Raw genomic sequence first — 144179 nt, forward strand, 5'->3', positions numbered from 1 at the left:
TGACTGCCCAGTTTTCCCAGCACCTTTTGTTGAAGAGACTGTTTTTCCAACATTGTGTAATATCACCACCTTTGTCATAGATTAATTGATTATAGTTGCATGGGCTTATTTCTGATCTGTTCCACTAATCTTTATTTCTATTTTCATGCCATTACTATACTGTTTTGATGATTGGAGTTTTGTAATACAGTCTGAAGTTAGGGACCCTGATTTCTTCAGATCTGTTTTTCTTTTTCAAGATTGCTTTGGCTATTCAGGGTCTTTTGTGTGTCCATACAAATTTTGAGATTTTTTTGTTCTAGTTCTGTGAAAAATGCCATTGGTAATTTGATAGGGATTGCATTGAATCTGTAGATTGCCTTGGGTAGTATTGTCATTTTGACAGTATTGATTCTTCCAATCCACAAACATGGTATATCTTTCCATCTGTTTATGTCTTATTCGATTTCTTTTATCAGCATCTTATACTTTTTGAAGTATGGGTCCTTTGTCTTCTTAGGTAGGTTTATTTCTAGGTATTTTATTCTTTTTAATGCAGTGGTAAATGGAATTGCTTCTTGAATTTCTCTTTCTGATCTTTCATTGTTAATGTACAGAAATGTAGCACATTTCTGTGTATTAATTTTGTAACCTACAATTTTACCAAATTCATTGATAAATTCTAGAAGTTTTCTGGTAGCATCTTTAGGATCTTCTATGCATAGTATCATGTCATCTGCAAACAGTGACAGTTTAGCTTCTTTTCCAATTTAGATTCCATTTACTTTTTTCTTCTCTGATTGCTAAGATAGAACTTACAAAGCTTTGTTGAATAAAAGTGGTGAGAGTGGGCATCCTCATCTTGTTCCTGATCTTAGAGGGAATGCTTTAAGCTTTTCACCATTGAATATGAAGCTAGCTGTAGGTTTGTTATATATGGTCTTATGTTGAGGTATGTACCATCAGATAGTGACTGCAGCCATGAAATTAAAAGACGCTTACTCCTTGGAAGAAAAGTTATGACCAACCTAGATAGCATATTGAAAAGCAGAGACATTACTTTGCCAACAAAGATCTGTCTAGTCAAGGCTATGGTTTTTCCAGTGGTCGTGTATGGATGTGAGAGTTGGACTGTGAAGAAAGCTGAGCGCTGAAGAATTGATGCTTTTGAACTGTGGTGTTGGAGAAGACTCTTGAGAGTCCCTTGGACTGCAAGGAGATCCAACCAGTCCATTCTAAAGGAGATCAGCCCTGGGATTTCTTTGGAGGGAATGATGCTAAAGCTGAAGCTCCAGTACTTTGGCCACCTCATGCGAAGAGTTGACTCATTGGAAAAGACTCTGATGCTGGGAGGGATTGGGGGCAGGAGGAAAAGGGGACGACAGAGGATTAGATGGCTGGATAACATCACTGACTCAATTACGTGAGTCTGAGTGAACTCCGGGAGCTGGTGATGGACAGGGAGGCCTGGCGTGTTGTAATTCATGGGGTCGCAAAGAGTCGGACACAACTGAGTGACTGAACTGAACTGATGTACCATCTATGCCCACTTCCTGGAGAGTTTTTGTTATAAATGAGTGCTGAACTTTGTCAAAAGCCTTTTCTACATTTATTGAAATGATCATATGGTTTTTATTCTTCAATTTGTTGATATGGTATATCACATTGATTGATTTGCAGATGTTGAAAAATCCTTACATCCCTGGGATGAATCCCATGTAATCATGGTGTATCATCTTTTAAATGAATTGTTGGATGCAGATTGCTAGTATTTTGTTGCAGATTGTTGTATCAATGTTCATCAGTGATATTGGCCTCTGTTTTTCTTTTTTTGTGGTATCTCTGTCTGGTTTTGATATCAGGGTGATTGTAGCCTCATAAAATGAGTTGGGAAGCTGTCCTTCCTCTGCGACTTTTGGGATAAGTTTCAGAGGAATAGGTGTTAACTCTTCTCTAATTGGTTGATAAAATTCACATACAAGGCTGTCAGGTCCTGGACACTTGTTCTTCGGGAGGATTTTAGTCACAGTTTCAAAATCAGTGCTTGTGAATGGTGTGTCCCATATTTTCTATTTTTTCCTGGTTCCATCTAGGGAGACTGTACTTTTCTAAGAATTTTTCCATTTCTTATAGTTTGTCCGTTTTATTAGCATACCATTGTTCAGTCTCTTATGATTCTTAGCCTTTCTGTGAAGTCAGTTGTAACTTTTCCTTTCTTATTTCTAATTTTGCTGATTTGAGTCCTCTCCCCTTTTTTCTTGATGAGTCTGGCTAAAGGTTTATCAATCTTGTTCATCTTTTCATAGAACCAGCTTTTAGCTTCATTGATCTTTGTGACTGTTTTCTTTGTCTCTATTTTATTTCTCCTTCGATCTTCATGATTTCCTTCCTTCTACTAACTTTAGATTTTGTTTATTCATCTTTTTCTAGTTGTTTTATGTGTAAGGTTAGGTTGTTTATTTGAGATTTTCCTTGTTTCTTGAGGTAAGATTGTATTGCTATAAAATTCACTCTTAGAATTAGTTTTGTTGCATCCCTTAAGTTTTGGTCTGTTATGCTTTCATTTTCACTTGTCTCTTGGTATTTATTTCTTCTTTAATTTCTTCAGTGATCCAATGGTTGCTTAGCAGCATATAGTTTAGCTGCCACATATTTATGTTTCTTAGAGCTTCTTTCTTGTAGTTCATTTCTAATCTCATAGACCTGTGTTCAGATAAGATTCTTGATGATTTCAATTTTCTTCAATTTACCAAGACTTGGTTTGTGGCCTAGCATGTGGGCAATCCTGGAGAATGTTCAGTGTGCCCTTGAGAAAAATGTGTAGTCTGCTGCTTTGGGATGGAATGGTCTATAAATATCAGTTAAGTTCAACTCATCTAAAGTGACATTTAAGGATTACATTTCTTTATTGACTTTCTGTCTGGATGATCTGTCCATTGATGAAAGTTGGGTATTAAAGTCCCCCACAATTATTCTGTTACTGTCAGTTTCTCCCTTTATATTTGTTAGTATTTGCCTTACATATTCAGGTGATCCTACGTTGAGGGCCTATATAACAATTATAAAAATTTATAACTTTTGTGTCTTTTTCTTGGATTGAATCCTTGATCATTAAGTAGTGTCGTTGTCTCTTATAACAATCTTTGTTTTAAAGTCTACTTTAAATACTCATACTCTGTTATGAGTATTGCTACTCCAGCTTTCTTATGATTTCAATTTGTCTGAAATACATTCTACCATCCCCTTAATTTCAGTCTGTAAGTGTCCATTGATAAGAAGTGGATCTCTTGTAGACAGCATGTATATGGGTCTTCTTTTATTATCAACTCAGGTAGTCTGTGTCTTTTGGTTGGTATATTTAACCCATTAAAATTTAAGGTAATTGTTGATATCTATGTTCCTATTCAATTCAGTAGCTTAGTCATGTCTGAGTCTTTGCGACCCCATAAACTGCAGCATGCAAGGCCTCCCTGTCCCTCACCAACTCCCAGAGTTTACTCAAACTCAAGTCCATTGAGTCGGTGATGTCATCCAACCATCTCATCCTCTGTCATCCTCTTCTCCCCCCCCTTTCAATCTTTCCCAGCATCAGGGTCTTTTCCAATTAGTCAGCTCTTCGCATCAAGTAGCAAAAATATCAGACTTTCAGCTTCAACATCAGTCCTTCCAATGAACACCCAGGAGTGATCTCCTTTAGGATGGACTGGTTGGATCTCCTTGCAGTCCAAGGGACTTTCAAGAGTCTTCTCCAACACCACAGTTCAAAAGCATCAATTCTTCAGCGCTCAGCTTTCTTCACAGTCCAACTCTTACACCCATACACACCTACTGGGAAAGCCATAGCCTTGACTAGATGGACCTTTGTTGGCAAAGTAATACCTCTGCTTTTTAATATGCTGTCTATGTTGGTCATAACTTTCCTTCCAAGGAGTAAGTGTCTTTTTATTTCATGGCTGCAGTCACCATCTTCAGTGATTTTGGAGCCCAGAAAAATAAAGTCTGCCACTGCTTCCACTGTTTCTCCATCTATTTGCCATGAAGTGATGGGACCAGATGCCATGATCTTAGTTCTGAATGTTGAGTTTTAAGGTAACTTTTCACTTTCCTCTTTCACTTTTATCAGGAGGCTCTTTAGTTCTTCTTCACTTTCTGCCATAAGGGTGGTGTCATCTGCATATCTGAGGTTATTGATATTTCTCCCAGCAATCTTGATTCCAGCTTGTGCTTCATCAAGCCCAGCATTTCTCATGATGTACTCTGCATATAAGTTAAATAAGTAGGATGACAATATAAAGCCTTGATACCCCTTTGCCGATTTGGAACCAGTCTGTTGTTCCATGTCCAATTCTAATTGTTTCTTCATGATCTGCATACAGATTTCACAAGAGGCTGGTCAGGTGGTCTGATATTCCCATCTCTTGAAGAATTTTCCACAGTTTGTTGTGATCTACACAGCCAGAGGCTTTGGTATAGTCAATAAAGCAGAAATAGATGTTTTTCTATATCTCTTGTTTTTTTGATGATCCAACAGATTTTGGCAATTTGATCTCTGCTTCCTCTGCCTTTTCCAAAACCAGCTTGAACATCTGGAAGTTCACAGTTCATGTACTGTTGAAGCCTGGCTTGGAGAATTTTCAGCATTACTTTGCTAGAATGTGAGATGAGTGCAATTGTGCGATAGTTTGAGCATTCTTTGGCATTGCCTTTCTTTGCATTAGAATAAAAACTGACCTTTTTCAGTCCTGTGGCCACTGCTGAGTTGTCCAAATTTGCTGGCGTATTGAGTGCAGCACTTTCACAACATCATCTTTCAGAATTTGAAATAGCTCAACTGGAATTCCATCACCTCCTCTACCTTTGTTCATAGTGATGCTTCCTAAGGCCCACTTGACTCCACATTCCAGGATGTCTGGCTCTAGGTGAGTGATCACACCATCATGAATATCTTGTTCATGAAGATCTTTTTTGTGTAGTTCTTCTGTGTATTCTTGCCACCTCTTCTTAATATCTTCTACTTCTGTTAAGTCCATTCCATTTCTGTCCTTTTGAGCACATCTTTGCATGAAATATTTCCTTGGTATCTCTAATTTTCTTGAAGAGATCTCTAGTCTTTCCCATTCTATTGTTTTCCTCTATTTCTTTGCATTGATCACTGAGAAAGGCTTTCTTATCTCTCCTTGCTATTCTTTGGAACTCTGCATTCAAATTGGTATATCTTTCCTTTTTTCCTTTGTTTTTCACTTCTCTTCTTTTCACAGCTATTTGTAAGGCCTCCTCAGACAGCCATTTTGCTTTTTAGCATTTCTTTTTTTGGGAGGTGGTCTTGATTCCTGTCTCCTGTACAATGTTATGAACCTCTGTCCATAGTTCATCAGGCACTTTATCTATCAGATATAGTCCCTTAAATCTATTTCTCACTTTCACTGTATCAGGTCAGATCAGATCAGTCGCTCAGTCATGTCCGACTCTTTGCAACCCCATAAATCGCAGCTCACCAGGCCTCCCTGTCCATCACCAACTCCTGGAGTTTGTCATAACTGAATGGTCTAGTGGTTTTCCCTACTTTCTTCAATATAAGTCTGAATTTTTAAATAAGGAATTCATGATCTGTGTCACAGTCAGTGCCTGGTGTAGTTTTTGCTGACTGTATAGAGCTTCTCCATTTTTGGCTGCAATGAATATAATCAATCTGATATTCGTGTTAACTATATGGTGATGTCCATGTGTAGAGTCTTCTCTTGTGTTGTTGGAAAAGGGTGTTTGCTATGACCAGTGTATTCTATTGTAAGAACTTTAGCCTTTGCCCTGCTTCATTCTGTACTCCAAGGCCAAATTTTCCTGTTATTCCAGGTGTATCTTGACTTCTTACTTTTGCATTCCAGTTCCCTATAATGAAAAGGACATTTTTTAAGGTGTTAATTCTAGAAGGTCTTGTAGGTCTTCTTAGAACCATTAATCTTCAGCTTCTTCAGCATTACTGGCTGGGCATAGACTTGGATTACCATGATATAGAATGGTTTGCCTTGGAAACGAACAGAGATCATTCTGTCATTTTTGAGACTGCATTCAAGTACTGCATTTTGGACTCTCTTGTTGACTATGATGGCTACTCCATTTCTTCTTAGTGTTCTTGCCCACAGTAGTAGATATAATGGTCATCTTAGTTAAATTCACCCGTTCCAGTCCATTTTATGTTCTTATTACCATTTTGTTAATTGTTTTGGGTATACATTTTTGTAGATCTTTTCCTTCCCTTGCATTTCCTGCCTAGAGAAGTTTTTTTGGCTTTGGTTTGGTGATGCTGAATTCTCTTTTGCTTGTCTGGAAAGCTTTGGATTTCTCCATCAAATCTGAATGAGAGTCTTGCTGAGTAGAGTATTCTTGGTTGTATGTTCTTCTTTTGGTTGTACGTTCTTCTTTTGGAATATATTGTGCCATCCACTCTGGCTTGTAAAGTTTCTGTTGAGAAATTTTTGATAACCTTATAGTAGTCTCCTTGTATTTTTTTTTTCCCCTGTTGCTGTTAATAATTTATCTCTGTCTTTAGTTTTTGTCAGTTTGGTTACAATGTGTCTCAGTGTATTCCTCCTTGGATTTATCCTGCCTGGTACTCTTTGTGCTTTCTGTACATGGTTGACTATTTCCTTTCCCATGTTGAGGAAGTTTTCAGCTATTGTCTCTTCAAATATTTTCTCAGGTCCTTTCTCTTTTCCTTCTGGGACCTCTATGCAAATATTTGTGCATTTTATGCTGTCCCACAGGTCTGTTTTGCTGGCTTCATTTCTTTTCATTCTTTTTTCTGTATTCTGTTTTGCAGCATTGATTTTCACCATTCTCTGTTCCAGGTCATTTGTTGTTCTTCTGCTTCAGGTATTCTACTATTGATTCCTTCTGGTGTATTGTTCATCCTTTTTATTTGTTCTTTAGTTCTTCTAGGTCATTGGTAAACATTTCTTGCATCTTCTCAATCTTTGCCTCCATTCTTTTTCAGAAATCCTGAATCATCTTCACTGTCATTATTCTGAACTCTATTTCTGGGAGGTTTCCTACATCCACTTCATTTAGTTGTTTTCCTGGGCATTTATCTTGTTCATTTATCTGGGTCATAATCCTCTCTCTTCATTTGGAGTAGCTTTCTGTGATTGTTATATTAGTTCTGGAGGCTGATGGGATTGCAGTTCTTAATTTCTTCTGTCTGCCCTCTAGTAAATGAAGATAAGAGGCTTGTGCAAGCTTCCTGATGGGAGGGACTGGCTGTAGGGAGAACTGGGTCTTCCTCTGGTGGGCAGGACCATGCTCAGTAAAACTGTAATCCAATTGTCTGCTGATGGGTAGGGCTTTGCTCCCTCCCTGTTAGTTGTTTGGCTTGAGAGCACCCAGGCCTGGTGACTGTATACTGGGGCTAAAATGACCTCCAAGAGGACTTATGCCAACACTTGAATCTCCTAGGACTGCTGTTGCCAGTGCCCCTGTCCCCATGGCAGGCTACTGCCAACCCACACCTCTGCAGGAGACCCTCAAATACTCACAGGTAGTTCTGGCTCCATCTCCTGTGGGGTCACTGCTTCTTTCCCCTGGGTCCTGGTGCGCATAAGATTTTGTTTGTGCCCTCCATGAGTCTCTGTTTCTCCCAGTACCATGGAAGCTCTGTAATCAATTCCCACTGGCTTTCAAAGTCAGATTCCCTGGCAATTCCCTGCCCCTTGGCCAGATCCTGGGCTGGGGAGCCTGATATGGGGCCCAGAACCTTCACAAAACTGCGAGAACTTCTTTGGTATTATTGTTCTCCATTTTGTGAGTCACCCACACAGTGGGTATAGGATTTGATTTAATTGTAATTGTGCCCCCTGGTGGCTCAGAGATTAAAGTGTCTGCCTCCAATGAGGGAGACCTGGGTTTGATCCCTGGGTTGGGAAGACCCCCTGGAGAAGGAAATGGCAATCCACTCCAGTATTCTTGCCTGGAGAATCCCATGGACAGAGGAGCCTGGTAGGCTACAGTCCGGTGGGTCGCAAAGAGTCAGGCACAACTGAATGACTTCACTTTACGGTTTTGTTGTGGCTTCTCCTTTGTCCTTGGATGGGGGATATCTTTTTTGGTGGGTTCCAGTGTCTTCCTCTCAATGGTTGTTCAACAGCTAGTTGTGATTTTGGTGCTCTAATATGAAAAGATGAGCACACATCCCTCTACTCTGCCTAAAACCATTGTTTGAAGTTTAGGGACAGTCTAAATGTCAATCTTTTCAAGTGTACATTATTTTTCCCCTTTAAAAAATTTGAATACATGCTGTTTACTTTATTAAATTATAAAATATATGCACATTATTTATTTTATTCAATTATTTTTTATCTTGCAAATATCTTTCTTGCATTTTTATTCTGTATATGGATGTCTCATCTCCTCAAATAGATTGCAGGCATCTTCAGATGATTAAATAAATTTTATGCTTGTACTTTATTTTCCCCTTACCCAGGACTAGTATTCTTACTGTAAGGAGGATACATTCTCTAAAACATTAACTTTAATTGATAGGAAGATTGTTTCTCAGTGAGTTGAATTAATTCTATTTTCAAATCATATGTGGGACAAATATAAACTTATGGCTGTAATAAATAGAAGATCTGCTTTCCCAAAAGTGTATGTGTGCATGTGGACTTATTTGGTTATCATATATATGTGTATGTATGCATACACAGAAACATATATAAACATAATACTACATAAACATACATTCCTTCAGAAAAGATATATATATATATATATATATATATATATATATATATATATATACCTTTACCTATCAAACACTGTGTGTGTGTTTATGCACACACACATTCAAAGAGCAGTAAAGCAGAATAGGGATTATGCCAGAAAAAGTCCTGGCAATGGAAAAAAAAAAAAGAGTTTTATAACCTCTTGTGTTGGCTATCAGAAATAACCCATCTCTTTCCACACACAGCTGCATTGCTAATTAAATTGAATCGGTTCAATTTTAGCTGAACATTAATGGTATAATTGCATTGCTGTAAGTAATTAAAACCTTATCCTACTTACCCTGACAGATGGTTTGGTTGAAAGTTTCAACTGCAAAGGATAAAATTTATACAAGTGGATTCTAGAGAATAGACTCCTTCACTCATATTTTGTTTGCTTGAGAAATAATTCCATAGACATTTATCCCACTGAACTTTGCTATAGGAGATAGTAGATGAAAACTTGTTGATCAGTGAGACTCTATTGGTTATTCATTTCTTTACCTGAATTGTTTATACCTATTTTGATGATATTACTTACTATGATGGTTCAAAAATTAATGTATCATAACACTAAACTTGAATCTTAGAACTTAGTCTAAGGAAAATTTGTGTTTAAAGGAACAGTCATTTTGTTTCACATTATAAACACTTCTTTGACTCAGCTGTTCTTTCAAACTTATTTTAAACATGCGGTAGCTCAGCTGATAAAGAATCTCACTCCAGTATTCTTGGGCTTCCCTGGTTGCTCAGATGGTAAAGAGTCTACCGGCCATGTAAGAGACCTGAGTTCAATCTCTGGGTTGGGAAGATCCCCTGGAGGATAGCATGGCAACCTACTCCAGTATTCTTTTTTTTTTAATTTTATTTTACTTTTAAACTTTACATAATTGTATTAGTTTTGCCAAATATCAAAATGAATCTGCCAGAGGTATACATGTGTTCGCCATCCTGAACCCTCCTCTTGCCTGGAGAATCCCCATGAACAGAGGAGCCTGGTGGTCTACCATCCTTCGGGTCGTGAACAGTCAGACATGACTGAGCGACTAAGCACACAAAGGAAAAGTAGGCCGGTATTGCATTAATAAAACTTTCCAGTCTCTTTGAATTTATTCCTCAATTGTACATTGTAGCAAATTTGCAACACATTATTAACAATGTTGTTCTACTCCATAACACAGTTCTTTTACATAAGTCCTAGAATATTTTTAATAGACATCTTCAATGAGGGCATAATTATATCAAATTGTATGAAACCTCAGAATTACTTCAATCAGTGTATTGTGAGGGGCTGCCATGTAACGGCAACTTCTCTCCTTTGCTCATTCTTTTGTCTTTTTTCTTTCTTGTTTTTGTTTTTCATCTGCCTTTCTTCCCTTCCTTCCTTCTTTCCTTGCTTCTTGATTTTCTTTAATGTACTGCACCAGAATAAATACTGAGAAAAATAATTCATGTCTTCTCCCAGAGGTTTCTAACTATGTCATAGAATTTGAAGTTTGTGTGAAAAGGTCTGCAAAGCAAAGACAATTGCAGGGATCTGGCCAAGTTGGATAAGCAGGAAGACTATAGAATTCTTTTCTAGATCATTTTACATTTTTGTCCACTGAAATCTCCTCTATACCTGGATTCAGTTCTTGAAAAATGTTATACAATTTTCTTTTTCTTGTTTGTGCTATGCTAAGTTGTTTCAGTCATGTGAATCCCCTCTTTCTTGTTTAGACAACTCTTAAGACTATCTATTAGAAAAAAATGTGAATAACATTTTAGTTTCAGTTATCACCAGGAATATTAAGTTCAAATGACCTATCAAAGAGTGGAGTGATTTTTTAAAAACATATAATGTTTCTCTTTTAGTGTCTTAAAATCTTACAATGTTATTATAAATGAGTCTCTTATAATTAACTATCTCAATTTCTGTATAGATAAAAAATGCAGCATTTTATACTATTTTGCTAGAATTATAGGATATTTCTGGGATATAATTTCATGTGATTGTCATCTGAAACATTTGAGAAAATACTGGTAGATATAACCCAACATTTTGGGAAAACGAGTACATTTTCCCCAAAGTATTTGAAAATTTGGAATGCCTTTAGTTCTGTTGTGCTGTGCTGTGTTTAGTTGCTGTCATGTCTAACTCTTGTCTGGCTCCTCTGTCTGTAGGGATTCTCCAGGCAAGAATACTGGAGTGGGTTGCCATGCCCTCCTCAAAGGGATCTTCCCAACCCAGGAATCAAACGGGGGTCTCCTGATTGCAGGCGGATTCTTTACCAGCTGAGCTACCAGAGAAGCCCTTAGTACTGCTAAGAATGTCTAATTTAATTTACTTCAATTGTGAATGATTGAACTTAAGCTTTTTTGTTTTGTTTTGTTTCCTGTAGTGTTACTAAAGAATGAAGAATGAAATTCTGCCATTGGCAGAAATATGGTTGAACCTAGAGAATATTATGCTTTTTGAAGTAAGTCAAACAGAGAAAGACAAATACTGTATGTTATTGCTGCTGCTAAGTCACTTCAGTCGTGTCCTACTCTGTGTGACCCCATAGACGGCAGCCCACCAGGTTCCCCCGGTCCCTGGGATTCTCCAGGCAAGAACACTGGAATGGGTTGCCATTTCCTTCTCCAATGCATGAAAGTGAAAAGTGAAAGTGAAGTCGCTCAGTCGTGTCCGACCCTCAGCGACCCCATGGATTGCAGCCCACCAGGCTCCTCCGTCCATGGGATTTTCTAGGCAGGAGTACTGGAGTGGGATGCCATTGCCTTCTCCGTATGTTATTACTTATGTATAAATTAAAAAAAAAAAAATAAAAGTACATACCAACAGAAACAAACTCACAGAGAAGATGAACTTTTACCTACCAAAGTTGGGGAGGGGTGCATATTAGGGGAATGGAATTATCAAATATAATCTATTTTATGTAAAATAGATAAGCAACAAAGATATATTGTATGGCACAGGGTATTATAGCCATTATCTTTTAATAACTTACAATGGAGTATATTCTGCAAAAATACTTATTCACTATGTAGTACTCCTGAAAATAACACAATATTTTATAAACCAAGTTTACTTCAATAAGAAAATTACACCAGCATCTGAAAGATCTCCAACCACCTATTTATTATTTCAGTTATGCATGAACTGTTAAAATAGTCTTTCTTATAAGCACAAATATCATGCATACATGTGTTATGTTCCTGGAAATTTCAATTTTTTTGACTGCCTATCATGAATTAGAGTCTTCTTTCCATACTACTTTAACCATATGTGTTTACTTAAATGTTAGACTTTCAAAATGTTTCCTTGTGTACAAACGTGGTAGTCAAATTGCATTTGTCTTTGTTCCAAATGATTGTGCTACCCTTTTTAAGGCAAATAGGAAGTGTTTTTTGACTTATTTTTCCTTGAGTTGAATTGGATTTATAATAATGACTATCCTCCTTTTCTCTAAACATGACTTGTAAAAAAAATTGAGTTTAATGAAATATTATTTACAGTCTTATGATTATTTTTCATCAATCAAAACAAGTATCTTTTTAATACTTATTACGTGAAAACCCCTATCATTGTACTGGGTAATATGGAAATCAAGGCTTGAGCTGTTGCTTTTAAATTAATTAGATACTTCATTTGAAACCACTTCATTGAAATTCTTTTGCCATGTGAATTTCACACATACAAAAATGACTATACGATTATTTGTAGTTTAAAATTTATCATTTGAAATCTATAGTGCACCCACAGCATATGATAAATTATAAAAGAAGAGTGTTATTTCATTGCTGCCTGCATTCATTAATCCATTTAACAGATATTTGCAAAATACCTGCTATCTGCCATAATCAGATGCTAAGAATAAAATTAAAAGATTCTTACTCCTTGGAAGGAAAGTTATGACCAACCTAGAGAGCATATTCAAAAGCAGAGACATTACTTTGCCAACAAAGGTCCATCTAGTCAAGGTTATGGTTTTTCCAGTGGTCATGTATGGATGTGAGAGTTGGACTGTGAAGAAGGCTGAGCGCCGAAGAATTGATGCTTTTGAACTGTGGTGTTGGAGAAGACTCTTGAGAGTCCCTTGGACTGCAAGGAGATCCAACCAGTCCATTCTAAAGGAGATCAGCCCTGGGTGTTCTTTGGAAGGAATGATGCTAAAGCTGAAACTCCAGTACTTTGGCCACCTCATGTGAAGAGTTAACTCATTGGAAAAGACTCTGATGCTGGGAGGGATTGGGGGCAGGAGGAGAAGGAGATGACAGAGTTTGAGATGGTTGGATGGCATCATCAACACAATGGACATGAGTTTGAGCAAACTCCAGGAAACAGTGAAGAATAGGGAGGCCTGGCATGCTGCAGTCCTCTGTGTCACAAAGAGTCAGACACAAATTAGCTACTGAAAAACAAGAATATTTCATTAGTTGTTTTCTTTCAGTGTTTTTTTTTTTTTCTTGTTTTCTATTCTCTGTCTTCTCATTTTGCTTAACTTTGTCTCTGTGAAATTAGGTGAAGCTTTTACCTATTCCAATCTTTAAGGGATGTCTTTGTACAGGTGAGTCCCTGGATAGTCTGTCTGTGTCCAGTGGCTTTGGTGAGAGAGCTGGAGCTGAAGTGAACAGGAGGTGCATCTTCCCTGAGGGTGTGCTGACAGCTACCACCTTGGTGGGATGTGGGGTTGGAGAAAGAGGGGTTAAGTTAGGAGTCTGGTGTGCAACAGGGCTGTTTCTTTGCTCAATGGCTGACAACCTCTAACAGGGTTAGGGGTGGGTCCTAAGGTACTGAAGCAGAAGCCCTGTGTTTCAAGTTCAAGCTGATTCTGTTTTTTTAAATCTGTGCTTTACCCCTTCCCAGCATCAGTGACTTCACCCCAGAAGGGAGCAGTGATGGATCAAGAAGGGCTGGAGTGTGCACCTGCTGTTGATCAGGCATGTGCTTAGGGCAGTCCTGGCATACCAGTCATAATTTGAGACCACTTCCTGTCTGCCTCCTCCAGGAGTGCCAGTAATGGCTGCCCTACCCTGTTCAGATGCTGTGCCAGGTCTGAGCCAGCTCAGTCCCCCACAGATGAGCACTCTTCTCAGCAATGGCAGCTTTCTCCCTTCCAGGGAGCTGTCCTGAGGAGCCAGAGGTGCAAGACTGGGTACTGATTTGGGCCAGTGCATACGCTGGGGCAGTCATGCAAAACTGGCCAGAGTCCTGTGCCATCTCAGTCTGCTTCTGCTGCCTTGTTTGGGGAGCAAGAAAGATTATGTGCACTATTCACAAGCAGAGTCCAAGTTTCACACAGTCCTACTGCCAATCCCACTGGTCTTCAAACCAGCCTAGGGGTTCATCTTCCTTGTGTTGAATTCCAGGACTGGGGTGCCCAATATGTGGTTCAAACCATTTACTCCCTAGGGCCTGTGTGATCTGCCCCTCTCCCAATTCTGTGTCATCTTCTAGGGGATGGCTTCTTTTTCCTTCCTGTCTGAACCTGTGTGACTGTTTCTTTACAGCATTGGTTATAGAAAAGTCTTTTTTCCAGTCTCCACTTTTTCACTAAGAATTACTCCACATGCAGATGTATTTTTGATATGTTTGTGTGTTTGGTGAGCTCGGTATCCCCCTACTCTGCCATCTTGATCAAGCCCCAGGAACTATGAGTATCTGTGCTTTAACTTGATTCACTTTGTGCATATATTAGCAAGAAATGTCCTAAGGTAACTATTTCTTAACTTTATGCCATTTCACTTCATGTTTCATAGAAACCCTCTACTTTCAAATAGTGGGGGGAAATCTGTATATTGCTTTGCACACAGTTGGAGTTCTGTAGAATTCCTGACTAACTGTAGCTGTTATATCCTTTGATTTCCTAGCAAATATACATCTATGTGCTTAATAGTTCCTAGGTAATTTCATAGCATTTATGCAGCCTTAAATAGAGAGGAAGAAAATCAAAGGAAATAGTCCCCAGGATAAGTTCCTCTAAAGAAAAATATTATTTCTCCTTGAAATGTAGATGCTTTCTCTCTCTTGGACCAGGAATGACTCATGTTTTTTTGTAAGGAAAAAATGAATACTGGGATTAATGATTTTTCTGCCAGTAAGATTTTTTAAAATGCAAGGTAATGCTATCACTTTTTTTTGACATCTCTGATTCCTTAATAAACAGAGTGCGTTTGTTTTCAGAAAAAAAAAAGTTAGTTCCCATTAAGTGCAGGATGTAAACAAGTACAGTCTTACAAATATGTCCCATTAAACTTACTTAATATATAGATAATAAATAAGCAACCAAAGAAGTAAATTTGTCTCCCCCCACCCCACCTGTAACGCAGGAAAAGGGGAAAAAATGCTTTACACATATCATTTAACTCTGCTGAGGGTCCAGTTGTACAGGTTTGCCTGGGACTGCAGAGATGAAGGGTGTTTTTGTGAAAGCTGCAGCTGGACCAACTTGCTACTGTTGCATAATATCAATAAAGCATGAGTGGCATTCCACATTATATCCTTAATCTTTAACGGCGAGTGTGCAGGTCAGCTTGGGTGACTCTACCTCAAGCTGTGAGTTTCTGGGTTTGGCTTACCTGTTTCAATCCAGAGTTTAGGCTACAGAGGCAACAGCTACCTGGGGCATATTCATTTCATAGAAGAATTTGACTCTACCAGCAGACTAAGCAAAAACGTTGTTCAGTTGCTCAGTTGTTGCAACCCCATGGACTGCAGCATGCCAGGCTTCTTTGTCCTTCACTATCTCCTAGAGTTTCCTCAAATTCATGTCCATTGAGTCGATAATAGCATTCAACCATTTCATCCTCTGTCATCCCCTTCTCCTCCTGCCCTCAGTCTTTCCCAGCATCAGGGTCGTTTCCAATGAGTTGGCTCTTTGCATCAGGTGGTCAAAGTATTGGAGCTTCAGTGTCAGTCCTTCCAATGAATGGTGGTGGTTTAGTTACTAAGTCATGTCTGACTCTTATGACCCCATGGACTGTAGCCCACCAGGCTCCTCAGTCCATGGGATTCTCTAGGCAAGAATATTGGGGTGGGCTGTCATTTCCTTCTCCAGGGTATCTTCCTTACCCAGGGATCGAACCCGAGTCTCCTGCCACTGCAGGCAGATTCTTTACCATCTGAGCCACCATGGAAGCTCTTCTAGTGAATATTCAGGACTGATTTCCTATAGGGTTGACTGGTTTGATCTTGCAGTCCAAGGGACTCTCAAGAGTCTTCTCCAGCACTACAATTTAAAAGCATCTATTCTTCAGCAGTCAGCCTTCTTTATGGCCTGACTCTTACATCCATATAGTTCCGTTCAGTTGCTCAGTCATGTCCAACTCTTTGTGACCCCGTGGACTGTAGCACGCCAGGCTTCCCTGACCATCACCAACTTCCGGAGCTGACTCAAACTCATGTCTATTGAGTTGGTGATGCCATCCAACAATCTCATCCTCTGTGGTCCCCTTCTCCTCCTACCTTCAATCTTTCCCAGCATCAGGGTCTTTTCTCTCAAGAGAAGACTCTTGAGAGTCCCTTGGACTGCAAGATCAAACCAGTCAACCCTATAGAAATCAGTCCTGAATATCAGGAAATCAGTTCTTTGCATCAGGTGGCCAAAATATTGGAGTTTCAGCTTTAGCATTAGTCCTTCCAATGAATATTCAGGACAGATTTCCTTTTGGGTGGACTGGTTGGATCTCCTTGCAGTCCAAGAGACTCTCAAGAGTCTTCTCCAACACCACAGTTCAAAAGCATCAATTCTTCAGTGCTCAGCTTTCTTTATTGTCCAACTCTTACATCTATACATGACTAGAAAAACCATAGCTTTGACCATACAGACATCAAAGTGATGTCTCTGCTCTTTAAGAAGCTGTCTAGGTTTGTCATAGCTTTTCTTCCAAGGACCAAGCATCTTTTAATTTCAAGGCTGCAGTCACCATCCAGAATGACTTTGGAGCCCAAGAAAATAAAGTCTGTCACTTTTCCCATTTTTTCCCATCTAGTTGCCATGAAGTGATGGGACCAGATGCCATAATCTTAATTTTTGAATGTTGAATTTTAAGTCAGCTTTTTTACTCTCCTCTTTCACCTTCATCAAGAGGCTCTTTATTTCCTCTTTATTTCTTCTGCCTTTAGGGCAGTGTCACATGTGTATGAGATGGTGATATTTCTCCCAACAGTCTTGATTCCAACTTGTGATTCATCTAGCCCAGCATTTCGCATGATGTACTCTGCATATAATTTAAATAAACAGGATGAAAATATAGAGCCCTGACATACTCTTTCCCCAGTTTTGAACCAGTCCATTGTACCATGTTCAGTTCTAACTGTTTCTTCCTAGACTTGAAATTGACACACTAGCACTTCCACACTTATAGAATAGAGCTAAGCAAGTTAACTGCTTAAGTCCAACTTCAAAGAAATGGAGACATGAATATATGCTAAACAATAATGGCAAAATTGTCTTTAATTTGAAGGTATATATCTTTTATAAGTGTTTTAATTTATTTTTAATATGCTAATAAATATACTAAAAAGGTTAGTATAAGAGAAATTGTTGCACTTCTTTGAGCAGTAAATTCATGTTTTTAACTTGAACAATTTTGTTCTTCCTTCAGTCCAGTTCAGTTTAGTTCAGTTCAGTCGCTCAGTAGTGTCTGACTCTTTGAGACCCCATGAATCGCAGGGGGCACACCAGGCTTCCCTGTCCATCACCAACTCCCAGAGTTCACTCAAACTTAGGTCCATCGAGTCAGTGATGCCCTCTAGCCATCTTATCCTCTGTTGTCCCCTTTACCTCCTGCCCCCAATCCCTCCCAGCATCAGAGTCTTTTCCAATGAGTCAACTCTTCACATGAGGTGGCCAAAGTACTGGAGTTTCAGCTTTAGCATCATTCCTTCCAAAGAACACCCAGGGCTGATCTCCTTCAGAATGGACTTGTTGGATCTCCTTGCAGTCCAAGGGACTCTCAAGACTCTTCTCCAACACCACTGTTCTTCCTTACATGCATTATTTCTAACTTAGAGTGGAATTTAAATGATTTCTGTGGTGTAGTTATCTGAATTCAATTGCCTCAAAGCCATCTAAATTTTTTTCTTTCTCATTTAACAACACCACCAAATAAAATATAGAACACCTAATAAAATTTGAAATTAAGATAAACAATACATTTTTCATGTAAGTAGGACTTCCCTGGTGGCTCAGATGGTAAAGCGTCTGTCTACAATGTGGGAGACCTAGGTTTGATCCCTGGGTTGGGAAGATTCCCTGGAGAAGGAAATGGCAACCCACTCCAGTTCTCTTGCCTAGAAAATCCTATGGATGGAGGAGCCTGGTGTCCATGGGATTGCAAAGAGTCGGACACGACTGAGTGACTTCACTTTTCATATAAGCAAGTTCTAAATTTGTGTTGAATATCTGAAGTTCAAATGCAATTGGACATCCTGTATTTTGGTTTGCTAAATCGGGCAACATACTCCCACTTAAACAATGTATTTGATCAACATCCTTTGGATTGCTTAATAAGTTCCTACTATGAGTCAGATACTTCCAACAATACAGAGCATACAAGCTCCTGACTCCAAGAAGCTTAGCGTGGACTGAGAAATCCATGATTTATAGTACTTATGGTAAAGTCTGTGAGAAGGGAAAGGCTACCCACTCCAGTATTCTGGCCTGGAGAATTTCATGGACTCTATAGTCCATGGGATTGTAAAGAGTTGGACATGACTGAGTGACTTTCACACACACACACACACTTGGTACAGTCTGTGAATGGCTTATGTATATTATGCTACTGGGACACATGAAGGGCCACTTGATCAGGAGTGGGAAAGTCAGATAAGAGTGATTTGGGGTATAAATATTTAGTGAAAATAATAGGTCAAATTAAAAATCAGTTATAGCAGGTACATGATCCAAATAGGCAATTCAACTCTTCATGAAAATAAAACAGAATATGGTTTCTACTCTAGATGGTGTCCAGAGAAGACAATGGCACCCCACTCCAGTAGTCTTGCCTGGAAAATCCCATGGATGGAGGAGCCTGGAGGGTTGCAGTCCATGGGGTTGCTAAGAGTCGGACATGACTGAGCGACTTCACTTTCACTTTTTACTTTCATGCATTGGAGAAGGAAATGGCAACCCACTCCAGTGTTCTTGCCTGGAGAATCCCAGGGACAGGGGAGCCTGGTGGGCTGCCGTCTATGGGGTCACACAGAGTCGGACACGACTGAAGTGACTTAGCAGCAGCAGCAGCAGCAGATGGTGTCACTAGATGTCTATACAGCAAGGATATTTTATCACTAATTGTTATGGAGTGTGTTGAAGAATTTGACTGAGTTCCAGAAATCTCAATTTCTCCTTCTGTTTCTTCAACAATGTCATCTTCTTTAAACTATAGTTTTTTATTACCATTAACATTAGTTCACATTTTACAGAAGTCTAATATTTTAAAAATAATTTTTGTTTACATTTGTTGTTCAGTCACTAAGTTAGTATTATGTTTTATGTTAAATGAATCAGAAGATCAGGGAATCTAAAATAATATATTTTTAGTCAGAAAACTAATATGTGTTTAGTCTTGATTTTAACTCAAACCATTTGACTCCATTTACTTTATACACTATCTTGCATTGTAATGTCTCAATTCTCGTTTATCTCATAGTGTGATAGACCTACAGATATGAGTTATACAGATATGGAAATATTAGGCAGTAAAGGGGCTTCCCTGGTGGCTTAGATGGTAAAGAATCTGCCTGCAATGTGGGATGACCTGGGTTCTATCCCTGGGTTGGGAAGATCCCCTGGAAAAGGGATAGGCTACCCACTCCAGCCAGTAAGGAGAATGGGCCAGAATTTCTTTTCCTGAATTTGGTTCCACATATCAAACATAGTATGCAGCACCCATCAAAATAACTGAACTTTTATTTCCAGCTTTCAATCTCAAAGCAGCTTAGTTGCAACAAATGTAAAAAAGGAGGCAAAAGAGTTTGTGATCTCATCAAATTTAATTCTTTACTGGGCCAGGATTACTACATTTCACCATCCCTACTGCCTTTTTTCCCCCTCCTGGATTTTTGCCTAATGTGTTTTATGACATTACTGTAGAAGCAATATCTAAAGGAATTATCAGAAGGCTACCTGTGAAAACCAATTTTGAATGGATTATGGTACTTTATCTTAAATTTTCATTTTAATTGCTATCTGCTTTTAAATGAAATTGAGTTCCTCAGTTTACAGTAGTAAAAATCTAGAAATATCATCTAATGTGTTTAATATTCAGGATGCATATCCTGATTTAATCAGTTGTGAGTGCTAGACATTCAAATGAATAAACTGCACATACATAATCAACAATACATTATTTCTAATTGAGTTAAATGCCAAAATGAATTTAGTTTATTCTGTAGTGTTGAAAATGTTTGTAGTTAACATTGAAATGAATTATTCTTTACAACTGACAGAGGTAAGAGAAACTAGATTTTGTTTAACCATATGGCAGTTCTATTTTTTAGAGTGATTTAGTTAAGTAAGAAGAGCTAAATGGTATAGAACACTTGTGTTACTTCTATCCATTAAACTGGTTACCTAATCAATAGCACACGTTTTTATTAAGATTGTGATTAGTTCAAGAGAAATTGGGCCTCACATATTTTTTTGTCCTCCTTCTTTCTCTTTCTCCTCTTCTATCTCCTTATCCTTCTCACCTCCCACCCCTCTTTTTTGTTTTCAAGATGTAGGATTTTTAAATATGAAGTGACTCACCACAAATTGTGAGTTGGTTAAAGTTTATTATTCCATTGTTCGTTAACTTTTAAGATTGCAATATGTCCCTATAAAAGCACAAAAATTAGATGATTGAGTAGGTCTCCCTCTTGAGAAAAGTATGCTGCTGCTACTGCTAAGTCACTTCAGTTGTGTCCGACTCTGTGCGACCCCATAGACGGCAGCCCACCAGGCTCCCCCATCCCTGGGATTCTCCAGGCAGAAACACTGGAGTGGGTTGCCATTTCCTTCTCCAATGCATGAAAGTGAAAAGTGAAAGGGAAGTCGCTCAGTCGTGTCCGACTCTTAGCAACCCCCTGGACTGCAGCCTACCAGGCTCCTCCGTCCATGGGATTTTCCAGGCAAGAGTACCGGAGTGGGGTGCCAAATGTCTGTTAATACTTACCTTTTTATCATGTGCAGTCATCCTAGAATCATTAAATTCATTTCTTAAGTTGTTTACAAAATAGTTATTATTGTTATATTATGAAAGAATGATTCATTCATGTACAAAACATTTTGAGCTTCACCAGTGTACAAAGCACAGTGGGACACATTGTTATAAGGAACTTGAAAGTGAAGAGAACATAGTCTTAAATTCATAAAAATTCACATTCAGTATTCCAGTACATGTCTCTGCAGTTTGGAAAAGAAATGCAAGCATAGAAAAAGACCTAGTGTGCCAATGGAAATGATTATTGACTTGGAAAAGGGGCTTAATGTAAAGGAGGTACCATATATAAGTAGCCTGGTGAATAAAATACACAACATTTTTAAATTTACTGAGAATATTTCATAAAGTAATGGGTAATTATAATCAGAAAAAAAATCACTGTGATTTTTGAGATATTGGACTCCATTTTCAAGAAACATTAAAATTTCCTTTCAGGAATTTTTGAAAGCTGATGTATGGCAAAACCAATACAATATTGTAAAGTAAAAAAAAATAATAATAAAAAACAGATAAGAGAAAAAAATAAAATAATAATTATATACGATATTTATAAATTATTTTTAAAACATTTTTGAGTAGCATCAATTAGACACTTTGGGAGGTATAAGAGATTTACAAAAGTGTCTCTTTTTGACCTTAAGGAGTTATGATATCATTTAACAAAACAGAAAATTAAGAAAAATACAAAGTAATTTACAGTTGGGTTCCAGTACAGCGTGGGCTTCACAGGTGGCAACAGTGGTAAAGAATCTGCCTGCCTGCCGATACAGGAAATGTCAGAGATATAGGTTCAACCCCTGGGTCAGGAAGATCCCCTGGAGGACACAGCAACCACTCCAGTATTTGCTGCCTGGAGAATCCCATGGACAGAGGAGCCTGGCAGGCTATAGTCCATAGCGTTGCAAAGAACTGGACAAGACTACTTAGCATGCATGCACAGTGTAGGAAATGCTATAGGAGATTACAGTATAGAAAAAAAATGGAATATTATTCACAGTATATTTATTAAGGATATACTATGTGCAATTACTGAGATGGATGATAGAAAGCATTGTTAAATTTTTCTAATGCACTGTTTTATAGATAATGGACTCAAAGATCTTGTTCACAGGTTCTCTATGACAAAATACAACTTTTGCCTTTTGATATTAATGATTATATTCAGTCATATTCAGACTATCAAAATCTGTACTGGACCTAAAATCCTTAGATTAATTATTCTACCAGTCTTTCTTTCACGTAATGTGATGTGAGGGGAGAAGGTTTCTATCAAAAATCTTTCCTATAGTTGTTTTCACAAAAATATATAACTTTCTTGGTACAGCAAAAGCACTGAGACTATACCAGTAATGTGGTCAAACAGGGTATACAATGGTAATTCAACTTTGGCCTTGTGATTTGAGGGTTGGACAGAAACAGATCTCTTTTTAGAAATTTCAGGGAAATGTAACATCAACAATCTGAACTCAAAATGAGTCACCTTCAGATCTCTAAATTTTTCAGATCTCTAAATTTTCTCTGACCAGATACTTACATACACTTACTTTTTCCACTGAGGTACTTTGAAGGCCTCACAAGTTCTGTCTGGTATTCTGGCCTGAGGAATGAATCAAGTGACGTGACCTGTTTTAAGGATGGCGAGGTGAAGTAGTGATGTCGAATTGACCAAAAGGTAAACAGTAAGACTTGTATTTGGTTTCCCTCTTTCCAGTGTCACCTTCATTCTTTGAAATAATGACACTTTAATGTTACTGTTACTATTTAACAGAATTAAAGCAAAAATCTGAAATGTCATCATAATGCTCTTCCAGATGTAACACAGCTGTTTCTGAGATTCTCTCGTGTTTAGACAGCTTACCTGGGCATACTCTAGTTACTTGTGCAGTATTTGTTACACTAAATTACCATTTTATGCAATTTACTGAAAGCTTGTCATATGACCATAGTAAAATAGAACTTAAAATAACATTCTGCACCTGCACTTAATCAAAGGGGTATTCCTGGAATAGAATAACTGACATAACAAAGTAATTTCATCTGCCGTAATTTCATCTCACTCAAAGTTAGTGAGATTCAAAGGTAAGTATAGATCACTAGAGTCATAACTGGACTGGCTTCCAGCTCTTGCTAAATTTATACTGAAAAATTCCCTTAAGCTTCCACTTTCAACAGAATTATTACCTGCATACCTCAAGGAATTCTGAATACCAAATAACATATTGTGTATTAACTTGAAAATGGTAAAGTGCATCAAATATACATGCCATCATCCACATTTTTACAAAGAATCTCTGTTGATAGATCTTGAACAAATGTTTTAATGAATCTTGAACTTGGTTGTCAAGGGAAATTACTGAAATCTAAAATGTATGAACTCTTTATATTACAAATTCATCATCTGTATGCTGAAGTTGTCATCATTTTATTTTCCTGAAAATATTAGCTTCCTATCCATTGATAGAGGAAGACTATAGTTGAGTTCAGGGAAACAGATGCAGTTGAGAGGAACTTTCTTGGACTTTGTTTCTCTTGTTTTTAACACTTTACAGTATATTGAAAAAGACAGTGATTTACCCAGTATTGCACAGGAATAATTAGTAATGTTAGATAAGCTCTAAACCAATTACATTTATTTTTCTTTCTTGTCATAAAGTCAGAAGATTTTTCAGGCTGGAGCCATATCCAAATTATACCACAAGCTTCATTATTGTCAGTTATAAACTAGGGTGCTTTTATGATTGAGTGGCTACACATACACAAACACACAAACACACACATGCCTTCATACATTCACATATCAAATATAAGTTTAAAATTTTAGAAAACATAAACATATAAACATAGCATCATATAAAGTAACACTAAATGCACTTTTGTTGTTCAGTCTCTCAGTTGTGTCTGACTCTTGTGACCCCATGGACTGCAGTATGTCAGGCTTCCCTATCCTTCCCATCTCCTGGAGCTTGCTCAAACTCAAGTCCATTGAGTCGGTGATGCCATCAAACCATCTCATCCTCTGTGGTCCTTTTCCTGCCTTCAATCTTTCCCAGCATCAGGGTCTTTTCCAATGAGTCAGCTCTTCGCATTAGATGACCAAAGTATTGGAGCTTCAGCTTCAGAATCAGTCTTTCCAATGAACATTCAGGGTTGACTTCCTTTAGGATTGACTGGTGTGACATCCTTGCTGTCCAACGGTAAGTGCATTAAACAATACTAAAATCTCTATTAGATCAAAATTTTAGAGAAATTAGATAACTCACAACAATATTGTTTAATTTCCAAAGTCTGGTAGTGGTTCTTGAAATTCCCAACTTTGATGCCCAGATATCTTTCTTCCCACGTGTACCTCTATCCTTTGATCATTCCCTAACTTATCATGGTCCAAGGACATGAGCCCCGCCTCCCATTTTTTTTTTTTTACTGTTTACTCTATTGTATACTCTGTCTTTAGATATTTGAAACTCTATCTTCACCAGTGAGTTATCTGCTGTCTTTCAGACCAATATGCCTCAAGTCCTTAGTATCTCTTTTATAGCACATTAATGTTTTGAGAATAAATGGACTAAATATCATTCTTTCTCTCCAAATTGTTTTTTCTTTCTGTATTCATATCTTCATAGATTAATCCAATGTAATAGTCTAGTATTTTGGATAGATTCATGGAACTCATGAAATAGTATGAATCCCTTTTAATCATAGGGCAGGGGTTAATCAGATTCTTTAAAAAGTCTGTGACCCCAAAATGTTAACAGCTGTGTTATATAATAAACTAGAAACATTGAGCCATTGTACCCTACTTCATATTAATAAATACCTATTCTATCAGATATTAATGTGCACAGTTTAATATCCTAATGCTGTGCTTTATTCCTATCATCACAGCCTTAATTAAAACTGTTCTTTTTAAAAGTTTTAAAATTTATTTATTTTAATTGGAGGCTAATTACTTTACAATATTGTAATGGTTTTGCCATAAATTTACATGAATCAGCCATGGGTGTACATGTATTCCCTATTCTGAGCTTCCCTCCCCATCCCATCCCTCTGGGTCATCCCAGTGCACCAGCTCTGAGCACCCTGTCTCATGCATTGAACCTGGAAAAAACAAAACAAAACTCTTCTTAGTTCTCATTTGAACTTTTGCAAGTGTTTTCTCATCAATCTCTTTACTTTCTTCCCCCCAGTCCTTTATGCTGCATCTGAAACGCACTTTCTAAATTTGTATTTGTGTCATATCTCTGTTCATAATGCATCAATAGGCCACATTTATCTTTCTGAGAGTATTCTAAGAACCAGAAGCTCTGCAGTGTCTGAAATTTCATCCTTTCTCTCACATTGTCAATTTTTAATCTTTGCTTTAATAGATGCAGGTACTAATAAGCACATATTTTTCAGGTCAGGTATACTGGGCAAAAACTAAAAGATAAAGTCATGTATTCAATGTATTATTGGCCTCCGCTTCTCTAGCTTTATTTCTCACTAGTCATTCTTATACATTCAGCACATTGAAATTAGTGAAGTTATTCAAATATTGACCATATTTTTCCATTGCCTTTCAATGTGTTGTTTCCTCTGGCATGTCCTTCCCAAAATTATTTATCTACCAGGCTTCTAGTAGTTCTTTAAATGTCAGCTTGTGTTTTACTTTCTTCTCCAGTCCTCAGTATTATTTAGGGTACCAGTTTATGCACTCCAAGAGTATTCTCTGCATACTTGTACCACTGCATTTATTGCTATGTTGTGATGACGAATTAATAATCTTTGTCCTTCAGTAGAATGCAAACTGAACAGAACGGAGACCTTTTTATCAACAGTAATGTCAACACTCAATAAATTTTTGCTGACTGAATGAATGAATTTATGTTCTATCATTCATCAGCTATGTGACCTTGAGTAAAAAATAACTATATTCACTCAGTGTTTTGTTATCTTTCTCAATGCTACTTTTCTTATCAATTGTATAGGAATAATAATAATGTGTGCTTTAAAGAGTGGTTTTAAAACATATAAGATGATAACATCCTATTATGAGTTATGTCATGATTTCTAATAATATTCTAGAATTTCCAACTGATTTTTATTACAAATTAGAGAAAATGAAAGGTAGTCATTTGATATTATCACTCATGCTTATTCATGTTATCGTTATTTGAATATAGTGAAATGCTAGGTGTCCCTGAAATATACTCCAGAATGAGCCACATAGAAATTTCACCTCTCCCAAGCATTATGGCAGGAGAAAAATGGTAAGTGCTTATCTGCTCTGTTATTGTGCTCCTTAGAATATTGCATCCTCTCCTTTTTAGCCTTACTTCATTGTAAACATCAGTTTCTGGTTGTTTGTCATATATAACCTTCTCCACCCTCATAAATGCTACTGTTATCTTAATAACTGTTTGAAATAATTTCCTGTACAGTGTTACAAACCTCCATCCACAGTTCTTCAGGCACTCTATCAGATGTAATCCTTTAAATCTTATTTGTCACTTCTACTGTATATCATAAGGGATTTGATTTAGGTCATACCTGTGTGGTCTTGTGGTTTTCTCTACTTTTTTCAACTTAAGTCTGAATTTTGTGATAAGAAGTTCGTGATCTGAGCCACAGTCAGCTCCTGGTCTTGTCTTTGCTGACTCTATAGAGCTTCTCCATCTCTGGCTTTGAAGAATATAATCAGTCGGATTTCAGTATTGACCATCTGGTGATGTTCATGTTTAGAGTCATCTCTTGTGTTGTTGAAAAAACAGTGTTTGCCATGACCAGTGCATTCTTTTGGCAAAACTCTGTTAGCCTTTCCTCTGCTTCATTTGGTACTCGAAGGCCAAATTCTCTTGTTACTACAGATGTCTCTTGATTTCCTACTTTTGCATTCCAGTCCCCTATGATGAAAAGGATATCTTTTTTTTTTTTTTTCCTTTGGTTTTAGTTCTAGATGATCTTGTAGGTCTTCATAGAACCATTCAACTTCAGCATTAGTGGTTGGGGCATAGACTTGGATTAATGTGACACTGAATGGTTTGCCTTGGAAACAAACCAAGTTCATTCTGTCATTTTTGAGCTTAAACCCAAGTACTGCATTTCAGACTCTCTTGTTGACTATGATGGCTACTTCAATTCTTCTTAGGGATTCTTGCCCACAGTAGTAGATTTAATGGTCATCTGAATTAAGTTCACCCATTCCAGTCCATTTTAGTTCACTGATTGCTAAAATGTTGATGTTCACTCTTGCCATCTTCTGTTTGACCACTTCTAATTTACCTTGATCCATGGAGCTAACATTCCAGGTTCTTATGCAATATTGTTCTTTACAACATCAGACTTTACTTTCACCTCCAGACACATCCACAACTGGGCATTGTTTCCGCTTTGGCTCAGCCTCTTAATTCCTTCCAGATCTACTTCTCTGCTCTTCTCCAGATGTATATAACTCTTCAGTTACATACTTTAAATTCCAACACTTTGACCAAGTAAGGAGGAGCCTGAAAACTATCCCAATGACTTCTAAATATTTGAATTTTCTTATAGTTTTCAAAATCACCTTCAGAAACAATGAGCAACTTTCTTTCATCTTAAGTATAGAGACATAAAGAGAAGACAGGTAAAATGAAAGACCTGAGTGAAGTAAGATAAGAATAGGAAGAGAAAAATTGTGAGTCAACTGTGAAGCACTAATTCCTTGCATAGGCAATGGTGGATGTATTTATATTAAGAAAACTGGAAAATTCTAAAATAAAGGATTCCCTTTGTCTCTCCATGGAGAAGGCAATGGCACCCCACTCCAGTACTCTTGCTTGGAAAATCCCATGGATGGAGGACCGTGGTAGGCTGCAGTCCATGGGGCCGCTAAGAGTCCGGCACGACTGAGCGATTTCACTTTCACTTTTCACTTTTATGCACTGGAGAAGGAAATGGCAACCCACTCCAGTGTTCTTGCCTGGAGAATCCCAGGGACAGGGGAGCCTGGTGGGCTGCTATCTATGGGGTTGCACAGAGTTGGACACGACTGAAGCGACGCAGCAGCAGCAGTTTTTCTCTCCAAGAGCCAGTTTACTAGCATTACCTTTGGCAACTGGGAGAAGTGGATGGGACATTCTGAAGAGACAACCATGGCTAAATGCTGAAGAATTGGAATTCTAGCAAACTTTGTAATGCCAAAGAAATACTCATGGCTCTTCCTACCTAAAGATTTTTTTGTAGAAGCTATATGAACTTTAAAATCAGCTGTTTGTCTAATAAAAATCCTAACTCAGTTAAAAATGCCTTTATGCATATGCATGGCAAATGCAAGTTATCATTTTCTGAAGAGTTATCTAAAAGGAAAGGGAAAAAAGCAATTACTTATCCTGATCTATGATGTTAGTAATTACATTTTCTTGTAAACTGAAGTTTTATAGCAGTCTTAGGTTCTCAGTAAATTTGAGCTGAGAATATCTATGTATTCCCTACCTCCACACAAACATAGCCTCCCCCATTATCCAAATCCCATACCAGAACAATACTTGGTTTCAGTTCAATTGAGCGTATGTGCCATTATCATCAGAAGTTCATAGTTTTAAATTAGGGTAAAATAATGGTGTTTATTCTTGGTGGTGTATATTCTATAGATTTTATGCCTCATTATAATATCATACAGAATATTTTCACTGTCCTCCAAATGCTCTCTGTTGTATTTATTCATCCTTCTTTCCCCTACTAGGCCCCTGGAAATCACTGACTTTTTTTGTTTTTTAACCATTTCTATAGTTTACCTTTTTCAGAATGTCACATAATTGAAATAATACACCATGAGTTCTCTTTTTAAGAATGGCTTCTTTCTCTTAATGCTGTACATTTAATTTTCCTCCATATGTTTCCATGGACTGATAGCTCATTTCTTTCTAGTGTAGAACAATATTTCATTGTCTGTACCACCATTTATTTATCCACTCACCTACTTAAGGACACCTTGATTGCTTCCAAATTTTGGTAGTTGTAAATAAAGTTGTCATAAACATCTATGTTCCAGTTTTCGTGTGGACATATTTATGAGTTTCAGCTCATTTTGGTAAATACCAAGGAGGGCAAATGCAGGATTGTATGGTAAGACTATGTTTAATTTTCTGAGAAACAGTTGAACTGTCTTCCAAAGTGTCTGTACAATTTTGCATTCCTATCAGGAATGAATGAGAATTTCTATTGCCCCACATTCTTGTCAACATTTGGTGTTGTCACCATTCTAGACTTTTACAGCATTCTAAGAAGTATGTAATGGTAGCTCATTGAGGAAAAAAAAATTGTGGTACCCTAATTACCAGTGACTTCCCTGGTAGCTTAGCTGGTAAAAAATCTGCCTGCAATGTGGGAGACCCCGGTTTGATTCCTGTGTTGGGAAGATCCTCTGGAGAAGGGATAAGCTACCCACTCCAGTATTCTTGGGCTTCCCTGGTGGCTCAAATGGTAAAGAATCTGGCTGCAATGCAGGAGACCTGGGTTTGATCCCTGGGTTGGGAAGATCCACTAGAGAATGGCATGGCAACCCACTCCAGTATTCCTGCCTGGAGAATCCCCATGGACAGCAGAGCCTGGTGGGCTACAGTTCATGGGTTGCAAAGAGTCAGACATGACTGAAAGAGTAAGCACAGCACAGTGACCTGTGTGTGACATTAAACATTTTTTTCATAGACTTATATGCCATCCATATATATTCTTTGGTGAGCTATCTGATCAGATATTTTGCCTTTGTTAAATCAAGTCTTTTTGTTGTGAGTTTTAAGAGTTTTTTTACATATTTTGGTTAATGATACTTTATCAAATATTGTATATGCTTCTGCTAATTTTTTCCCAGTCTATAGCTTATTCTCTTAATCCCTAACACATTTTACACTGATTTCAAGAATTACATATTTCTTCTTGTTACAAATAAAAAATGTCCAGAGGAAAATTTTAAAAGAATATTCAGTATTAGAGTTTTGAGCAAGTATTAATTTGAGCCATAGGGAATTGTTCTTTTCATGGATCAAAAAGTGACAGGAAATCTTGCTGTTCATGAATTTAACAATCTAAGGTTTATATTTTTGAATTTCTTAAATAGAGTACATTTTAAGTTTAGGTCTAAGTGTTAAAGATAATAATATTCTTTTTTTTTAAATTTTATTTTATTTTTAAACTTTACATAATTGTATTAGTTTTGCCAAATATCAAAATGAATCTGCCACAGGTATACATGTGTTCCCCATCCTGAATATTCTAAGTCCAGAGGATCTGTCCCTGTTGGCACTATTTATCTTTGAACTGGACAATTCATTTTTACGCAGGGCTTCCCATGCATTGTAGGTTGAGCCACATCTCTGGCCTCTAGGCACTGGAAACGTTCCATCCAAAGTTATGATAACCAAAAAATTTCTCCAGAAATGTCCAAATGTCTTTTGAGGGTTTAAAGCATCCCCAGTTGAAAACCATTGTTCTAACGATACTCTACCTTGATAATGGCTTACTTTTTAGAAAAATATACCTTCTATCATATACTCACAAAAGCATATACAATTTGTTTGATCTCTGTCAGATCTTAAACAAGAACTCTCAATTTCTAGGAATAAACTGATTAAAACACTTAGTATCTCATCATTGTCTATAAATCAGAAAGAGACTAAAGCAGTTGCTAAAACTGGACAGTTATTTTTCTCATAAACATATTTTTACAACTTTATTGGGATGTAATTGACAAATAACATTGTAATGTGTTTAAAGTGTACAATGCGATGATTTTGATATATTTATGTATACATTCTGACAGACTCCCAAACATCAAGTTAATTAATACATCCATCAAAGTATTATCAACCATAGTAGCCATGTTATACATTAGATCCTTAGATCTTATCTTATAATGTGAAGTTTGTACACTTTTACTAGCTTCTACCTATTTTTTTCACCTTGAAGACTGTGGTAGCTACCATTCTTATGCTCTGTTTCTGTGTTTATGTTTATATTTTTAAAAAAGATTTCAAATATAAGTGATTCTTTATACTGTCTTTCCATGTCTGGCTTATTTCTCTTAGCATAATGCCCTACAGTTTTATCCATCTTGTCACAAATGACAGGATTTCCTTCCTTTTTTAAGGTGAATAATACTCCATAGTGTGTGTGTATGTGTAAATATACATATATATATATATACACCATATTTTCCATATATATATATTTATACACCATATTTTCTGTATCCGTTCACTTATCACAGACTCTGAGTTTATTTCTATACCTTGGCTGTTGTGAATGATGCTGCAATGAATATAAGAGTATGTATCTCTTTGAAATAGTGGTTTTGTTTCTTTTGGATATAAACACAAAGGTGGGAATGCTATATCATATTATAGTTGTACTTTTAATTTCTTGAGTAACCTCAATACAGTTTTCCATAGTGGCTTTACTATTTTATATTCCCATAAATAGGATACAAAATTTCCTCTTCTCCACATCCTCATCAGCATTTGTTATTTGTTTGATTGATGACAGCCATTCTAACAGGTGATCAGTAATATCTCTTTGTGGTTTTGATTTGTATTTCCCTGATGATTAGTGAGTGTGGGTGCCTTTCCGTATACCTTTTGGCCATTTGTATGTCTTGTCTGGAAAACTGTCTATTCAGGTCCTTTGCCCATTTTTCAATTGGGTTATGTATTTCTTTGCTATTGAATTGTGTGTTTCTTGTATATTTTTGACTGTGGCTTGCAAATGTTTTCTCCCATTCCATAGGATGCCTTTTTATTATGTTGATGGTTTCTTTTGATGGACAAGAGCTTTTTAGTTTGATATATTCCCACTTGTTTATTCTCACTTTTGTTGCCAAATCCAAGAAATCATCACCAGCTCCAAGGTTAAGGAGCTTCTTCCCTATGTTTCTTCTAAAATGTTTATGATTTTGGATCATATATTTAAGTAATACATTTTGAGTTATTTTTGTACATGGTCTAAATAGGGATCGAATTTCATTTTTTTGAATGTCAATATGCAGTTTTTGCAACACCATTTATTGAAGAAATTATACTTTCCCCATTTTTATTCTTGTTGTAAATTAATTGACCATAGATAAGGAGCAACCCCACACCCGAGGCCAGGGGCCATGGCCGGGAGGACCAACCCCACGTCCAAGGAGCTGTGGCTACACGGGCACAGGAGGGCCTAGAGGCACTATCCCATGTTGAAGGTCAGGAAGGGCAGCGGTGAGGAGATACCCCTCATCCAAGGTAAGGAGCAATGGCTGCGCTTTGCTGGAGCAGCCGTGAAGAGATACCCCACGCCCAAGGTAAGAGAAACCCAAGTAAGACGGTAGGTGTTGCAATAGGGTATCAGAGGGCAAATACACTGAAACCATACTCACAGAAAACTAGTCAATCTAATCACACTAGGACCACAGCCTTGTCTAACTCAGTGAAACAAAGCCATGCCCATGGGGCAACCCAAGTTGGGCGGGTCATGGTGGAGAGATCTGACAGAATGTGGTACACTGGAGAAGGGAATGGCAAACCACTTCAGTATTCTTGCCTTGAGAACCCCATGAACAGTATGAAAAGGCAAAATGATAGGATACTGAAAGAGAAACTCCCCAGGTCAGTAGGTGCCCAATATGCTACTGGAGATCAGTAGAGAAATAACTCCAGAAAGAATGAAGGGATGGAGCCAAAGCAAAAAGAATACCCAGCTGTGAATGTGACTGGTGATAGAAGCAAGGTTCAATGCTGTAAAGAGCAATATTGCATAGGAACCTGGAATGTCAGGTCCATGAATCAGGGCAAATTGGAAGTGGTCAAACAAGAGATGGCAAGAGTGAATGTCGACATTCTAGGAATCAGCGAACTGAAATGGACTGGAATGGGTGAATTTAACTCAGATGACCATTATATCTACTACTGTGGGCAGGAATCCCTCAGAAGAAATGGAGTAGCCATCATGGTCAACAAAAGAGTCCGAAATGCAGTACTTGGATGCAGTCTCAAAAACGACAGAATGATCTCTGTTTGTTTCCAAGGCAAACCATTCAATATCACAGTAATCCAAGTCTATGCCCCAACCAGTAACACTGAAGAAGCTGAAGTTGAATGGTTCTATGAAGACCTACAAGACCTTTCAGAACTAACACCCCCAAAAGATGTCCTTTTCATTATAGGGGACTGGAATGCAAAAATAGGAAGTCAAGAAACACCTGGAGTAACAGGCCAATTTGGCCTTGGAATACGGAATGAAGCAGGGCAAAGACTAATAGAGTTTTGCCAAGAAAATGCACTGGTCATAACAAACACCCTCTTCCAACAACACAAGAGAAGACTCTATACATGGACATCACCAGATGGTTCAACACCGAAATCAGACTGATTATATTCTTTGCAGCCAAAGATGGAGAAGCTCTATACAGTCAGCAAAAACAAGACCAGGAGCTGACTGTGACTCAGACCATGAACTCCTTATTGCCAAATTCAGACTTAAATTGAAGAAAGTAGGGAAAACCACTAGACCATTCAGATATGACCTAAATCAAATCTTTATGATTATACAGTGGAAGTGAGAAATAGATTTAAGGGCATAGATCTGATAGATAGAGTGCCTGATGAACTATGGAATGATGTTCATGACACTGTACAGTAGACAGGGATCAAGACCATCCCCATGGAAAAGAAATGCAAAAAAGCAAAATGGTTGTCTGGGGAGGCCTTACAAATAGCTGCGAAAAGAAGAGAAGATAAAAGCAAAGAAGAAAAGGAAAGATATAAACATCTGAATGCAGAGTTCCAAAGAATAGCAAGAAGAGATAAGAAAGCCTTCTTCAGTGATCAATGCAAAGAAATGGAGGAAAACATCAGAATGGGAAAGGCTAGAGATCTCTTCAAGAAAATCAGAGATACAAAGGAACGTTTCATGCAAAGATGGGCTCCATAAAGGACAGAAATGGTAGGGACCTAACAGAAGCAGAAGATATTAAGAAGAGATGGCAAGAATACACAGAAGAACTGTACAAAAAAGATCTTCATGACCCAGATAATCATGATGGTATGATCACTGACCTAGAGCCAGACATCCTGGAATGTGAAGTCAAGTGGGCCTTAGAAAGCATCACTATGAACAAAGCTAGTGGAAGTGATAGAATTCCAGTTGAGCTATTCCAAATCCTGAAAGATGATGCTGTGAAAGTGTTGCACTCAATATGCCAGCAAATTTGGACAACTCAGCAGTGGCCACAGGACTGGAAAAGGTCAGTTTTCATTCCAATCCCAAAGAAAGGCAATGCCAAAGAATGCTCAAACTACTGCACACTTGTACTCATCTCACATGCTAGTAAAGTAATGCTCAAAATTCTCCAAGCCAGGCTTCAGCAATATGTGAACCATGAAGTTCCTGCTGTTCAAGCTGGTTTTAGAAAAGGCAGAGGAACCAGAGATCAAATTGCCCACATCCGCTGGATCATGGAAAAAGCAAGAGAGTTCCAGAAAAACATCTACTTCTGCTTTATTGACTATGCCAAAGTCTTTGACTGTGTGGATCACAATCAACTGTGGAAAATTCTGAAAGAGATGGGAATACCAGACCACCTGATCTGCCTCTTGAGAAATCTGTATGCAAGTCAGGAAGCAACAGTTAGAACTGGACATGGAACAACAGACTGGTTCCAAATAGGAAAAGGAGTTCATCAAGGCTGTATATTGTCACCCTGTTTATTTAACTTATATGCAGAGTACATCATGAGAAACGCTGGGCTGGAAGAAACACACGCTGGAATCAAGATTGCCGGGCGAAATATCAATAAGCTCAGATATGCAGATGACACCACCCTTATGGCAGAAAGTGAAGAGGAACTCAAAAGCCTCTTGATGAAAGTGAAAGTGGAGAGTGAAAAAGTTGGCTTAAAGCTCAACATTCAGAAAACGAAGATCATGGCATCCGGTCCCACCCTTTCATGGGAAATAGATGGGGAAACAGTGGAAACAGTGTCAGACTTTATTTTTGGGGGCTCCAAAATCACTGCAGATGGTGACTACAGCCATGAAATTAAAAGATGCTTACTCATTGGAAGGAAAGTTATGACCAACCTAGATAGCATATTCAAAAGCAGAGACATTACTTTGCCAACAAAGGTCCGGCTAGTCAAGGCTATGGGTTTCCTGTGGTCATGTATGGTTGTGAGAGTTGGACTGTGAAGAAGGCTGAGTGCCAAAGAATTGATGCTTTTGAACTGTGGTGTTGGAGAAGACTCTTGAGAGTCCCTTGGACTGCAAGGAGATCCAACCAGTCCATTCTGAAGGAGATCAGTCCTAGGATTTCTTTGGAAGGAATGATGCTGAAGCTGAAACTCCAGTACTTTGGCCTCCTCATGCGAAGAGTTGACTCATTGGAAAAGACTCTGATGCTGGGAGGGATTGGGGGCAAGAGGAGAAGGGGACGACAGAGGATAAGATGCCTGGATAGCATCACTGACTCGATGGACGTGAGTCCGAGTGAACTCTGGGAGTTGGTGATGGACAGGGAGGCCTGGAGTGCTGGGATTCATGGGGTCGCAAAGAGTTGGACACGACTGAGCCACTGATCTAATCTGATCTGATCTGATGGTGGTGCTGCTAAGGCACTTCAGTTGTGTCTGATTCTGTGTGACCCCATAGATGGCAGCCCACCAGGTTCCTCGGTCCCTGGGATTCTCCAGGCAAGAATACTGGAGTGGGTTGCCATTTCCTTCTCCAATGCATGCATGAATGCAAAGTTGCTTGAGTCATGGCCAACTGTGAGACCCCATGGACAGCAGCCCACCAGGCTCCTTTGTCCACGGGATTCTCCAGGCAAGAATATAGGAGTTGGTCGCCATGTCCTTTTCCCCATAGATATGCATGGGTTTATTTTTATTCCATTCATCTATGTGTTTATTTTTATGCAAATATGCTATTTTGTTTACTCTAGCTTTGTAATATAGTTTGTAATTAAGAAGTGTGATGCCTTCCATTTCACTTTTCTAACTCAAAATTTCTTTGACTATTTGGAGTCTTTTTTTGCTTCCAAACATATAGTAAGTTTTTTTTTTTATTATTATTTCTATGAAAAATGCCATTGGAATTGAATTCTCATAGACATTGTATTGAATTTGTAGAATTTGGGGGGGTAGTATGCACATTTCAACAATGTTAATTCTTCTAATTACCCTGATGCTGTGAAAGATTGAAGGCAGCAGGAGAAGGGGATGACAGAGGGTGAGATGGTTGGATGGCATCATTGATCGATGGACATGAGTTTGAGGAAACTCTGGGAGATAATGAAGGACAGGGAAGCCTGGCATGCTACAGTCCATATGGTCTCAAAGAGTTGGACACGACTGAACGACTGAAATGAACTGAACTGAATATATCAACATGGAATATCTCTTCTTTATTGTGTCTTCAATTTAATCAATGAAATTGAAGTCCCACTTTCATCAATGTTTTATAGTTTATAACATATAGATCTTTTACTTTCTAGGTTAAACTTTTCCTAGGTATTTTGTTTTTGATGCTATTATAAATGAAACTCTCTTCTTAATTTCTCTTTCCATCTCTTCACCATTGTGATATTTGCTATGGCTTTGTCATACATGGCATTATTGAAATAATTTCTTCTATTCATAGTTTGTTGAGAGATTTTTTTTAAATTTTCAATTATGAAAAGGTGTTTGTCAGATGCTTTTTTTGCATCTGTTGAGATGATCATATGATTTTTATCATTAATTTTGTTAATGTGTTATATCACTTTTATTGAATTGCATCTGTTAAGCCATCTTTGAATCCCAGGAATAAATGACACTTGATCATGATGTATGACCCTTTTAGTGTCCTGCTGAATTTGATTTGCTAGTATTTTGTTGAGAAATTTTCATAAATGGTCATAAGCAATATTGGCCTATAACTTTCTTTTTGTAGTGTCCTTATCAGGCTTTGATAGCAAGATAATGCTGTCCTTGTAAAATGGCTTTGGAAGTGTTCCCTCCTCTTCTACTTTTTGAAGGAGTTTAAGTAGAGTCTTTTAATACTTTAAATGTTTGGTAAATGTCATCCATGAAACCGTCCCATATGCTGGACTTTGCTTTGTTGAGGGGTTGGTTTTTGATAGCTGATTCAAAATCTTATTAGTAATTGTTCTGTTCAGATTTTTCTCTGTACTGGACCATTTGTATAGCCTGGGGTGGTGCTGAAATGCCCATTTAAAAACTGCTTATTTATTTTCCATAATCTGGAGCAACTTGGAATGATCCTCCTGTTGCCTGTCAGAGCTAGGTGACTTTGGGTCCCATACCTGGAGTGGCAGTCATAAATGCTGGTGCTTAAGATGTGTGGGCAGAATCCGACAAAGGAGATACTGGCAACCTGTCTTTATTGTTGGAGTGAGCCAGAGAAAGGCAGAGAAAGAACCCATGAACTCATTTGGATTCTGTGGAGCATGGCAGTCAGCATGAAGATGGCATGTAAACTAGAATCTGGTCCCTTAGACTACACTTTGTAAAGTACTCATCAAACCCCCTCTGGAGATGAATGATTTGCTTGCTTTATCTGTGCTGAGCCCTGCGTGGATAGCCTTGGTAAGTGTACATGTCCCCATATACAAGTGTTTCTTTGTTTACTATATAGTTGGATCTCAGATATACTGCAAGTTCAGTTCCAGAACACAGAAATTAAGTGAGTATCAAAATAAAGCAAGTAACACAATTTTTTTGTTTCTCAGTGCATATAAAAGCTATGTTTACACTATAGTCTATGAAGAGCAATAACATTGTCTAAAACAATGTAAAAATATTTTATTGCTAAAACATGCCAACCATTATTTGATAATGCAAGATTGCCATGAATCTTCAATTTATAAAAACTGCATTATCTGTGAAGGACAATTAAGTGAAGTGCAATAAACCAGGTATGCCAGTGGTCCTGTGGGACCATGAATACAAGGCCCAGCGGCTTTCAGATTTAGGTGTTTTGAGGGCTCATAGCCTTAAAAACTGGAGCACTAGATGTGTGGTCCAAACCATTTACTTCTCAGGTAAAGCTGGGAGTTGGAGGTTCCCTTCTGAGTCTATGGTGCTGTGGTGGGGGTGGGACTTACAGAGAGTGTGTATCACAGCCTTCTCTACCCATTTTCATGTGGATACTTTCTCATTTTATTTCTGTATAGGAGTTACTCAGCTAGTTTGTGGATTTCTTTCAGAGGAAATTGCTCTATGTGTAGCTGTAACTCTGTCTCTATGGGAGGAGAAAATTCAGGAGCCCCCTATGTCGCCATCTTGGTCCAGAGTCCCACAGCTTTGGTAGCGTGAGATTGAAGTTTCTTGACAGAGAATATTCCTTACCTGGCCTGTTCCTTACTAATATTTCTGTAGACAATTTTCTATGAGTCCAAAGGAAGACATCAATACAACTAAAATGAAATAAAAACCTCTCACCTTTTAAAACTAAAACACTATAAGAATTTATTCTCATCTTAATAGCAATCTAAATTTTCTCTCTTTTTTCTTCCTGTTTGATACATATAAGGAAAATGTGTGGTTTTTTTTCCCCCTCATGGTTAGTAGTCCCTATACTGCCATAGTTATTTCAACCTGTGTATTGGTATTAACTATGAGACTTGGGAGTTTTAACTATTTTTTAAGACCATGTAATCTGCAAAATCTTTCAGAAATAAGGATACTGCTTTGTGGTCATTACTTTCAGTCCAAACTAGGCATTAATTTCCTTAAATTCCCTTTACCAAACACAAAAAGAAAATGAGAGAAAGGAGAATAATTTAAATGTTTCTGTGGTGCTTGTACAATGGCAGTGCTGTGCATCCTTATTTCACTGCAGACAACGATTCTATATACCAAGAGTATAATTTTTTTTCTCAGTGGACTCCAGCAGATAAATTTTTATTGGTGTAAATAATTCAGCAGCTTGTTATAATGAAACCACTTCACATTAAGCATTTCCTTGCTCTGTCTTAAATGCACACAGAGATATTCCACTGGATACCACTAATATCTGATGCAAACTGAAGGTTTCCCAGTTTATGATGTGTTGTAGCTCTTTAAGGACCTGAGCCCATTGCTAAGGGATGTGGTTCAACATTTGCGAGAAAAAGAAAAGCTAAGCAGAGTGCAAAGTCAAGGAACAAAGAAAATAATACAGCTTTGCTGGTCATTATGTTGATCTGAGAGCTTTCATAGTCACAGCACATCTGGAGGTTAGTTTTCAAGCTGGTCCTTCAGAGACCATGAAGGAGATTAAAATTTATATAGAGCAGATATAATTCTCAATAAAATTTAAGGGGCAGTGACAAGTTTCCATATTTGGAAGTTCTCTTTTTTAATCCCCCGTAAGAATAGAAAATAAAATTATACACAATCTAAACCTTTTCTTTTTGAGATATAAAGGACAGTTCATTTAAAAGCTGAAAAAAAATTGGTTATGGTGTTCTACAGAGTTCTTTCTGTCTTCGCAGCTTCAGTCTATAAATCTTTTCTGATAAATTTTTCTTTTGAGGAAGAAGTCCACTTGCCTGTTGGTGAGTTGTCCTAGGCTTGTGTTGCTCTCTTTGTGGCAGTGTTCAGGCACCACTCTAGAGGATCTACTGCCAAACTTTTCCCCACAAGCCTGCCTTCTCCCCACTTCACCACCAGTTTTGACTTATAACAGGCTTCATACTGATTTTTGGTATACAGTAATTTGGGTCTTGTTTAATATTTTTGTACTTGACTAGTATCAAAGGGATGACTTCCTAAGGGGGATATTTTAACAAATTCAAATGTAGCTTATAAATATTTTATTCAGCTTGTGATTTAATGTAATATCTGGCTTGCAGCTCTTGATGCCAGCTTCCTCAGCTTCCCATTATAGTGTGTAAGAGAGAAGAGACCAATTTTCCCAGTCCTAAGGTTGAGAGTTTACTTACGGCTAAAATCTGAGAGAAATATAAACTATATAGAATGAAACCAGATTGGGAAAAGCATGTTTAGACCACCTGAGAAAAGACAGACATCAGAATCCTCCTTTATTCCTTAAACCCTGATTCAGTGTCTTTATCAGCCATTGGGCAACTGTATCCAGGCCCCTCAGGAACCAGTTCCTGAAACGATCTGATTAGTATGGCCTCCCTTCTGGCCATTATTTTTAATTGCATTAGCAAAAGACAAAATATATTTTCATTATAAATGCACATTGTAGTGTAAGGGGAAAAGACTCACTTGTACTCTATTCCATCACACTCTTCTACCTGAGAGAATCCTTGATGCTAATTTGGTATGCCGTTGCAGATGATTTTAATATGCATTTGCATATATGTGAATATATGTACATGTATGCTATAAACATGAGAAGGTATGTTTTCATTATTTGTATACACACATATACACATTCTTTGTTGTTATAAATAAAACTGTACATTATGTATTACTTAGTATCTTTCTCTTTGCTGTTTTTTTTTAAATTAATAACCTGTGTGTTGTGTCTTATACAATTGTTTTGCCTATAGAAAAGAACTTCTGCATAGCAGTCCATAATATTGATGCCCCATGGGTTCATTAACCACTTCCTTGTATACAGTGTTTCTATTTTTTTTTTTTTTGATTAATTATAAAGTGCCTAAGTCGTGTTTGCTCATATACCTGATTATTTCTCTAGGAAAAATATCTGTAAGCTGCTTTATCAGTCTACCTTCACATAAGAAATGGATGAAAATATCCATTTTTAATATACTTGCCAAAATGAAATCCTATAGTTTCTCAATTTTGCCAGTCTAAAAGCAACAATACCCTGTATTAATTTTCTGTCAATTTCTAATGAAGTTCAGCATCTGGTTTTGTATTTCTTTTTGTTTTGTGATAGCCTGTGGTGTTCTTTGTCCATTTTTTTTTTTAATTATCTGTCTTTTTTTTTTAGCATTTTTATTTGGATGGTTTTTTATATTCTGCTAGTTATTTTTTGTGCCAATCAGAAATGGTAAGTTTCAGAAAACAACAGGAAATGAGACTGAGAATTAACAGTGGCACATTATGCTCTGGAAATTTTAGCTTCACAAATAAATCATCACAAGTGGGGGCTCAGAAGAACCACAGTACTAATTGGAGCTAGGGGTTGAAATGTTTTATGACCTTAGTTTATTTAATATATGAGAAAGTCAAACAGGAATGAAGGGGAAGTTACAGCAGGTAAAACATATTCATACATGAGAATTGAATGAGGGAGGTGCTATATACATACAAATATATACACACACATACATACATATATACACATACACACACACACACACACACATATGTATATATATGTTTTCCCTCTGGCCATTAATCTGAGTGGGAAGGTCAGCTTTCTTTACAAGTTGATGAGAGTAAAGCAAAGGACAATCCCTCTTATTTATAGATAGATAAAAAGAGAAAGATTGTGTGGACGGAGAGTAAAAAAAGCACAACATTCCAACAGGAATACGAAAAAGGACTTGCTTTCAAAGATAAAATTGGATTTAATGCAATTAATATATTTAAGGACTATATATATTATTGGCTATCTCATAATAAAATTAATGTCATCCATATGGAGAGAAAGCAGCATTTTTAAAAGTCATTTTTCATTTTTAAATGACAATGTGTAGAACTGTGATAAAGATGATAATGTCTAAGGAGAACTGCACTAATGATCATGGTAGTGATAAGAGGAAAAAAAGCTATACCTTAAATACATATGCTCAAAAGAACTAGTTTCCCTCTTGAGTCTGTTAGCAAGAAAAGAGATTCTCTAGCATTAGTGTGTATCAGAGTCACCTTAGGGTTAATAAACAACACAGAGACCCAGGCTCATTGAAATAGGATGGAGGCTGGATCTTTGCACTTTCACTAAGTTCCCCAGGTGATCCCAACACTCACTTAAGGTTTAAGAACCACTGAACTAAGGGACTGTATTTCTTCAACAATTATTTGAAAATGTTAAAGGAATGTGGCTGAGACTCCTGCTTTCTAAATTTCTCACGCATATTATTTAACCCATGAATTTTATATAGAGGCAGATATTTTGAAGTCCAGAGAAGCCCCACTGTATACATTTGGGGAACTTTGAGTTTCTGTAAAAATTGCAAAGGTTGGTAAAAAAAAAATAGCAAAAACAAAAAAGATAAAGCCATACCCTTGTTTATGGTTAACCAAATGCTTAGTGAAAGAACTTTTTGCTGTATGTTCATTTTCTGACTCGTGAAAGACGCTATTCCCACTTATACATTATGTGGATGACATCACAGGTGCTAAAACAGGCATAACTTAAAATAGTGAAAGCTGTAAATTACAGACTTGTAAATACTTTTTGCATAAGAATCACTGGAAAGATTATTAAAAATGCAGATTTCAGGATTCCCTTATCAAAATTTCCATTTAGTATTTCCAGAATATTCATGTAAAAGACAAAATAATCTGCAGATGATTTTCTACAGAAACTGTTATAAGTGAGGAGCACCCAGAAACCAGAGTTTAAAGAAACACTGTAATAGAAATTCATCAATAAAAATGAACACTCCAAGATGATAACAGTAAAGTAATGTCAGTGACTTGCTGTAAAGTTTTTTTTAAAAAACTGAGTTAGGAATTCTAAGCACCAGTTCAAGGAAGATGTGTTTTTTGTTTTATTTTATTTTTGACATATGTAATAAAACACTGAGAAAGAAAAGACAGTATTAAGACCCAGCTTTAGACTATCTATTATTTTTTAATATAGAAGCTCTAGATCTAAACTGCCCAGTATGATATCCAATAACCACAGGTGAGTATTTCAATTTAAATTAGTTAACATTGAATAAAATTTAGAAAAGTAGTAACTAGTAGCTTTAGTCACATTTTAACTGCCATAAGTGATCAGTAGCAATATTATGGGTACATTTCATTGTCACACATACTTCTGTTGGAAAGCACTGCAGAAAGAGAAAGAGAAAGTAAAAATTAAATTTGAAAAAAATTCTTTTTTACCTTAATTTTTTTTTATTTAACACCAAAAACGTTTTGTATTGGGGTACAGCCAGTTAACAATGTTGTGATAGTCTCAGGTGAACAGTGAATGGACTCAGCCATACCTATACATGTATCCATTCTCCCCCAAATACCCCTCCCATTCAGGCTCGAACATAACATTGAGAAGAGTTCCATGTACTCTACAATAGGTTTTTGTTTATCCATTTTAAATATAGCAGTGTGTGCATGACCTTCCCAAAGTCCTTAACTATTCCTTCCCCTTGGCAACCATGAGTTTGTTTTCTAAGTCTGTGAATTTCTTTCTTTTTTGTAAGTTCATTTGTATCATTTCTTTTTAGATCCCAGATATAAAGGATGTCATATGATCCCTTATATCTGTCATACTTCACTTAGTATGATACTTTCTAGGTCCATCCATGTTGCTGCAAATTACTTATTTCATTTTTAATGGCTAAGTAATACTCCATTGTACATCTATACACCGCATCTTCTTTATCCATTCCTCTGTCAATGGACATTTAGGTTGTTTACATGTTTTAGCTATTATAAACAGTTTCTGCAATGAACTCTGGGGTGCATTCATGGAAGAAAATTTGAGAGTTTCCAATCAAAGAAGTTTTACTGTTAGATATGACTAGGAAGATCTACTCTAAATAAAAGCAGGATTTCTTTAATTAGCATTGTTTCTTTTGAAAAATGAATGTTCAGAATATAAAAAGACTCATTTACCATTAATATAAGGGATTAACTTTGTAACTGTGCATTATTTATCTTATAAAGTAAGATAATTTTTTTAATTATTTCATTTTTTTCATTATTTGATTATGAAGTTTCATTATGAAGTAATGAAATCAAAGGCAACAAGCCACAGTAGAATTTGTCCTATTGCATTGTTTTATTGTTTTATATATATATCATAAATTTGTTTTTTGCATCATAGCAGACTTTGGTCAATTTTTTAGGAAACCTTTATTCAATATATGTCATAGAGAAAAGTGTACAAATCAAAGTATCAAAGCTATGAATTTTCATAAAAAGAACATATTCATGCATTAGCACCTTGATCAAGAAACAGAAGCATATGAGCAACAAGGAACTCATTCTCATCCACTTTTTCAGTCACTACCACAGGAAAAAGGGTCACCAATAATGTCACTTTTAATGCCATTAGTTTTGGCTTTTTTATAATTTTCTGTAAATATAGTCATTGTTTCTTTTTGTTTAATATAATGGAGGAAAGCTATGATAGACCTAGACAGCATATTAAAAAGCAGAGACATTACTTGGCCAACAAAGGTCCATCTAGTCAAGGTTATGGTTTTTCCAGTAGTCATGTATGGATGTGAGCGTTGGACTATAAAGAAAGCTAAGTGCTGAAGAGTTGAACTGTAGCAATTTAATTGCTTTTGAACTGCAGTGTTGGACAAGACTCTTGAGAGTCTCTTGGACTGCAAGGAGATTGAACCAGTCCATCCTAAAGGAGATCAGTCTGAATATTCATTGGAAGGATTGATGCTGAAGTTGAAACTCCAATACTTTGGCCACCTGCTGCGAAGATCTGACTTATTTGAAAAGACCCTAATGCTGCAAAAGATTGAAGGCAGGGGGAGAAGGGGACGACAGTGGATGAGATGGTTGGATGGCATCACCAACTTGAAGGACATGAGTTTGGACTAAGCTCCGGGAGTTGCTGATGGACAGGGAAGCCTGGTGTGCTGCAGTCCATGGTGTTGCAAAGAATTGGGCATGACTGAGCGACTGAACTGAACAGATGCTTTTGAGATTCCTCCATGGCATTGCTTATAGTAGTGGTTTGCATATTCTCATTGCTGTATAATATTCTGTTGTATAAATATATCACAGTTTATCCATTCTGCTATTGATGACCATGAATGTTTGGGTAATCTTTCATCCTTAGTTCATATACATGGTCCTGGTATGGATATTCTGGGTCATGTCTTACAGCTATGAGAGGACTATCTGGGTCATTAATCATGAAGTTTAATTTAAGGTAGATATAATTACCAGTTTTCTGATGTTTACTCTCCCACTAACAGATAATTGGAATTCTTCCACATTCTTCCAATTATTTGATATTGTCTTTGCTATTCTCCATCAGTCTTGCTAGGGGATAAAAATGGTATTAATTTTGTCAAAGAACCAACTTTTTGAATTGTTAATTTTCTCTTTTTTAAATATTTTATTAATCTGTTGTTTATCTTTTTTCCTCCCCTCTGCTTAACCTTATTTGTAAACTATTCTATTTTCTAATAAAAGCATTTAAAATTATGAATTTACCTATAAATCCTTTTCTAAAGCCTACAACTATTGATACGATATGTTTTTTTCTTCAACTGATAATTTTCTAATTACCTAAAGGAATTCTTTTATCCATATTGTCAGAAGACTACTATTCTATTTTAAAATATTTTTGGATTTAATTAATATCCTGCTAATATTGATTTTTTTCAATTTACTCTTGTGATCAAATAATGTTATCTGTATAATATCAATGTTTTGATTATATTGAGACATGTTTCACAGCTTAGCATTTGTTCTGTTTTCATGAAAATTAGATGTATACTTGAAAATGTATTTTGTAGATGTTGATTTTAGTGTACTAAAGTATTACCTGGGTCTAATTGGTTGTAGTACTGTTTACATTTTGTATATCCTTATTTGTTTTGCATATTTCTTCTATCAAAGTGACCAAAACCTCCAAATATGCTTATGAATTTTCTATTCCTTCTATTCTTTCCCTCAGTTTTTGTCTCATGTATTTTGAAAGTCTTTTATTTATGTCTGTATATAATCAATCTCTGTATCTTCACGATTAACTGTTTAATCACTAGAAAATTTCCCTTGTTATTTTTGGTAATGCTCTTTGGTTGACTTGTAATCAACTTTTTTTGGACAATAACAGATAGTCATGTCCGATTCTGTGACCTCATGGACTGCAGCACACAAGGATTCCCTGTCCATCACCAACTCCTGGAGCTTACTCAACACATGTCCATTGAGTTGGTGATGCCATCCAACCATCTCATCCTCTGTGGCCCCTTTTTCTTCCAGCCTTCAATCTTTCCCAGCATCAGGGTCTTTTCCAATGATTCAGTTCTTTGCATCAGGTGCCCAAAGTATTGGAGGTTCAACTTCAGCATCAGTCCTTCCAATGAATATTCAGGACTGATTTCCTTTAGGATGGACTGGTTGGATCTTCTTGCAGTCCTAAAGACTCTCAAGAGTCTTCTCCAACACCACAGTTCAAAAGTATCAATTCTTCGGTGCTCAGCTTTCTTTAATTCAACTCTCATATCCATACATGACTAATGGAAAAAAAAAAAAAACAACATAGCCTTGGCTAGACGGACCTTTGTTGGCAAAGTAATGTCTCTGCTTTTAGTATGCTGTCTAGGTTGGTGATAGTTTTTCTTCCAAGGACCAAGCGTCTTTTAATTTCATGGCTGCAGTAACCATCTGCAGTGATTTAGGAGCCCAAGAAAATAAAGTCTCTCACTGTTTTCATTGTTTCCCCATCTATTTGTCATGAAATGATAGGACGAGATGCCATGATCCCAGTTTTTTGAATGAGTTTTAAGCCAGCTTTTTCACTCTCCTCTTTTGAGTTTTAACAAGAGGCTCTTAAGTTCCTCTTCACTTTGTGCCATAAGTGTGGTTTCATCTGCATATATGAGGTTATTGATATTTCTCCCAGCAATCTTAATCCCAGCTTGTGCTTCATCCAGCCTAGCATTTCACATTATGTACTATACATATAAGTTAAATAAGCAGGATGATAATATACAGCCTTGAAGTGCTCCTTTCCCAATTTGGAATCAGTCTGTTGTTCCATGTCCTGCTCTAACTGTTGCTTCTTGACCTGAAACAGATGTCTGAGGAGGCAGATTAGGTGGTCTATTCTCATCTCTTGAATTTTCCACAGTTTGTTGTAATCTACACAGTCAAAGACTTTGGCATAATCAATAAGACAGAATAGGATGCTTTTTGGAACTCTCTTGCTTTTTTGATGATCAAGCAGAGGTTGGCAATTTGATCTCTGGTTCCTCTGCCTTTACTAAAACCAGTTTGAAGATCTGGAAGTACACAATTCATGTACTGTTGAAGCTTGGCTTGGAGAATTTTCAGCATTACATTGCTAGTGTGTGAGATGAGTGCAATTGTGCAGTAGCATGAATATTCTTTGGCATTGCCCTTCTTTGGGATTGGAATGAAAATTGACCTTTCTCAGTCCTGTGACCACTGTTGCATTTTTGAAATTTGCATCTATATTCAGAGAAGGCAATGGCACCCCACTCCAGTACTCTTGCCTGGAAAATCCCATGGACGGAGGACCCTGGTAGGCTGCAGTCCATGGGGTCGCTAAGAGTTGGACACGACTGAGCGACTTGGCTTTCACTTCTTACTTTCATGCATTGGAGAAGGAAATGGCAACCCACTCCAATGTTCTTGCCTGGAGAATCCCAGGGATGGGGGAGCTGGTGGGCTGCCGTCTCTGGGGTTGCACAGAGTCGGACACGACTGAAGTGACTTAGCAGCAGCAGCAGCAGCAGCATATATATTGAGTGCAGCACTTTCACAGCATCATCTTTCAGGATTTGAAATAGCTCAACTGGAATTCCCTCACCTCCACTAGCTTTGTTTGTAGTGATGCTTCCTAAGGCCCACTTGACTTCGCATACCAGGATGTCTGGCTCTAGGTGAGTGATCACACCATTGTGGTTATCTGCATCATGAAGATCTTTTTTGTATAGTTCTTCTGTTTATTCTTGCCAACTCTTCTTAATATCTTCTGCTTGTTAGGTCCATGCCTTTTCTGTCCTTTATTGTGCCCATCTTTGCATGACATATTCTCTTGGCATCTCTGTCTTAAAGAGATCTGTAGTCTTTCCCATTCTATTGTTTCCTCTATTTCTCTGCATTGATCACTGCTGAAGGCTTTCTTATCTCTCCTTGCTATTCTTTAGAACTCTGCATTCTAATGGGTATATCTTTCTTTTTCTCCTTTGCCTTTCACTCTCTTCTTTTCTCAGCTATTTTTAAGGCCACCTCAGACAGTCATTTTGCTTTTTTGCATTTCTTTTTCTTGGTGATGGTCTTAATCCCTGTCTCTGTAAAATGTCATGAACCTCTGTACATAGTTCTTTAGGCACTCTGTCTAACAGATCTAATTCCTTGAATCTATTTGTCATTTCCACTGTATAATTGTAAGTGATTTGATTTAGGTCATACATGAATGGTCTAGTAGTTTTCCCTACTTTCTTCAATTTAAGTCTGAATTTGACAATAAGCAGTTCATGATCTGAGCCAGTCACCTCCTGGTATTATTTTGCTGACTGTATAGACCCTCTCCTTCTTTGGATGCAAAGAATATAATCAATCTGATTTTGGTATTGACCATCTGGTGATGTCCATGCATAGAGTCATCTCTTGTGTTGTTGGAAGATGTTGTTTGCTATGACCCATGCATTCTCTTGGCAAAACTCTGTTAGCCTTTGCCCTGGTTCATGCTGTACACCAAGGCCAAATTTGCCTGTTACTCCAGGTAGTCATGTCAGCTTTCTTTTATCTTTTTCTTACATTTTGCTTGGCTTTCGTTTTCTATCTTTTTACTTTCAAAATTAGTTTAGTTTAGTTCAGTTGCTCAGTCGTGTCCGACTCTTTGCAACCCCATTAACTGCACCATGCCAGGCCTCCCTGTCCATCACCAACTACCAGAGTCCCGTCTGTCAATTTGGTGATGCCATCCAACCATCTCATCCTCTGTCGTTCCCTTCTCCTCCTGCCCTCAATCTTTCCTAGCATCAGGGTCTTTGCAAATGAGTCAGCTTTTCGCATCAAGTGGCCAAAGTATTGGAGTTTCAGCTTCAACATCAGTCCTTCCAATGAACACCTAGGACTGACCTCCTTTAGGTTGGACCGGCAATCTTGATTCCAGCTTGTGCTTCTTCCAGCCCAGCGTTTCTCATGATGTACTCTGCATATAAGTTAAATAAGCAGGGTGAAAATATACAGCCTTGACATACTCCTTTTCCTATTTGGAACCAGTCTGTTGTTCCATGTCCAGTTCTAACTGTTGCTTCCTGACTTGCATACCGGTTTCTCAAGAGGCAGGTCAGGTGGTCTGATATTCCCATCTCTTTCAGAATTTTCCACAGTTTATTGTGATCCACACAGTCAAAGGCTTTGGCATAGTCAGTAAAGCAGAGAGAGATGTTTTTCTGGAACTCTCTTGTTTTTTCAATGATCCAGTGGTTTTTGGCAATTTGATCTCTGGTTCCTCTGCCTTTTCTAAAACCAGCTTGAACATCAGGAAGTTCACGGTTCACGTATTGCTGAAGCCTGGCTTGGAGAATTTTGAGCATTACTTTACTAGCATGTGAGATGAGTGCAATTGTGTGGTAGTTTGAGCATTCTTTGGCATTGCCATTCTTTGGGATTGGAATGAACACTGACCTTTTCCAGTCCTGTGGCCACTGCTGAGTTTTACAAACTTGCTGGCATATTGAGTGCAGCACTTTCACAGCATCATCTTTCAGGATTTGGAATAGCTCAACTGGAATTCCATCACCTCCACTAGCTTTGTTCATAGTGATGCTTTCTAAGGCCCACTTGACTTCACATTCCAGGATGTCTGGCTCTATGTGAGTGATCACACCATCATGATTATTTGGGTCGTGAAGATCTTTTTTCTACAGTTCTTCTGTGTATTCTTGCCACCTCTTAATATCTTCTGCTTCTGTTAGATCCCTACCATTTCTGTCCTTTATGAAACTCATGTTTGCATGAAATATTCCCTTGGTATCTCTAATTTTCCTTGAAAGATCTTTAGTCTTTCCCATTCTATTGTTTTCCTCTATTTCTTATCATTGATCAGTGAGGAAGGCTTTCTTATCTCTTCTTGCTATTCTTTGGAACTCTGCATTCAGATGCTTATATCTTTCCTTTTCTCCTTTCCTTCTCCCTTCCCTTCTTTTCACAGCTATTTGTAAGGCCTCCTCAGACAGCAATTTTGCTTTTTTGCATTTCTTTTTCTTGGGGATGGTCTTGATTCCTGTCTCCTGTACAATGTCACGAACCTCCATCCATAGTTCATCAGACACTCTGTCTATCAGATCTAGTCCCTTAAATCTATTTCTCGCTTCCACACTATAGTCATAAGGGATTTGATTTAGGTCAAACCTGAATGGTCTAGTGGTTTTCTCCACTTTCTTCTATTTCAGTCTGAGTTTAGCAATAAGGAGTTCATTATCTGAGCCACACCAGCTCCCGGTCTTGTTTTTGCTGACTATATAGAGCTTCTCCATCTTTGGCTGCAAAGAATATAACCTGATTTCCGTGTCAACCATCTGGTGATGTCCATGTGTAGAGTCTTCTCTTGTCTTGTTGGAAGAGGGTGTTTGCCATGACCAGTGCGTTCTCTTGGAAGAACGCTATTAGCCTTTGTCCTGCTTCATTCTGTACTCCAAGGCCAAAATTGCCTGTTACCCCAGGGGTTTCTTGACTTCCCACTTCTGCATTCCAGTCTCCTATAATGAAAAGGACATCTTTTTGGGTGTTAGTTCTGAAAGGTCTTGTAGGTCTTCATAGAACTGTTCAACTTCAGCTTCTTCTGCATTACTGGTCGGCACATAGACTTTCAAAATATGTCCCTTTTATTTTATGTGCTTCTCTTTTGAGCAGTAGATTGTTGGGCATTGATTTGTTTCTTTCCCCCTCAAATTCCAATCTGATAGTCTTTGAATTTAAAATGAAATGTTCAGTCCATTATATTAATATTGTTACTTGTGACTTAAGACCACCATCTTGTTACTGTTTTTGTTTTTTTTCAGTATATTTTATAATCTGATTTTAATTTTTTGAATTGTAATATGTTTAATTGGAGGATAATTGCTTTACAATGTTATGTTGGTTTCTGCCACATCACAACGTGAATCAGCCATAAGTATACATTTATCCCCTTCCTCTTGAGCCTTCCTCCTACCTATCCCACATCCCTCTCCTCTAGGTTATCACAGAGCACCAACCTGAGCTCCCTGTGTTTTACAGCATCTTTCTATTAGTTACTTATTTTAAACACGGTAAAGCATATAAATCATGTATATATTTCAGTGCTATTCTCTTGATTCATCCTAGCCTCTCCTTCCCCCTGTTGTGTTCTCAGCTCCATTCCCTATGGCTGCATCTCTATTCCTGCCCTGCAAATAGGTTCATTAGTAGTGTTTTTCTAGATTCCATATATATGTGATAATATATGATATTTGTTTTTCTTTTTGTGACTTACTTCACTCTGTACAATAGACTCTAAGTTTGTTCATCTCAGTTCACCTGACTCAAATTCATTCATTTGTATGGCCGAGTAATATTACCCAATTGTTTTTACCATTATTTAGTATTGTGTTTTATTTCATCTATTGATTTTTCAGTGATACCTGTTTGTATGTAAGTGGTAACACTAGGAATTACCATATAAATTCTGTTATTTAGATTTAAGACCACTTTTTTTTTTTTTTTTGGTCTTTTTGACTGTGCCACATGTCTTGTGGGATCTCACTTTCCAAACCAGGAATCCTAACCACTGTGCCACCACAGAACTCTCTACTTTGAGTTAATATTGGACCACTTCACATAAAATGGAGGAATATATGAACACACACTTCTATTTTAAACCCATTCTTTTTTGTTGTTGGCAAATGTTTTTACTTAAATAAATGTTATGATCCTTACAATGAGATATCTTTGTTTTAGACAGTCTATTGAAGAAATTGAGATGGGGAAAGGCAAAAGCAAAGATAATCTTCCATAGTTATGTAGTATTTACTCTGTTTGGTATTCTTAATCTCTTTCTGTACATCTTATTTTGCTTCTGGCATCATTTCTCTTCAGTCCGAAAAGCTTCCTTTTGCACATGTTACAGTGTATATCTGCTGACAATGGATTATGTTAGTTTTGCATATTTGAAAAGGTCTATATTTTGCCTTCATTTTTGAAAGTTGTTTTTTGACTATAGATTTCAGAGCAGAGAGATTTTGTTTTTCGTTCAGCACTCTACCTGCTTGTCTTATTGTTGTTGGTGTTTAGTTGCTAAGTCGTGTCTGACTTGTTTGCAACCACATGGACCACCAAGGTCCTCTATCCATGGGATTTCCTGAGTAGGTTGCCATTTCCTTCTCCAGGGGATCTTTCCAACCCAGGGAATGAACCCGTGTCTTCTGCTTGGCAGGTGGATTCTTTACCACTGAGCCATCTGGGAAGCCCATGTTTGCCTTATAGGTTGCATCATTTCTCAATAGAAGTTACTCATTATATTTAGAGTTGTTTGCCTACATAGTATATGATGTATTCTTCTGATTGTTTTATAATTTTTCCTTTATCTTTTCTTTCCAGTAGTTGAGTGGCATGTATGTAATTCTGTACTCTTAGGGTTTACTTCTTGGATCTACAAATTGTTTCTCCCAACTTTGGGAATTTTTCAGCAAATGTTTTTTCAGATACATATTTTTTCTAATCCTCTCTCTTCTAAAACTCTGAGTAGCATTTGTTAAAACTTTTCACTCTATTTATTGCTCCTGTCCTTTATGCATTTTCTGAATGTTCTGATTTTGTATCCTTGCTCCAATTTACCTTTTTTAAAATCAATCTATCTTCTGTTAATATTCATATAATCCACTCATAAACACACCAAGTCATTTCTAATTTTATATATTATATTTTCTTGTTACATAATATCCATGCTGTTCTTTTGTCTTTAGTATTTTAACTGAGGTATAATAATATACAGTGAAATGCACAGATCTTAATATACAGTTAAATGAGTTTTGGCAAGTCCACATATTCATGTACAATCAAAATATAGAATATTATCTTAAAAAGTTCCCATCTGCCCTTTCCCATACATCTATGTCCATGTGGGTTAAGGCATGTACTTTTCTGTTTATTTTTATGATACAGCTCCCTTTTGAAAATTTCCCAATTTTCCTTTTTATTGTTAATTTTCCTCTATTTTCTTTAATAATTCTATTAATATACTTTGCTTAGTCCTATATCTAGAACCACTGCGATCCATTTTTAATGTTTATTTCTTTTACTTTATATGGTTCTGTCTCTTGACATCCATTAAACTTATTGATGTTAGATATATGTTGTATATAATAAAAAGTAGAGGCTTCAGATGATTTCCTAAATTTTACTACAGAGTATTCATCTTTTACTGTGCTAGGAAGATAGATAGAGACTCATTATTTTAATTCATTTAGAAGTGGAACTGATTTGATATTGCCTTGCAGGTTTGGTAAGACTCAAATTTATCTCTGATATAATCTTGTACTGAGGACATAGCCCCACAGGCCTTTCAACTGAAATCCTGGTGTGTTCACTGGAGCTCTTTATTCTGGCACATCGTAAATCTAAATCCTTATTTTAAATAGCACTACAAGATTGCCAGAAGTCTCTAGGAGGGAAAATGTCCATGGATTTGAGAACATCATGTCTCCAATTTTATCTTTATCCTCATTAGAATGTCCATATCTCTTTTCTGTCCTTCACAAGTTACCCACTATTTGGTCAAAGCTTGGTTTCTCAGCCTGTTTTGCTCAGAATTTGCAAATACTCCCAGAAAATAATTACAGAATATGAGTTTACTTTTCACATTTCTTTACTATCCAGAATCTTGTTCTCTGAAGTTCTCATTATATTTCAGCCTTTAAACAAAATATTTTGTCTTGTACCTTGGGGAATGTTGGTCTGCTACAAAGCATTCTATCCTGTGTTCTTCAGTTGAAATTTTAATATGCAGATTAAAAACTATTATAAGTTATTATAGTATTATAGGTAATTAAAATTACTTACAAAAAATTACATAGATGAATATGGCATTGGCAACAGAATTTTGCTCATTGACATAAATTCTTGAAAATAGCTTTCTGAGAGATATGAATTATGGTTATAGAACTGTAAATATATAGATTCTTTAATAACATATGAAAAAATATTTTAACATGCAAAGATCCAGAAAAATATGATTGAGAGTGTACTATCTCTAAGGAGAAAAAAATTAGGAGACACTCTAGTTGAATGAAAAGGAAAGAATGAAATACTGAAACAGCAGTATGCTAACAATATTAATGAACATAAAAGTATCACAACACAGAATGTATGTAGTGGACTTTGTTATGATTTTATTTATTTTTTAAATTTTGGTTGTGCTGAGTTTTTGTTGCTGTGTGGGCTTCTCTCGAGTTGCAGTGAGCAGGGGCTACTTTGTAGTTGTAATGAGTGGGCTTCTAGTTGTGGTGTCTTCTCTTGTTATAGAGCAAGGACTCTGGGTTGCCTGGGCTTCACTAGTTGCGTCCCCCAGGCTTTGAAGCACAGATTCAACAGTAGTGGTGCATGGGCTTAGTTGCTCCATGGCATGGGATCTTCCCAGATCAGGAATTGAACCCATGTCTTCTGCACGGGCAGGAGAATTCTTTACCTATGAGCCACCAGGAAGGCCCTATGTAGTGTTTCAATAATATACATGTAAAAGTGAAAGATGGTTGATATCATTTTTAAAAGCAAAAGCATAATTAGAACATTTTTTATAGTATCACAACACAATTTTATAATATAAAAGATGTAGAAGTCAAGAAATAGTGTAAGTTCAGTTAAATTGTATTTGAAGTATTGTTTGTTTTCCAAAAGAAAAAGAAAGGCTTCAAATGTACTGACTATTCACAGTGATAAGAAATAAAGGCAGTTATTGTCATTAAAATTATAAACAGGACAAATATACTGTCTTCTACCTCCTCCGTCTCTATCTCCTCCACTGATTATTATGATTTATTATTATTATTTCTCTTGGAGATTTTTGTTTATCCTAACAGGGAAAAACCAATTATCTCTAATTGTGGGAAAAAATAAAGCATTCAGTTCTTTGTTGATATATTATTTTCCTGAATAAGAGTCAATTGAAAACTTATTGGAATTGATAAAATAAGATCAGTACAAACAGATAAAAGATTGTTTAAACAAGGGGAAAACATACAAATTAATGGCTTTGCAATATATAATAAGTAAATCAGTAATATTAATTGGAAGAAATGCTAAGCATTATAGAAAGAAAAAACAATTAGAAATAAACTTTATAATAAATGTAACATAATTACTACATTTATTATACAAATTTATTAAAGTATTTACAGTAAACATAGATAAATGGAGAGACCTACTATTTTGCTGAAAAACTGTATAAAGTCAATATTGTGGAGAGAAATCAGTTCATGATTGATTGATCCATATAGTCAGTTCAAGAATTTGTTATATAATTTGAGAAATTGATTTAAAGTTCATCTATAATTTATCATCCAGCTGTTGAGTGTTTATGTGTTCAGTCATATCTGTCTTTTTGTGACCCCTTGGAATGTAGCCCTCCAGGCTACAGGGATTGAACCTGGGTCTCCTGCATTGTGGTGTCTCCTGCCTGCCAATGCAGGAGACATAAGAGACATGGGTTCAGTCCCTGGGTTAGAAAGATCCCCTGGAGAAGGGCCTGGCAACCTACACCAGTATCCTTGCCTGGAAAATCCCATGGACAGAGGTACCTGCAGGCTGCAGGCCATAGGGTCACAGTCAGACATGACTGAATCAACTTATCACCATGCATGATTTATCAAGAATACCCAAGATAATGAAAAGAAAGTCTAATTAAGGAAATGAATGGAGTATCATTAAAACTTTAAAAATTTACTAAAAAAGACCACTACACGCAATAAATTAAAAAAAAAAAAAAAACCAGAGGATTTTAGTATGAAAATGCAGTGTGAAAATGAAAAAGACCAAAAACAGTTGAAAATTTGTTATGTGAAAAGGATGGCATTCTGAATCATGTGGAAAATGTTGGCATTCCCCAAAGTGTGATTTATAGCAAAGGTAAACAACATTATTTCATATGGTTCAGTTCAGTTCAGTCGCTCAGTCGTGTCTGACTATGTGACCCCATGATGCAGCCCGCCAGGCCTCCTTGTCCATCACCATCTCCCGGAGTTTACTCAGACTCACGTCCATCGACTCAGTGATGCCATCCAGCCATCTCATCCTCTGTCGTCCCCTTTTCCTCCTGCCCCCAATCCCTCCCAGCGTCAGATAGTTCAGAGGAGACCAATTTAAAATGATAAAACTACTTATTTTAGCTGATATATAAGAAATTTATAAAACAAGTCACATATCACACCTGTTCCCTCCAAAATTATGAACATATAATTTAGGGCAAGACTATATTAAGAAGGGAGTTAAGACGAATTTTAAGAAAATATTAGACAAAATAATATTATCTTAGACAAAAATATAATATTAGACAAAAAATAATAATATTGTGCAGATGGCATACAGATACAACAAAGTGATGAAAATGTATGTAATAATGACTTTTTAGAATACATTATTTATTAAAAGATGCTATGATGAATAGCTATTCATCTGGAGAAATATTGAGTTAGGTAAATAATTCAGAGTCTATAAAAAATAAGTTCCAGAAGCAATAAATTTCAAAAAAATATTAATAATACACTATATTATCAGCTAACAAAAATTGTAGAAGACTTTATTATAGTCTTGGGAAAAGGCATTATTTAGAAACAAATCTGAAACTCATAAGCCATAGAGAAAAATATTGCCAGAATTTATTCCAAATCATTTAAGCACATTATCTGAGTAAAAAAAGTAAAAATAAACAAAGTACAATAAAAAAATATATATATAAAACATGGATACAATAATTGCCACACCACATGTAAACAGAAGAATAATTAACTGCTGCACTATATGCTATATGAAGTGTTCTACAAATGAAGAAATAGATAATTAAAAGAATGGAAATATGGACACACCCTATGAAGAGGGTGTTTTACACCAAGAAATAAAAATGACAATAAGCATACAAAAGATATTCTGCCACACAAATGGTAGAAAATGCAAACCAAACCAGGAAGATACTACTTTCACTAACAATATTGGGAAACCTTACATTCTTAACAAAACACAGTGTGAGGAATGGTGTGGAAACAGGCATTCTAATGCAGTGTTGATAAGATAGATTGTAACATGCAAAGTAAAAATAAATGTATGAAATTGCATTTGGAAGCTGGAGTGGATGTATAAACACAGGGATTTAACTTTTTACTTAATATATTCTGTTTCAGGGTATTTTTTAAAAGAATTTGCTTTTTGTAATTAAAAATATTAAATCTGATAAAAGTTTAGGAAAAAATATACATGAATAGATTAGGACCAACAGTTAAACTTGGTAATGAATATGTGAAAAGGGGCTAAATCTCACTGAAGATCAATTGAAAGCAAATTAATACAATTGAATGTAATTCTCAAATACCAATCTCAAGGACCTATGAAATCAAGAATATGAAATATTGCTATCTTGGAGGAAAGAAAGTAATTTCATTAAAATAAAAAAGTAAGCTATGTCTTGATTTCAAAAAGGCAGTTGGCAGTATAGATAAAAATGATTATTTTTATGTTGAGTTTTAGTTCAAATTGGCTCATATATAAGAGTGCTAGGAAAATACCAGGATGTCTAGTGTTGCATTTTTTTTTCTTTCTGGATTATTACATAATGACTTAAAAATTAAATGACATAAAGTCACATTTATCCATTTTATTCATTTTAAAGTATACAGTTCAATGAGTTTTAGCACATTCAAAGTATAAAATCACCATTATTTAATTCCAGAATATTGCTCTGTGTGTGTGTGTGTATGTGTGTGTGTGTGTGTGTGTTGCGTTGCTCAGTTGCATCTGACTCTTTGTGACCCCATAGACTATAGCCCACCAGGCTACTCTGTCCTTGGAATTCTCCAAGGAACAGTACTGGAGGGGATTGCAATTCCCTTTTCCAGGGTATCTTCCCAACCCAGGGATTGAACCTGGGTGTCCTGCTTTGCAGGCAGATTCTTTATTGTCAGAGCTACCAGGGAAGCCCCCCAGAATATTGTGATAATCCCCCAGAAAAAAATCATTTCAGTTAGCATTCAATACAAGTTTCCTCTTCCCTTTGTTTCCTGGGAGCTACTAATCTACTTTCTGTCTATGGTTTTGTCTATTTTTTACATTCATAAAAATGGAATCATACAATATGGTATATCTGTGTCTAGCTTCATTTATTTAGCATAATGTTTTCAACTTCTTTTTGTAATGTGGATTGTTTCAAAGGTTCATTCCTTTTTATGGCTGAAGGCTTTAGCAATATGTGAACCATGAACTTCCAGATGTTCAAGCTGGTTTTAGAAAAGGCAGAGAAACCAGAGATCAAATTGCCAATGTCTGCTGGATGATCAAAAATGCAAGAGAATTCCAGAAAAACATCTATTTCTGCTCTACCGACTATGCCAATGCCTTTGACTGTGTGGATCACAATAAACTGTGGAAAATTCTGAAAGAAATGGGAATACCAGACCACCTGACCCACCTCTTGAGAAATCTGTATGCAGATCAGGAAGCAACAGTTAGAACCGGACATGGAACAACAGACTGGTTCCAAATAGGAAAAGGAGTACATCAAAGCTGTATATTGTCATCCTACTTATTTAACTCATATGCAGAGTACATCAGGAGAAATGCTGGGTTGGAGGAAGCACAAGCTGGAATCAAGATTGCCGGGAGAAATATCAATAACCTTAGATATGCAGATGACACCACCCTTATGGCAGAAAGCAAAGAAAAACTAAAGAGCCTCTTCATGAAAGTGAAAGAGGAGAATGAAAAAGTTGGCTTAAAGCTCAACATTCAGAAAACTAACATCATGGCATCCGGTCCCATCACTTCATGGCAAATAGATGGAGAAACAGTGGAAACAGTGGCTGATTTTATATTTTGGGGCTCCCAAATCCCTGCAGATGGTGATTGCAGCCATGAAATTAAAAGACATTTACTTCTTGTAAAAAAAGTTATGACCAACCTAGACAGCATGTTAAAAAGCAGAGACATTACTTTGTAAGCAAAAGTCCATCTAGTCAAGGCTACGGTTTCTCCAGTGGTCATGTATGGACGTGAGAATAGGAGTATAAAGAAAGCCGAGTGCAGAAGAATTGATGTTTTTGAACTGTGGTGTTGGAGAAGACTCTTGAGAGTCCCTTGGACTGCAAGGAGACCCAACCAGTCCATCCTAAAGGAGATCAGTCCTAGGTGTTCATTGGAAGGACTGATGTTGAAGCTGAAACTCCAATACTTTGGCCACCTGATGCAAAGAGCTGACTCATTTGAAAAGTCCATGGTGCTGGGAAAGATTGAGGGCAAGAGGAGAAGGGGATGACAGAGGATGAGATGTTTGGATGGTATCACTGACTCGATGGACATGAGTTTGGGTAAACTCCAGGACTTGGTGATGGACAGGGAGGCTGGTGTGATGCTGCTCATGGGGTCACAAAGAGTCGGTCATGACTGAGTGACAGAACTGAACTGAACTGAATATTCTACCAATTGAAAATAGCACATTCTGTTTATTCATTTTCAGTTGATGGACATTTGAGTTGTTTCTGCTTTGGATTATGAACGATGATGCTATGAACATTCAAGGAACTGTTTTCTATAGCAACTTCACCTTTTACATCACCACCAGCAATGTATAACGTTTCTATTTTATCATATCCTTGCCAACATTTTCTATATTGTTTCTTTATTATGATTATCATCCATTGAGTATAACGTATTATCTCACTGTGATTTTGATTTGCATTTCCCTAATGTAAAAAGATTTATTTTTTTTTCATGCTCTTATTGTCCATGCATATATCTTCTTTGAAGAAATGTTTATTCATAAACCTTTGCTCATCTTGTAAGCTAGGTTGCTTGTCTCTTTATTGTTGTTGTAAGAGATCTTTATATAATCTAGATACTAGACCCTCATATGAATTGTAAATATTTTATTCTATTCTGTTGGTTGTTTTTTTTTCACTTCCTTGACAGTATTTAGACACACACAAGTTTTAATTTTGATGAAGTCCAAATAATAATTTTTTTATTATGTTGGTTGCTTTGGTGTTATAATGAAACTTTTCTCTAAGGTAAAATCATAAAAATTTACATGTATGTTTCTGAGATTTTTACATTTTATCTCTTATATTTACCTATTTAATCCATTTGAGTTAATTTTGGTAGCAGATATGATGTAGTTATCCAATATTATTATTTTGTTATGTGAGGTCCATTTGGTCCCCCAACATTTTGGTTTGAAGTCAACAGTTTTAATTTATCCAGTTATGTTCTTCATTTCCAACATTGTTTTGACTATCTGGGGTCCCTTGGATTTGTGTTTCAATAATCAGTTTGTTTATTTTTGCAAAAGGCAGTTGGAATTTTGATAGAGATTGGATTGAGTCTGCAAGAACAATTTGTTCTATTGCCATCTTAAAATTTTGAGTCTTTCAGTCCATGGACATAGTCTGTCCTTGCATCAATTTCTTCCAATAGTACTTTATATTTTAGTGTACAGGTGTTTTACTGATTAAATTTATTTCTATGTATTTTATTCATTTTGTGCCATTTTCAATGGAATTGATTTCTATACATTATTGGACTGTATGATGCTAAAGCTTAGAAATTGAACAATTTTTGTTTATTGTTCTTATGTTTTCAACTTTACTGAAATAATTTATTAGCTCTAAGCTTGTGTGTGTGAGTATGTGTTTTATGTGGTGTGTGTTTGGTTATTTACAATTTCTCTACAAAAGACATATCATTTGTGAATAGAAATTTTAATTCTTTCCATCTGAATGACTTATTTTAGAGCCTAATTGCCCTGGTTAAATCTCTCAGTATAATGTTGAATGAAATTGACAAGAACAGATATCATACCATTTTCCTGATCTCAGCGGGAATTTTTTTCTCTTTTATCATTAATTCTCATGTTAGCTGTAGGTTTTTCATAGATGCTCTTTATCTGCTTTTTATTGGGATAAGGCAGCTTCCTTATATTCCTAATTTGTTCAGTGTTTTCTATCATGAAATTATGTTGGATTATGTCAAATGCTTTTCTTTTTTTTTTAATTTATTTTATTTTTAAACTTTACATAACTGTATTAGTTTTGCCAAATATCAAAATGAATCCGCCACAGGTATACATGTGTTCCCCATCCTGAACCCTCCTCCCTCCTCCCTCCCCATTCCATCCCTCTGGGTCCTCCCAGTGCACCAGCCCCAAGCATCCAGTATCGTGCATCAAACCTGGACTGGCAACTCGTTTCATACATGATATTTTACATGTTTCAATGCCATTCTCCCAAATCTTCCCACCCTCTCCCTCTCTCACAGAGTCCATAAGACTGTTCTATACATCAGTGTCTCTTTTGCTGTCTCTTACACAGGGTTATTGTTACCATCTTTCTAAATTCCATATATATGTGTTAGTATACTGTATTGGTATTTTTCTTTCTGGCTTACTTCACTCTAGGAATATTTATCTGTCACAGTTGTTTTTCTAATATCTCTTGTGAGTTATTGACACATTCATTATTCAAGAATGAGTTATGGGATGAATAATACCATCACAAAGAAGGTATGCTGAAACTCTAATACCCACTTTTACAAAATGTGACCTTATTGGGAAATAGGGTTTTTGCAGAGGTAATTAGTTAAATTAAGATGAGGTCATGCAGGAATAGTTGTTGTTCAGTCACTAAATCAAGTCCTACTCTTTGCGACTTTAAGAAGCAAGACAGGCTTCCCTGTCCTTTGCTATCTCCCGGAATTTGCTCAAACTCATGTCCATTGGGTTGGTGATGCCATCCAACCATCTCAATCATTATTGCTCCTTCTCCTCCTGTTCTCAATTTTTCTCAGCATCAGAGTCTTTTCCAATGAGTCAGCTCTCTACATCAGATTACCAAAGTATTGGAGCTTCAGCATAATGAAGTGCTTCCCTGGTGGTTCAGCTGATAAAGATTCTGCCTGCAATGCAGGAGCCCTGGGTTTGACCCCTGGGTTGGAAAGATCCCCTGGAGAAGAGTTCCTAATCCAAGGTGACCAGTGTCCTCAGAAGAAGACGGCCATATGAAGACAGACTCACAAAGAGAATGCTGTGTGACAATCAGACATTGACATTATGTAACTTCAATTAAAGAAACACCAAAGATTGCCAGGAAAGCACCAATCCCTACAAAGAGATGAGGAAGGATTCCCTTACTGGTTTCACAGGAAATATGGTCCTGCCAACACCTTGATTTCAGACTTCTAGCCTCTAGAACTAGACTAATTGTGAGATACTTATTTTTGTTGTTTAACAGGCTGTTACAGCAGCCCTAAAAAGAAAGCATTGACTATTTATTGATTTTTACATCTTTATTAAGGAATAATTAACAAATATAGTTGTATATACTTACAGTGTGTAACGTGATGATTTGATAGATGTATATGTTATAAAATAATTGCCAAGATGAAGATAGTTAATACATTCATCACCTCACCTAGTCACCTTGTGTATTTGTGTGTGTAGAGAATGTGAAGTGTTAGTCCCTCAGTCATGTCTGACACTTTGCAGCCCTGTGGTCTGTAGCCCTCCAGGCTCCCTCTGTCCATGGCATTCTCCAGGCAAGAATACTGGAGAAGGTTGCCATTTCCTTCTGCAGGGGATCTTCCTGACCCAGGGATCAAACACAGGTCTTCTGCATTGCAGGCAGATTCTTTACTGTCTGAGCCATCAGGGAAGCCCATAATTAGGACTTATTCTCAACATCTTTCCAGTATAAAATACTGTGTTACTAACTATTGTCATCCTTCTCTATGTTAAATCATCAGAACTTACTTTTCTTATAAACTGAAAGTTTGTACCCTTGACCAACCCTTGCCCATTCTACCCTCTTCCCAGCCCCTGGTAACCACCATTTTATTCTGTTTCTATAAAATGGGTTTGTTTGGGAGATTTTTTGTTTGTTTGCTTGTTTAGTTTTTGTTCAGTGGGTTGGGCCTAGAATCCACATATTTTAACACCATACTATATTTCTCTTTGTCTGTTTGACAATTCATTTTTCAGTGTTACAAATTTTGATGTATTCACCCTTTATAATTATATAATGCCATCTTTGGTTCTCATAACAATTTCTTTCCTAAAGCCATTTGTTTGATATTAGTATGACTACACTTTTTCTCTTTTAATTAATGTTCACATAGACTATCTTTTCCCATCATTTTACTTTCAGCCTCTTTGTGCCATTGAAAATATACTCAATCTTTTATAGATGGCATATAGTATGTTCATCTGATGGTTGCAGTGAATACAAATTACTCAAGACCATTTTATATTCAATTTTATGTCTGCATATTTATCTTAATCAGCATTGAATACCTTTATAGTAGGAAAAATAAAGATATTTTTGTTAAAATCAATAACTTGTAAAACACAAGAGAAGATGAAAGCAAAATAACACAATACAGAAAACAAATGTTTGGAAAAAGAGTAAAAGCATGGATGCAGGGTGAGAGCAGCAAAGTATATGACAGATGTTGGGACCAAGTGTTCACATAAAAGCAGGCATATTCTGCCTGCCAAGGGGAGCCCTTTGTGGGGGTCTTCAAAAGTAAAATTTTGGAATGTGAACAGACTTACCACCTGACCAATGACAATGAAAACTTACTAGTTACAGTGATTTAAATGATGGGCATATGCATTCTTTATCTATAATACATTATTACTGATGTTAAAAACTCTGTTGTGCCTCTGTGTAGTTTTGCCATTCCCTTTCATAATGACTAAAGATCTTAAGGATATAGGTAATCTTTAAAGCTTGTGAAAAATTTGGTATTCTACATGGGGAGAATTGAGTGGATATGCATTTCTAACATTTCCTCATTAATCTCCAGAAAAAAATTGTAGTAAAGGAATATACCCAAAGGACAAAGGTAATGTTAATTATGGTGATAGCAGAGGACAAGCCAACAAACATGAGTTTGAAGCTGATAGATGCATGGTGACTAATCTAGCAAAATGGAGAAAGCCTAAACCTAAGCCTGTTGATGACAGATGAGGGGGAAGGTCAAAAGAAATTCATTTAATAAGACAAACTCCTAGTACTGTGTATCTCTGTAAATAGGCATTCAAGTTGAAAATGAGAAAACAGCATTTCTATAATTACATGTATACTAGGATTTAACAAATTAGTAAATAAACTGTAATTGATGTAATTAGTAAATAAATTGTAATTTCCTTGAAGGTTTCTCACCTTCAGGAAAAGGGAGAAAGGCTAGAATGAACCATAGACTAAGGTTGACTAAATCAAAGTTGGAGATTCCAATATGAACTCATGTTTATTTTAATATCTATACAAATACATAAATAATTACTGATATGTATTCATGGGTTAGTAAACATCATATATTTCCAAGGTCTTTCAACTGAGAAAATTGAGAATCAATTATTTCTTACGGAAATAGTTGAGTCTAGCACTGTAGAAGGTAAAATACAGATATTTTGAGATATCTTGTGCTGACAAAAAGGAAATGCTCTTTTAAAAAAAGGCACAGGACCAATCTAAAAGACTTCCCAATGATAAAACCTGGGACAATTTAGTCAATAAGCCAAATAAAGACAGTATTATATCTCAAATTATAAAATAATATCCATGAATGAATATATAATATAAATGATTGAATAAATAAATGATAAAGATAGATATTCCTTACAGAAATCCAAATCATATACATAACACTCTTTACCTTTTCTTATAAGAAAACCACATCCATGACCACAACCTAAGTATGAGGAAACTTTAGTCAAATGTAAGGGATAGTTTGCAAATACCTGATCAGTATTCTTCGAAAGTGTCAAGGTCACAGAAAATGTGGAAAAACTAAAAATAGTCATAGAGAGAGGACATCAGGAGACTAATGCATGACTACATGATGACTAAAGGCAGTGAGGTGTCCCAAATTAGATTCTGGAAGAGTAAAAGAGAATCGTGAAAAAACTGGTGACATCTGAATAAAGGCTGTGGTTACTTAATGGCACTGCATCAATGTAATGTAATGAATGGAGAAGGCAATGGCAACCCACTCCAGTGTTCTTGCCTGGAGAATCCCAGGGATGGGGGAGCCTGGTGGGCTGCCGTCTATGGGGTCGCACAGAGTCGGACACGACTGAAGCGACTTAGCAGCAGCAGCAATGTAATGAAAAGTTTAGCACCAATGATAAGGGGACTTTCCTGGTGGCTCAGATGGTAAAGAATCTGCCTGCAATGTGGGAGACCCAGGTTCAATCCCCGGGTCAGGAAGATACCCTGGAGGAGGAAATAGCAACCCACTCCACTGTTCTTGCCTAGGAAATCCCATAGATAGAGGAACCTGGCAGACTACAGTTCATGAGGCTGCAAAATCAAACACAACTGAGTGACTAACACTTTTACTTTTTTCTTTTACCAATGAAAATTTTCAATTTGGGGAAATATATTATGGTTATATGACATTAGTATTAGAGGAAGCTGGATGAAGGGTAGACAAAATGTACTACCTTTGTACTTTTATTGTATATACTACCTTTGTAATTTTATTGTAAGAACTCTAAAATTTTTCAAAATGAACATGGGTGCAAATATCTAAAGTACTACCTTTGTAATTTTATTGTAAGAACTCTAAAATTTATCAAAATTAACATGGGTGCAAATATCTAAAGTAGTGGGGAAAAAAGCAGTGCTGGGAAATTAGGTACTTACCATGAAGATGGTCAAGGCTGTATGTTGTCACCCTGCTTATTTAACTTATATGCAGAGTACATCATGCAAAATGCTGGGCTGGATGAAGCACAGCTGGAATCAAGATTGCTGGGAGAAATATCTATAACCTCAGATACACAGATGACACCACCCTTACTGGCAGAAAGTGAAGAACTAAAGAGCCTCCTGATGGAAGTGAAAGAGGAGAGTGAAAAAGCTGGCTTAAAACTCTACATTCAGAAAACTAAGATCATGGCATCTGGTCCCATCACTTCATGGCAAATAGATGGGGAAACAGTGGAAACAGGGTCAAACTTTATTTTTAGGGGACTTCAAAATCACTGCAGATGGTGACTGCAACCATGAAATTAGAAGACACTTGCTACTTGGAAGAAAAGCTATCGCCAACATAGACAGCATGTTGAAAAGCAGAGACATTACTTTGCCAACAAAGGTCCATCTAGTCAAAGCTATGGTTTTTCCAGTAGTCATGTATGGATGTGCGAGTTGGACTATAAAGAAAGCTGAGTGCCGAAGCATTGATGCTTTTGAAGTGTGGTGTTGGAGAAGACTCTTGAGAGTCCCCTTGGGCTGCAAGGAGATCCAACAAGTCCATTCTGAAGGAGATCGGCCCTGGGATTTCTTTGGAAGGAATGATGCTGAAGCTGAAACTCCAGTACTTTGGCTAGCTCATGCGAAGAGTTGACTCATTGGAAAAGACTCTGATGCTGGGGGGGATTGGGGGCAGGAGGAGAAGGGGACAACAGAGGATGAGATGGCTGGATGGCATCACCGACTCAATGGACATGGGTCTGAGTGAACTGCAGGAGTTGGTGATGGACACGGAGGCCAGGTGTGCTGCTATTCATGGGGTCGCGAACAGTCGGACATGACTGAGCGACTGAACTGAACTGAACTTCTACTCCTGGTCACCTCTATCTCCCTCCTCCTTCTTCTCTTCTCCATGTAACTCTGTGAACCTCTCTGGGTGTCCCTCACTGTGGAGAATCTTTTCACCATTAACCTAGAAGTTTTATCATCAGTGCTATATGGATGGAGAAGTTTTGAGGCTACTGTAAGAATAAGACTGAAAAGCAGAGGCAGGAGACTTAAGCCCCAATCCTGAGAACACCAGAGAACTCTGGACTCCAGGGAACATTAATTGATAAGAGATCATCCAAAAACCTCCATATCTACACTGAAACCAAGCACCACCCAAGAGCCAGTAAGTTCCAGAGCAAGACATACCACACAAATTCTCCAGCAATGCAGGACCACCACCCTGAGCTTCAATACACAGGCTGCCCAAAGTCATACCAAGCCCACAGACATCTCACAACTCACTACTGGACACTTCATTGCACTCCAGAGAGAAGAAATCCAGCTCCACCCACCAGAACACTGACACAAGCTTTCCTAACCAGGAAACCTTGACAAGCCACTCGTCCAACCGCATCCATAGGGAGGAACCTCCACAATAAAGAGGAACCACAAACTGCCAGAATATAGAAAGGCCACCCCAAATACAGCAATCTAAACAAGGTGAAAAGATAGAGAAATACTCAGCAGGTTATTATACTTGTACCTGGAGCAGTAGAGTAGCCTGCAATTGATATTTCAGGGGGAGTTCCAAACTTAAGACCTATATTCTCAAGTTTACAATACATGTATGTTCATGTCTGTATAATTTTAAAGGCTTTTATTGAATATGTTGACCAATACATTCAATTGGTGAGAATGAGTAAAGAAAAGAGATTTTAATACTTAGTCCTTGTGTATACTGAATTTTTGATGGTAAGGGTTTAAAGAAGGGTTTAAAGGAGAAGTGACTAAGCACAGTAGGAGAGAAAGCAGAGGGAATGAAACACTTGAATCCAAGTGAAACATGTGATTCCAGGAAGGAAAGAGCTACTCTGTTCAGTAGTATCTGACAGGTTTGTGTACAATGACCACTGGACTGTGGGAGTCCCTGCTGACCTAGACAAAATTTATTTCAGTGGATTAGTGTGGGATAAATGTAATTAAATTGAGTTCAAGAGAAAATAGAAGAATTGCAAATAATGAGTATAGAAATCTCTATATCCACTATTTACATAATTATATTAACCGTAATGCCACATTAATATCACAATTTATCTCAAATAGCAGTAGAGAATGTCTAAAAGTACTTTAAGTGCTTTCTAAAAAATAATGGTACATATTTAATGAAAACACTGAAACCAGAAGTGATTCAAAATTCTCTAAATGAAGTAGGAGGATTTGAAACAGTCTTACATTTGAGTTTATGGTTGATACTTAACTTTGAAATTGTTATTTAAGCAGAAGTTTCCCTCCTCAACCCCCCTGGACTAATGATAAAATTGACAAAAGATAGATTAAAAGGAAAAACATATAATTCTTGAACATGGAAGTCTCATATAAACAGGCCCTAAGAAGTGGCCAAAGCAGACAACTTTTATACTTTTTAGACAAACAAACAATAAACATGAGAGGAATTAACAGGACAAAAACCTAGGTTTGAGTGCTTAATTAGTGAGGAATTTAAACAAATTTTGGGCTTGAGGTAGTAAATTCAAGAAGTAACGAGGTTTGTTTCTATAGGCTTCTTGACCCCAAATTGTCTCTCACTGTAACAGTGTCCTATCTCCAAATGCAAGGAATGCAATTTTCACATGAGAGAATTATTTCCTGCTTTCAGGGAGACAAATTGTCCATGTTCCATCAGTTCTTTTTAAAGTAACATTAAAGTAAACAGCATGCCATTGAGGCATACATGGGGCTGGCCTGCTCGGGGCCCCAACAAAGTTCAAGTTAAGAAGCATTTTTATTGAAGTAGATTGTCTTGGTCCAATTCACAAATTATATATTCCTTTGATAGCCTGGCCACTGTAGTAATGGAAGAAAAAGAGTAGAGTGAAAATAGATAAACTTGGAACAGTCAATAATTAAGTTTTGTAAATAAGACCAGATACTGATGCGAAGAGCTGACTCATTTGAAATGACCCTGATGCTGGGAAACATTAAGGGAGGAAGAGAAGGGGATGGCAGAGGATGAGATGATTGGATGGCATCACCGACTCAATGGACATGAGTCTGGGTGAACTCCGGGAGATGGTGATGGACAGGGAGGCCTGGTGTGCTGCGGTTTATGGGGTCACAGAGTCGGACATGACTGAGTGACTGAACTGAACTGAACTGACTGATTATATGTGACAGTTATGACATTTAATTTCAATCACATACCTATTTTATATACCTCTTACATCTTTATTTAAAAATAGTGACTCAAAAACAATTACATATTTCAAAATCAATTCAAATGATAGCTTTACATCTTTGGGCTGCTTTTTCCTCAATATTTAAAAATAAAACCAATTCTTCCATTTCTTCTACCCTTCACCCTCATCCTCTGGCAGCCATCAATCTGTTCTCTGTGTCTGTGAGCTTGTTTTTTGTAATATATATATACATTTTTAGGTTCCACATATAAAAGATTTCAAATGGTATTTGTCTTTCTCTGACTTTTTTCACTTATCATAATGCCCACAAGATTCACCAGTGGTATTATTGCAGATAGCACAATTTCATTTTTTAATGGTTGAATAATATTCCACTATGTATGCATATATACACAGCAATAATTTATCTATTTGTGCATCAATGGACACTTAGGTTGTTTTCATATCTTGGTTATTACAAATACTGCTTTAATGAATATGAGGGTGCTCATTCAATTTATTCTATTTTTAAACTTTCATTAGTTTAGAAATCATATAGTATATATGAGCCTCACAATATTGATCAAATCAAGGCTATCTCTTTTTCAGATGCAAAGTATGATATTATTCCCCAGTATCATGGTGTTAACGCATTTGGTATAAGTTGAAAGTGAAAACATTTCATGAAGCATTAAAAATAATAATATAACAATTTTAGGGCATTAACAGCATTCAATCTTTAACTTTTACATTGAAAATGTATATAAGATAAACATGTTTATAATATAGTAAGAGCTTTGAGTAAACACCTCTTGTTGCTAAAGCATTACAAGACACATTATAATTCTGATGTACTCATTTTCAGCAAGAAAAGCTGGATTTTAAAGATTTATAAATGGCTAAACTAGTTTACCAGCTAAGTCTAATTAATATACAGTTGTGCACATTTTAACTCTTCCATGTTCAACCTAATGACTCATTTACTTAACTAGAGTTGACTTACAAAGTGAGACAAAGAAAGTTTTTCATGCCTTGGCTATTTTGAGAAGACTAGCTTCAAATACCACAATGAGCTAATCCTTCTACCAAATATAGTAGACGTTCTGTATCCATAGGTGTAAAACCAACAGCTGGAGGGCTAAGTGTATTCATTGCGCTATGTCATTTTACATAAGGAACTTGAGCATTCTCAGTATTTGGTATTTTCAGGGAATGCTGGGATTAATTATCCCAGCATTAATTCTTGGATTAATTATCCCAGCATTAATTATCCCACGAGGATACCAAGAGATGACTGCATAGAGGCGTACCTCATTTAAAAGCTCTTCCCTTGACTGAACTTCAGATACCATGGTTTTGTTTGTTTGTTTTTACAAATTGAAGGTTTGTGACAACCCTGTTTTAAATAGTCTGTTGGTGCCATTTTTCAACAAAATTTATGTCTGTATCACATTTTGGTAATTTTCACATTATTTAAAACTTTTCACTATTATTATATATGCTTGGTAATCTCTGATGAGTGATTTTCGATGTTACCATTACAAAAAGATTATGACTCATGAAGGCTCAGATGATGGTTAACAATTTTTAGCAATAAACTTGTTTTTAAATTAAGGAATATACATTGTTTTTTGTTTTTTTTTCCAGACATAATGCTATTGTACACTCAATAGACCTGAGCATATAAACATAACTTTTATATCCACTGGGAAACCAAAAAAGAATTCATGTGGCTTATTTTATTGTGACACCTGTTTTATTGTGGTGGTCTAGAATTGAGCCTACACTATCTCCAAGCTATCCTTCTACATATACAACCCTTCTCCCAAAGGCTGAATGCCGGACAGTTCCTTCAATCTGGGTGTGAGTCAGGTTTGTGATTACAATATGTTGGGAAAGGATAGGCAAGTCCGGAGAAGAAACGCTTTAACGACATATTGACCGACATATGAAACTAATATCGTGTTTTAGTAAGCACAGAGAGATTCTTAATATTGTGTATGCCTTATTACAAATGCTTTTGTAATTCCAAATGCACAAAACAATTACCGGAGGCTTGCCAACGCTAAGCTGAATTTTAAAATTATTTTTGCAAAGCAAATTTTAAATTTGTGGATTATTGAAAATTATCATTATCAACAGAAAAATGCACAGCTTTGTAATGAAGATCATACACACACACACACATTTTTCCCTCAGAAAATTCAAGAAATGATGGAATAAGAAAAGCTTCTTTCATGAAATACACATTATTTTGGCATCAATGCTTCAGTAATTCCTGATGTTTCTCCTGACAATAACTCAGATTGTTGCAATGAAGACTGTATGTTTGATTATTTGGATACCTGTCATGCATAACTGGAGGGCGGCTGTAAAAAACAGGATTAATCAAAGTAGGATTATAATTTTCTGCAACACCTGTTTCGACCAGCTGCCTCTGATTGTAGATTCTATTCCTCTAGTCCTCCCAAATTACACAATAAAGCAATTTAGAAATCAGTGGAGAGTCCAGTGTCACTGTGCCAGAATGGAAGTCAAACATTAGAGCAGAAGAACCTCTGAGCTACCTGATTTAATTTGTTTAGACTATTCCAGAAAGAGAAGAGAAAGCAGACGAGATAATATATTGGAATATATCCTTAAAAAGCTTTTGTTTAAAAATTTTTCTATCATTTGCTTATTTTTTTTTGTTTGTCATTAAATTCAGTTTGATTTAAGTAACTTTGATCACTTGTGAAGTACTGCTGCTGCTGCTGCTAAGTCACTTCAGTCGTGTCCAACTCTGTGCGACCCCATAGACAGCAGCCCACCAGGCTCCCCCGTCCCTGGGATTGGAGGACATAAAAGTGAAATATATGACACAATTTCCATTTCTTCCATTCTTTCCATTTTCTTCCACTGAAGAAACTTACGGTAGTATTACTAGGGGTACAGTAGTTTAATAGATGTATCAAATGTTTGAGTTCACATGTGCCTAGAAATGTCAGAAGAAAACAATGAGTGATGAAGATAAGTAAGATTTCTTAGGTAAAGAGCACACTGTTGTGTTTGATGGGTCCACTGCAAAGGATGCAGTGTCATAAGGAGCAACTCTTTGGTTCTTGATGTATGGCATAAGCAAGAGTTCACTGTCACAAAGAATTTAAAGTATATCAAATTATAATTTCTGGAATATATATTTGTCATCTATGATATATAATTCATACATTATATATGTGTATGTAAAAAGAGAGATACATGTATATGCAAGAGGCAGAAGAAATGTTCATATGTTTTAATTAAAAATTTTTTTATCTATATTCATTTAAGAAGCTTTTAAATGTCATAATGTTAAAATGTCAAACTTCAATTTATCTTGTTTACTAGTTTGAGTTTCATATCTTAATTTAATTTGGAAGTAAACAAATATTCTCAGGTGCCTAAACCTACTTTTCTTTTGTTTTGAAGTGAACTACATTCATATTCTTCCCTATACTTTGAAATATACACTCATATAATAAAGACTCTTAATGTGATAAAAATGCTAATTATCCAGTTAACAAAAACAATGATTGGCAAAGAAATAAATATATTCAGCCACTGAGGTAAGATGATTTACTTTAGCTTATTAGATTAGTATGCAGCATGGCTTCTACTATAAAACTATCTTTCTTTTTTTTAGCCTCAAAGGATGAAAATGAAGAGCTGTCCTAAGCATAAACACATTGAGTATTCTTAGTTGCTTCTCATAGTCACAAGTACTGTGGACTGTGAATTTAGTTGTGGAGTTGAAATCATAGGGTTTCCATTGAAATTATAATTTAAATCAAATTCAGAAAACTCAATTGTCAGCTCTTTTAAAAATTAAATGAATGATATGATTTTAGTTATATACATTTTCTAGTTTGCTTTTAATATGAATAATTTGGACTTCATATAAACTGGGCTTCCCTGGTGGCTCAGATGGTAAAGCATCTGCCTGTAATACAGGAGACCTGGGTTCGATCCCTGGGTCAGGAAGATCCCCTGGAGAAGGAAATGGCAACCCACTCCAGCTTTCTTGCCTGGAAAATTTCACGGTCGGAGGAGCCTGATAGGTTACAGTCCTTTGGGTCGAAAAGAGTCGGACATGACTAAGTGACTTCACTTTCACTTTTCACTTCCATATAAACTAATATATAAAAACTTTTATAAATTATCTTTCACTTTTCACTTCCATATAAACTAATATATAAAAACTTTTATAAATTATTTAAAAATATCAGTACGAGTAAGAATATAACGGAGACTAACTTTCCTCAACTGGGAGTCAGTAACATAATATGTTCGCACCTGTTTAGGCAGTGGATATACAGTCTGACATATTCGCCCAGTCTTGCCTAACTCTTTGCGACCCCCAGACTGTAGCCTGCCAGACTCTTCAGTCCATGGAACTCTACAGGCAAGAATACTGGATTAGGTTGACATTCCCTTTGCCAGGAGACCTTCCCCATCCTGGGACTGAACCTGGGTCTCCCGCATTGCAGGCAGATTCTTTACCGTCTGAGTTACCAGGGAAGCCCAATTTATACTCTGGTTGTTAATTATATAATTGTTGTAGGGAAAATCCTTTATAATGAAAATGAAACTGCACCCAAAGTTGTAAAACCTCTATTCTTGGCTTTTACCTTGATATTCATTCAGCAGACATTCCACAGATATTTGAGATATTGGGTGAATGCCTTTCAAGTGCAATGCACTTTTAGGGCAATTTGCCCCTGTATATGTGTGTATGTATTAACTCCAGTTTCTATACATTAAAAAAAAAAGGATTGGATTTGAATTATTTTGAGGTTCCATTTATTGTATAATGGTGAACTCAATAAAGAGTAATTTTTGAAATCTTGTTGACAAATTGAATCACAATAATGTACTAACTATCTAGATATACCTTGCAAAAACACTTATCCTCTATTCAGGGATTCATGAAAAAAGTTAAATGAGTTTCCAGGGTGATATATAAAGGAAATGAAATGTAGAATATCATGTGTGTTTGTATGTATACATATGCATGTATAGTTTGAAACACATCATTTCACTGATATATATTTCTTCTTCCTATATATTTATCATATATTGCCTGTACCCATAGTGTTTGGTCTGCTAAATACAAATGAAAAATCACCTCAGATTGGCTCAATATGTAGACTCCAAACCAGAAGGAACTCAACTGTGATGGACCTATCTATTAGCTCTTTCCTATATTCTTAAAGAGAGTTACTCCAAAATTTCTCTGCTTTTAGGTTTCTTACTTCTTCATTTCTTGAAAATATAAGATCCTGGTCATACTCTTTTCAATGCTTTCTATTTTATTGTTTACTTATGTGTTTTAAATTTATGATAGTAAAATATACATGACAAAATTTGTCATTTTAACTATTTTAAATGTAGAGCTTAGTACATAAATTCATTCATGTTGTTGTTCAATCACCACCACCATCCTATCCATCTTCAGAACTATTTCATCTTCCCAGACTGAAATTCTGTACCCAATAATTCCCTATTCTCTTCTCTCAGTCCCTGTGTATCACCATTCTACTTTCTGTTTCTTTGAATTTGATTACTCTAGGTACCTCTTTATGTGGAATCATGCAATATTTGTACTTTTGTATTTGGATAAATTTCACTTGGCACAATGTCTTCCATGTTCATCCATGTTGTAGCATGTATTAAAAGTTCTTTACTTTTTAAGGCTGAATAAAATTCCAGTGTAAGTATATACCACATTTTGTTTATTCACCCATCAGTGGATACTTGGGTTGATTCTACATTTTGACTATTGTAAATAATGCTGCTACAAATATAGGCATACAAATATCTGCTCAAGTCCCTGTTTCATTTTGGGGGAAATACACCTTGAAGTGGAATTGCTGGATTATATTAATATAGTAATTCTATCTAATTTTTTGAGGAAAAGTGAAAGTGAAGTCTCTAAAGTTGTGTTCAACTGTTTGCGACCCCATGGACTGTAACCTATCAGGCTACTCTGACCTTGGGATTTTCCAGGCAAGAATGCTAGAGTGGGTGACCATTTCCTTCTACAGGGGATCTTCCTGACCCAGGGATCAAACCCAGGTCTCCTGCATTGCAGACAGATGCTTTACCATCTGAGCCACTGGGGAAGCTCAATATAGCTGAGAGAATTTGTTACAAAAACTTGCCTTGCAGGAAATACTAAAGAAAATCCCTATTCCTCACATGTTCTTACCCCAGATATCCACACCACTTTCATTAAGTATTTTTTCAAATGTCACATTCACTGTGAGGCCTTGCCTGAAAAATCCAGTTAAAATTACAATATCCAATCTCTGACATTTCCTGTGCCCCTTTCTTACAGCATTTAATCATATGCCCTGGTCACCATCTTGCATACTGTATGTCTGAAGACTGTGTTCCCAGTCAGAATATGCACACCATGCTGACAAGCATTTTGTCTTTTGTTTCTTTTTCACTTCTCTACTACATTCTCTTTCTTCCCAGGAAGGAGAGCTACAAAAGAATTCTTTTGTAAATCTGTATATTTTGTCTATTCATGGGTAGGAGTCATGCACTAGAAGCAGATGTCATACTCAAAAAGATTAAACTGAAGATGATTTGATAGGATAAACTATAGTGGGTGGGGGCTTCCCAGGTGATGCTAGTGGTAAAGAATCCACCTGCCAGTGCAGGAGACGTAAGAGACAGAAGTTCTGTCCCTGAGTAGGGGAGATCCCCTGGAGGAGGGTATGGCAACCCAATCCAATATTCTTGCCTGGAAAATTGCGTGGGCAGAGGAGCCTAGCAGGCTACAGTCCATAGGGTCATAAAGAGTTAGACATGACTGAAGTGACTTAGCACATTGTGGGTGAATCACATTTAAGAGAAGAAAGGGATGATGATCCAGAGATTAGTAACATTAGGAAGCAGTTACCTCCCTTAGGGCTAAAGGACAAGGGAGAGAAGGATGTTACTGAAGCAGTATGGGAATTTTAGGTATGGTATGCCAACAGCTTCCTTCTCTTTCATCCATCTCCAACTGGTGACTTTCACTGGCAGAGCCTAATTAGAAACTTAATATGGGTGAAACACTCCTCCTTGTCATGGAGGAGGCAAAGAAAGGTACATAATGAATTTGGGGGAACAAACCAAATATAATCAAACTATCAGTTCATCATTCTAGGAGATAAGTATGGTCTTATTGGCCAAGTATGGCATTAAAAAACTGGCATCTTGAACTTTTGATTTAAAACTATATTGTAATAAATATATCAGATTTTTAAAATGAATGTATCAGAAATTATACATCTGAATGAATATTAATGGCTTCAAAGTAACTGTCTTCCAAGACTATATACTTTTTCATCTTTTCCCACAATTTTTGAAAATTTCCTTTCTTGTACAGTATTTTTTAAATATAATTGTATTTATTGATTGATTTTTGGTTCTGCTGGATCTTCACTGATGTGTGGGCTTTTCTCTAGTTGTAGTGAGTGGAGTCTCTCTCCTCTCTGGTTGTGGTGTGTGGGCTTCTCATTGCTGTGGCTTCTATTGTTGCTGAGCACAGGTTCTAGAGCTCTCTGGTTTCAGTATTTTGCAGCTCATGGGCTCTAGAGCACAGACTCAATAGCTGTGGTACACAGGCTTAGTTGCTCCATGACATGTGGGATCTTCCTGGACCAGGAATTTAACCCATGTCTCCTGCATTGACAGGTGGATTCTTTACCAGTGAGCTACCAGAGTTATACAGTTATACATATAAAATGTATACCTATAAAAGTTATACAGTAACTTTTAAAAATCAGTTTATTTCATTGAATGTTTTAAAAGCATTGACTTGAAGGATGCTACATATTTTCTAAACAAAGTCATAACAAAGCTAATTGATAAAATGGGTGCTCAACCTAGGAAATTTTATATGGAAAAAATCAGGGAAACTGTGATAATACTGATTCTTCAAACCCCATGTAAAAGAGGTCATTGTGTTTATAATTAAAGTACTCTATATTATATAGTCATACTACATGAGACAGTATAGTATTCAGAAAAAATTAACTAAAATTATAATTTAATGTATATTGACATGGCAGAGAACTCTAAAGATATAAAGTATATTTATAGTAATGTAAATTTCCAGTTTCCATATTCATGAAATTTTGACCAGTATCCTGATTTGAAGTGTCTCTTGGTGGTAACAAGTAGAAGCACCTTATTAACCTTTTGAAATTCATTAATGAGATAACATAATTAAGCTGTTTTGATAATTAATTAAATATGTGTTCTCTTGGTGGTTTAAGAACCCTTATAAAAGGTGAAATATTATATCTCTATTATAAAAATACATTATTTTCTCTGTACTACTCTTAATAAGGTAAAAAGTAATATTTATCATATGATAAAAAATTAAAAAGACAATGAGTTTGTGGTTGAATACCATTTCTGCCTCTTTCAAGCTATATGATTTTGGTTTTGTAACTTAACATGCTCTAAAATTCATTCTACTTATCTGTAAAATGAGAATAATGAGATTTTATGCCTTAGAGTAGTGTGGGGATTAAAGAATATACTAAATGTAAAACTCTCAGAGTATTGTCTGATTTTAATTTTGTCTTCATTTTGTGCAATGAAGGGCAGAATGGCAAATATATCTGACTCCAAAGATTTTGGATTATGCAGCGCAATCATAGAAATGCTTGGTGTGCTGCAGTCCACGGGGTGGCAAAGAGTCAGACATGACTTAGATTGAACAAAATCAATATAGCATTTTAAAAATAGCCATGGGGGGGGGACCACTTGATTTCTAATTTAAATTTTGTTCTCCTCTTACTTGACCTTTGATAAGTTAACTGTGTGGATCACAAAAAAATGTGGAAAATTCTTAAAGAGATGGGAATACCATAATACTTTACCTGCCTCCTGAGATATCTGTATGCAGGTCAACAAACAACAGTTAGAAACAGACATGGTACAATGAACCGGTTCTAAATTGGGAAAGGAGTACATCAAGGCTGTATATTGTCACCCTGCTTATTTAACTTATATGCGAAGTACATCATGTGAAATGCTGGGCTGGATGAAGCACAAACTGGAATCAAGATTGCCAGGAGAAATATCAATAACCTCAGATATGAGCAACTGAACTGAACTGAACTGACTGAAAACATCCCAGGATTCTGTGAAATGGTAAGATGATTTCTAAAGCTTTTTTCACTGCTAACATGGAGAAATGGGTTTTAGCTGTCAAAATATTCTAGAACTGTTACTGATTTAAGTAATTTGTAACAAGTGACTTAACATACCTGTCTAAGCCCTGGGTTCTTCATTTGTGAAATGTGATCAGTAATATCTTCTATCACATAGGTTTGAGGATTCAGATGGATAATATATATGGAATATTTAAAATGGTTCATGAAACTTAACTGTTTTAAAATACCCATTATGATAATGTCAATTCTCTGGCAAAGGGAATGGCAACCCACTCCAGTGAATACTGGAGAATCCCATGGACAGAGGAACCTGGTGGGCTTCAGTCCATGGGATCACAAAGAGTTGGATATGACTGAGCAACTAACACACACATGATAAGGACAATATATTGATTCCATTAGCCATGACTTTTGCTTTCATTGTTTCTGTTCTCAAAAGAAGATAAATAAACACAGAAGTGTTCATTCTTTCAGATAGCCCAAGTGTAAATGAAGTTAGAGAGTTACCTTCAGAATAGAGTAGATAGGGCAATTATAACGTGTAGTATTGAAAGTGAAACGTGAAAGTGCAGTCGCTCAGTTGTGTCCGACTCTTTGCGACCCCATGGACCATAGCCTACGAGGCTGCCCCATCCATGGAATTTTCCAGGCAAGAGTACTGGAGTGGGTTGCCATTTTCTTCTCCAGGGATCTTCCCGACCCAGGGATCAAACCCGGGTCTCCCTCATTGCAAGCAGACGCTTTTACTGTCTGAGCCACCAGGGAAGCTAAGTGTAGTATTAATGGCCCTCAAATCCTGATTTCTTTGGATGGTAATGGTAATGTTGATCAAGTGTATTTAACTTGATAGCTGCTTTTCATTTCTTATTTCTAATGACTGTATTTTTAGAATTGCATGCTTTCATTAAATTCATTTAAAAAAGACATGAGGAAAGAGAAGTAATAGCAACCATTCTTTATTAAGCTGCATAGTTAGGGAGATACCTGCATTACCTCACCCTGACACCAAGATTAGTAACTCAGATGACTCTGTTGAACGTATGCTATAGTGTTCATGTCTCTGTTCATAGACAATAATAAAATTAGCCGAAATAATGCAGAAAATTTACTTATTCCCATGAAATGCATAACAATTTCACTCTAAATTTTCTATAAATTATGTCATGTCTTTTTATTCTAATGATATTATTATCACAAGTCTATAGCTACATAATAACCACACAGCTTTAAGACATGTATGTCACTTTCATTCATCATTCACAACACGCCTGAAAAATACAAATAGCAATAAGTTAGTTAAGAGATTTATCATGGTTCTAGAGACACACTGAATATATTCTGACATACATACATCATTGTTGTTATTCAGTCACTAAGTTATGTCTGACTCTTTGTGATCCCATGGACTGCAGCATGAAGGCTTCCTTGTCCTTCACTATCTCCTGGACTTTGCTTTGACTATACAGACTTTTGTTGGTCAAGTGATGTCTCTGCTTTTTAATATGCTGTCTAGGTTTGTCATAACTTTTCTTCCAAGAAGCAACCACCTTTTAATTTCATGGCTGCAGTCACCATCTACAGTGATTCTAGAGCCCAAGAAAATAAAACCTATCCCTGTTTCCACTTTTCCCCCTTCTATTTATCATGAAGTGCTACACTGAATACCATGATCCTAGTTTTGTGAATGTTGAGTTTTAAACCAGCTTTTTCACTCTCCTCTTTCACCTTCATCAAGAGGCTCTTTAGTTCCTCTTCACTTTCTGCCATAAGTGTGGTATCATCTGCATATCTGAGGTTTTTGATATTTCTCCCAGCAATCTTGACTCCAGCTTGTGAGTCATACAGCCTGGCGTTTCACATGATATATTACTCTGCATACTTGGACTTCCCTGGTGGCTCACAGGGTAAAGAATCTACCTGCAGTGGGGGAGATCTGGGTTCGATCCCTAGGTTAGGAAGATCACCAGGAGGCAAGCATGGCAATCCACTCTAGTATTCTTGCCTGGAGAATCCCCATGGGTAGAGGAGCCTGGTGGGCTACAGTCCATGGGGTCATGAAGGGTTGGACACAATTGAGTGACTAAGCACATCACATCATCACACTGCATATAAGTTCAATAAGCAGATTGACAATATATATCCTAGATGTACTCATATCCCAATTTTGAAACAGTTATTGCATGTCCAGTTCAAACTGTTGCTTTTTGGCCTGCATACAGGTGTCTCAAGAGGCAGGTAAGATGGTCTGGTATTCCCATCTCTTTAAGAATTTTCCACAGTTTGTTGTGATCCACAAAGTCAGAGTCTTTCGGGCAGTCAATGAAGCAGAAGTAGATTTTTTTTTTAAAGTCCCTTTCTTTTTCCCTGATCAAAAGGATGTTGGCAATTTGATCCCTTGTTCCTCAGCCTTTTCTAAATCCAGCTTGTACATCTGGAAATTCTAGGTTCACATACTGCTGAAGCATAGTTGGAAGGATTTTGATTATTACCTTGCTAGCATGTGAAATGAGTGTAATTGTGCAGTAGCTTGAACATTCATTGGCATTCCCTTCCTCTGGGATTGGAATGAAAATTGACCTATTCCAGTCTTATGACCAATGCTGAATTTTCCACATTTGCTGGCATATTGAGTGCAACACTTTAAGAGCATCATCTTTTAGGATTTGAAATAGCTTAGCTGGAATTCCATCACCTTCTTTAGCTTTGTTTGTAGTAATGCTTCCTAAAGCACACTTGACTTCACACTCCAGGATGTCTGGCTCTAGGTGAGTGATCACATCATCATGGTTTTGCTTTTGTTAAGTCCATACAGTTTCTGTCCTTTATTGTGCTCATCTTTGCATGAAATGTTCTCTTGGTATCTGCAGTTTTCATGAAGAGATCTCTAGTCTTCCCATTCTATTCTTTCCCTCTATTTCTTTGCATTGTTCATTTAAGAAGGCCTTCTTATCATTCTTTGCTGTTTTCTGGAACTCTGTATTCAGTTGGGTATATCTTTCCCTTTCTCTCTTGCTATTTCACTTCTCTTCTTCAGCTTTTTGTAAAACCTCCTCAGACAGCCACTTTGCCTTCTTGCACTACTCTTTGTTTGGGTTGGTTCCGGTCATCACCTACTGTTGTTGTTCAGTGGCTCAGTCATGTCCAACTCTTTGCGACCCCATGCACTGTAGTATGCCAGGCTTCCCTATCCTTCACAATCTACCAGAGTTTGCTCAAACTCATGTCCATTGAGTCAATGATGCCATCCAACCATCTCATCCTCTGTCGTCCCCTTCTCCTCCTGCCTTCAATCTTTCCCAGCATCAGGGTCTTTTCCAATGAGTCGGCTCTTCGCATCAGGTGGCCAAAGTATTAGAGTTTCAGCTTCAGCATCAGTACTTCCAATGGATATTCAGGACTGATTTCCTTTAGGATTGACTGGTTTGATCTCCTTGCTGTCCAGAGGACTCTCAAGAGTCTTCTCCAGTAATACAGTTCAAAGACATCAATTCTTTGGTGCTCAGACTTTTTTATTGTCCAGTTCTCACATCTGTACGTGACTACTGGAAAAACTATACCTTTGACTAGACCAACTTTGTAGGCCAAGTAATGTCTTTGCTTTTTAATATGCCATCTATGTCAGTCATAGCTTTTCTTCCAAGGAGCAAGCGTTTTTTAATTTCATGGCTGCCGTCACCAACCACAGTGATTCTGGAGCCCAAGAAATAAAGTCTGTCACTGTTTCCATTGCTCCCCATCTATTTGCCATGTACTGATGGGACCAGATGCCATGATCTTAGTTTTTTGAATGTGTTGAGTTTTAAGCCAGCTTTTTCACTCACCTCTTTCATCTTCATCAAGAGGCTCTTTAGTTCCTCTTCGCTTTCCACCATCAGATCAGATCAGATCAGTCGCTCTGTTGTGTCTGACTCTCTGCAACCCCATGAATCGCAGCATGCCAGGCCTCCCTGTCCATCACCAACTCCCAGAGTTCACTCAGACTCACGTCCATTGAGTCAGTGATGCCATCCAGCCATCTCATCCTCTGTCGTCCCATCTCCTGTAGTGTTATGAACCTCCATCCATAGTTCTTCAGGGAACACACATATATGTATTGCTTTCCTCCCCTCATATCTACTATTATTATATCCAACAAAATCTGTTCATCTTACAAAGGAGAATTTTATGAGATATTTATCATTCTTTCTAAAAACAAAAATAATCAAATTTTAGAAGTTTGAGTCCAAGGAATTGTAAACTTTCATTTGGTTATATATTAGATGAGCCTCACCTTTATTATGATTCCTATTTATTTTGTGCATCCTTCAGTGTAACTTCTGGGAATCAGGCTTTTTTTATTTTCTATCCTCACTTTTCAAATTAATATAAGGTTAATAAAGATGTTCACAAAATCCCAATTCTAATTATTTAGTTATCAGTACCACTGATTTCCTTAGAGGCTACCAAGCTATTTCCTTTATTTTTTCATTAAATATCATTATAGTTTTTTTAAACTCTAAATTGTAGTTTGAACAATTTCTAGCACTTCATCTATTCTTTTTCAAAAGGTTTGGAACTTACATGTAAAGTTTAATGATCTCATTTTAAACTAGTCTGAATATTTTAGTTAGAAGCACACCACATGAACCTAAGAAATTTAACTAATTATAATATTAACTAATTATAGGGTATACAAATTAGAATAATTTTCTCTCCATGTAAAAATTTAAATTTGAATACCAAGTGTACAATGCATTTTATGTCAAAATATTAAACATCTTCATAAAAATATTATTCATATGTTATGCTTCTACCTAAAATATTCAGACTGGTTTAAAATAAGATCATTAAACTTTACATGTAACTTCCAAATGACTAAGTGACTAAACACAGCATAGCAGCTCTAAGAAGAATATATTTAGTACATACTTACTGATTATTTACCTATATTGAGTAAATTGGATAATCCAAGCTAAAACATTCATGGTAAAGTCTTATAATATATTGCTGTAATTATTTATATACACATACATTTGTCTGCCTGATAATCTCATCCTATTTTCATTAGGTTGTTGATACCTGGTAAATTTCTTTCTTTGACATCTACTTAGGTATAAATTTTGGACTTCCCTGGTGGCTCAGACGTAAAGCGTCTGTCTATAATGTGGGAGACCTGGGTTCGAGCCCTAGGTTGGGAAGATCCCCTGGAGAAGGAAATGGCAGTCCACTCCAGTACTATTGCCTGGAAAATCCCATGGACAGAGGAGCCTGGTAGGCTACAGTCTATGGGGTCGCAAACAGTCGGACACAATTGAGCGACTAAACTTTCACTTTAGGTATAAATTTAGCGACTTCAGCTTTCTTTGATGAGGGTTTGCATACTTTTGCCAACAAATAGGGGAGAAGGCAACGGCACCCCACTCCAGTACTGTTGCCCGGAAAATCCCATGGATGGAGGAGCCTGGTAGGCTGCAGTCCATGGGGTCGCTAAGAGTCAGACACGACTGAGTGACTTCACTTTCACTTTCCACATTCATGCATTGGAGAACGAAATGGCAACCCACTCCAGTGTTCTTGCCTGGAGAATCCCAGGGACAGAGAAGCCTGGTGGGCTGCAGTCCATGGGGTCGCACAGAGCCGGACACGACTGAAGCAACTTAGCAGCAGCAGCAGCAGCAGCAGCAGCCAACAAATAGGGTGTCTCTTAGTCATCTCATTAACCCCGGTTGGAAGACCATTAACAAAAGCTCATAAATTTCACTTCCGGGCTCCTCAGGTTTCACAGCTGTCATGCTAGTCCATATTCTACTTCTTCTTTTTTTTTTTCATTTGTCTTTCTACTAAAATTCAGTTTAATTTAAAAAAGTTAATATATTCCATAAGATATTTATTAAAAATTTTTTAAGTTTTTTTTTTCACTTTTTTTTTAATTTATTTATTTTAATTTGAGGCTAATTACTTTACAATATTGTACTGGTTTTGCCATACATCAACATGGAATCCGCCACCTTTAAGGAGTTCCTAAATTTGAGTTGCTATTGTCTGGACTACTTTTATGGCTTCCACATTCTTCTCCCATGCTCTGACAGTGGTGAAATAGTTTTCAGTTCTATTACTTTTCAGAGGGTTTTATCACCCTTTAGAATCCTATTCATACGTCTGCCTCACCAGCTTATTTCTCTAATGGGCTAAAATTTTATAATTTGTAGATTATAGAAGATGTTCCTGTTATCAGTAAAAGAATCGTTTTTGTGTGTATGTATTTTTATATCCATACTGGAAGCAAAGACACAAAATCATTCTTTCAAAATAAAATTATACTATTATGTAGTAAATTTGAATCAAGCATGTTTGCTCAGTAATTTCCATTTTTCATATATTAAAAGGTTGAAGATACTGACAGTAAAACTTGTTCCTAAGAATTCACTCGTCAGCACCTTCAATCTATTTGTTAATAATAGTAACAACATTTCTGAAGTGCTCACTATTTATGGCACACTGTGCATGTTACATTAACTATGATACCTCATTTTATACCATTGAAAAAGTTCCTATTATTATCCTTGCTTGATATATGAGACACTTAGAATTATCAAACATCTTGCCTATTCAGTCATTAAGTGGCAGAGCTGGAATTTTCATCTGAAGATCTCCAGATTCTAAATACAAAATAGATACTGAGAAGCATACAGAGGTAGAATTTGGAAAAGGAAGTTTTTGAATCAGGATGAAGTAGTGTGAAATAAAGATATATTTATATAGTTACTTGAGCACCGTACTTCAGTGCAATATCTAAGCATTTAACTTCATGTCCGTTTTTCACAGGTGCCCTAAGCAGTGGCATAAAAATATGATATGTGTTCTCATGGATAAAGGAAAAGAGTTGTAAGAAAGCTTACTCTTTATCTTATTTAATGTTGTGGGTATTTGGCTTATGATCCTTTGTTTTTGATTCATTAATAGAACTACTCAAGTTGTTTACCAAATATGGCCAAATAAGTTTGTTTGTTTGTTTGTTTTTGGTCTATTTTCATTTTTTGTCTGCTACCTAAGATAAGATACATATTGATATTTTTTACTCATGATCCACTTCTCTAAACCTGTAAAAACATGTATAATAAAGGTCTCTGGAAATAATAGTTCACCTTACATAGACAATGCATCATTCTCCTTCATCACAGTTTATTTTAAAAGTGCTTATTGCAACCCGCTACATTTATTTATTTGACATAGAACTGACCAGTAACATTGTATACATTTAAGGTTTACAACATGTTGATTTAATGCATTTATACATGGCACCACAGCATTAGCTAAGGCCTCTATCCTCTTACATCATTATTTTTTGTGTGATTAGAACAATTTAGACAGAGTCTCGTCGCAACTCTGACATTTATAATATTGTTCAAAATGATAACTATGCAGTACATTAGATCTCTGGACTTGTTTATCTACCAGTTGAAAATTTGTAACTTTAATGAACATCTTCCCAATTCCCTCAGCCCAAGTCCCTACCAAACACCATTCTACTCTCTGATTTATGAACTCAACTTTTTTGATTCCACATATAAGTGATATCATACAGTATTTGTCTTTCTCAGTCTTAATTATCTCACTTAGCATTATGCCCTCAAGGTCCATCCCTGTCGTCACAAGTGGCAAGATCCCCTTTTTTCTCGTAACTGAATTAATATCCCATTGTACATACAAAGCACGTTTTCTTTATCCACTCATCCATTGACACACCCTTAGTTTGTTTCCATATCTTGGCTATTGGGAATAATAGTACAATGAACATGGGTTATATATATATATCTTTTCAAGTTAGTGGTTTTGTTTTCTTCGAGTAAGTACCCAGAAGTGGACTGCTGGTAGTTCATATGGTAGTTCTGTGTTAAAAGAATAAAAGGAACCTGTGTATTTTTCAATACTGACTGAAACAATTTACTTTCTCACCAACAGTATGCAGGAACTCCCTTTTCCCCACATCCTTGCCAGCAATTGTTATTACTTGTCTTTTTTATAACAGGCATCCTAATATGTGGGAGATGATATCTCATTGTGGCTTTGATTTTTATTTCTCTAATGATTGGTGATGTTTACCATCTTTTCATGTACCTGCAGGCCATTCACATGTCTTTTCTGGAAAAATGTCTATTTAGTTCTTTGGCTCATTTTTTAAAACAGAGTGTTTTTGTTTTTGTTATTGAGCTGTGTGGGATTTTGTTATATATTTTGATTATTAACCTTTTATAACATGGTTTGCAACAATTATCTCTCATTCTGTTGGTTGCCTTTTCATTCTGTTGACTATTTCATATGCTGTGCAGAAGACTTTCACTTTGAGATAGTATAGCTTGTTTATTTTCTATTTTTGTTTCTTCTGTTTTCCAGGTTATATCCAAAAGAATCATTGCTAAGACCAGTGACAAAAATTTTGCCCCATACTTTCTTTAAGGAGTTTTAGGGTGTCAAGTTTTAGGTTTAAAACTTTGAGTTAATTTTTGTGAGTGATGTAAGATTACAGATTAAATTTTATTTTTCTGCATGTTCCTGTCTAGTATTACCAACAATCTTTCTTGAAGAGACTATTATGTCCCAATTGATTGTTCTTGGCTCCCTTGTCAATTATTCAGTTCAGTTCAGTCACTCAGTTGTGTCCTACTCTTTGCAACCCCATGAACTGCAGCTCACCAGGCCTCCCTGTCCATAATGAACTCCTGGAGTTTACCCAAACTCATGTCCATTGAGTTGGTGATGCCATCCAACCATCTCATCCTCTGTCATCCCCTTCTTCTCCTGCCTTCAATCTTTCCCAACATCAGGGTCTTTTCAAATGAGTCAGCTCTTTGCATCAGGTGGCCAAAGTACTAGAGTTTCAGCTTCAACATCAGTCCTTCCAATGAATATTCAGTACTGATTTCCTTTAGGATGGACTGGTTGGATCTCCTTGCAGTCCAAGTAACTCTGAAGAGTCTTCTCCAACACCACAATTCAAAAATATCAATTGTTCTGCACTCAGCTTTCTTTATAGTCCAACTCTTACATCCTTACATGACCACTGGAAAAACCATAGCCTTGACTAGACAGACCTTTGTAGGCAATGTAATGTCTCTGCTTTTTAATATGCTGTCTAGGTTGGTCATAACTTTTCTCCCAAGTAGTAAGCGTGTTTTAATTTCATGGCTGCAATCACCGTCTGCAGTGATTTTGGAGCCCCCCAAAATAAAGTCAGCCACTGTTTCCACTGTTTCCCCATCTATTTGCCATGTCAATTATTAGTGGACTGTAAATGTGGAACTGTATTTTTGGGCTCTTTATTCTGTTCCATTTTATTTTAGTGTTATTTATGTCATATAACTACCCTTAAAAATGGCTCATATATAATAATTAACTTTCTTTCCTCCCTCCCTTCCTTCCTGCATTCATCTTTTCCTTTCTGTGCATACTATATGTTGTTAATGCTATCCAGTTTAGTAGCTTGGCTAATTTAGGTGGTATTACTAGAGAGGTGCTTTTTCTTACTAGAGAGAGGTGATTTTTTGCTTTTTTTTTTCTTTCTATCTTTGTATCCTCTCCAACATCTTCCTTCTCTCAATTTTTGTTCATATTGTTAAAAACAGGAAAAAAAAATACTGCTTTCTTTTTGTAAAGTGACCATTCTTTTGTCAACAACAGAGTATAACAAATTTAGTTGCCAACCATGTTTTATTTTGTTCATATCACTGAAAAATATGCTCTATTTAAAATTTTTTAATCCCCAAAATATTGAATTTATATTTGTTGAGTTATTCTTAAAGATGAATGTCACAGAATGTAGTTTGCTATAATTTTGTAAAATTTTGGTGAACCATACTTATGCGTGACCTTCAATAATATGGTAATTTATTTAAATGTGCTTTACTAATTAAGAATATTTAAAATAGGAGTACACTTAAATTACTCTTACCAATTATCTATATAAGAAATTATTGAGATGATCATTAACATAATCAACAATCATTACTGAAATAAGATAATAAGCATCTTCAAAACACGGCTGCCTAAATTTTTTGAATGTTCTTCTATGAGGATTTAAATTCATTCTCTAAGCATTTCCCTTTAGAATATTTATGGACCATAATGTCTATACCATAACACAAACCAAATATCCTACTAATGTCACTATGTAAAATAATAAACATGTCAGGAAGGAGAATATACATTTTCTATGTCAAGTATGAGTTTTGCCCTCATGCTTGGACAATAGAAATTGAAAAAGTATCAGGGAGTAAAGTCACATAATCTCCTTCATGAAATCCTAGTAATTAAAGGCAGGTTATTGAGAGCTTTTTTCTGGCAGATCTTCAGGGACCCAAAGTTTATGACCTACATCATTAGCCACTTAGCTTTTTTCTATTCATCAATGACTTGAGGCCCTTTTCTAAATATTTAATAGAATTTCTCTCCCTCTCAATGCATTATGTTCCATTACTCAGTGCCTATCATTACTATTAACAGAACAAGCAATCTTTCATGTATTTCAAAGCAGTTATTATATTGCCAACTAACCTTACCTAGTCTGAGCTAACCAATGTATCATGTATTTTCCTATCTCATGGCTGTTACATAAGCCATTTACCCATTTTTTAAAGCTTTAATGAGCATTAATAACTCAATAGTATATAATGCATGAACAGGGCAGAAAACAGGTATTATTGTAGATATTTGAAACAACACAACTCCAGTGATAGAAGACAGTAATCCACAACTCCAGTGATATAAGCAATAATTGTTGCTTCCACAGTTATTGGAAAGGAGCAGAAGTCATGGGTTATTACTGAAGAAAACAACTGAATACTGCAAACAAGAGCTCAAAAACATTCCAAAAATTGAAATCGTACAAGCTTCTTTTCCAACCACGGTGCTCTGAGACTAGAAATCAACTAGAATAAAAAGCTTACAGGAAACTTAAAAACCCGTGGAGGCTAAGCAATATAATACTAAACAACCAATGGATAGCTGAAGAAATCAAAGAAGAAATCAAAATTTACCTGGAGATAAATGAAACTGAAAACATAACAACCCTACATCTGTGGAACTTGGCCAAGGAAGTTCTGAGAGGGAAGTTTATCGTGACAATAGTTTACCCCAGGAAACAAAAACATTCTCAAATAAACAATCCAGCCTTAGGAGTCTAAAGGAGCGAGAGAAGGAACAAGCAAAGCCTAAATTTAGTACGAAGAAAGAAATCATAAAAATCAGAGCAGAAATAAATGAAACAGAGACTAAAAAAGCAAAATAAAAGGTTAATGAAACTAAGAGTTGATTCTTTGAGAAGGTAAACAAAATTGAAATGCATTTAGCTAAAATCATCAAGAAAAAAGAGGGTGAAAATGAGTAAAACCAGAAATGAAAAAGAAGTTACAACTGACACTACAGAAAAACAAATTATTCTGAGACTACTACAAAAAACTATCTGCCAGTCAAAGGAACAACGTAGAAGACATTTAAAAATTACTAGAAATGTGCAATCTCCCAAAAGTGAACTGGAAGAAATAGAAAATATGAGCAGACCAAATACAGTAATAAAATTGAATCAGTAATAAAAGAATTCCCAACAAACAAGGCCAGTACCAGGTGGTTTCACAGGTGAATTCTATCAACATTTAGAGAAGAGCTGACCTATTCTTCTCATATTCTTCCAAAAAATGCAGAGGAAGAAAATTTCCAAACTCACGCACTGTATGAGGCTGCCATCTCCCTCATACAAAATTCACAGACCAGACAATTCACAAAGAAAATTACAGGGCAATATCACTGATGAAGGCTATGGCACCTGACTCCAGTACTCTTGCCTGGAAAATCCAATAGACAGAGGAGCCTGGTAGGCTGCAGTCCATGGGGTTGCGAAGAGTCTGACACGACTGAACAACTTCAATTTCATGCATTGGAGAAGCAAATGGCAACCCACTCCAGTGTTCTTGCCTGGAGAATCCCAGAGATGGGGGAGCCTGGTGGGCTGCTGTTTACGGGGTCACAGTGAGTCGGACATGACTGAAGCGACTTAGCTTAGCTTATCACTGATGAACATAGATTCAAAAATCTTAAGAAAATATTAGCAAACAGAATCCAACAATACATTAAAAGGATCATCATCAGGATCAAGTGGGATTTATTACAATGATGTAAGAATTTTTCAATACCTGAAAATCAATCAGTATAATATACCACATTAACAAATTGAAAAATAAAATCCATATGATCAGGTTAATAGATGCAGAAAATGCAAAAATGGGCACAATAAAAGACAGAAATGGTATGGACCTACCAGAAGCAGAAGATATTAAAAAAAGGTGGCAAGAATACACAGAAGAACTATGCAAAAAAGATCTTCATGACCCAGATAACCGTGATGGTGTGATCACTCACCTAGAGCCAGACACCCTGGAATGCAAAGTCAAGTGGGCCTTAGGAAGCATCACTACGAACAAAGCTAGTGGAGGTGATGGAATTCCAGTTGAACTATTTCAAATCCTAAAAGATTATGCTGTTAAAGTGCCACACTCAATATATATGCCAGCAAATTTCAAAAATACAGCAGTGATCACAGGACTGGGAAAGGTCAGTTCTTATTCCAATCCCAAAGAAAGGCAATGCCAAAGAATGCTCAAACTACCACACAACTGCACTCATCTTACGTGCTAGCAAAGTAATGCTCAAAATTCTCCAAGCCAGGCTTCAACAGTATGTGAACTGCGCACTTGTAGATGTTCAAGCTGGATTTAGAAAAGGCAGATGGACCAGTGATCAAATTGCCAACATCTGTTGGGTCATAGAAAAAGCAAAAGAGTTCCAAAAAACATCTAATTCTGCCTTATTGATTATGCCAAAATTTTTGACTGTGTAGATCACAACAAATTATGGAAAATTCCTGAAGAGATGAGAATACCAGACCACCTAACCTGCCTCCTGAGAAATTTGCATACAGGTCATGAAGAAACAGTTAGAACTAGACATGGAACAACAGACTGGTTCCAAATCACGAAAGGAGTACATCAAGGCTGTATATTGTCACCCTGCTTATTTAACTTATATGCAGAGTACATCATGTGAAATGCCAGGCTGGATGAAGCACAAGCTGGAATCAAGATTGCTGGGAGAAATACCAATAACCTCAGATATGCAGATGATACCACCCTTATGGCAGAAAGCAAAGAAGAACTAAAAAGCCTTTGATGAAAGTGAAAGAGGAGAGTGAAAAAGTTGGCTTCAAACTCAATATTCAGATAACTAAGATCATGTCATCTGGTCCTGTCACTTCATGGAAAATAGATGGGGAAACAGTGGAAATAGTGACAGACTTTATTTTGGGGGGCTCCAAAATCACTGAAGATGGTGACTGCAGCCATGAAATTAAAATACGCTTACTCCTTGGAAGAAGAGTTATGACCAACCTAGACAGCATAGTAAAAAGCAGGGAGATTACTTTGCCAACAAAGGTTCACCTAGTCAAAGCTATGGTTTTTCCAGTAGTCATGTATGGATGTGAGAGTTCAACTATAAAGAAAGCTGAGCACCGCACAATTGATGCTTTTGAACTGTGGTGTTAGAGAAGACTCTTGAGAGTCCCTTGGACTGTAAGGAGATCCAACCAGTCCATTTTAAAGGAAATCAGTCCTGAATATTCTTTGGAAGGACTGATGCTGAAGCTGAAATTCCAATACTTTGGCTACCTGATGGGAAGAACTGACTCATTTGAAAAGATCCTGATGCTGGGAAAGATTGAAGGCAGGAGAAGTGGACGCCAGAGGATGAGATGGTTGGATGGCATCACCGATTCAATGGAGATGAGTTTGAGTAAACTCCAGGAGTTAGTGATGGACAGGGAGGCCTGGCATACTGCAGTCCATGGGGTCCAAAGAGTCAGACATGACTGAGCGACTGAACTGAACTGAACTGAATAAGTTAAATTGAAAGAAAACTATGACAAACCTAGACAGCATATTAAAAGGCAGAGCCATCACTTTGCCAATAAAGATCTGTATATTCAAAGCTATGGTTTTTCCAGTAGTCATGTGCGAGTTGGACCATAAAGAAACCTGAGGGCTGAAGAATTGATACTTTCGAACTGTGGTGCTGGAGAAGACTCTTAAGAGTCCGTTGGACAGCAAAGAGCTCAAACCAGTCAATCCTATAGGAAGTCAATCCTGAATATTCATTGGAAAGACTGATGCTGAAGCTGAAACTCCAATACTTTGGCCATGTGATGTGAAGCACCAACCCTTTGGAAACTACCCTGATGCTGGGAAAGATTGAAGGGAGGAGGAGAAGGGAGCAACAAAGGATGAGATGGTTGAATGGCATCACTAACTCAACGGACATGAGTTTGAACAAACTCCAGAAAACACTGAAGGACAAGGAAGCCTGGAATCCTGCATCCATGGGGTCTCAAAGAACAGACACAACTTAGTGACTGTACAGTACAATACAATGTTAAATTAAGCAACTGACTCAGAGTCCTTTAATTAAAACAGTTTGAATGTAGAAGAGGAAAAAGAGAAGCATTCTGGGAGATAACATAGACCTGGGTTGTAGAATACTTGGTTATATTCCACTGAATAAACCTGGACAAATCATACATCCTTTCCATGCTCAGTTATTTCAGTAGAAAATCAGAGTTGCATTAGATCGTTGGTTTTACAATTGAGTTCTCAGAGTTCTGAGAGATACGTGATTCTAGATTAGAGTAAGAACAACTGTCTTGTTACGTGTGTGGGTGGGGTGAAGTTGGTATGAGAGAGTAACTGAGGTTTCCATTCCCACTTCAGCCAAGACAAGTTAACTTTTAGTAATTTTATATAACACACATATATATTCAGTTCAGTCGCTCAGTCATGTCCGACTCTTTGTGACCCCATGAATCGCAGCATGCCAGGCCTCCCTGTCCATTACCAACTCCCGGAATTTACTCAGACTCATGTCCATTGAGTCGGTGTTGCCATCCAGCCATCTCATCCTCTGTCATCCCCTTCTCCTCTTTCCCCCAATCCCTCCCAGCATCAGAATCTTTTCCAATGAGTCAACTCTTCGCATGAGATGCCCAAAGTACTGGAGTTTCAGCTTTAGCATCAGTCCTTCCAATGAACACCCAGGACTGATCTCCTTTAGAATGGACTGGTTGGATTTCCTTGCAGTCCAAGGGACTCTCAAGAGTCTTCTCCAACACCACAGTTCAAAAGCATCAATTCTTTGGTGCTCAGCCTTCTTCACAGTCCCACTCTCAAATCCACACATGACCACTGGAAAAACCATAGCCTTATATATATATTTATATAGGGTGTTTTTTTGGATGGTCTGTCCTTCCTGAAAATAATAGGAAGAAGTGCAATGATGAAGATACTAACTAGAGTTTTCACAAAGGAACAATTTTTATTACCTTTTGAAAGTCATTATTATAGCCCATTTCACTTCCACTCTAATAACTTACCATAGCTTGCTAAGCCTAGCCTGCTGACATAGGACAACTTATATTTTTACAATTGTTTTTTATGTTTTCTTGAGTTCTCACCCCCTCTCCCTCCATTTCTATTGACTCTTTTTTTTTTTATTTTAGCACAAGAGAAGATAACTGAACTTAGAGTTTTTCCTCATTTTATAACATAGTGAGATCTGAAGTTCAGATATATTACCTCTTTGAATCTATTTTAGTAGATTTTCCCTCATCCTTCATTCATTCTCTATCTCCTGTAATACTCTGGAGAAGGAAATGGCAACCCACTCCAGTATTCTTGCCTGGAGAATTCCATGGATGGAGGAGCCTGCTGGGCTGTGGTCCATGGGGTCACAGAGTCAGACCCGACTGAATGACTAACACACAAAGAGTAATACTCAGGTTTTCCTAGGTGGCCCTAGTGGTAAAGAACCTGCCTGCCAATACAGGAGATGTAAAATACATGGGTCTTATCCCTGGGTCAGGAAAATCTCCTGGAGGAAGGCATGGCAACCCACTGCAGTATTCTAGCTTGGAGAATCCAATGGACAGAGAAACCTGGAGGGCTACAGTTCATAGGGTCACAAAGAGTCGGACACGACTGAAGTAACTTAGTGCACATGGTAATAAGAATTTAACTAGCTTAACCACTATCCAAAGTTCCTTCTTAACCTCCATACCTTTATCTAATTAATTGTATCACAATTTTTAAACAAATATATAGTGTTTTCCTTACATTGACTATAACTGACTACCTTAAGACACTAATATGCTGTTTCCCTTTCCTTTGCTTCCAAAGGTTAAAGTCTTTTTCTCTCTCTCTTTGCTTATTTTTCTATGTATTTTTTTTCTGAAACTTAGAAGATAATTGTAAAATTTCTAAATATTATCTTACACATAAACACAACAAGGACTCAGCAAGTTTTGTTTTTGTTTTACTTTTCTTTAAGAACTTTTTCAGTTCAGTTCTGTCACTAAGTCATATCCAATGCTTTGCAACCCCATGGACTACAGCATGCAAGACTTTCCTGTCCTTCACCATCTTCCAGAGCTTGCTCAAACTCATGTTCATTGAGTCAGTGATGCTATCCAACCATCTCATCCTCTGTTGCCCTCTTCTTCTCCTGCCTTCAATATTTCCCAGCATCAGGGTCTTTTCCTCCTTCTAATTCTGTGATTTGGGCTAGTTATTTAACACTAAATCCTTCTCTTTCTTTGTTTACATTAATACCTGTTTTGGGTAGAAGAACATACAGAATTTCTGGAGGTAGATTTGTCATAATTCCCTTATCAAAAATCACCTTTACTAAACTCATACACTTAATTATTTGCCTGGTTTTGGATTTCTAAGTAAATTTCCTCTCAAAATGAGAAGGCATTGATATATTGTCTTCCACTTTCCAATGTTGCTATTCTGAATTTTAATCCTTCTATGTCATCTATTTTGTTCTCTCTGGCAGTTATTATGATCTTCTCCATGTCCCTATTACCTGAAATGTCATGATAAGATGTCTTAGTGTAGGACTTCAGGGATAATTTATAAACCCCTTTAGTCTGAAAATTCATATCCTTATATTCTATGAAATTTACTTAAACTCTTTTACTAATAATTGCCTCTCCTTTGTTTTTATACTTCCTTTTATTTCATTTTTGATATTTTTGGGCTGATGCTATAATTTCAATTTTCTTTCCATTGACTTAATTTTTATTCTAATTTTAAATAGTTTTCTCAAGTCCACCTTCCATTCCTCAGGGTGTATGACAAGGCTTGCGAATGGAAGTTTTTATCTCTGATGCTTTTCACTCGGAGTTCTAAGATTTCACTATCTTCTTCAGAATGAAATATCCAGTTCCCACTTAAGAGATATAAGTTTGGCTTTCAGAATTATTAGAACATGATGGGGTAAATGGCTAGGGGTATTAATATTGGGGGAGATAGAAAACGGGTGAACTTTGATTTCCAGCATACTTTGTCTCCAAATAGTAAAGCTAGGTGATGATAGAATGAAACTACTCATAGTCAATATGAAAATTAGAAATTAGCCACTTGCAAGCAAGAACTATGCCCTTTACTGTTGAATTTGATGTTGAGAAATCAAGTGGGAATATCAATCAGCTGGAAATAAGCATGGCTCTTACTTAAGTAGGACTAACTTTAAAGTTTAAAAGATACTATGTTCATCATTAATTAAGATTATCTTAAGCTGTATGACTAGTTTAACTTCTAATTGTGTTATTTTTCAGTTACAGTGATGTCTTAAAATAACATGCCTAGCCTATTTCACCTCTTAAATACACACACACACACACACACACACACACACACATATATATATATATATTTTTTTTTTCTGAAGGTGACTAATAGTGGATATTAACTTATAGTATTTTCTTAATTATACCAAGACAATGAAAATATCAGAAACAAGTTTTAAGATAGAAATCCACTGGCAAATTAGTGCAAAGACTTAGCCATTTAAGCTATTAATATAAAGACTATGAAGGCTTATTTTCACATGAAATGTTTAGTAGAATCAGAACATCAGGGCAGCAAGCACAGAGGGCATTCTTCCTCAGCAATGAGGATTATCCTCTGCTTTTGGCCACTGCTACAGTTTAGATGTTCGCTGTGATGCCATCTGTTAAGGTTGATTGTGCAGTGACCTTAGGCAGTCTGAAACCTGTTCAATTGAGCCTGTATATAGAGTTCTGGTTGGGAACCAGGAGGACAGATGGTAGGGTTGGAGATGGGGAACTTGTTTGTTACAGCTGATGAAAATCATTTTTCTTGCCAAAGCCATTAAATGTGATATCCTTGGCACAGCATTTCTCAACAAATAGAGTGTCCCACTTGGTGGGTTAGCTGCAGGTGAATTGAAGCATTCAACAGTCTCTATTTAGGTCTACCTAGTTCTTTACTTTTACATCTCTGACAGCCTAAGTCAATGTTCCAGCAGCAGGGCACTCTGCTCAGTAAGTACAGAATTTCACATATGTAGTTTTCAAAATATACATATACAGTGAGCAGTGCAAAGTGGACTATAATTGTGAAGCCAGTTAAAAGAGTTTATAAATAGCTTTAATTGAATAGCATGTATAGAGAAGAAAAATTCCTGTAATACTGAATAACAGCTTCAAGTACATCTACTCATTTTTCATATCTGTGGAAAGACTTCTCAGTTACCATTGTTTAAGAAACTGTATTAAAATCATTTTATGGGAAATAATTATGTCTATGATCAGACAAGATAATTATTGCAAAGTGGTTTTTGCAAGTTGGAAAGCAGAAAATTTTGCCCACCCACAGAGACTTTCCCTCTCCATATTTGACAGCCCCCAAAATGCTACTCGTAGAATTCATATCTAAGCTATGTAAACAAAAGAGTAATTTTAAAGTCAAAATTCAATATAAAAAAAGTGAACAATATAGGCTCTATCAACCTTTAGAGTTAAAAAGTAAAGTCTGGATGGAAGTGCCGTTTACTAATCAAATCTGTTTCCTTAGAAGTTTCACCTAAAACATATCAGACATCTTATTTTAAATATGTTTATAGAGGTAGTATGACAGCAGTCTGTAGGTAATACATTTCAGTAGTTTGTATTTTAAAACATACATATAAAGAAATACATCATTTTATTATTATTTATGTAAATACCTATGTTTACATTGTTAAGCAACCTATTTTCCCTTTGGTTAATATATCTTGTAGACCTTCCTGTCAGCACATTGAGTTCTTTTTTTTTTTTTTTTTTTTTTAGGTTCTTACTTCATTCTTTTGAAAGGCTGCATAAATAGCAGCCATATGATAGATATCATATGATTTATTTAGTCAGGTCCACATGAATGGACATGTTGGTTGGTTTTAGTAATTTACCTCTTTCTTTGGTTATTGACCATGTTGCAGGAATATTCTTATAAATGCTTATTGTGCCCATATTCAAATACTTTCTAGAGAAGATACATGGAAATTTCATTTCCTGTGAAGGAATAGGTGAACATTTAAAGTTAATATTTCCATATCTCCTGCCAGAGTGACTCTACCAGTTTAAACTCCTAGCAGCTATGTATGAGATTACCATTTTCCTGCAAAGTTGAAAACAACTAATCTCAAAATATGTTTTGATTTTTACTAACTAGAGGTTTAAGGAATATCTGTATCTCTCTCTATATATATACATACACACATTGTTTTCATTTTTATTTCTCTAAGAATATGGTTATGTTTTTCCTTCTTTAGTTTATTAACATGAGGGACTACTCATTTATTCATTGTTATGTGTTTATGTTCAATAGGTAACTATTGACTATTTTGTATTAGGCATTCATTATATAATGGTGAGTAGTGAACACAACTCCTGACTTCTCAGACCTTATAATACAATGAAAGTTTTAAAAATAAAACATTTTATTGGTAATTATTATTTTATTTATAGTAATCTGCAAATCTATGGTTATTTAAATTTATTAACTTATAATTGTGATTTTTCCCTTGATTTTAAGGTATTATATGATTTTATGATGCTTTTGAAGGAACAACCTATTTTATATTTTATTATTATATTAATTATATGTGTATATGCTGTTTTAATATTTCTTTACAATATAAGTTTATGCATTTTATGTTGTTCTTCTCTAGATTCCCTAATTGAATACTTGATTTTTTTCTTGATTTTGTTTTTTACTCTAAGTTTACTATTAAAAACTGTTTACTGTTAATGGGATTCCCAGGTAGCTCAGCTGGTAAAGAATCTGTCTGCAATGCAGGAGACCCCAGTTCAATTCTGGGGTCAGGAAGATCCACTGGCGAAGGGATAGACTACCCACTCCAGTATGTTTGGGCCTCCCCAGTGATTCAGCAGGTGCTCAGCTCCTGTAATGTGGGAGACCTGGATTCGATCCCTGGGCTGGGAAGATCACCTGGAGAAAGAAACAGCTACCCACTTCAGTATTATGGCCTGAAGAATTACATGGGCTGTATAGTTGGGTACAACTGAGTAACATTCACTTTACTTAGTATTAAAAGTGATTTTTTCAATCATGAATTTCTCTTTGAAAATTTGATTATGTAGTCTGCTAGATTTTATTAAATTTTGTGCTCATGAGGTTTCTGGAGTTTGCTCTTTATTTTATTTTTTAACTTTACTTTTATTATATGTGCCTAGGCTGCAGTCTGAAGGGGCTGGAGGATCAGCTACTAGAAAAAAAGGAGAGAGAAGAACACATACCAGAGCTCTGCCTTATTCTAGTCCTCAGAAGCAAGTTACAAGATCCAGTTTACTAAATATCAAGAGGCAGGAATTACGAGACCCATCCTTGAGGCTACTTTCCAAAGTGTATATTGAAATTTTGGTTTTCTGAGTCTTATGAGAACTATTTCATGGGAAATGGATGGGGAAACAGTGGAAACAGTGGCTGACTTTATTTTTCTGGGCTCCAAAATCACTGCAGATGGTGACTGCAGCCATGAAATTAAAAGATGCTTACTCCTTGGAAGGAAAGTTATGACCAACCTAGATAGCATATTCAAAAGCAGAGACATTACTTTGCCAACAAAGGTTTGTTTAGTCAAGGCTATGGTTTTTCCTGTGGTCATGTATGGATGTGAGAGTTGGACTGTGAAGAAGGCTGAGCACTGAAGAATTGATGCTTTTGAACTGTGGTGTTGGAGAAGACTTTTTTTTTTCATACATGATATTTTACATGTTTCAATGCCATTCTCCCAAATCTTCCCACCCTCTCCCTCTCCCACAGAGTCCATAAGACTGTTCTATACATCAGTGTCTCTTTTGCTGTCTCGTACACAGGGTTATTGTTACCATCTTTCTAAATTCCATATATATGTGTTAGTATACTGTATTGGTGTTTTTCTTTCTGGCTTACTTCACTCTGTATAATAGGCTCCAGTTTCATCCACCTCATTAGAACTGATTCAAATGTATTCTTTTTAATGGCTGAGTAATACTCCATTGTGTATATGTACCACTGCTTTCTTATCCATTCATCTGCTGATGGACATCTAGGTTGCTTCCATGTCCTGGCTATTATACACAGTGCTGAGATGAACATTGGGGTACACGTGTCTCTTTCCCTTCTGGTTTCCTCAGTGTGTATGCCCAGCAGTGGAATTGCTGGATCATAAGGCAGTTCTATTTCCAGTTTTTTTAAGGAATCTCCACACTGTTCTCCATAGTGGCTGTACTAGTTTGCATTCCCACCAACAGCGTAAGAGGGTTCCCTTTTCTCCACACCCTCTCCAGCATTTATTACTTGTAGACTTTTGGATCGCAGCCATTCTGACTGGTGTGAAATGGTACCTCATAGTGGTTTTGATTTGCATTTCTCTGATAATGAGTGATGTTGAGCATCTTTTCATGTGTTTGTTAGCCATCTGTATGTCTTCTTTGGAGAAATGTCTATTTAGTTCTTTGGCCCATTTTTGATTGGGTCATTTATTTTTCTGGAGTTGAGCTGTAGGAGTTGCTTGTATATTCTCGAGATTAGTTGTTTGTCAGTTGCTTCATTTGCTATTATCTTCTCCCATTCTGAAGGCTGTCTTTTCACCTTGCTAATAGTTTCCTTTGATGTGCAGAAGCTTTTAAGGTTAATTAGGTCCCATTTGTTTATTTTTGCTTTTATTTCCAATATTCTGGGAGGTGGGTCATAGAGGATCCTGCTGTGATGTATGTCAGAGAGTGTTTTGCCTATGTTCTCCTCTAGGAGTTTTATAGTTTCTGGTCTTACGTTGAGATCTTTAATCCATTTTGAGTTTATTTTTGTGTATGGTGTTAGAAAGTGTTCTAGTTTCATTCTTTTACAAGTGGTTGACCAGATTTCCCAGCACCACTTGTTAAAGAGATTGTCTTTAATCCATTGTATATTCTTGCCTCCTTTGTCAAAGATAAGGTGTCCATATGTGCGTGGATTTATCTCTGGGCTTTCTATTTTGTTCCATTGATCTATATTTCTGTCTTTGTGCCAGTACCATACTGTCTTGATAACTGTGGCTTTGTAGTAGAGCCTGAAGTCAGGTAGGTTGATTCCTCCAGTTCCATTCTTCTTTCTCAAGATCGCTTTGGCTATTCGAGGTTTTTGGCCAATATCACTGATGAACATAGATGCAAAAATCCTTAACAAAATTCTAGCAATCAGAATCCAATAACACATTAAAAAGATCATACACCATGACCAAGTGGGCTTTATCCCAGGGATGCAAGGATTCTTCAATATCCGCAAATCAATCAATGTAATACATCACATAACAATTTGAAAAATAAAAACCATATGATTATCTCAATAGATGCAGAGAAAGCCTTTGACAAAATTCAACATCCATTTATGATAAAAACTCTCCAGAAAGCAGGAATAGAAGGAACATACCTCAACATAATAAAAGCTATATATGACAAACCCACAGCAAACCTTATCCTCAATGGTGAAAAATTGAAAGCATTTCCTCTAAAGTCAGGAACAAGACAAGGGTGCCCTCTTTCACCATTACTATTCAACATAGTTTTGGAAGTTTTGGCCACAGCAATCAGAGCAGAAAAAGAAATAAAAGGAATCCAAATTGGAAAAGAAGAAGTAAAGCTCTCACTGTTTGCAGATGACATGATCCTCTACATAGAAAACCCTAAAGACTCCACCAGAAAATTACTAGAACTAATCAATGACTATAGTAAAGTTGCAGGATATAAAATCAACACACAGAAATCACTTGCATTCCTATACACTAATAATGAGAAAACAGAAAGAGAAATTAAGGAAACAATTCCATTCACCATTGCAATGAAAAGAATAAAATACTTAGGAATATATCTACCTAAAGAAACTAAAGACCTATATATAGAAAACTATAAAACACTGGTGAAAGAAATCAAAGAGGACACTAACAGATGGAGAAATATACCATGTTCATGGATTGGAAGAATCAATATAGTGAAAATGAGTATACTACCCAAAGCAATCTATAGATTCAATGCAATCCCTATCAAGCTACCAACAGCATTCTTCACAGAGCTAGAACAAATAATTTCACAATTTGTATGGAGAAGACTCTTGAGAGTCCCTTGGACTGCAAGGAGATCCAACCAGTCCATTCTGAAGGAGCTCAGCCCTGGGATTTCTTTGGAAGGAATGATGCTAAAGCTGAAACTCCAGTACTTTGGCCACCTCATGTGAAGAGTTGACTCATTGGAAAAGACTCTGATGCTGGGAGGGATTGGGGGAAAGAGGAGAAGGGGACAACAGAGGTTGAGATGGCTGGATGGCATCAGTGACTCGATGGACGTGAGTCTGAGTGGTGATGGACAGGGAGGCCTGGCGTGCTGTGATTCATGGGGTCGCAAAGAGTCGGACACGACTGAGCGACTGATCTGATCTGATCTGATGAGAATTACAGACACTGTGCTCCTTTAGCTCTAAGTATTTCAGCATGTAATTCCAAAGAACAAGGATATTCTCTTCCATAACAGTGGTGATACATCAAATATAGAAAATTTGATGTAAATACACCAGTGTTAACTTATCTATGAAAGTGAAAGTGAAGTCACTTAGTCATATCTGACTCTTTGTGACCCCATGCTCTGTAGCCTACCAGGCTTCTCCATCCATGGGATTTTCCAGGCAAGAGTACTGGAGTGGGTTGCCATTTCCTTCTGTATACTTATCTCCAATATTCAGATTACATCAACTGTATCAGTCACTTCCTTTACAGTTTTTTGGAAAAAAAAAAAAAAATCTAAAATCCAATAAAGTCTAAAGAAGCAAAACTCTAAGATGGGAAATTCATTTTATCTATATGTCTTTTGTTGCTAAGTTGCTTCAGTCATGTCTTACTCTATGTGACCCCAGAGATGGCAGCCCACCAGGCTCCCCCATCCCTGGAATTCTCCAGGCAAGAACACTGGAGTGGGTTGCCATTTCCCTCTCCAATGCATGAAAGTGAAAAGTGAAAGGGAAGTCACTCAGTCATGTCCGCTTCGTCTCTCTTTATCTAAATACCCTTCAATTTGACTTTCTTGACATTGACATTTGGAGGAGTGCAGGCCAATTGTATTGTATACTGCCCCTCAGTTTGGTATATATTTCTTTTTTTACTGAATTCAGGTTACTTATTTTGGCAAGAATATCAGAGAAATTGTGTTGTTTCCATTTGAAGACATGTGGTATGATTTGTCCCAGTAAAATAATGATATTAATTTTCTGCATATTCTTAAGGTGGATATTTTCAGGTTTTTCTTGAATTTTTTTTCTGTAATAAACAATTTGTGGGTAGATATTTGAGACTATGTAAGTATACTTTTGTCCATTAATTAAACTGTCACAGATTTGTTTTATTATCTTTTTAAAATATTTGTGTCATTATTTTTCATATTTTGCTCTATTATAGTTTAAGATTTTACATATTGTTCCCTGTGCTATATAGAACCTTGTTGCTTATCTATTTTATATATAGTAGTTTGTATATGGTAATCCCAAACTCCTAATTTAAAACTCCCCTATTATCTTTTAACAACTAGCTTCATCTCCTATATTTTTTAAACAACATTCTACAGTACAGAAGAGTGTTCATTTCACCCACATTTAATTGATATTTTGTGCATTTGTTTATATCAAGGTGGATTCATGCATCTCTATTTTGTACACTGGGTTATCATTCATTGGATGAATATTTATTTTGATCACATTTTCCCAAATTTAGCCACAGGGAGCCACTTTTGGTTACTTTTATGTCCTCTATATATTTCCAGATTATTTGGGGAATGTTTTCTAACTGTCACATGCAAAATTTTCCAGGCTTATCTTGTATTTACCTTTTCTCCCAGCCCTAAAATCAGCTGGTTCTCAAAGAAATACTGGTTCTTTTTAGTGAAATGTGGTATTTTTTTTAAATTAAAAAGCAATTAATCTAAACTAAAAAAAAAAATTGTGTTGAATTTTCTCCAAAGCTTTTTCTACATCCATTGATATTATCACATGATTTTTATCTTTCAGTTGGTTACTATGGTATATCACATTGATTGATTTGCCTACATTAAAGAATCCTTGAAACCCTGAGATAAATCTCACTTGATCATGGTGATGATTCTTTTATTGTGTTGTTGGATTCTGTTTGCTAGTATCTTGTTGAGGTTTTTTGCATCTATGTTCATCAGTGATATTGGCCTGTACTTTTCTTTTTTGTGATATCTTTACCTGTTCTTTTCCCAGGGCAAAGGCGGCCTCATGGGATGCGTTTGGGAATGTTCCTCCCTCTCCAATATTTTGGAGGAGTTTGACAAGGATAGGTGTTAGCTCTTCTCTAAACATTTGGTAGAATTTGTCTGTGAAGATATCTGACCCTGAGTTTTTGTTTGTTGGGAGATTTTTTTATCACAATTTTGATTCTACTTCTTGTGATAGGTCTGTTCATAATTTCTATTTCTTCCTGGTTCAGTTTTGGAACGTTGTAATTTTCTAAGAATTTGTCCACTTCTTCCAGGTTGTCCATTTTAATGGCATATAGTAGCTTATAGTACTCTTTTATGATCCTTTGTATTTCTGCATTGTCTACTGTAACTTTTCCTTTTTGATTTCTAAATTTATTGATTTGAGTCTTCTCCCTTATTTTTTTCTTGATAAGTCTGGCTAAAAATGATTTGTCAATTTGCTTATCTTCTCAAAGAAACAGCTTTTAGTTTTACTGATCTTTACTACTGTTTTCTTCATTTTCCTTTTCATTTATTTCTGCTCTGATCTTTATGATTTCTTTTCTTCTACTAACTTTGGGCTTTTGGTTCTTTTTTTTCTAGTAGCCTTAGGTGTAAGGTTGCTGCTACTGCTGCTAAGTCACTTCAGTCATGTCCGACTCTGTGCGATCCCATAGATGGCAGCCCACCAGGCTCCCCTGTCCCTGGGATTCTCCAGGCAAGAACACTGGAGTGGGTTGCCATTTCCTTCTCCAATGCATGAAAGTGAAAAGTCAAAGTGAAGTCGCTTAGCCGTGCCCAACTCTTAGCGACCCCATGGACCCTACCAGGCTCCTCCATCCATGGGATTTTCCAGGCAAGAGTACTGGAGTGGGGTGCCATTGCCTTCTCTGAGGTGTAAGTTTAGGTTGTTTATTTGAAATTTTTTCATCTCTTGAGGTAGGATTATATTACTATAAACTCCACTCTTAGAATGACTTTTGCTGCATCCCACAGGTTTCAGCTTGTGTTTTCATTGTCATTATTTTCTAGATGATTTTCTTATTTCCTCTTTGATTTCTTCAGTGACCTCAATGTTATTTAGAAGTATATTGTTTAGTCTCCATGTGTTTGTGTTTTTTTTTAATAGTTTTTTCCTTGTAGTTGATACTAATCTTATAGTATTGTGGTCAGAAAAGATGCTTGATATGATTTGTTTTCTTAAATTTACCAAGGCTTGATTTATGACCCAAGATGTGATGTATCCTGGAGAACGTTTTGTGTGCACCTGAGAAAAAAGTTTATTTTGCTACTTTTGGATGCATGCAGATGGCTTACAAACACATAGAAAGATGCTTAACATTACTCATTATTAGACAAATACAAATCAAAATTACAATGAGGTATCACCTTACACTGGTCAAAAGGAACATCATCAAAAAATCTACAAACACTGAATTCTGGAGGGGATGTAGAGAAAAGGAAATCCTCTTGCAATGTTTGTAGGAATGTAAGTTGATACAGCCACTATGGAGAACAGTATGGAGACTTCTTAAAATCTAGGAATAAAACTACCTTATGATGCACCAATTCCACTACTGGGCATATACCCTCAGAAAACCACAATTGAAAAGACATATGAATCCCAGTTTTCATTGCAGCACAATTTATAATAGCCAGAACCTGGAAGCAGCCTGGATGTCTATCGACAGATGAATGGATAAAGAACATGTGGTACATGTATATAATGGAATATTACTCAGCCATAAAAAGGGACACATTTGAGACAGTTGAAGTGAGGTGGATAAACCTAGAGCCTATGATACAGAGTGAAGTATGTCACAAAGAGAAAATAAAATATTGTAATATTAATGCAAGCATATGGAATCCAGAAAAATGGAGCTAATGAACCTATTTGCAGGGCAGGAATAGAGACGCAGACACAGAGAATGGACTTGTGGACACAGCAGGGGAAGGAAAGTGTGGGATGAGTTGAGGGAGTAGCACTGAAATATCTGCATTACTATGCATAAAACAGATAGCTAGTGGGAAGTTGCTGTATAATAAAGGAAGCTTAGCCCAGTGGTCTATGATGACCTGGAGGGGTGGGATAAAAACTATAAAATTACTTTCTATTAAAAAATAAAAAATAACAAAAAATAAATGCTTTTAAAGCTTTTCTGTTTAACAGACAATGAAATTATTTCTTGTTAGTCTAAAACTATTTGAATATTTTCTTTAGAGTCATTTATGTGTGTGCATGTGTGTGAGTGTGTATGCATACAGCCTAAGACAAATTAAGCTAAAACTTTAAAAACCCAACAGTGAAAATTTAAGGTAGTGTGAATGTGTATGTATGAATGACATATGATATCTTGAGTATACTCTCTGAAAGTTCTCCATCACTCAGTGATAAATGTGGTTAATAACTGAAAATTGTTAATGTTTCTGGGAAATAAACACAATTGAAGTTATATTATAAGTGATTTTTTATAGTATGTCATTCCCTTTAACAATAAAAAATCTAGGTATGGTAGCAGAGTTGGTTTTTTTTTTTTTTTTTTTTTTTTCATTTTTTTTTGGTAGCAGAGTTTACTTTAAAAAACCACCAGGCTTATGTCCATTACCTGGCTCAGCCATTAGCTGAAAGAACTTGGTCAAATTACCTAAATTGTTTTCCCCTGGAATCTAAAATAAAGAAAGTAAACTGAAATAACAGTATTGTTATTAGGATTAAATATTAACACATGTCAAACTATTATAATGTCACTTAGTATACAATAGATTCAGACTAAACAATACTTGATATATTACAAAATAAGCCATTTCCTTACCCTATTATTTTTAACTTAATGTTTGTATAACATTGTAGTCTATGAGTTAAGCTTGATTTATTTCTATCTTTCTCAAACCTTTTTACTAGTGAATCACACAAGGTAGGGAAGAGTATAGTAATGTTTCTTGAGAGTCTCTGAAAAAGTTGCTTTAAAACTCAACGTTCAGAAAACTAAGATCATGGTATCTGGTCCCATCACTTCATGGCAAATAGATGGGGAAACAGTGGAAATAGTGGCTGACTTAATTTTTTTGGTCTCCAAAATAATGGCAGATGGTGATTGCAGCCATGAAATTAAAGGATGCTTACTCCTTGGAAGGAAAGTTATGACCAACCTAGACAGCATATTAAAAAGCAGAGACATTACTTTTCCAACAAAGGTCAATCTAGTTAAAACTATGGTTTTTCCAGTAGTCATGTAAGGATGTGAGAGTTGGACTATAAAGAAAGCTGAGTGGTGAAGAACTGATGCTTTTGAACTGTAGTGTTGGAGAAGACTCTTGAGTCCCTTGGATTGCAAGGAGATCCAACCTAAAGGAAATCAGTCCTGAATATTCATTGGAAGGACTGATGTTGAAGCTGAAACTCCAATACTTTGGCCACCTGATGGAAACTCATTACTTCAATTTGTTACCTCTAAAAATGTTCTCTTCATTTTTTAGTTAAAAGGACAGTTTATATTTTTCTCTTGCTAGGTAATTGAGGTCCCATGTTTTTATACACATTTAAACAACCTCTAACAAAAAGGAAAGAAAAATTCTCATTACTATGTAAGTAGCTGTATTTCTATTGTAGCAACTTTATTCAAATTTTGAAAGTCAATTTGTAAGCAAAAATATAGTATCATGTGTGATTCTATTTGTTATTTCTCTCTTTGTACCTGTTGCACTTTGCCTTTACTTCAGGCAGTCTCCTCTATTTCTGTATTGAGAAATAATTGGCCTAGAACTTTTGTATTTGTTTCCATTTAGAAAACCTCATTTTATAGGGCTTCAGCATTATTGTGTTTTGTGGATTTAGTTTTTTTTTTACAAGTTGAAGGTGTGGCACTTTGTATCAAGCAAGCAAATCTATTTGTGCCATTTTTCCAACAGCATTTACTTATTTCATGGTAATTTCTGTGCTATTTCAAACTTTTTAGTCATTATTATATTTGATATGGTGATACGTGATCAGTAACTTTGATGTTACTATTGCAAAAAGATTGCAATTTACTGAAGTTCTGATGATGGTTAGCATTTTTTAGCAAGAAAGATTTTCCAGTAGTCATGTATGGATGTGAGAATTGGACCATAAGGAAAGCTGAGGGGCAAAGAATTGATGCTTTTGAACTGTGGTGTTGGAGAAGACTCTTGAGAGTCCCTTGGGCTGCAAGGAGATCAAACCAGTCCATCCTAAAGGAAATCATCCCTGAATATTCACTGGAAGGACTAATGCTGAGGCTCCAATACTTTGGCTACCTGATGCAAAGAACTGACTCATTGGAAAAGACCCTGCTGCTGGAAAAGATTGAAGGCAGGAAAAGAAGGGGACAACAGAGGATGAGATGGTTAGATGACATCACCAACTCGATGGACATAAGTTTGAGCAAGCTCCAGGTGTTGGTAATGGACAGCAAAGCCTGGCATGCTGCAGTCTATGGGGTCGCAAAGAGTCAGACATGACTGAGTGACTGAACTGAACTGATACACACTTTTTAGATGTAATGCTATTGCATACACAATGAACAATAATATATAAATAACTTTTGTATACAAAAACTTGTATGAATCACTTTATTGTGATATTGCCTAATTGTGGTGGTCTAGAACCAACCCACCCTCAATATCTGCAATGATTCCACACTTGTATATTTTGTGAGATTATCACCACAGGTCTATTAACATTTGTCATAGTTACATAGTTACAAGTGTCATGGTTACACACTGTTTTCTTCTATTAAGAACTTTTAAGATTTACTCTCTTGCTGCTGCTGCTAAGTGGCTTCAGTCATGTCCAACTGTGTGACCCCATAGACAGCAGCCCACCAGGCTCCCCCATCCCTGGGACTCTCTTGTTGCTGTTGTTTAATAGCTAAGTCAAGTCCAACTCTTTTGCCACCCTATGGACTGTAATCTCTTAGGCTCCTCTGTCCATGGGATTTCCCAGGCAAGAATACAGGGGTGAATTGCCACTTCCTTCGCCAGGAGATCTTCCTGGCCCTGGGATCGAACCCACATCTCCTGCATTGACAGGCAGTTTCTTTACAACTGAGCCACCAGGGATGCCCCTTTATTCTCTTAGCAACTTTCTAATATGCAATACTGTATTATTAACTGGTCATTATGCAGGATGTTACATCCCCATGACTTATTTACTTTATAACTGGAAGTTGGTACTTTTTGCTCACACCCAGCAAACTCCAATCCCAAGCCTCTGGTAACCACCAGCTCATCCTCTATATCTATGAACTCAGTTTTCTTTTATGTATTTTATTTTTCTTAGACTTCACATATAAGATTGTAAGGTACTTGTCATTCTCTGACTGATTTCAATTAGTATAATGGCCATCCATTTTGCAAAAGGCAAGATTTCCTTCTTCTTTATACTTGAAAAATATTCCTGTCTGTGCTGTTGTTGTTTCTGTTGTTGTTGCTTAGTCACTAAGTCATGCCTGACTCTGCGACCCTGTGCACTGTAGCCCTCTGGGCTCCTCTGTCCTTGGGATTTCCCAGGCAAGAATACTGAAGAGGGTTGCCATTTCTTTCTCCAGGGAATCTTCCAAATCCAGGGATCAGACTTGCAACTCCTGCATTGGCAGGTGGTTTCTTTACCACTGAGCCATGTGTATATACCTACAAGCCATATTTTCTTTATCCATTCATCCACTGATGGACACAGGTTACTTCCATGTCTTAGCTATTGTACATAATGATTCAGTGAACATAGGGGTGCACACAATTTTTGAGCTAGTGGTTTTGTTTTCTTCTGATAAATACCTACAAGTGGCATTGCTGGAGGGTAGCTCTCTCTTTAATTTTTAAGTAACTACGAAGCCATTTCTGTAGGGGGTGCAACAATTTACATCCCACCAACAGTGCAGAAGGGTTTAATTTCTCTACATTATTTCCAATTCTGTTATTTCTTGTCTTTTTAACAATAGCCTTCCTAAAAGGTGTGAGATGATATATCATTGTGTTTTTGATTTGCATTTCCTTATTGGTGACATTCAACACACCTTTTCTCGTACTTCCGGGACATCTGTATGTCTTTCTTTGGATACATGTCTATTCAAATCATCTGTGCACTTTTTTTCTTTTTATTATTTTTTTAACACCAAAAACATTTTGTTTTGGAGTATAGCCAATTAATAATGTTGTGATAGTTTCAGGTGAACAGTGAAGGGACTCAGCCATACATATACACGTATCCATTCTCCTCCAACCACCTCCCCCCAGCCCCACGCACACTTCCATCCAGGCTGGTACATAACTTTTAGCAGAGTTTGATTTGTGCCTTTTGAATAAGACATTTTTTGGTATTGGGTTTTATAACTTCTTTATATTTGGATATTAACCTCATATTATGATTTGCAAATATATTTTCTCCCAATTGGTAGATTGCCATTTCATTTGGTAGATGGTTTCCTTTGCTTTTCAGAAGCTCTTTAGTTTGATGTATTCCCATTTGTTTATTTTGGCTTTTGTTGCCTATTCTTTTGATGTTGAATCTAAGGCATTATCACCAACACCAATGTCAAGGAGCTAATCACTTATGTTTACTTCTAGAATTTTTATGGTTTCATATCTTACATTCAATATTTAATATATTTTGAGGTAGTTTTTGTGTATGCTGTAAGATAATAGTTCAGTTTCATTCTTTTGCATGTGTCTGTCCACTTTACATGATTTATTGAAGATACTGTGTCTCCATTTTATATTTTCGGTCCATTTTTGTAGATTGTCTGTGTATGTGCAGTTTTATTTCTGGGCTCTCTACTCTGTTACAGTGACCTGTATTTCTGTTTTTGAGACAATATCACATTGTTTTAATTACTACAGCTTTGTAATATGGTTTGAAATAAGGGACCACCATTTACACCATTTTTTTCCCCCTCTTAACATTGGCTTCACTGTCTGGAGTATTTTGGGAATCCATAAAAAATATTAGGATTTCTTATTCAATTTCTGTGAAAAATCATTGGCATTTTGATATAAATTGCATTGAATCTTTAATTGCTCTGGATAGAATGGGCAGCAAGATCTTTTTGGATCCTAGAATAATGAATATAAAATCACAATAAACAAATAGTACCTAATTAAACTCAAAAGCTTTTTGCACAGCAAAAGAAACCACAAATAAAATGAAGATACAATCCATAGAATGGGAGAAAATACCTGCAAATAAAGTGAGTGGCAAAGGATTAATCTCCAAAATATACAAACAGCTCATGCAGGTCTATGTCAAAAAAACCCAGAACACAATGAAAAAATGTACAAATGATCTAAATAGACATTTCTCCAAAGAAGGTATACATATGTCCAAAAGGCACATGAAAAGATACTCAATATCATTATGAGATGTAAATCAAAACAACAGTGAGGTAGCACTTCATGCTGGTCAGAATGGCCATCAAAAAATCTACAAACAGCAAATTCTAGAAAGGGTATGGAGAAAAGGGAACCATCCAATACTGTTGGTGGTAATGGAAATTGGTACAACCACTATGGAGAACAGTATGATGTTTCCTTAAAAAAATCTAGAGGTAGAATTACCATATGAGCCAGTAATCCCATTCCTGGGCTTACAGCTATAGAACACCATAATTTTAAAAATTCATGAACCCCAGTGTTCATTGTAGTGCTCTTTACAGAAGCTAAGACATGTAAGCAGCCTAAATGTCCATCTATGGAAGAATAGATAAAAAGGGTGTAGTTCACAATGGAATATTAGTCATAAAAACAATAAAATAATGCCATTCGCAGCAATATAGTCGGACCTAGAGATTATTGTGAAATAAGTGAAATAAGTCAAATATCATATGATATCACTTGTGGAATCCAAAATAATATATAAATGAATTTATTTACAGAATAGAAACAGATTCACAGACTTCAAAATCAAATTTATGGTTACCAAAGGGAAATGGGGTATATAAATTAGCATCTTGGGATTAACACACATACACTGCTGCTGCTGCTGCTAAATCGCTTCAGTCGTGTCCGACTTTGTGTGACCCCATAGACGGCAGCCCACGAGGCTTCCCCGTCCCTGGGATTCTCCAGGCAAGAACACTGGAGTGGGTTTCCATTTCCTTCTCCAATGCAGGAAAGTGAAAAGTGAAAGTGAAGATGCTCAGTCGTGTCCGATTCTTCGCGATCCCATGGACTGCAGCCTACCAGGCTCATCCGTCCATTGGATTTTCCAGGCAAGAGTACTGGAGTGGGTTGCCATTGCCTTCTCTGACATATACACACTACCATACATCAAATAGATAAAGACATACAGTATAACACAGAGAACTCTACTCAATATTTTGTAATAACCGATATGGGAAAAGAATGTGGAAAAGAATGGATATATGTATATGTGTAACTGAATCACTTAGCTGTACACTTGAAACTTACTCAGCATTGTAAATCAATTATTCTCTTCTTCTAAGTTGCTTCAGTCGTGTCTGACTCTGTGTGACCCCATAGACAGCAGCCCACCAGGCTTCCCTGTCCCTGGGATTCTCCAGGCAAGAACACTGGAGTGGGTTGCCATTTCCTTCTCCAGTGCATGAAAGTGAAAAGTGAAAGGGAAGTCACTCAGTCGTGTCTGACTCAGCGACCCCATGGACTGCAGCCTACCAGGCTCCTCTGTCCATGGGATTTTCCAGGCAAGAGTATTGGAGTGGGGTGCCATTGCCTTCTCCGTAATCAATTATACTCCAATATAAAATAAAAATTGAGTTAAAAAAAAATCACTTGCTATCAATCAGTCTCATTATCACTAAAATTAAATTTGATCATTTGCTTAAGGTTGTACCTGTCATTTTTCTTCAGTGATGATTTTCACTCTTTGATATCAATAAGCATATTTTGAAGAGATACTTTAAGACTATATAATATCCTGTTACTCTTCAACATTTACTCATAAAGATTGTATCCATTGGTGACTCTTACATAAATTATGATGATGATGTTTCAAAATGGTATTATGCTGTCTATATTTTTTAGTTGATTTTCTATGGTTAGGAGGAGCTTTCTTTTTGCTGTTATTTTTGACTAATACTTGTGTAGACTCATGGGTTCTAATTATTTTATATAAGGTAGAGTGTATTATTATATTTTATAATCTTGTTGCTCAAGCTATCTCATATTTGGCCAGTTGTTACCTGTTTTAACTGGCCTTGTTTTTAAGTTTACATGTCCTTATTCGTGTCCTTACTTTGTAGCACAGCAAAGCATTCCAGGATTATCTTATTCTTTCTGTTCCAGGCTCTGAAATCAGTCTGCTCCAAGAAGCTGTGATCCTTTTAGTAGAGGTTGGCACATAGCAACCAATGTATGTGAACACTTTATATACTCATTACTACCGGATGTCAGTGTTTCTAGACCCTCTCAGAGTACAGAGCATACACATATGTAACTTTTTCTTTTTGAGATTCATGCCAATATCTCTAACTTCCAGTTGAACACTGCTGTATTCTTTCAATTCTTACTCATATGCAAATTTGTATTCTTTTCTTCAATAGTATAAAACTTGTACTCATTACACAATACAGTTTATTTATTTGCTTATCTTTAAAGTGTATAAAAATGTTTTCTGAATTGCTACTGCATACTACTGGGGAAAAGAAAGGAAGAATAAGAAGAAAACCTATGAATTAGAGTCACTATTTGTTCACAGTGTTTTTTGGCTTTAGCCAGAGGACCTATTGTCCACATATTTCTTTATAGTTATTTGAATTATTCTTACTTATTTTTCTATACTTTCAATTTGGTTATGCTATTTATTGGAAATAGTTTTCACATATTCATGTTTATATTCATTTTTTTCTATTTTTGTCAAGTATGTGAATGGGTATACAAATATATGAATAATGTTACACATGAGAATTGGTGATTGAGACTAAGTTTAACTTTTATCCCCAACGTTTTTATCTTTTTTCCTACTTTCAAGCTTTTCCCTATTCTACAACTAAAAATAAGAGATATTGTTATGGTAACAACAAAGAAAGATGAAAATTTGAAGATGACAATGGTTATCCACAGAAGATCTAGGTAAAGTCATACAACCTTCCTGTACTTTAGTTTCAATGATGAGGGTTTTGAATTTCAATTTTTAAAATTGTAAAAAGCATATAGAATAGTTATGAAGAGGGCAGTTTATAGTACTAAATGGATTGGCTGTCATTCTTTCTTAGTTGTCTTAGATAAACTATTGAGCCTCTCATTGCTTCGGTTTTATTATCTATACAAGGGGTGAATATTAGTGCATATCTTACAAGGTTGATAAGCTAATCCTATTAACAACAAGCAACACAGAGACTAAAACAGGCCTACCTGTGCTTGTGCCCATGGAGACCCCTGATGACCAGGCAATGGCCATTGCTGCTGCTCCAAACAAGCAGCAGAATGAGCTGTGGGAGGCTACACACATCCCAGGGAGGCCCAGCCCATCCTAATGAACTTGAGGAATGTCATAAGCGACCAACATTAGAGGCATTGTTAAGTGATTACTGGAATGGCTCATGCACAGAATTTCAATGACAATCTCTGAGGGAAGCAGGCATTGAATTTCACTTTAAATGGGTGAGGCTGTCATATTATTAAAGTAATTTTCTGAAATTCCTTGGCCCAGAGTGCTATACTGGCAGCCAGAAAGCTTCTACAACCCAGAGGGGTAAAATCTGTAGGAGTCACAAACATTTTCTTAATAAGTCCACGTGGCTTAGGGAAAAAAGTGGACTCTTGCATTTCTTCACATCTATCAGTGTTAATTACAGAAATGCTTACACCATGCTGGGTGACAAAATTGGTGCTGAGGCAGCTTGGAGGAGCTCTTCACCTAGACTAAGCTCGAGGCAGAGTGAAGACAGAGATGGGTCTAATCATGACCTACAGGAGCATTCTCTCTGGTGAATATTTTCACTGACGAATTGCTTTTGATCAGCTGGCTAGAACAGAGCTATTGTGAGGTCAAAAGTCATGGGGTCAACACCATTGTGATCATCTTACTATCACATAGTTACAGGTGGTAACCTAGCCTTGGCCAACTATTTTGAAAAGAAGTTCCGTGATCGTTGATTCAATACGAAGAAACCTATGTCAAAACAGGAAAAAAAAAAAAAAAAAAAACAACCTTCTATTTTATAGTTAATAAAAAGCTCCCTGTTTACAGAAAAGTGTTTTACATTATTCTTTCCAATATTGAAGATATTCTCTTTTCTTCAATTCCATACTGGCATGGTTCTTACCTAAATTTTATTCTAGTGGTAGATTTTTCATTTAATTTTTGGCCACACCATTAAGCATGTGGGATCTTAGTTCTCCAACCAGGGTTCAAACCTGTGCCTCCTCATTGGGTGCACAGTCTTAATTGCTGGATCATTAGGAAAGCCCTCTAGTGATAGATTTAACAATAATATTGTTCCACTGGAAGAGTTTGCTGGGAGGCAATGGCAGCAGTCTAGGGCAGAGACCATAAAGATAGGAACTAAAGCAGAGACGGCAAGGTGAGAGAGAAGGGACACACCTGGGAGATACTTAGGAGGTGAACTGCCAGACCCTGGCATCCAGGATCCATTAGTGTCATCACATGTTGATGGACATGAACTTGGACTAACTGTACCATAATAATGGATGTCAGTTGTCAACTGGAACCCAGACTCTCTAATAAACAAAAGCCCTGATTTGCAGGGCTTGCTTATTTCCCTGGAATAACTATTCCTACCAATTTCAAGCTGCTGCTGCTAAGTCACATCAGTCGTGTCCGACTCTGTGCGACCCCATAGACAGCAGCCCACCAGGCTTCCCTCCCTGGGATTCTCCAGGCAAGAACACTGGAGTGGGTTGCCATTTCCTTCTCCAATGCATGAAAGTGGAAAGTGAAAGTGAAGTCGCTCAGTCGTGTCCGACTCTTAGTGACCCCATGGACTGCAGCCTACTAGGCTCCTCCATCCATGGGAATTTCCAGACAAGAGTACTGGAGTGGGTCGCCAGTGCCTTCTCCGAATTTCAAGCTACAAAGGACTTAACAATCAGCAGTAAAAATTCCTGAAGTTTTAAACGCTGCTTGTGTGGAGTGGAACAAGAGAACTGGCATACCACTGGCCTGCATTCAGTGTCAAGCTATCCAGTTTTCAGGTCACTGAAATTTTCTTCTTTCTTTCTTTCTTTGAACCTATTGACTATTCGTTCTTTGCCATTTTTTTTAAGAATGACTATAACAGCCATTCATAGGATTTTATGGACATGGAGAAGACAAGCACAAAGACCCTCAACATACACTGGACTTTATACTGGACATACATTTGACTGTACACTAGACAAATACTGGTGTATATTGGACTGCACACTGAACTGTATATTGGGCTGTACACTGGATTACAGGAGTGTATAGTGGACTGTATACTGAAATGTACACAGGGTTGTACCTGGGATATACACTTGACAGTACTCTCAACTGCACACAGGATGGGCAGTACACAGGATGTACACTGGAATGCACACTGCATTGTACACTGGGATGTACCCTTGGACAGCACACTAGGTGTGCATTAGACTGTACACTAGATGTGTCCAACTGTGTTCCAGATGTTTTCAGATGTGTCCTGATGTGCACTTGGAGTATACACCAGATGTGGTCCAGCTGTGTTCCATGTTCCAAATGTGCTCTGTGTACAGAGGTGCCCCAGATGTATCTGGTTGTTCCCTAGATGTGCACTGGACTGCACACTATAGTGTACACTGGACTGGACTGTAAACTGGATTGTGAAGTCATTGAAACAAGACCAGCATGGTGTTTTCTGGTATATCATGGACACATGTCCTTTGAATGAATGAATATATATATATATATATATATATATATATATATGCCAAGCTTTAAAGATTTCAGGATTTAGTTTCTTCTGACTTTTCCTTGAGGTCCAGGTAGACAACATCAGTCTGTTTTCAATTTCAAGATGCAAGAAAACTTTAAAGGTTAACTTGCTTTCATTTTGTTACAACCAAAAAGTGACTGATTCTAAATTATATAATGTATACCTCAAAAACAAACAAAAAAAAACACACAAAAACTCAACAACTGAACATGGTATATAGATGCATGTGTTTTTTACCCATAACTAATGTTTTACAAGGAGAAAGTTTAAATAGTTGTAAAGAAGTTTTCATAATGCAGTTCAAGGAACAATACTACTGAATCCCTTGTGTTTCTATCAATTTTCTGACACAGGGCCCCAAAGTAAAGCCATTGGGAAGCAGATAATGTCAAAACTAATTAACAATAAAGATATGCTTTCTGTTCATCTACATGATCAACCAATGATTACCTTGTTAACAGCAATAAGAACAATTTCTAATCTTACCATGAGGGGAACTGTTATTTAAGTGTTAATTTTATCTGGGTTGAGACAACAATTAGATATGTATAGGCTTGTTCACACAAATACAAATATTCTTGTCTTTTTAACTGGTATTGGACTTAAATCCTGTTTAACAATAATTAAAGTAAAACTAAAATTGAAGGACAAATGGTCTTTCAAAAATTATAGTAATAAAGAGACTGGTTCAAGATGTGAAGTAGGAAGATCCTGAACTCACCTTCCCTAATGGACACAAAAAAAATCTACAAATCACTTGAAATGATTTCCTCTGGAAAAATACAAAAATTAGGTAAGCAACACCTACACATTGGGCCAACAAGAAAAAAAATCAATCAAGTGGGTGAGAGGGTCTGATATATATAATCTTACCATAAACTCCACCTCCAACATGGCAACCAATAATCAGGACATAATTCAAAATCCAGAGTTTCATCCTGACAGGTGAGGAATTAGAATCCCATATCAGACACTACAAATTTTAAAACTTGCATCTGAAAGACAAGATCCCAACATTTAACCTTTAATGCCAACATGGTTTTCATCCACAATCCCCACAAGGCTAAACTGAACCAAGAAACAGTTGTGAAAGGAGTCTAGCATTGACTCAGTCATTCCCCTTAAAGATGGGAAAGTGGAACTTACCAAATCAGAATAGCATAAAGAATTTTAAAAAGCAAAAAGAGCTCAAGTGATTTAAGACATCAACTGAGGGAACATTTGCATTGTAGACCTCCCAAAATTAGAAGATAGAAAGGGGCGTAAACTTATTTTAAGAAACATTGGCTGACAACTTTCCTAACCTCAGCAAAGTAATAGGCAACCAGCTTTGAGAATCCCAGAAAGTACAACAAATGAGATGACTCCAAAGACCCACAATAAAACATATCATATTAAAATGCAAAAATTAATAATAAGGAGAGAATCTTAAAAGCATAAAGAGAAAAACATCTTGTTCTATACAAGGAAACTAACAAAAAACTATCAGCAGATTTTTCAGCACAAACTTTACAGACCAGAAGGGCATGACATATTATTTTCAATGTACTGAAAGAGAAAAAGTCTTCCAACCAAGAATATTCTACCTAGCAAAGCTGCCATTCAGATGGAAGGAAAGATAGTTTTCTAACAAACAGAAATTAAAGGGGTTCATCAAAACTAGACTGGCCTTAAAAGAAAAGATAAAAGGACTTCTTTAAGCTGGAACAAAATGGCACTAATGACTAACACAAAATGAATGAAAGTATAAATCTCATGAAAAAGGCAAATAAACAGTAAAATTCAAAATAATTTATTGTAAAGTATTTGATAATCACTTATAACACTACTTTTAAGGTTAAAAGTAAAAGCAGTGAAAATAGCTATAAATACAATAATTGACCAAGTGAGAAAAAGAAATGTGGATTATGTTTCAAAAACATAAAATGTGGGGAGAAAAAGTATAGAGTTTTAGAATGCTTTCATACTTAGTCTATCAACTTAAAATATACTGTTACAAATGTATTATTATAGGGGTCGGTCCTAAGATGGCAGAGGAATAGGACAGGGAAAACACTTTCTCCCCCACAAATTCATCGAAAGAACATTTGAACCCTGAGCAAATTCCACAAAACAATTTCTGAATGCTGGCAGAGCACATCAGGCACACAGAAAGGCAGCCCATTGTGTTTGGAAGGAGGTAGGACAAAATATAAAAGATAAAAAGAGAGACAAAAGATAAAAGAGAGACAAAAGAGGCAAGGGCGGAGATCCATTCTGGGAAGGGGGTCTTAAAAAAGAGAAGTTTCCAAACACCAGGAAACACTCTCACTGGCGGGTCTGTGGCGAGCCTTGGAATCTCAGAGGGCAACATAACTGGGAGGAAAAAATGAATAAATAAATAAATAATTAAAACCCACAGATTATGTGCCTAATGGCAACTCCCAGCGGAGAAGCAGCCCAGATGCTCGCATCCGCCCCTAGCAAAAGGGGACTGGACAGGCAGGCACTGGCTGCATTGCTTAGGGTAAGGACCCGGCCTGAATGCTCCGAGGGCAATCTGAGGGAACTAACTTGAGATAGCAACCCCGACTGTGGGATAGCTATCCCGCGAAAAGCTTCCCTCATAGCTCAGTTGGTAAAGAATCTGCCTACAATGCAGGAGACCCGGGTTTGATTTCTGGGTTGGTAAAATCCCCTGGAGAAGGAAATGGCAACCCACTCCAGTATTCTTGCATGGAAAGTCCCATGGACAGAGGAGCCTGGCAGGCTACAGTCCATGTGGTCACAAGAGTTGGACATGACTTAGCGACTAAACCACCACCAACACACTGCCAGGCCCGCTCACAGAAGACAGGAATGAGCAGAGCTACCCGGCTGTGGATCAGGCCATCCACCACTGGCAGGCAAGGGGAGCCAGAGCTGGAAGGGGACAATTGCGGCCCCAGAGAGGCATCCTCTTCCAAACTGCAAGCAGGTTTCATTGGTAACCAAGACTTCTTGGGATTCTGGACAGTCAACATCCGCCAGGAGGGTCGCAGCCAGAGATCAGCTCCCCAGAAGAGACACACAGCACACCTGAGAAGGCGCACCTGTTGTACACCTAGAAAACTGAGCAACTGGGATGGGGGAGGTGATAAGATGCAGGCTCCAACTGGGGGCTACTGTGCTCACCAAGCACCTGGTCACATGAGCTGCTCAGACCTGGAAAGGGCACAAAATGCAGGCCCAACCAAGTCCGCACCATTGTGGAGTACCCGAGAATCTAAACCTGAGTGGCTTAGACCTGGGAAGTGCATGCAACCCAGGGCCCACCTCAGACAGTTCCCAGCAGAGCAACCTAAAGCCTGAGCAGTGTAGACTGGGGATGCACACAAGTCGAGAGGGGGGGCAAACCCAGTGTGGCCAAGACACTGTGAGCTCTCCCCACACATGCCAGTGGTATTTGTTTGCAGTGTTCCTCCCTCCCCACAGCATGACTGAACAAGTGAGAGGGGACTGGAAAAAAAAAAGCACCACTGCCCCCTTGTATCAGGGTGGAAATTAAACACTGAAGAGACCAGCAAACAGAAGAAGATAAAATAAACAGTGGGAACTGCTTTGGAAGTGACAGGTGCAATAGATTAAAACCCTGCAGTTAGCACCTACTACACAGGAAGGGGCCTGTAGATTTTGAGAAGTACAAGCCGGTTCAAGGAACTATCTGAAAATGAACTGACCCCAAACTGTCTGCAACAGCTCCAGAGAAAATCCTAGACATATTTTTACTATTATAATTTTTTAAATTCTTTTTATTTTTAAGTCCTCTATTACTCCTTTAATTTTAATTTTTATAACTTACTATTACCTTGTGAAAAAAAGACCCTATTTTTAAAGCAAACTTCATATATATATATATATATATATATATATTTTATAATTTTTGTGACTTTGTTTTTTTTTTTTAATATAGTATTTTTGAGAATCGGAAACAGTGGAAACAGTGTCAGACTTTATTTTTCTGGGCTCTAAAATCACTGCAGATGGTGACTGCAGCCATGAAATTAAAAGACGCTTACTCCTCGGAAGGAAAGTTATGACCAACCTAGATAGCATATTCAAAAGCAGAGACATTACTTTGCCAACAAAGGTCCGTCTAGTCAAGGCTATGGTTTTTCCTGTGGTCATGTATGGGTGTGAGAGTTGGACTATGAAGAAGGCTGAGCACCGAAGAATTGATGCTTTTGAACTGTGGTGTTGGAGAAGACTCTTGAGAGTCCCTTGGACTGCAAGGAGATCCAACCAGTCCATTCTGAAGGAGATCAGTCCTGGGTGTTCATTGGAAGGAATGATGCTAAAGCTGAAACTCCAGTACTTTGGCCACCTCATGTGAAGAGTTCACTCATTTGAAAAGACCCTGATGCTGGGAAAGATTGGGGGCAGGAGGAGAAGAGGACGACAGAGGATGAGATGGCTGGATGGCATCACTGACTTGATGGACGTGAGTCTGAGTTAACTCTAGGAGTTGGTGATGGACAGGGAGGCCTGGCGTGCTGCGATTCATGCAGTCGCAAAGAGTTGGACACGACTGAGCGATTGATCTGATCTGAACCTCTAGATATTTAATCTTTGCTTTTTGTTGTTGTTGTTGTTGTTATCAATTTTGCACCTTTAAGAACCCAATCTTCAGTACCCATTTTTACTTGGAAGTGAGATTACTGGCTTGATTGCTCCCTCCCTCTTTTGACTCTCCTTTTTCTCCACCAGGTCACCTATATCTCCTCCCTTCCCCTTCTCTTCTCTACCCAACTCTGTGAATCTCTTTGTGTGTTCTGGGCTTGGAGAACACTTAGGGACCTGATTACTGGCTGGATCTATCTCTCTCTTTTTGATTCCCCCTTTATCCTCCTGGCCACCTCTGTCTCCTTCCTCTCTCTTTTTTTCCCTGTGTGACTCCGTGAACATCTCTGAGGGATCCAGACTGTGGAGAGCACATAGAGAGGTGATTACTGGCTAGCTTGCTCTCACCCCTTTTGATTCCCCCTCTTTTCCTCCTGGCCACCTCTCTCTCCCTCCTTCTTCTTTCCTTCTCCATGTAACTCTGTGTACCTCTCCAGGTGTCCCTCACTGTGGAGAAACTTTTTATCATTAACCTAAATGTTTTATCATCAGCACTGTATAGAAGGAGAAGTCTTGAGGCTACTGTAAGAACAAGACTGAAAACCAGAGGCAGGAGGCTTAAGTCCAAATCCTGAGAACACCAGAGAACTCCTGACTCCAGGGAACATTAATCAATAGGAGCTCATCAAAAGCTTCCATACCTACACTGAAACCAAGCACCACCCAAGGGCCAACAAGTTCTAGAGAAATACATACTACACAAATTCTCCAGCAATACAGGAACATAGTCCTGAGCTTCAATATATAGGCTGCCCAAAGTCACGCCAAACCCACTGACATCTCAAAACTCATTACTGGACACTTCCTTGCACTCTAGAGAGAAGAAATCCAGCTCCACCCACCAGCACACTGAAACAGGCTTCCCTAACTAGGAAACCTTGACAAGCCACCCATCCAACCCCACCCACAGCAAGGAACTTCCACAATAAAGAGAAACCACAAACTGCCAGAATACGGAAAGGCCACTTGAAACACAGCAATGTAAACAAGATGAAAAGACAGAAAAATACTCAGCAGGTAAAAGAACAGGATAAATGCCCACCAAACCAAACAAAAGAGGGAGAGATAGGGAATCTACCTAATAAAGAATTCTGAATAATGATAGTGAAAATGATCCAAAATCTTGAAAACAAAATGGAGTTACAGATAAATAGCCTGGAGACAAGGATTGAGAAGATGCAAGAAATGTTTAACAAGGACCTAGAAGAAATAAAAAAGAGTCAATATATAATGAATAATGCAATAAATGAGATAGAAAACACTCTGGAGGGAACCAACAGTAGAATAACGGAGGCAGAATATAGGATAAGTTAGGTAGAAGATAGAATAGTAGAAATAAATGAAACAGAGAGGAAAAGAGAAAGAAGAATGGAAAGAAATGAGGACAACCTCAGAGACCTCTGGGACAATGTTAAACACCCCAACAGTCAAACCATAGGCATCCCAGAAGAAGACAGAAAGACCATGAGAAAATACTTGAGGAGATAATAGTTGAAAACTTCCCTAAAATGGGGAAGGAAATAGTCACCCGAGTCCAATAAACCCAGAGAGTCCCAAACAGGATAAACTCAAGATGAAACACCCCAAGACACATATTAATCAAATTAACAAAGATCAAACACAAAGAACAAATATTAAAAGCAGCAAGGGAAAAACAACAAATAACACACAAAGGGATTCCCATAATGATAACAGCTGATCTTTCAATAGAAACTCTTCAGGCCAGAAGGGAATGGCAAGACATACTTAAAGTGATGAAAGAAAATAACCTACAGCCCAGATTACTGTACCAAGCCAAGGACCTCATTCAAATAAGAAGAAGAAATAAAAAACTTTACAGACAAGCAAAAGCTGGGAGAATTCAGCACCACCAAACCAGCTCTCCAGCAAATGCTAAAGGATCTTCTCTAGACAGGAAACACAGAAAGGGTGTATAAACTCTAACCCAAAACAACAAAGTAAATGGCAATGAGATCATACTTATTAATAATTACCTGAAACATAAATGGGTGGAATGCCCCAACCAAAAGACAAAAACTGGCTGAATGGATAGAAAAACAAGACCCCTATATATGTTGTCTACAAGAGACCCACCTCGAAACAACGGACACATACACACTGAAAGTGAAGGGATGGAAAAAGATATTCCACGCAAATAGAGACCAAAAGAAAGCAGGAGTAGCAATACTCATATCAGTTAAATGGACTTTAAAACAAAGGCTGTGAAAAGAGACAAAGAAGGACACTACATAATGATCAAAGGAAAAATCCAAGAAGAAGATATAACAATTATAAATATATATGCACCCAACATAGCACCACAATATGTAAGACAAATGCTAACAAGTATGAAAGGGGAAATTAACAATAACACTAAATAGTAGGAGACTTTAATACTCCAACTCACACCTATGGATAGATCAACTGAACAGAAAATTAACAAGGATATACAAACGTTAAATGATACAATAGACCAGTTAGACCTAATTGATATCTATAGGACATTTCACCCCAAAACAATGAATTTCACCATTTTCTCAAGTGCACATGGAACCTTCTACAGGATAGATCACATCCTGGGCCATAAATCTAGCCTTGGTAAATTCATAAAAATTGATATCATTCCAAGCATCTTTCCTGACCACAATGCAGTAAGATTAGATCTCAATTACAGGAGAAAAACTACTGAAAATTCCAACATATGGAGGCTGAACAACATGCTGGTGAATAACCAACAAATCACAGAAGAAATAAAAAAAGAAATCAAAATATGCATAGAAATGAATAAAATGAAAACATAACAATCCAAAACCTATGGGACACTGTAAAAGCAGTGCTAAGAGGAAGGTTCATAGTAATACAGGCTTACCTCAAGAAACAACAAAAAAGTCAAATAAATAACCTAACTCTACACCTAAAGCAACTAGAAAAGGAAGAAATGAAGAACCCCAGGGTTAGTAGAAGGAAAGAAATCTTAAAACTTAGAGCAGAAATAAATGCAAAAGAAACAAAAGAGACCATAACAAAAATCAACAAAGCCAAAAGCTGGTTCTTTGAGAAGATAAATAAAATTGACAAACCATTAGCCAGACTCATCAAGAAACAAAGGGAGAAAAATCAAATCAACAAAATTAGAAATGAAAATTGGGAGATCACAAAAGACAACATAGAAATACAAAGGATCATAAGAGATTACTGTCAGCAATTATATGCCAATAAAATGGAAAACTTGGAAAAAATGGACAAATTCTTAGAAAAGTATAATTTTCCAAAACTGAACCAGGAAGAAATAGAAAATCTTAACTGCCCCATCACAAGCACGGAAATCAAAACTGTAATTAGAAATCTTCCAGCAAACAAAAGCCCAGGACATACGGCTTCACAGCTGAATTCTACCAAAAATTTAGAGAAGAGCAAATACCTATCCTACTCAAACTCTTCCAGAAAATTGCAGAGGAAGGTAAACTTTCAAAGTCATTCTGAGGCCACCATCACCCTAATACCAAAACCAGACAAAGATGCCACACATACACAAAAAGAAAACTACAGGTCAATATCACTGATGAGCATAGATGCAAAAATTCTTAACAAAATTCTAGCAATCAGAATCCAACAACACATTAAAAAGATCATACACCATGACCAAGTGGGCTTTATCCCAGGGATGCAAGTATTCTTCAATATCCTCAAATCAATCAATGTAATACAGCACAATAACAAATTGAAAGATAAAAACCATATTATCTCAAAAGATGCAGAGAAAGCCTTTGACAAAATTCAACATCTATTTATGATAAAAAAAAAAAACCCTCCAGAAAGCATGATGCACTCTGCATATCAGCTAAATAAGCAGGGTGACAATATACAGCCTTGATGTACTCCTTTCCAAATTTTGAATCAGTCTGTTGTTCCATTTCTGGTTGGTTGCTTCTTGACCTGCATACAAGTTTCTTAGGAGGCAGGTAAGGTGGTCTGATATTCCTACCTTTTAAGAATTTTCCACAATTTGTTGTGATCCACACAGTCAAAAGCTTTAGCATAGTCAATGAAGCAGAAGTAGATGTTTTACTGGAATTCTCTTGCTTTTTCTATGATCCAATGGATGTTAGTGAATTGTTCTATGGTTCCTCTGCCTTTTTAAAATCCAGCTTGAACATCTGGAAGTTCTCATTTCACGTACTGTTGAAGTCTAGCTTGGAGAATTTTGAGCATTACTTAAAAAAACTAGTATATGAAATGAATGGAATTGTCTGGTAGTTTGTAGACATTGTTTGGTGTTGCTCTTCTTTGGGATTGAAATGAAATTCGAAATTTCACGATCCTGTGGTCATTGCTGAGTTTTCCAAATTTTCTTGCACATTGAGTGCAGCACTTTCACAGCCTCATCTTTTAGGATTTGAAATAGCTCAGCTGGAATTCCATCAGTTCCACTAGTTTTGTTCGCCATGATGCTTTCTAAGGCCGACTTGACTTCACACTCCAGGATATATGGCTCTAGGTGAGTGATCCCACTATCATGGTTATTGAGGTCATTAAGATCTTTTTTGTATAGTTCTTCTGTGTATTCTTGCTACCTCTTCTTAATATCTTCTGCTTCTGTTAGGTCCATACCATTTCTGTCCTTTATCGTGCCCATCTTTGCATGAAATAGTCCCTTGGTATCTCTAATTTTCTTGAAGAGATCTCCAGTCTTTCCCATATTATATATAAAAAGATCATATATTATGACCCAGTGGGATTTATTCCAGAATGCAAGGATGGTTCAACATCTACCAATAAATGTGATACATCACATTAAGAAAATTAAAATTCATATGATCATTTCAATATAAAATTATCTGACAAATTTAAGCATCCTTTCATAATAAAATTCTAACACTAGGAATATAAGAAATTACTTCAACATAATTAACACCATATATGACAAGAAGTCAGCTAACTCAGTACTTAATGGTGACAAGACAGACTCTTTTCCTTTAAGATTCAGAACAAGATGAAAGTATTCACTATTACTACTATTCTACATAATACTAGGAATTTTACTCAGAGCAATTAGGCAGGAAAAAAGAAATAAAAAGCATGGAAATCAGAAAAGAAGTACAACTGTCACTATTTTCAGATGGCATGACATGATATGTAGAAATCCTAAAGATCCTACAAAAAAGTGTTATAACTAATAATGAATTCAGTGAAGTTTCAGGATACTAACACAATCCATATAAAAGTATTGCATTTCTCTACTCTAATAAACAGTCAGAAATTAAGAATAATATCCCATTTACAATTGTATCAAATAGTAAGATATCCAGGAATCAATTTATCCAAGGTGGTAAAAGACCTGTACTCTGAAAACTATAAGACATCGATTAAGATGTTGAAGAAGACATAAGCAAATGGAAAGTTATTCCACCCTCATGAACTGGGAGAATTGATAAGGGGTTAAGGTGGATGCCCTTCAAATCAATCTACATATTTAATGCAATACCTGTCGAAATTTAGAGTGTTTTCCACAGATACAGAGCAAGCAACTTTTAAAATTTGCATGGAGCCACATACAAATCCAAATAGCTAAACCAATCTTGAGAATGAAGAACAAAGCTGAGGGTATTACACTTCTTGATTTCAAAATGTATTGCAAAGCTTTAGTAATCAAACAGTGGTATTGGCACAGAAACATACACAAAAATCAATGTAACACATTAGAAAGCCCAGAAATAAACCCGCACGTACAGTCAATTAATTTATGACAAGCTAAGAATATACCATGGAGAAAGAATAGTCTCTTCAATAAATTGTACTGGGAAAATGGGCAGCCATATGGAAAAGAATTAATTTAGATGACTCTTACAAATACAAAAATTGACTCAAAATGGATTAAAGACTTCAATGTAAAACCTGATGCCATAAAACTCCAAGAGGAAAATAACTCCTAGTTATCAGTGATAATTCCTTGACATTAGTCTTGGTGATGATGTCTTGTATTCAACAATGAAAGCAAAGGCAACAAAAGCAAAAAGAAACAAGTGGGACTACATCAAACTAAAATTCTTAAATTATTTACAAATCATATGTCTGATAAACTGTTGATCTAAAATATAACAGAACTTCTACAACACAGTATTAAAAATAAACAAACCTGATTAAACAGTGGTCAGAGGATGTGAATGGGCTTATTTTCTAAAAAAGAAATACAAATAGCCAAAAGATTAATGAAAAGGAATTTAACATCGTTAATCACCAGGAAATGCAAATAAAAACCACAATGAGAAATCACATCACACCTGTTAGAACAGCTAATATCCAAAAGACAAAAAATAACAAATGTTGGTGAGGATGTAGAGAAAAAGGAATTCTTATGCACTGGGTGGAAATTTAATTTGGGGCATCCACTACAGAAAACAGTATGAATGTTCCTTAAAATTTTTTTAAAAAAAGAACTGCCATGTAATCCAGTGTTCTACTTCTGGGTACTGAATTTGAAGAAAAGGAAAACTTGAAAATTGTATGCATCTCCATGTAAATTGCAGCATTATTTACAATAGCCAAGACATGAAGAAATGTTTGTTTCATCTGTGGCTGAATGCATACATGTGTATACATATACAGACCAGAATATTGTTCAACCATAGGAAAGAAGGAAATCTTACAGCTGTGACCACATGGATGGACCTGAGGGGATTATGCTAAGTGAAATAAATCAAAAAAGAATGACAAATACACTTGATCTCACTTATACATGGAATCTAAAAAACAGCCCCCCCCCCACCCCAAAGACATCTAGGCTCATAAATTCAAATACCAAAATGGTGGTTTTCAGAGGCAGAGGTAGAGAGTAGGTGAAATGTGTGAAGGTGTTTAAAATGGTACCAAATTCTAGTTATAAAATAAGTAAGTCATGGGAATGTACTGTAGCCAGAGACTATAGTTAATAGCACTATATTTTTTTTGAAAGTTGCTAAGAGACTAGATCTTAGAAGTTTTTTTTTTCCACAAGAAAAAAATGGTAGCTATATTGTGATAGATGTTTATTAGACATTATGGTGATAATTTCACAATATATACAAATATAAAATCACTCATATAATAATATAAGCTGAAACTATTAGGATGTCAATTGCACCTCAATTTATATTGAATAAAAACAAAAGCCAGACTTCTGAATCAAGATGGAAGAGTAGGACATGTGCTCATCTCCTACTGAGAAAGCACCAAAATTGCAACTAGCTCTTGAACAACCATCAATAGGAGGCCACTGGAACATACCAAAAGAGGATACCTCATGTTCAAAGACAAAGAAGAAGCTGTAGTGAGATGGTGGGAAGGACACAATCATGATAAAATGAAATCCCATACCTGCTAGGTAGGTGACCCACAAACTGGAGAACAATAATAACAAAGTTCTCCCAATGTTGTGATGGTTCTGAGTTTCTCAGCCTGGAGATCAGACAAAGGAATTGGGGATCCCCAGAGACTCTGACTTTGAAGACCAGTGGGATTTGATTATAAGACTTCCACAGGACTGGGAGAAACAGAGACTCTAGTCTTGGAGGGCCAAACAAAATTGGTGCACCGAGACCCAGAGGAAAGGAGCAGTGACAGGAGATGGAACCCAAAACTCCTGTAATTTTGGAGGGTCTCCTGTGGAGGCATGGGTCAGCAGGGGCTCACAACATGGATAGGGACACTGGCAGCAGCATTCCTGGAAGGCTCCCCTTGGCATAAGCCCTCTTGGAGGTCTCCATTAACCTTACCATAGAGCCTGTAGATCCCAGGGCTAGGTCACTTCAGGCCAAGCAACTAACAGAGGAGCAAAACTGCACCCATTAACAGATAATTGGATTAAAACTTTACTGAGCAATGTCTTGCCCACCAGAGCAAGGCCCAGTTTTTCCTACCTAGTCCCTTCAATCAAGAAGCTTACACAAGTCTCTTAGCCTCAACCACCAGAGGGTAGACAGAGGAAGCAAGAAGAACCACAATTCCAGGATGGCTAGAACAAAAACCACATTACAGAAAGTTAATCAGGATGAAAAAGCAGAGAGTTATGTCCCAGATGAAGGGACAAGATAAAATCCCAAAAAACAACTACATGAAGTGCACATAGGCAAACTTCCAATAAAAGAATTCAGAACAATGATAGTGAAGAGGATCTCAGAAATGGAGATCTCAGAATGGAAAAGATGCAAGAAATGTTTATCAAAGACCTTGAAGAATTAAAGAACAAAGAAACAGAGATGCACAATACACTCAAAGGAATCAATAGCAGAATAACTGAGGCAGAAGAACGAATAACTGACCTGGAGGATAGAATGGTGGAAATTTCTGTGGCAGGACAGAATACAGAAAAAGAGAATGGAAGAAAAAAAAAAAAAAAACTGCCTAAGAGACATCTGGAACAACATTTTACACACCAACATTTACATTATATGGGGTCTCAGAAGGAGAAAAAAGACAGAAAGAACCTGAAAAAATATTTGAAGAGATAATAGCTGAAAACTTCCCTAACATGGGATAGGGAATGGTCAACCAAGTCCAGGAAGGGCAGAGAGTCCCAGGCAGGATAAACCCAAGGAGGCACACACCAAGATACATAATAATCAAACTGAAAAAAATTAAAGATAAAATATTAAAAGCAACAAGAGAAAAATGACAAATAACATACTAGGGAACTCCCATCAGCTTATCAGCTGATTTCTTAACAGAAACCCTACAAGCCAGAAGGGAATGGCACAATATATGTAAAGGGATGAAAGGGAAGAACCTACAACAGGAATACTTTACCCAGCAAGATTCTCATTCAGATTTAATGAAGAAATCAAAAGCTTTCCAGATAAGCAAAAATTAAGAGAATTCAGCACCACCAAACCAGTTTTACAACAAATAAAAAAGGAATTTCTCTAGGTAGAAAACTCAAAAAGAGGATAAGACCTACAGAAAATAAACCCAAAAACAATTAAGGAAATGGTAATAGAATCATATATATTGATAATTACCTTAAATGCAAATGGATTAAATGCACCATCCAAAAGACATAGACTGGTTGGGCAGATGAAAATATGTGCATGCATGCACTTCCACTTACCACATCACTCTGCTTGACCCTTCAAATTGTATGTAATTACTTTATATGGATTTTCCAGGATTCATGTATGGATGTGAGAGCTGGACAATAAAAAAGGCTGAAGGCCAAAGAATTGATGCCCTCAAACTGGTGCTGGAGAAGACTCTTGAGAGTTCCTTGGACAGCAAGGCTATCAGACCATCAATCCTAAAGGAAATCAGTCCTGAATATTCATTAGAAGGACTGATGATGAAGCTGAAGCTTCAATACTTTGTCCACCTGATGTAAAGAGCTGACTTATTGGAAAAGACTCTGATGCTGGGAAAGATTGAAGGTAGGAGGAGAAGGGGATGACAGAGGATGAGATGGTTGGATGGCATCACTGACTCAATGGACATGAGTTTGAGCAAACTCCAGGAAATGGTGAGAGACCAGGAGGCCTGGCATGCTGCAGTGCACTGGGTTGCAAAGAGTCCAGCACGACTGAGCGACTGAACAACAAACAACTTTATATTGTTAGGTTAATCATGTTCCCATTATGGTTTGCAACTGTAATTATCTTGTATTTTTTTGTCTGGCTATTTTCTGTGAAAACTCATAAACAAATTATACTATTGTGATTATATAACTATTACTCAGTACTTTTGTATCATGATTGGTCAACAGAAAAATAATAGAATTCTATATCACCAAGACTACAATTTAATAGAAAAACCTGAGATCAGTTTTTAAAATCCAGAGGCATATCAGAATTTATATTGGAATTTTTTGAAGAATACAAATGCTCAAGTATTGCCTTTGTTCTCTAAAGCTCCAGATGTGTTTCTAATGAGCAGCCATGTTTAGAAACAACTGGACTGTATGATGATCTTTTAACCTAGTTCATTTCACTTTTTCTATTTCATATTCAGTACTCCCATTTATGTTTTCCAATTTCTCCATTTCTTTTTTTTTTTGATGTTCTTTCTCAAGCCTTTATCAAGTATTTGTAAACTTTTATTTACAAATATATAAATAGTATACATATACACAAATACCATACATATAGACTAATATTAGTTAGTTAGTTAGTTCAGTCGCTCAGTCGTGTCTGACTCTTTGCCACCCCATGAACCGCAGCATGCCAGGCCTCCCTGTCCATCACCAACTCCCGGGGTCTACCCAAACAGACTAGTATGCATATGCATAAATAGTGAGAACCACTACATGGTGCTAGTTGCAAAGAATCCACTTGCCAATGCAGGAGAGGTTAAGAGAGAGATCTGGGTTCAATCTCTGGGTCTTGAAGATAACCTGGAGTAGGAAATGGCGACCCACTGCAGTATTCTTGCCTGGAGAATCCCAAGGACACAGGAGTCTGGTAGGCCACAGTCCACAGGTTGGCAAAGAGTTGGACACAACTGAAGCGACTTAGCACAGTTGCATATAAATAGCATGTATAACATACACATTTTAGAAAACTTATACTTTTTCCTAAGTAAAAAGTTTATGATAGTTTGATTCCACTTGTTTGACTTCATATGAATAGAATGCTAGTTTTCTAATAAAAAAAAATAGACATAAAATAAGCAACAAAGGTATACTGTCTAGCACAGGGAACTATAGTCAATACCTCATAATGACCTATAATGGAAAATAATCTGAAAAACAATATATGTGTATATATAACTGAATCACCTTGCTGTGCACCTGAAACACTGTAAGTCAACTATACTTCAATTATATATATATATATATATATATATATATATATATATATATATTAAGGAAAAAAAGCCAGTGAAAAAACCATATAAATAATATTATTGTTCTCTAAATTTTCTAATTCTTCTGACAATAATTAGACTCTAACATCTTTATAGACCCTAATTTACTATGTTTCTATATTCTGATAAAATAAATCTTTCATAAGCATTAATGAATAACATATCAGCATACCAAATATGGAAGCATAAATGAAGCAAAAGAAAAATGAAAGGAAATGATAGTTATGTGTTTAACACCAAAATTATGTGCCTGTATATTTTTCTAGCGGAAATTAGAAGATTTATATGGAATTTTTTGATTTAATAAAAGATGCACATGGAAGAATTTTGTATGGCATTTTGAAGAGAAGGTAGAGATGTGAATTTGCAGAAGAGGGAGACCAAAATGGGTTTTATTGGGCTTGTAGGCAAGGAAAATACATTTTGTTGGGTGGATAAACAACTTGAGCTGGAACTTATAATTATACACTAGAGTACTGTAAGTGTATATATTTGTTTAACATGTAACATATGATTGAAATGCTATGTGCATTTTATGTGTTCATAATTTTTTTAATTATTTTTATCCCTACTGATGGATTCTTTCCTAGTTAACACAATCTTTTTAAGAGCTAATTTTCTGTTTCTAGGAAACAGACCAAGAAATTCCAACTGTAAATAAAATGTAGAATTATAATTGACTTTGTTTAAATTTGAAGCTGAAACTAGCTTTTCAGCCCTTCTGATTTTCATTTGCTTTTCACTATGCTTTTGGAGGGCATCCATGCATTCAAATTACAAAAGTTATCAACAATTTTTTTTTCAGTGTTTTTTTTTTAAATTTTATTTTATTTTTAAACTTTACATAATTGTATTAGTTTTGCCAAATATCAAAATGAATCCGCCACAGGTATACCTGTGTTCCCCTTCCTGAACCCTCCTCCCTCCGCATTCCATCCCTCTGGGTCGTCCCAGTGCACCAGCAATGTTCATCGCAGCACTGTTTATAATAGCCAGGACATGGAAGCAACCTAAATGTCCATCAGCAGATGAATGGATGAGAAAGCTGTGGTACATATACACAATGGAGTATTACTCAGCCATTAAAAAGAATACATTTCAATCAGTTCTAATGAGGTGGATGAAACTGGAGCCTATTATACAGAGTGAAGTAAGCCAAAAGTTATCAACAATTTGAGGAGAGTTTATTTGCCAATTTTAGGCCTTCGTTCCCTGAACTACCTGCTTCTCTGAGCATTTTCCCCCTAAATTTCCATCCTTCTAGCAGCCCCAAATTCTTTCCTCTAAAGCATCAAGTCAAAAAGTCTATAGTTTTCTGCTTGATTTTGGCTGACCCACTCCACGGGGACAGAGGACTGTGCCCTCAAAACCATTTAAATATACTGGTTGCCTCTTTTGCTTCCTTATCTCAAAGTTCAAATCAATTCCCATTTCTCCAAGGCTTTTCCTTCAAGTAGTTGAGTTTTAAAGTACTTTATTTGAAGTTTACTATTGTTATCAGAGAGCAGTTTAGTCTGATATAAGCTATTCTTTTACCAATACTTGAAATGACTTTTAATGCTGAAGATACAGAGTTGCCTTCTGGATTCTATTTTTGCTAATGAGCAATATACTTCAGTCTATCATTTTTATAGGTAAGTTCTGACTGATTTTAGTTGCTCTCCTTTTCATTGGTTTTCTTCAACTTCCCTAAGGTGTGTGTAGTTTTAAGGTGTGTGTGTGTGTGGTGTCAGAGGAGGCCAAGAGGAGAGAGAGGTGACTTGGTTTGCTGCTTCAGTTTCAGGACTCATTACTTAATTTTGAAATGTTCTTCATTTATCTGCTCTGAATATTATCTCTCCTAATTTTCACTATTAATTATTTTTGGATTGAATTTCTGGCAATAGCCTTATTAACAAGTTTTAAAACTTCTACCTTCCTTCTCTCAGTGGTCTATTTCCATTATACCAGGCTAGAATTATCCTATAACATAATTCAGTTCTCAGATTTCAGCCCTTTGATTATCAAGAACCACAAGGTCTCCATAAAAGTCTGAATCCCTTTATAATTCTTACAATTCCCTACAATATATGGCATCTAACCCCATCTCTCTCTCTTTTTGGAGGGGGGTTGTTAGTTCTAAAAGGTCTTGTAGGTCTTCATAGAACTGCTCAACTTCAGCTTCTTCAGCATTACTGGTTGGGGATAGGTTTGGATTACCATGATATTGAATGGTTTGCCTTGGAAATGAACAAAGATCATTCTGTCATTTTTGAGATTGCATCCGAGTGCTGCATTTTGAACTCTTTTGTTGACCATGATGGCTATTCCATTTCTTCTAAGGGATTCCTGCCCACAGTAGTAGGTATAATGGTCATCTGAGTTAAATTCACCCATTCCAGTCCATTTTAGTTCACTGAATATTTCATGCAAAGATGGGCTCAATAAAGGACAGAAATCATATGGACCTAACAGAAGCAGAAGATATTAAGAAGAGGTGGCAAGAATACACAGAAGAACTGTACAAAAAAGATCTTCACGACCAAGATAATCACGATGGTGTGATCACTGACCTAGAGCCAGACATCCTGGAATGTGAAGTCAAGTGGGCCTTAGAAAGCATCACTACGAACAAAGCTAGTGGAGGTGATGGAATTCCAGATGAGCTCTTTCAAATCCTGAAAGATGATGCCGTGAAAGTGCTGCACTCAATATGCCAGCAAATTTGGAAAACTCAACAGTGGCCACAGGACTGGAAAAGGTCAGTTTTCATTCCAATCCCAAAGAAAGGCAATGCCAAAGAATGCTCAAACTACTGCACAATTGCACTCATCTCACACGCTAGCAAAGTAATGCTCAAAATTCTCCAAGTCAGGCTTCAGCAATACGTGAACCATGAACTTCCAGATTTTCAAGCTGGTTTTAGAAAAGGCAGAGGAACCAGAGATCGAATTGCCAACATCCGCTGGAATATCAAAAAAGCAAGAGAGTTCCAGAAAAACATCCATTTCTGCTTTATTGACTATGCCAAAGCCTTTGACTGTGTGGGTCACAGTAAACTGTGGAAAATTCTGAAAGAGATGGAAATACCAGACCACCTGACCTGCCTCTTGAGAAACCTATATGCAGGTCAGGAAGCAACAGTTAGAACTGGACATGGAACACCAGACTGATTCCAAATAGGAAAAGGAGTACATCAAGACTATATATTGTCACCCTGCTTATTTAACTTATACACAGAGTACATCATGAGAAACGCTGGGCTGGAAGAAGCACAAGCTGGAATCAAGATTGCCGGGACAAATATCAATAACCTCAGATATGCAGATGACACCACCTTATGGCAGAAAGTGAAGAGGAACTAAAGAGCCTCTTGATGAAAGTGAAAGAGGAGAGTGAAAGATTTGGCTTTATTTTATTGGGGCTCCAAAATCACTGCAGATGGTGACTGCAGACATGAAATTAAAAGATGCTTACTCCGTGGAAGGAAAGTTATGACCAACCTAGATAGCATATTCAAAAGCAGAGACATTACTTTGCCAACAAAGGTTCGTCTAGTCAAGGCTCTGGTTTTTCCTGTGGTCATGTATGGATGTGAGAGTTGGACTTTGAAGAAAACTGAACTCCGAATAATTGATGCTTTTAAACTGTGGTGTTGGAGAAGACTCTTGAGAGTCCCTTGGACTGCAAGGAGATCCAACCAGTCCATTCTGAAGGAGATCAGTCCTGGGTGTTCATTGGAAGGAATGATGCTAAAGCTGAAACTCCAGTACTTTGGCCACCTCATGGGAAGAGTTGACTCATTGGAAAAGACTCTGATGCTGGGAGGGCTTGGGGGCAAGAGGAGAAGGGGATGACAGAGGATGAGATGGCTGGATGGCATCACTGACTTGATGGACGTGAGTCTGAGTGAACTCAGGGGGTTGGTGATGGACAAGGAGGCCTTGCGTGCTGCAATTCATGCGGTCACACAGAGTTGGACACGACTGAAGTGACTTAACAGCAGCAGCACCCTCAAATATAGAGACATGGTAAATAGATAACTAGCATCAGGTAATAGGAAAATCAAGCTCTTTTCATTTTAAATACAAAGATAATGGTTACCTTCTCCAGTGATAAATTTGTCTCATGGGGAAATTTAACTTCACCTTAAATGGATCTCTTGCTCTAGATGAATAATGAAATACTGTGTCTAGGTACAACATGTTTCAAGAAGTATTCCTAGGCAACCAATGTAAGTATACATTTCATTTCACATAGTAAACTCAGAGTTTAAAGGGAAAACTTTTGATTAGGTTAGACACATCTCAATGCATAATATCATACACATAATAAAGACTGACATGTAGACTAATGAATGATGAAAAAGGGTTATATCTACTGTGCACCCAAGCATTTCCATAGAGTAGCATCAACTTAAATATCTATACGAGGGCATTTTGTCAGTTTATGAAAAATTACTAGTATTGAATTTCTTATCAATTAAAAGCCATCTTAGTCAAATATCTCTATATTACATTTATCATATATTGTTAAATTGCTATATATATGTATGTGCTTGTATATATATATATATATATATATATATAAATTATGCACACATACATACACAGAGTAAAATCAGTAACTCAGTTTCAGGAAGGAGGAGAAGCAAAGGTGGCTATCTCCTCCCCACTTCCAAACAGATCTCAGGCTTATAAACAGTGAGAAACTGAGATGTTAGACTGTCTTTAAGACCATCTTGGAGCATTTGCATGGGGCTTTCTCCTGAGAAAATACATATTATTCTTAGGCACATATGGAATATTTTCTAGGTCACAAGTCTTAATTAAGATTAAAATCATATCAAGCATCTTTTCTAACAAAATGGCATGAAACTAGAAATCAATCTTTATCAAACTCTTGCAAATAACAGAAGAGGAAGAAACACTTCCAAATGCATTTTACAAAGTTAAAACAAAATCAGACATGTATACCATAAGAAAATTACAAGCCAATATCCATGATGATGATGATGAACAGAGATGCAAAAATTCTCAGCAAACATTACCAAACTGATTTCAGCAATACATTGAAAGGATCATACACAATGATCCAGTGGGATTTCCTCCAGAGATACAAGGATGGTTTGACACCCACCAATCAATCAATGTGATACACCACATTAACAAAATTAAAGATAAAAATCCTATGATCATCTCAATAGATGCAGAAAATGCATTTGACAAAATTAAACATCCTTTTATCATAAAAATTCTCAACAAACTAGGAGTAAAAGAAATTACTTCAATGCAATTAATGTCACATTATGACAAGCACACAGATACTTAGTGATGACAAGCTAAAAGCTTTTCCTCTAAGATCAGGAACTAGGTAAGGGTGCCCACTATCCCCACTTATATTATGCATAGTATTAGAAATCTTACTTAGGACAATTAATCAAGAAAAATAATAAAAAGCATGAAAATCAGAAAGGAAGAGTTACAACTGTCACTATTTGCAGATGGCACAATATGATATATAGAAAACCCTAAAGACTATGAAAAAACTGTTTAATAAATGAATTCAGTAGTTGCTAGATACAAAAGCAATATAAGAATGTATTGCATTCTACACATTAATATCTAATTATCAGAAAGAGAAATTAAGGAAACTATCCCATTTACAATTATGTCCAGAAGAGTAATACATTTAGTAATGAATTTCACCAAGATGGTGAAAGGCCTGTACTCTGAAAACTGTAATACACTGATGAAAAAAACTGAAGAAGTCTTAAATAAATTGAAAGCTATCCCAAGCTCATGCACTGAGAGAAAATATGATACAAATTTGTATAATACCCAAATCAATCTACAGCTTCAATGTAGTCCCTGTAAAAATTTAAATGGTATTTTTAAAATATCGAACAATTTTAAAATTTGTATGGAACCACAAACCCCTCAAATATACAAACCAGTCTTGAGATACAAGAACGAGCCTGGAGGTATCATACTCCCTGATTTCAAAGTATATTATAAAGTTTTGTGAAGTGAAAAAGTCACTCAGTCATGTCCGACTCTTTGTGGCCCCAAGGACTGTATAATCCATGGACTTCTCCAGGCCAGAATACTGGAGTGGGTAGCCATTCCCTTCTCTAGGGGATCTTCCCAGCCCAGGGATCAAATCCAGGTGTCCCAACATTGCAGATGTGTTCTTTACCCACTGAACCACCAGGAAAGCCCAAGAATACTGGAGTGGGTAGCCTATCCCTTCTCCAGTGGATCTTCTCAACCCAGGAATTTAGTAATAAAAAAAACAGTATGGTATTGCATTAAAACAGACACATAAGTCAAAGTAAATGAATAGAGAGAGTCCAGAAATAAAAACACCTGCTTACGATCAATTGATTTATGAAACACTGCCAATAATACACCAGAAAGAACAATTGCTTCAATAAATTATGCCTGAAAAACTAGATAGCCACATGCAAGGGAATGAAACTAGATCACCTATTATACAGTGTCAGATAAAAATAAACTCAAACTGGATTAAAAACTTGATTGTAAGACTTGAAGCTATAAAAATCCTAGTAGAAAAAATAGATGGTAAACCCCTTGACATTGGTCTTGGCCAAAGAAAGCCATGAACAAAATGAAAGGCTATCTATGGTAGGGAGAAAATCATATATCTGACAATTGGTTAATGTCTAACATTTATAAGGGACTCATAAAACTCATCAGTAAAAGTAAATGTGATTACAAATGTGCAAAGCATCTGAATAGACATTTTTCCAAAGATGATATACAGATGGCAAACAGATACATAAAAAGGAGGCTCAGCATCACTAATCATCAGGTAGATGTAAATCAAAGTGACAATGGAGTAGCACCTCTCACCTGTTAGGATGGCTAATATCAAAAAGACAAGGAATGACCAGTGTCACCAAGGATGTGGAGAAAGGGGGATTATTATGCACTGTCAGTTGGAATATAAATTATGGAACTATTATGAAAAACAGCATGAAAGCTCCTCAAAAATTAGAGAACTACCACATGACTCAGCAAATCTACTTCTGGGTATTTATTCTAAGAATATAAAACACTAACTTAGAAGATGCTCTCCTCCATGCTCAATGCAGAATTATTTACAATAGCCAAGATATGGAAGCAATCTAAATGTCCATCCATGAATGAAGGGATAACAAGAATGTACATATATACAAAGGAATGTTATTCTGCCATAAAAATTTAATGAAATCTTTCCATTTTCTGACCAAATGGATATATTTTGAGTGCATTATGCTAAGTGAAGTAAGGAAGACAGAGAAATCTTCCTTATATGTGGAATATAAAAATAAATAAATGATACGCACAAAGATACGGAGAACAAATTGGTGGTTGCCTGAGGTGGGAGGACTGGGGTGTGTTGGGACAAAGTGGGTGAAGATGGTCAAAGGTATGAACTTCCAGTTCAATTGCTCATCATGTCCAACTCTTTGTGACCCCAGGGACTGCAGAACACCAGGCTTCCCTGTCCATCACCAACTGTTGGAGCTTACTCAAACTTATGTCCATCAAGTCGGTAATGCCATCCAACCATGTCATCCTTTATTGTCCCCTTCTATTAGCCACCTTCTATTACTCCCAGCATCAGGGTCTTTTCCAATGAGTCAGTTCTTCCCATCAGGTGGCCAAAGTATTGAAGTTTCAGCATCAGTCCTTCCAATGAATATTCAGGGTTGATTTCCTTTAGAATTAATTGGTTGGATCTCCTTGAAGTCCAAGGGACTCTCAAGAGTCTTCTCCAACACTACAGTTCAAAAGCATCAATTCTTCAGCGCTCAGCTTTCTTTGGACTTCTCTGGTGGCTCAGATGGTAAAGCATCTGCCTGCAATGCGGGAGACCTGGGTTTGATCACCGGGATGGGAAGATCCCCTGGAGAAGGAAATGGCAACCCACTCCAGTATTCTTGCCTGAAAAATTCCATGGATGGAGGAGCCTGGTAGGCTATAGTCCATGGAGTTGCAAAGATTCGGACACCACCGAGCAACTTCACTTTCACTTTCAGCTTTCTTTATATTCCAAGTCTCACATCCATACGTGAATACTGGGAAACCACAGCTTTGACTAGAGGACTTTTGTTGTCAAAGTAATGTCTCTGCTTTTTAATAGGCTGTCTAGGTTGGTCATAGCTTTTCTTCCAAGGAGCAAGTGTCTTTTAATTTCATGGCTGCATTCACTATCTGTAGTGATTTTGGAGCCCCCCAAAATAAAGTCTCTCACTCTTTCCACTGTTTCCCCATCTATTTTCCATGCAGTGATGGGACCTGATGCCATGATCTTAGTTTTCTGAATGTTGAGTTTTAAGCCAACTTTTTCACTCTCTTGTATCACTTATATCAAGAGGCTTTTCAGTTCTTTGCTGTCTGCCATAAGGGTGGTGTCATCTGTGAATCTGAGGTTATTGATAATTCTCCCTGAAAACTTGATTCCAGCTTGTGCTTCATCCAGCCTGGCATTTCACATGATGTACTCTGCATAGAAGTTAAATAAGCAGGGTGACAGTATACAGCTTTGATGTACTACTTTTCCTATTTGGAACCAGTCTGTTGTTCCATGTCCAGTTCTAACTGTTGCTTCTTGACCTGCATACAAATTTCTCAGGAGGCAGGTCAGGTAGTCTGATATTCCCATCTCTTTCAGAATTTTCCAAAGTTTGTTGTGATCCACACAATCAAAGGCTTTGGCATAGTCAATAAGGCAGAAGTAGATGTTTTTCTGGAACTCTCTTGCTTTTTTGATGAGCCAATGGATGTTGGTAATTTGATCTCGGGTTCCTCTGCCTTTTCTAAATCCAGCTTGAACATCTGGAAGTTCATGGTTCACATACTGTTGAAGCCTGGCTTGGAGAATTTTGAGCATTACTTTACTAGCATGTGAGATGAGTGTAATTGTGTGGTAGTTTGAACATTCTTTGGCATTGCCTTTCTTCGGGATTGGAATGAAAACTGACCTTTTCTAGTCCTATGGCCACTGCTGAGTTTTCCAAACTTGCTGGCTTATTTAGTGCAGCACTTTCACAGCATTATCTTTTAGGATTAGAAATAGTTCAACTGGAATTCCATCACCTCCACTAGCTTTGTTCATAGTGATTCTTCCTAAGGCCCACTTGATTTTGCATTTGAGGATGTCTGGCTCTAGGTGAGTGATCACATCATCGTGGTTACCTGGGTCATGAAGATCTTTTTTGTATAGGTCTTCTGTGTATTCTTTATATCTTCTGCTTCTGTTAGGTCCATACTATTCTGTCCTTTATTGTGCCCATCTTTGCATGAAATGTTCTTTTGGTATCTCTAATTTTCTTGGAGAGATCTCTAGTTTTTCCCATTCTGTTGTTTTCCTATATTTCTTTGTACTGATCACTGAGGAAGGCTTTCTTATCTCTCCTTGCTATTCTTTGGAACTCTGCATTCAAATGGGTATATCTTTCCTTTTTCCTTTGCCTTTAGCTTCTTTTCTTTTCTCAGGTATTTGTTTGCCTCCTTAAACAACCATTTTGCCTTTTTGCATTTCTTTTTGTTGGGGATAGTCTTGACCACTGTCTCTTGTACAATGTCACAAACCTCCATCCATAGTTCTTCAGGCATTCTGTCTATCAGATCTAATCCCTTGAATCTATTTGTCACTTCCACTGTATAATTGTAAGGAATCTGATTTAGGTCATACCTGAATGGTCTAGTGGTTTTTCCTACTTTCTTCAATTTAAGTCTGAATTTGGCAATAAGGAGTTCATGATCTGAGCCACAGTCAGCTCCCAGTCTTGTTTTTGCTGACCGTATAGAGGTTCTCCATCTTTGGCTGCAAAGAATATAATCACTCTGATTTCTGTATTGACCATCTGGTGATGTCCATGTATAGAGTTGTTTCTTGTGTGTTGGAAGAGGGTGTTTGCTATGAACAGTGCATTCTCTTGGCAAAACTCTGTTAGGCTTTGATCCGCTTCATTTTGTAATCCAAGGCCAAATTTGCCTGTTACTCCAGGTATCTCTTGACTTCCTACTTTTGCATTCCAGTACCCTTATAGTGAAAAGGACATATCTTTTGGGTGTTAGTTCTTAAAGGTCATGTAGATCTTCATATACATATATGTGTGTATATATACACACACACACACACATACTGAATCATGTTATACTAGTATATGTCAATTATATCTCAATGAAAATGAAAATAATATTTAATGTATCTATGACTCTAGATGGATTTAGTTTTAATTGTTGCTTGTTTTCTATTTGGCCCCTGTTTTTGTCATCCTTTATTTTGATGTTTTTTAAAAATCTAGCTTGCTAATTTTGTCTATTTGTTTTCTATTGCATTGATTTCTACTGTTTATTGTTTTCTTCCTCCAAATCACTTTGGGCTTGCTTTAATATTTTTCTGCCAGCTTAAAATAACTTTTGTATTTGAATAACTTTTCTTTTTTAATATAAATGAAAAATATATATGGTTATTGAGCATAGTCATGATAGTTCCTTCAAAGTACTTGTCTGGGTCATCTCAGATCTGGCCCTTATTGACTACTGTTTTCTTTGAAAATCAGTCTTATAATTCTGGTTTTATATACAAAGTATTTTTGAACTGTACTGTTTATATCTTGAATGTCTTCTTTGGATACTCTGGCTTCCTACTCCTTCAAAGAGTTTAGACGTTTTAGTTTTAGTAGGTGATTAACTTTCTTTTTTGGAACAAGCACTTTTTAAGATTGACATTTAATTTATAATATATTAGTTTCAGGTGTACATCTTGTGATTCAGTATTTTTATAGGTTATATTCCACTAAAAGTTATTACAAAATAAAGGCTATAATTCCCTGGGATATACATTATATCCTTGTTACTTATCTATTTGATACATAGTAGTTTGTTTCTCTTAATCCCATTCCCTTATTTTGCCCCTCCCTTCTTCCCTCTGTAACCTCTAGTTTGTATTCTACCTCCATGAGTCTGTTTCTGTTTTGCTGTATACAGCAATTAACGTTCTTAAATTAACTTTGCAGCCTCTGTCTTTTCTGTGATAGGCAGCAGTTCAAAGATCAATTTTGTCACTTTTGCCTTGGGTCAAGCCAGTTTGAGACTGCTTCACCACTGCATGATTTTCTGCTCAGTTCGAGTTGAAGAAGAATTTATACACAGAATTTGGTGCTCTTCTTCCCTTGATCTCTATTTTTTCAGGTCACTTCTTTTTTCTTTCCAGCTATCTGGTTGCCCTGATCTCTGTGCTCTACATTTGTAGCTCCAAAGCATATAACATTTATCAGCTGAATTTTAGCACCCTGAGCCATGCTACAATAGTTGTTCACCCTCAGGAAAAAGGCCAGACTTGGGAAACACCATGTCATAGATCCTTTTCCAAAATTTTGACTGCTATCCAAATCTACCAGATTTTTCTAAGACACTATGAAGTTTTGTTTTGTATTATTTTCACAGTTTTAACTTGTTATCTTCTAGATAATTTCACTGGTAAGAGTTTACTACACGATACTAGAAGCCATAATCTGGGAGCATTTGCTCAAAACTTTTTTTTTTTTTTAAAGGAATGTGACATTTTCCCACATAAATTATATAGGAAATAGTAATATGTATGCATCTAATACAAATTTATTAACTTTTCATATCTACTGTAAGGTTATCTGTATAATGATTTTTTTTTTCCAAAGTGGCAATAAGAAATATTAAAGCAGTGTAACCTGGAAAGATGAAGGGTTTGCTAATTCATTTGCTATTGGAATGAATATAATTATCATCTCTGTGCTATCTATATTTCTCTGGAGCAATGTTGAAATTCTCATTTTTCCACAGTAGCTTACATAGCAATCTTTAAGATGAAGATCACAAACATACTGCATTTTGGATAGTCTATTATTTACATTACTATAAATTACATATGGAGCTGGTGTCAATATATGCAATGAAATATATAGTAAGGAAATATGCAATGTGATATAAGAAAGGGTATCTGGCATATTAACATGTTTTCATATTTAGACCCTGTAAATATAATTTGATGATATATTCTAAAGTATCTAAAAGATAGATATACTTTTCAATAGTCATATAAAAGTGCATAATTGTTAATATTATTTGAGAACTGTTTTATTTTAGTGAAAATTTTATCTAATAATGAATTTTACATTTATATACCATAGACTGAGCTTAAATTTTACG

This window comes from Bubalus bubalis, chromosome 20 (genome assembly GCF_019923935.1).
Source record: "Bubalus bubalis isolate 160015118507 breed Murrah chromosome 20, NDDB_SH_1, whole genome shotgun sequence".
Classification (NCBI taxonomy): Eukaryota; Metazoa; Chordata; class Mammalia; order Artiodactyla; family Bovidae; genus Bubalus; species Bubalus bubalis.